The 144,179-nt window shown below is 33.6% G+C and overlaps 5 protein-coding genes and 1 long non-coding RNA gene across 8 annotated transcripts; 5 read left to right on the forward strand and 1 right to left on the reverse strand.

Moving 5' to 3' along the window:
* Positions 1-1,094: 1,094 nt before the first annotated feature.
* LOC126881755 (inactive protein tyrosine kinase pTKL-like) lies at positions 1,095-5,344 on the forward strand. Its single transcript, XM_050646228.1, has 3 exons — positions 1,095-1,548; positions 2,023-2,774; positions 5,066-5,344. Exons 2-3 carry the CDS (start codon positions 2,073-2,075, stop codon positions 5,342-5,344), a joined length of 981 nt encoding a protein of 326 aa, XP_050502185.1. The 5' UTR covers positions 1,095-1,548; positions 2,023-2,072.
* A 9,125-nt stretch (positions 5,345-14,469) lies between these two features.
* On the forward strand, positions 14,470-33,327 carry LOC126881816 (filaggrin-2-like). 2 transcript variants are annotated; one of them, XM_050646401.1, is made up of 2 exons: positions 14,470-14,627; positions 31,176-33,327. In XM_050646401.1, exons 1-2 carry the CDS (start codon positions 14,613-14,615, stop codon positions 33,198-33,200), a joined length of 2,040 nt encoding a protein of 679 aa, XP_050502358.1. In that variant the 5' UTR covers positions 14,470-14,612; the 3' UTR covers positions 33,201-33,327. The 2 variants fall into 2 exon arrangements, with proteins under 2 accessions (XP_050502358.1, XP_050502357.1); XM_050646400.1 differs by lacking the exon at positions 14,470-14,627 and adding an exon at positions 29,436-29,546.
* A 32,736-nt stretch (positions 33,328-66,063) lies between these two features.
* Positions 66,064-68,956, forward strand: LOC126881817 (uncharacterized). Of its 2 annotated transcripts, none has more exons than XM_050646403.1 (2): positions 66,064-66,308; positions 68,649-68,956. In XM_050646403.1, the coding sequence occupies exons 1-2, from the start codon at positions 66,297-66,299 to the stop codon at positions 68,841-68,843; spliced, it is 207 nt and encodes a 68-aa protein (XP_050502360.1). In that variant the 5' UTR covers positions 66,064-66,296; the 3' UTR covers positions 68,844-68,956. The 2 variants fall into 2 exon arrangements, with proteins under 2 accessions (XP_050502360.1, XP_050502359.1); XM_050646402.1 differs by having other exon boundaries at positions 66,174-66,308; positions 68,637-68,956.
* Positions 68,957-71,012: 2,056 nt separating this feature from the next.
* On the reverse strand, positions 71,013-102,223 carry LOC126881818 (uncharacterized). The gene is made up of 2 exons (XM_050646405.1): positions 102,107-102,223; positions 71,013-71,426 (listed from the first exon to the last, which is right to left on the reverse strand). Exons 1-2 carry the CDS (start codon positions 102,116-102,118, stop codon positions 71,091-71,093), a joined length of 348 nt encoding a protein of 115 aa, XP_050502362.1. The 5' UTR covers positions 102,119-102,223; the 3' UTR covers positions 71,013-71,090.
* On the forward strand, positions 77,129-85,717 carry LOC126881819 (uncharacterized). Its single transcript, XR_007697013.1, has 3 exons — positions 77,129-77,458; positions 78,069-83,626; positions 84,237-85,717. It is a non-coding gene; the product is annotated as an uncharacterized LOC126881819 (long non-coding RNA).
* Positions 102,224-130,909: 28,686 nt separating the features above from the next.
* On the forward strand, positions 130,910-131,735 carry LOC126881820 (60S ribosomal protein L6-like). Its single transcript, XM_050646406.1, has one exon. It carries the CDS (start codon positions 130,933-130,935, stop codon positions 131,725-131,727), a length of 795 nt encoding a protein of 264 aa, XP_050502363.1. The 5' UTR covers positions 130,910-130,932; the 3' UTR covers positions 131,728-131,735.
* The last annotated feature ends 12,444 nt before the right edge of the window (positions 131,736-144,179 follow it).

A 144,179-nucleotide genomic window follows, 5' to 3' on the forward strand; every position in this document is an offset into this window, starting at 1 on the left:
ATGGCATAAAACATCCACCCTCAGATCTTTTCAGGCAAAGCATGGCTGTTGATTGCAACTACATGGCCAAGTATGTCAACCTCAATTTTGAAAAGACATAACATCCTCAAAAACTTTAGCGGTTAGGTATACACTCTTTCAACACAATTTCTTAACAATTTTATCTATCTATCTAAAAGACCATATTATTCAGTAGAAGAGTTTCTTAATGACTAACTAAGAAATCACAGTAATGTACAAGTAACTAAAGTGTATTTATCTATATTTGGGTGTCACATACAGCAGCTTAAACTTATTAGTTCCTTTGTTTGTGTTTTATTATATTATGTTGTAGGTTCAATTTTGCAATTTATAGTAATTTTGCAATATATTGGTTTTTGTTTTTTACTTCACTTTTTTTTAACTTGTTTATATATATTTTTTTATTGACGATTTATCTAATTTTATAAAATTGTATTTGTTATTGTTATTGTTATGTATATCTTTTTCGTGAATCTATGTTAAGCTTTGTCCATAAAATTGTATAATTTTCAGTGACAATAAAGCATATTTCTATTCTTTTTTTTGAAAACGATTTCCGGAATGGAAATCGAAACGTCAAATTTTGTTTAGGTAAAACTGTAATTGTAATTAAAATTAACTGTGGCTACGACATTATGTAATAGAAATGATTTTATAAAAATGATTCTTTTGCTTCTTCTTCTTCTTATAGCGACTAGGACTACTCCTGTTTGTCTGCCTCTTATTTTGTTTCATTTTGTAATGCTATGATGCCACAGCTGGCAAGCGGCCGGCCGACCGTAGGAGTATCCGTGTTGACACATCCCCTCTTCATACCCCACTAGACGAAACTGAAGGAGAAGTGGCATGGAGAGCATATTTAAGACGAGGAGGAGAATCATAGGATCAGTCATTCTTAACGTATTGAATTAGGAATAGCTCAATGGCAGAGATGCACCGGGTTGAGGCGCCGCAGCATTGACGTGGCGTTCCACCGGAACCGTTACCGCAGTGAGCGGTAGTAACCAGGGCCGGATTAAGGCACGGGCCAACTGGGCCGCGGCCCAGGGCGGCAAAATTTTGGGGCGGCGGATTTGAGAAAAAAAAAGTGTAATTATTTTTGATTGATTATAAAGCTTTATTATCGATTATCAAGACCAGTGAACCTGAGCATTAAATATTAAAAAACTATTTTATTGTTTATTATTTATTTATAACGCGACACTCTGCGCGGTGTAATGTGTCGCAGTACACTACGCTACGCCACTCTATCCAAGTGAGTCGAAGGGGCGAGGCGGCAGTCTGTATCGTACGCTACGCACGGGAAATTTAGTTGTGGGATCGTAGTAGTTGCTAGCATTGGCTGATGGCAGGCGTCTTGTCGCCTTGCCGCTTCCCTCCCCCCACCAACTCCATCACCGCCACGCGCCATTGTCATTCGGTTGTCTGGTCTCAACTCCACGTACTGCAGTCTGTCTAACTGTTTAGGTTTAACGTTTTTGTAATTTGTTTTGAGCGGAGTAACATTTTGAAATTGTAACTTGTGAGGTAAGAAATATTTATTTGTTTATAGTAATGGTAATGTAAGTTAATATAGACCGCGCTCTAGCGGTCGCAATTTTTGACCGATTTTCTTCAAATTCGGCACACGCACACACTTTCCTTTTTGCAATATCTCGGCTAAGTTATTTAGCCAAAAGAATCCCATAACATTTACCCCCTTTTTGGGGGGGTTTTACCCCAAAATTTTGGTTTTTGGGGCCCGTATGGGAAAAATTCTTCTTTATGTTTTAAATTCGTGTAGAGCATATTTTTCTGAAAATGTTAAGGCAAATTTCGATTTTCTAGCTAATTCCGTTCTCTATAAGGAAAAATGTAATTCGGCATGTTGCCATACGTATAGGTTTCACAATGAGTTGAATAAGTAATGGAAGGAAATTCGCTTCCCTCATTTTTTCGCTTCATTTTTCCTGTCGTATCGTACTACAGTTTTGAATTATACAGATATTCTTTTTTTTACAGTCAGACCTTTACTTCCGATGTCATTGATGCTATAACAAGCAGCTGTACAAATGGATGGACGCAAACGGCTCAGTGGGTGGCAATACAAAAAAGTAGCCGAAGAGAAGAAAAAAAAATTGACAGAAGTTGTAAATAAAACTGCGAAGCTTGATACATTTTTTACAAGAAGTAACCTACCAGTGCCACCAGAACCAGTGCTTTTAGAAAGTGTCAAAGAATTTTGTGAAGTAGAACTAGAAGTATGTTCCATATTAACGCCTTCAGCTTCAACAGCTTCAGCATCAGTGCCTTCAGCTTTAACATCAACCCCTCCAGCTTCAGCATCAGCCCCTTCAGCTTCAACATCAACCCCTTTAGCTTCAGCATCAGCCCCTCCGGTTTCAACATCAACCCCTTCAGCTTCAGCATCAACCCCTTCAGCTTCACCCTCAACCCCTTCAGCATCAGCACCTTCAGCTTCGTCATGTGTTGATACTGACAAGATCAAACCAGCTATATCCGAATTAACTTTTGTTGTTGACGAGATTGAAGATCAATTAACAGTCTCTGAACCTGACTCTTCTGTCCATTTGAAACCAAATTATGATCCTGCTTTATGGATAGTGAATGAAGAGACGCGGGAATATTTTGTTAAAAATGGATGGAATCAAAATAAAGATTGCGATTTTAAAAAATCTGAAAGGCAATATCCAGACAGGAAAAGAGTGTTGGCTAAATGGCTATTCGACAGAAAACTTGCAAATGGCGAAATTGTAAATAGAGATTTCTTGATTTACTCACCAAGTTTAGGCTCTTTGTTCTGTGGTCCATGCAAATTGTTTAGTTCGACCTCTACTCAGTTTACTGAAAATGGGTTCAGTGATTGGAAACATGCATCAGCGAGAATAAAAGAGCATGAAAACTCGCACGTTCACTACAATGTGTAATAGTATACAAACAAAGAGCAGAAGCAGCCGGGAGGATCGATAAGCTTCTACAAAACCAAGTGGAAGAAGAAATAAGGTATTGGAAGGCAGTTCTCCAGAGAGTGGTGGCCGTAATAAAAAAACTTGCCTCGCGTGGTCTTGCCTTTAGGGGGACTGACGAAAAATTTGGTTCTTTTTCAAATGGCAACTATATGATGTGCTTGGAGCTGATTGCCGAATTTGATCCATTTTTGAAAGCACACATTGAAAAATATGGGAAAGCGGGTAAAGGCAAACAGTCATACCTATCATCAACCATTTGTGAAGAACTCATCGAAATAATGGCAAAAACCGTTATTGATACAATTTTGAATGATGCTAAGAAAAGCAAGTACTATTCTATAATAGTAGATTCCACCCCTGATGTAACACACATTGATCAATTGTCTTTCATATTAAGGTATGTGAATGAATTGGGAATCCCTGAAGAACATTTTGTTGAATTTATGAAAAATCAAGGTCATACAGGTGAAGAACTAGTGAACTCAGTGCTTTCTTTCCTACAGTCGAAAGGATTGGACATACAAAACTGTAGGGGACAGTCCTATGACAACGCGTCAAATATGTCAGGAATGTACTCGGGGTTGCAGGCAAGACTTAAAGAAAAGAATCCCTTGATATTTTATGTGCCTTGTTCAGCGCATTCACTAAATTTAGTGGGATCAAGCGCAGCAGAATGCTGTTCTCTTGCAAAACATTTCTTTGATCTCTTGCAAGGATTGTACAATTTTTTCTCGTCTTCTACGCACAGGTGGAATCTTCTTCTGTCAAATTTCACGGCCACAGGAAAGGACAAGAACACGTCGTTGAAGTCTCTCAGTGTTACAAGATGGTCTGCAAGGGAAGAAGCTTGCAAAAGCCTTAATAAAGACTACAAACCCATGGTCAAGACGCTGATAGACATGACTTCAAGCAATCATGAAAACAAACAGACACAATCCAAAGCCAAAGGGTTGTTGCGAAAACTAATGTCTCTAGAAACATGTTTCATGGCAGCCCTTTGGGGAGATGTACTTCAAAAATTTAATTCAGTCAGTGAAAAGATCCAGGCTGAAAATATGACCGTGGACAGCGTTGTAATCCTGTACAACTCACTCACAGAGTATGTGATGAACATGAAAGACATGTTTACCCACTATAAGAAAGAGGGCGAAAAAAAACTGCAAATTGCGCAAGGTGAAATGAGACAGAACGATGAGCCAGAACTTCCACAAGAGACGCAGCCGCAGGTGCAGCAAGATTTTGATCGCCCAAAAAGAAAGGCGAAAAGAAAGAGGTTCTTTGATGAATCTTCAGAAGAAGATGAAGAAAGAACTTATGATGAGGATGATGACATTAGGGGAAATTGTCTTCAACAAAGTTATGACATCATCGTGGAAACACTTCAGTTTCAGTTAGACAAAAGGATCTCTGTGTACACAGACTTCGTTGCAAAGTTTTCATTTCTAACAAAATTAAAGACTCTAACTACCGAAGAAATTACTGCTAACGCGACGTCTTTGCAGAAAATCTATATTGAAGACATTGAAGAGTCAGAGTTTATATGCGAGTGCATCCATCTGAAAGGACTTCTGATCCGAGGAAACTACAAAGAAGCCGAAAAAGACTTTTCACTATCAAACTTGTACAGATTTTTGATAGAAAAAAATCTACAGGACTTGTTTCCCAACGTGGCTATTGGTTTGAAAATGTTTTTGACAACTCCTGCTACAAACTGTTCTGCTGAGAGATCGTTTTCGACCTTGAAAAGAGTAAAAAACTATCTGCGTTCAACAGTGACTCAAGAACGACTCGTCAGCCTGGCTGTTTTAGCCATAGAACATGAACTGACAACAAAACTCGATTTCAGTGCAGTTGTTGATGATTTTTCCAATGCACGTGCAAGAAAGAAGAAGTTTTAAGTTATATTTACTTTAACAAAGCTAATTTAGTGAGTAAGTTATTTGTTTGGATATGTGATTTGTATGCTCTGAACAGTTATATTTCGATGTTGTATATATTTGTTATTATCCTATATTCAATACAGAAATTATCATTTATTTTGCAGTCTTACTCTGTACACCTTTTACTAATTTTAGCCCCTTCCTAACTGTCCTGTTTTTGCCCATAAATCGACAGCAATGACCGATTATGGCTCAAAGCCTGCGGGCACATTCACAGGTGAGCCGTCGCCGAGTAACGAAGCCGAATTTTCACTTCACTCCAAATCAATCATTCTCAGCCAAAATAGTCATAAAACTATAAAAGAATTGTTGAGTTTGGGAATTACGAGCTGCATGATGTTTCACAAAATAATATCAACAACGATTTTATTTACTATTATTGTAATCTTAAGTAATGGAATATCACGGTTGTAGAAAATGGTTTCGTAATTAACGGAGTTTTGTCAAATAGTTTATTTTAATTAATAAAACGCAATTTTAGGACATAGTTTCTTGTTTTCATCATGAGAGGTACTAAAACCATTACAATATCAAGAGACAGTTGAGCGCTGGAAAATGTCCCAAAATGCGTTATTTTGCCTCTAAATTTCAATTTTTTTCGGGGGGGGGCCCCGGACCCCCCCCCCGGTGTTGCACCCCCGCTAGGGCGGCAGGCAGACCTCTGGCCCATGGGCGGCAAAAGTGTTAATCCGGCCCTGGTAGTAACGATGGACGGGTGACTGTATGTCGCTGTTCAATGTTATCGCATTGAATTGAAATGCGATGTCTCCGGGTCTGAATGTGTAGATAGGTTGATTCCATGTAGCGAGATTGTTATTGTATATATATATTGTGCCGTGTCTTGCATCGTTTTAATATTACTATTATGTTTCGATGACAGTAATAAGTATAATGTTATTTTTCCTTTGCAGAAGATATAATTATATTTTATTTTGATTTGTTTTGAACTGTACATAAATACCTTAAATATATTTACTTTGTAAACAAAAAATGAATAACCATTTTCAATTTCGTGGCAACACGAAAATACAGCCGCATCATATACTATTTCAATCAGAGAGTGCAGCAAGCACCTCTACCGGTTTCGAAACTTATTAGTTTCTCATCAGGAGGCACATATGCTGCTCTCTCTGATCCAACCAGGACAAACTCCGGCGTGCAGTTACGAATTGCAACGAACGAAATGGCATGGATGCCTTAGCGGTAACTGCTAGCAAGAGACAAGTTTTCAATCTAATAGCACATAAAACAACACTAAAAACGGTAGAGGTGCTTGCTGCACTCTCTGATTGAAATAGTATATGATGCGGCTGTATTTTCGTGTTGCAACCAGAGGCGGATTTGAAGATTTGCCGCCCCTGGGCTATCTACAAATTGCCGCCCCCCCTTTTTCCTTCTTGACTGATTAGCTGCAAACAAATCGATGATGTCATCATAATTTATTTTTTTTGTCATATCGGATTCGATTGACAAAACTGCCGACCAATTCAAACGATCATGTGACATTGTTGACCTCAAGTAGTTCTTTATCCTACGGAGTACGGAAAAAGATCTTTCAGCCGAGCAGTTAGATGCTGGCATTGTAGAAAATATCCTTAGGGCAATGTCAACGTATGGATACAAATCTTGCAGATCGTTATCATAAAGGAGCTCGCAAAAAGTGGGGAGTGTCTTTGGGCGATCTTCTTTGTCGATGGTTTTAATGAATCCAAAGAAATGTAGACATTCATTGCCGAATTCTTCCGCATCTGGCAAATCATTAGGATATTCTTTGCTCAACCTCGCTGCATTATCTTTTATGTCATTACTGTTCATAGTTGCTCCACTGATTAAAAAATCAAATCTTGCGCTAAGCAAACTGTACACTTCCTTTCTTCTGGTCAATTCGGATATGAGCCTGTCAACGATGACGAGATAAGTGTTGGTTTTAAATGCAATTCCACCACTGAGCTCAGTTTCATTATCTCTGGTTTCGCCCGCTAAAAGCTTTCGTTTCTTTTTTCTTCTGGTCTGGTCTTCGTACTCAGCAATACCAGCCTTCTCAAGGGCTCCATTTTCATAGATTTCAAACTCATCTCGAATACTGTTAACATATTCTATTAATGACTCATAGAGTTTTGCGACAGTTGATAGGTCGACGTATGTTGACTGTAGCTTTTTACTTGTCAGGTTGAACCTAGATAACAAGTCTCCCCACAAAATAGAGAGAATCGCTGTTTCTAGCCGTTGTATTTGCTGAAGGTATCCAGAAGCTTCACATCTTGTTTTAGGTTTCTCATTCTCATCATTTGATATGACGGTGAGTGCCTCAATTACTTCATTCCAGTCTCTGTTAAGGCTTTGACAAGCATCATCACGTGCGGACCAACGAGTGTCTGATAATTTCTTTAAACTAACATTCTCTTTTTTCACCAATAATTCTTTCAATATTTCCCATCGCTTGGTAGAGCTTGTGAAAAAAACGTAAAGGTTTTGAAGAAGTAAGAAGAAATTAGTACTTTCTGTACAACAGCTGGCAGCGTTGTCTCCAACTAAATTAAGAGAGTGTGCAGAGCATGGAGTATACATGGCAGAAGGGCTAACCTCACGAATCCTGGCTTGTAAGCCAGTATACATACCGGACATATTCGATGCATTATCGAATGACTGACCCCTACAGTTTTCAATATCAATTTCATTTTCGGCCAGAACTTTAATAACTGCATCAAACAGAGCTTCTGATCTGTGGCCAACTGATGGAAGAAAACAAAGAAATCTTTCAACGGACTTTCCGTTAGGTAACACATACCGAAGGACTATTGCGAGTTGGTCTGTATGCGTAATATCTGGGCTAGAATCTACAATAATAGAAAAATATTTCGCTACTTTAACTTCTTCTACTATTTCTTTCACGACTTTATGGGCCATTAGTTTTACAAACTCTTCATAAGTAGTCGAGGATAAATATGAAGTATGACCCTGTCCGGGATTTCCATATTTAGCGATGTGCTCAGCTATGAATGGGTCAAATTCGGCAATCAATTCTAGACACAAGATGAAATTGTCACTGTTTGACAATGACCCGAATTTCTCATCGTGCCCTCTTAAAGGAAGACCTGCAGCTGCTAGGGATTTAACTACTGCAACCACTCTCTTCAGTACATTGCGCCAGTAGTTTTGCTCGTCTTCAATTTGACTGGTGAGCAGTGATTGTATTCCCTTTGATGACATCCTGGTTTTCATTGCCAATACACATGTCTTGTGGTCAGAGGAATTTTCATGCGATTTCAAAATGTCATTGCCATGCTTCCAGTCATCACAACCTTCTTTCGCAAGTTTTGTTGTGCCACCAAATAATTGGCAGGGAACACAATACAATTTGCCACTGCTCTCGGAATACATCAAGTAGGATCTTTTCATCTCTTTGCCGTTTATCAGCTTTGTTTTCAGAAGGGACTTAGATAAATATCGATTTTGCCCTCCAATTAATCTTTTTGACCGTGATAAATCCATTTCATCTATGTTTTGGTTGATTCCTCTCGTAACCACATATTCACGAGTACGGTCATTTATCTCCCACAAAGCTGGGTCATCCACAATTTTAACATCCAAAGGATACAGTATCACCTTATCTTCATTTGAAGACCGTGATGAGGATAAACGCTCTGGTTCCTTAATCGATGCTTCAGCGTCATTAAGAGCATCATCACCTTCTTTTACGTGAGTCTGACCATAATTAGGCCTACCACTACCGCACGGAGTGACATTGTCGTCGGTAGGAGTACATTTTAAGTTTTCATCTTGAGAGTTGCTTTTCTTAAAAAAATTTGATATCTTTGCGGTTTTTTCTACTACTTCTCTTTGTTTTTCCAGTTTTTTCTGAGCTTCTTTTCGGTAGCCAGAACCACTCAATCGTTTCCGCCCATTACTCATCGTTAATATTTTCTGAAAATAAAATATTTCTGTAGTATAAAGTATTTCTGTAGTAGAAAAAGTATAAATAGTTTAGGATGTTATGTCTACAAAAATAATTGATTAATTACATAACACAAAACTAAGAACTTCAATTTTAACTGTTAAAAACAAATGTAAAGAAAAAATGGAAACTATTCTGAAGGACTACTTTAAGCACTATGTAGTAACGTATGTTTTACAAGGTCTATTAATTATCCAAGAGCGGGACTCTACTGTAGGCCTACTGCCTGGGTTTTATAAAGGTTTTATACGAGCGCGGTCGTTACTGGATCACGTACAGTTCGCCCAAAGTATCTGTGCACTTGACTGTAACAGCTGTAATAACATTAGTTAAATGGAGAGTGGGCTCTTTTCTAAAAACATTAGTTATTGGTTCCTTCTGCTGTCATCACAACACGACCTTAAAGTTTTAGGCAGCCGATGAAAAACATGTCTACTGAGGACGATAGAGAGAAAAAACTGTTTATTTCCATTATTATTTGGCTTACACAGTTCTGTGTTGTTGTATGGAAATATTTTGAATGGCTAGTCATGTGCACAGATACTTTGGGCGAACTGTAATATATGAGCAAAAAAATCTTTTCATATAAATAAATTACTGTATAAATAAAAGACTTTACAAAAAAATATTTATACAAGTGGCCTGAAAATATGTGGTTAGGGTTAGAAGTTAAGCAGTTAGGACGACTTGATAAATTTCCCTTATAAGCTAATCAGAATAACGGGATAGCGCTTTTTGGTGTTTAAATCAAAAATGAAATAAAATGATTGTATACTAAACTCTTTGACTTACCTGTCTTATCTTCAATTAAAAGTATTTCAGAAAACAATACACTCATAAACTGTCACACATAACCTATAAAGTCAGAGTAAACCACCAACACAAACTGAACAACTGAACTGACTGATATCGGAAGCGCGGAGCGGCGGCGCGTGGCGTACGTGGTTGCCAACCACTGTAGGGGGGGGCAGTGATAGTAAGGGAGGGGAGCGGCGACCTAGCCTGACGGCGCCGACGGGCGGCGGCGGGCTCGGCTACTTCAAACGATACCTCCAAACCTCAAAGCCTCAGAGCCCGTCGGCTGACTAGTTGCGCGCGGCGCGCGAATACTGTTGCGTCAAGGAACATACTATATTTCATTAACGTTACGTTAGAACTACAAAATAAATAGAATATATTAAGTGAATGATTTTTTTTTAATTCTAATTTACAAATTGTTATTTTACAAATTATTACAAGTATTTTTTCACATATTTTTAACTTTTTGAATAATTTTTTTTATTTTTATTTAATTTTGCCGCCCCCTGAAATCTGCCGCCCTGGGCTATAGCCCATTCAGCCCTTATGTAAATCCAGCCCTGGTTGCAACGAAATTGAAAATGGTTATTCATTTTTTGTTTACATGTTTACTCTGATTGGAGTACGAAGGGAACCATTCTCGTTGGAACTTTACCGCACTGAGCAGATGGGACGTGAATTATAAATTGTAAAATTCCCTCATCTTCCTTAGTCTCAGCATCCATATAGCTTGCAAATTTTAGAAGCCTCGGAGGTGTAACCAGAGAAGGTTCCTATTGTTTTCAATCTGGTAGGATGTAGAGCAACATTTTTAGTGTTGTTTTATGTGCTATTAGATTGAAAACTTAGTCTCTGTCTCTATATTTACTTTGTTTTTAACCTGTGTTTTACTGAGTCTGTCGTCCTGAAAGAGCTACCCGTTAGGTACAAGTTGTTGTTGACTGTACATTGTCTTTCCACCTTTTCGGCGGCCTTTTAACGGGCCTTCTGGTATACGGCTTGTTGTTTTTACAGATCTTCACTAATCTATCTAGTCCCATTCGGTTTACATGTTCGTTCCAGTTTTTTTTCTTGTTTTTATCCACCTATCTACCTGTTAATATTTTGAATTTTGCATTGATAACTAAATAAATAAATACTTTATTTTCTTTTAGACAGACAGAGTCTGTATAGAATTAGTCAAAAGTAATACATTAAGTAAATATAACAAACAAATAAACAATTTCACTACACAAACAAACAATGAAAATACATTTAAAATTGAAGAAATTCTTCAACCGAATAAAAAGTGTGTGTCATCAGAAATTCCTTTAAATTTAGTTTAAAGCTTGTCGGGCTCCTACACAATTTTATATGCGCTGGTAATCTATTATAGAGTCTTTGTCCCATTTTACCCGGGGACCTGCAATATATATTTCCCCTACACATTGGGGCACGCAAGGTATCTTTATATCTAGTATTCATGTTATGTATTTGCCCATTGGTTTTAAAATTTTCGAGGTTATTAAATATATATATATATATATATATATATATATATATATATATATATATATATATATATACAAGTCTCCAGAATATAAATACAGGCCAATGGCAATATTTTGAAATTTTGAAAGTACTGCCTACAACTTGTTTTATGAGGGATACCAGCAATAGTCCGTATTATTCTTTTTTGTGCAAAAAAGACTTCATTGATATGGCAACTTGATCCCCAAAAACAAATCCCGTATCTCAAACGAGATTCGGCTTGGGCACAATAAAGCATTATTAATTGTTTCTCCGTTAATACTTGTTTTAAATTTCGAAACAAAAACGTTACTGAGTTTAACTTTGCGGCCAGCGTATCACAATGTTTCCTCCAATTAAGACATTCATCTAAATGAAGTCCTAAGAACTTTAATGATGAAACAAGTTCAATATCATTATTATTTATATTTAAGTTAATTGGATTCATACATCGTTGCCTATTATGAAACTGCATGAAAAGAGTTTTTTGGGTGTTCAACAATAAATAATTAGGGATTCCAATGAACTGTCAGTGGTGGCCGGTGGATGGCTAAACTGACATGGCCATAGACATAGATAAGGGGGGTGGTCATCGCGTATCTAATGTTTACATTAAATATTGACAAATTTGTAAAGAATACCCTGTTTGGTTTTGTTTTTTGTTAATTGTGTAGCGAAATCTGTGAAATTGTGATAGCAAATTAAATATGAAGTGGTTTAATAATTGGATACGCCTATGGATGACAGTTTTGCCATCCAGCAGCCATATTATATCACGTGATTTGGAATGCCTAATTATTACAGAACCAGTTGTAAAGATCTGACAGATTGTTCGGTATACTTCTGTTGCTTTGCCTGTCTCTTAATGATATGTCCGCTATCGATCTTAATACTTTCATTTCTATATTGTTGATTTGTTGTTTCGTCTTTCTTGTATCGGTCCTTGTCTCCACTGCATATGCTAGGATTGGTCGTACTGTTGTCTTGTATACTTTCATTTTGCAATCCGTGGTCAGATATTTTTTTCTCCATAATATGGTTTCCCGGAGGCAACCACTTACTCTTGCTGCTTGTCTTGTGGTCACTGTTCTTATGTTCCTGTCACTAGTGATCTTTACTTTGAATTTCATTACTTGTTCTATAATTTTGCCTTCTATTTCTAGTTTGCATCTACACGGCTCTTTACTGATCATTTAGTTTTTTCTACTGATATTCTCATATTAAGTATATTTGCTGTGATATTGAAGGTGTGGAGCTGCCTTTGTAGGTCATCCTCCTTATCATCAACTACTTACTTACTTTCCGTGTCCGGAACACCAACAACTTTAAATTCTGTATTTCCAATGGTTGGCCACATAGATGGCCCTGTCATTTGCTATAATTAAGTCTTGTTCTGTGCAGGTCTCTCTCATCTCTGTGCATGATAGTAGATGCTGGCTGGTCTGAACCGCGCCACAGTCGCAGGTATCGTCCTCCTGGTATCCCCATTTTTTCAGGTTACTAGCACAACGTGAAACGCCGGTTCTTAGTCTGTTTAGTGCTTTCCAAGTCGGATACGGTAAATTGTGTCCAGCAGCCATTTCCTCCGAGGGAGGAAAATGTGTCGCGGTAGCTGACGCTTGCCATAGGTGTATTCGGCGCGTCTCTGGCGCTTCGGGGATGGATCTTGATGTTTTCAGGAAGCTTTTCCGAGATCTTAGTCTGCTTGGCTGAGTTTGGTGGTCATATAAGGGGTGTCTTCGGTCCGTCTCCTGCTTTTTCCGTTCTACCTCTGACGTGACCTTCCTCCTGATAGGTGGTGGAGCAATTCCAGCAATGGGGTATACCTCTTCGATAGGTGTCGGTTTCAGGCAACCCGATATTATACGGACCGTTTCATTTAGAGCCACGTCGACGTTCTTTACGTGAGCAGAGTTTGCCCATACTGGTGCTCCAAACTCCGCGGCCGAAAAACATAATGCCAAGGCAGAAGTGCGGAGAGTGTGTGGTTGTGCTCCCCATTTTGTATTAGTTAGCTTGCGGATGATATTATTTCTGGCACTTACTTTCTTCTTGACATCTTGACAGTGGTATCGGTAAGACAGAGTTCTATCCAGACGGACGCCAAGGTATTTTGGCGTCTTGTTGTGTTCCAGCATCTGACCACGCCATTCCACCTCCAGCGACCTTCGGGCATGCTTGTTTCTCAGGTGGAAAGCACATACCTGGGTTTTTGTGGGATTGGGTTTCAGATGGTTTTTATCATAGTATAGAGCTAAGTCTCCCAGGGCATCTGTCAGTTTCACTTCGACTTCATTGAAGGTTCTTCCCTGAGCTGCCACCGCTGTATCATCAGCGTAAATAAATTGCCTTGTTTGTTGGTGTATGGGTTGGTCGTTGGTGTATATGTTGTATAGAATCGGCGCGAGGACACTTCCCTGTGGTAGCCCATTTTTTTGGTCCCTCCACCGACTGTTCTTGGACTGGAGCGTTACGTAGAAGCGTCTATTCTGGAGGAGACATTTCACTAACCTTGTTAGTCGGAAATCCTTTGTAGTTTCATAGAGTTTTGCGAGTAGCCGTTGATGGTTAACTGTATCATAGGCGGCAGTTAGGTCTATGAACGCTACTCCTGTTATTTCCTTCCGTTCAAAACCATCTTCAATATGTTGGGTGAGATTAAGAATTTGACTGCAGCAGCACTTTCCGGGCCTGAATCCTGCTTGTTCTGGAATAATTTTAGTCTCCACATATTCTGCGATCCGGTTCAGTATCATTCTTTCAAAGGCCTTGAAAAGGTGGCACAAGAGAGATACAGGTCTAAAACTCTTTGTATCCGCCGGATCCTTCCCTGGTTTTAAGAGGGCTACCACTCTAGCTTTTCTCCAGATTTTGGGGATTTGTAATGTACGGATGCAGCAATTCATCATTAGTACTGCATCATCGGCATAGCATATTATCGTGATATACTACATAGCATTCTCCCATATTATTATTTTGCTATAATATCAAATTATCTATTCTAGTTGGAAAATAAACCACAATTTAACTTAAAAAATAATCCGAGTTGGAAGTCGAAACGTTAATAAAATTATTTTTTCAAGTTAAATTGTGGCGTATTTTCCATTTAGAATAGTTAATTACAAAAATGCCATAAAGAAATAGCCTCTGAACAATAAAAATATCAAATTATATAACAAATAGTTTGTGGCACAAGAACATTGTAAATATTTGTTAAGAATATCATTGAAATATGTACATTTCTAGAAATAACATATTTATAAACAATTTTTGTACATTTTTCTTTTAGAGAAGGTTAAGATAATGTTATTAAGGAAAACTCTTAAGGTTATCTATTTGAAGAACTGCAAAATAAATAATATTGGAACGATAAAATAGATCTGCACTTCATTTTAGCCATTAAAGCCAAATTGTACAAACATGTTCGTGTTTAAAGTAAGTATTTTTTATTTTTTTATGTAATTTTTAAATTTTAGTACGGGTTTTCCCAAAAAATATGCAACTCACATTTAACTATCTGCTTTTTTAAGCGATCGTGAAATTAAAAATGAGAAATGAGATATAGATATTTTCTATCTTCTTATATAATTTCATGTATCTACTTAGATTAAGTGAGACTTTTGATTATGTTTTTCTTTCCGTAAAATCTTCTTTTCTCTTTTGGTGCTCATATTCAGTCTCCACTAATAAAGTAGACGTGTGCCTTCGTTGCCTAACTATCAAGTTGAACAATGTTTTTTCTATTTTCATTATACTTTCTCCGGTTATGTTTCTATAATGTCTTTTTCAAAATGTACGTATTATATCTTCTCTAAGCCTAAGTGTTGATCCGATACACACTCTGATTCTCTGTTTACCTTTGCATCTTGCACTCGTTACCTCGTTAGGTAGGTAACATGAGTGTTAATAGGAGTGGGCGCTCAGGGCCGTCTTAACCATACACGGCGCCGGGGTACAAGACTCATCTTTGCGCCCCCTTTTGTCAGAAGATTATATAGGTTATAGGTACGCTAAAAGTAACACTAATTATGTTTGCTTTCTTTATTTATACAGGGTGGGCCAAAGAAAACAGTCCACCTCGATATTTGGCAGTAGTTATTAGATTTTAAGGAAATGCCGAAACAGATCAATTTTTATTTTTAAATTACAATTTTTTGATATAAATTTCATACTAGTTACCCATCCATCTGGGCATGATGACATAATCGACGATTTTTTTAAATGGGAATAGGGGTCGTGTGTTTTAGCTCATTTAAAAGGATGTTCAATTCTCTATTCAGCAATATAAACTTTGATATCTTTATTTATACGGGCTTGGAAAAAAAAAATAATTTTTGAATTAAATTAACTGGCAGAAAAAGAAAAATCTATGTAATTTATTTAACTTAAAATATATTCTATTGCTGTCAGAAAATAGAAAAGCATGTTTATTTGGCAAATAAACATTGCTTTTCGCTTAAATTAAATGTTCAAACTGCCAAGAGGTAGCTGGAAAGCTGTTTGTGATTTCAGTTAAGCGAAAAGAAATGTTTATTTGTGAAATAAACATTTTTTTCTATTTTCTGACAGAAGTACAATGTATTTTGAGTTAAATAACTTACATACATTCTTCTTTTTGCGTCAATTAAAATAATTAAAAAATTATTTTTTTGGCCACCCTGTATAAATATTGATATTAATGTTTATATTTATTACTGAATAGGAAATTCAACACCCTTTCAAATGACCCATTTAAAAAATGATCGATGACGTCGTCACGCTCAGATGGATGACGTCATCAGTATGATGAAATATATGCCAAAAAATTGCAACATAAAAATAAAAATTGAAATATTTCTGCATTTCCTTAAAATCTAATAACTACTGCCAAATGTCGAGGTGGACTGTTTTCTTTGGCCCACCTTGTATATTGAAAATTATGGTTTCAGTACCTATTCAAAAAAGATCAATCTTATAAACTATACCATATTTTTTAAAGTAGATATATCAAAGTCAACTTTTTTGCTTCAACAAGTTTTTATTGCTTCGGTGATATCTATTTTTACTTGCTTTTCTATAGGTACCTACTTATTAAAGCCAATTATTTTTGATAATTTAAGTTTAGAAAAATACCTTTTTCCTTCAGCTATTTATCTGGAAGTGTTAAATATATCCTTAGACATGTAGAAGTATTTAGGAAAACGGAGAGTAAATTATATTAGAAAATATATAAGTAACTTAAAATATCGAGTGGAGTTGTGTCTATATTTTTAAAAAATATTGGTAACAATTCTAACTCATGGAATAGATCTTCACCATCTATATCAGACACGGGCGTAGCCAGGGGGGTTTTGGGGGTTCAAACCCCCCCGAAGAGTTAAGATATTAACATCTTTCAAATTTTTATTATGAATATAAAGGTTATTTTATGTAGTTTTAGTCGTTTTATTCTTTTGAACCCCCTCCGAAACTAAAACCTGGCTACGCCTGTGATATCAGATCTATTTCCAAGCGCTAGTTTTTTTTTGTAAATTTAAACATTGTGTTTAAATCGGAGTTTTCTTCGGAGTTTTTCCAAAAAAATATACTTTCCATGGAAGAAAAATTATAAATTTCAAATCTTACAAGATAGTAAGTCATTGTCACTCGACATTCAATATTAGTCAAAATAGTATACGCGTCACCTTTTTGAAATTATTGTCGGAATAATATAAATGGGTTTCATATTTCATTTCCATATCTTAGGTGTAGCATTAATAGCCTTTCTAAATAAAAAATACCGAGAGTGCACTTGTATATTTTTGTTATTTGTAGTTTTTTTAAGGACAAAAAGCGTAAGTTTGAGCCTAGCAAGTTTTCAGCTTGCGCCCCTTGGACTTGGCGCCCGGGTGCCTCGCACCCCTTGCACCCCCGGGTTAAGACGGCCCTGTGGGCGCTTAACCAAGCTTCCACTAGACTTAAGAGGTCTATTGTGGTCCTAACAACACCTAAGAAGTCTAGATAACACTTCCACGAAGTCGTAGGGCTCGAGTTGATCATGCTCAAATGTATTGAGTCTTCTCCTATCCAACCCTGGGCAGGCAGTTGTACATAAGGTGTTTCGCGGTCTTCTTATCAGCTTGACAGAATGTTCAATCCGTACTTCTGTGAGTACAATTTTATTGTATGTGTCCGGTTGTATAAAGCTGTTAAATAAATAAAACGTTGCGCGATTTTTGCCATTTTTTTTATGAGTCTTATGGTATCAATGAAATTTATCACTTTCACTGAGCGGTCGCAATGGAGTTTCCATTATTAGAGCCTAATCTGCAAAATCTTAACATGAAATTTCGATTTCAAGTTTTGGCAATAAATATGAGGCATTCGAAATATGCCTAAAAAACGCTAAATGCCGTGAAACACGGGAAATGCTTACACGAAGAAAGCGTTAGGTGTACCTAAATTGTAGCTGAAGTGTTGTATATCCAAAAAAAGTTCTTTGGCAATCGAAAAGAAGCAGTTTTAAATGAGGCCTATATAATCAAAACCTGCTAGATCCATTTTTTAAAATTTTTCAGGGGAGTAAAAAAACATTAAAAATGTAAATTTCCCAGAAAGTGTCCGGCATTTCTTAATCAAAGTGGCATCAATAAATGTCATAAAATGGCACACTAATTTGCTATAGAGTCATTTTTCTGTATGCCCCTTACATCTTCAGAAATTTGTACTTTTAGTTTGGATTTAACAGATTTTGATTCAAAGCCCACATAATATTGCTCATTTTCAAATGATTTTAGGCGCAATTAATGCACTAAAAGTAGGTATTGAACCAATTTGATAGGAAAACATACAAGATATATACAAGAAAGAGAAGTATTTTATTGTTCATAAAACTATGGATATAGCAGGGTTTGATTTTACGTTAATATTTCAGAGGCATTTTGAAGAGGATTTAGAAGGTTTTAAGTCTCAACCTTAATGACTGTAGATTAATAGATACTTGAACTTTGAAACTGTGTAAAAAAGGGAAAATGAAAAATATAGGATTTAGCAGGTTTTAATTCTGATAGGCTTAAATGTTTTAGATCGTTTGTAACGTGAAAGTTTAAGTTCAGCGTTTTTCGGCTTATTTTAAATTCGTCATATTTGTTGCATAAACTCAAAATCGAAATTTAACGTTATAGGTCTGGATCCCGCGTATGAAAAAAAGTTGATTATTAGCAAGCTGAAAATTTGTTAATAGCTTAAGGGTGTCTAGTCGGATAAACTTTGGGAACACTGGAACAGGGGCAGTTTTAATTGTGGAACAGGTTAAAAATTTGGAACGGTCACACCACGAAAACGGCACATTTATTTTGTCCGACAGAACAGACTAAGGGCCGGTTGTTCGAACGCTAATCAACATTGATCGCTATCAAATATTTAATTACTGTCACAACTGTCAATGTCAACTTTGGTTGGGTTGCTGAAAACATAGTTAATTATAATTATGAGATTAGTTAGTCAATTAACATAACAATTATTAACATAATTGATTAACTAATTTCATAATGGTCATCAATAATTATGTTTTGCGGCAACCCAACCAAAGTTGACATTGACAGTTGTGACAGTAATTAAGTATTTGATAGTGATCAATGTTGATTGGCGTTCGAACAACCGGCCCTTAGGGCCGGTTGTTCGAACGCTAATCAACAATGATCACTATCAAATATTTAATTACTGTCACAACTGTCAATGTCAACTTCGATTGGGTTGCTGAAAACGTAATTGATTATAATTATGAGATTAGTTAATCAATTAACATAACAATTATTAACATAATTGATTAACTAATTTCATTAACTGTAATCAATAATTATAGGTTTGTTCCAACACGACCGAGAACCGTCACGAAACGGTAACGCTTCTGCGCAGTAAACAAAATCCGTTCCAACAAAAATATGATCGTCATCGGATCGCCCTTCCCACTGTTCCAACAAGAATTGTGATCTTTCGGTGACGGTTTCGTGATGATCATTTCAGTAATCGGGCAAATGCATAATGTGCTGGTTGGACTGACTTGCGCACTAGGATTTAATTCTTTAAAGTTTTTGAGCCTTTGATCGACTAAAAGCACACAAGCTGTCACCAACAAAAATGACAAATATATGATTACCGTCATGGGACGATAACTGGGCGATACAATTACGAACATGCGCACAACAAACGGTACAAGTAGTTTCGTGACGGTTTCTGGGCCTGGATTCCGTGCACTGTAGATATCTACAGTCGCCTTCTATCGATGTCACGTGTCATGAAAATATTTTAATTTTTAGCTTTAATTGAATTATTTTCTAGTTTTGCTAGGTTATAATCTAATTGATGCTGAAGTGACACTTAGTAAAACAAAAAAAATTTGAATTAAAACTAAAAATTCAAATATTTTCATGACAATTGCCATCGACAGAAAGCGACTGTAGATATCTACAGTGCACGGAATCTAGGCCCTGGACCGTCCAAAAGTTCATGTTGGAACAAACCTTATGTTTTCAGCAACCCAATCAAAGTTGACATTGACAGTTGTGACAGTACTTAAATATTTGATAGTGATCATTGTTGATTAGCGTTCGAACAACCGGCCCTTAAACTCTTCGAATAGAGATTAAACTCTCATGCAAAAATCAGACTGCTATTTATCACCAAATGGGCGTTTTAATGAGTGGAACATGTAGAATATGTCAAATGACAGGAATTATGACAGGTGATAAATAGCAGTCTGATTTTTGCATGAGAGTTAAATCTCTGTTCGGAGAGTTTAAGTCTGTTCTGTCGGACAAAATAAATGTGCCGTTTTCGTGGTGTGACCGTTCCAAATTTTTAACCTGTTCCACAATTAAAACTGCCCCTGTTCCAGTGTTCCTATATATCAAAGTTTATCCGACTAGACACCCTTAAGCTATTAACAAATTTTCAGCTTGCTATTAATCAACTTTTTTTTCATACGCGGGATCCAGACCTATTATTCGCGGTGTGCAAGTACTCGGAAGGGATACGCGAAACGATCGTGCGCGAATAGCGGAGAAATATTACCACTTTCTTAAATAATTCATATTGTCAATTGAAATTGTCAAATTGACGTACATTTCATACCTATTGTCATTTAAGAAGAAAAATTATATATTGCTTCACAATATTGATATGATATGCAATTATTATATAAACGTAAATTTAATTAACTGTATTTTGCTTGAGTACTGCATTTTAATAACTAATTTTATTTACTACATACAATTGTTTACGTTTTAATAACATAACCTAAATCTTCTTCTTCTTCTTCTTCCTTTATTGGGTTATATCCCTCGGGATAATTCGCCCAGCTTACACCAGGGAAATACTCTTGTCTTGCTCTGGGCAGTCGAATATTTCCAAATATATATGTTAAAGCCTCAATTTTTTTTTTTTTTTTAATATATATTAGCAGGAACATCTTCGTATAGGGCCAGACAGTCCCTACAGGAAAGGCAATATTATACCATAAGGGTTAAGATTTTTATCATTTGGAGGTCCAATATCTTTTTATATCTTTATCTTCTTAATTTTTTTAATTCAAATTTGGGAATTGATTAATTTATAAATTAAGTTTGGCTAAGTTAAGGAATTTAAGGATCAGGTTAATCCTACGTGGATTAAGGTTGGACATAAGTAGGCAAATTTCAATGGGAGTAGGGATATTTGTCTTGGCTAATTCTTTATATAGGTCAAAATTGGGTGACATATTTATAGGGCACTCAAAAATCAGATGATTTAAGGACCCAACTCGGCCACAGTCACAATATGGGTCATCTTTTACTCCTATCCTGAATAGGTGAACTGGAGTAGCACAATGACCTGTCCTCATTCTAATAATGGTGGTTATATGTCTTCTGTCTTGGTATGCAAAATTGTGGTACCAGGGGAGTTTATCTATCTGACCTACAATTTTAGAGTGAAATGAATTATTTCGATTTTTCCCCTGCCATTCTTGCTTCCACCGATTCCAGATGGAATGCTTGATGTCTGGTAGAAAGTTGGAATAGTGAAGAGTGATACCAGCAGCTACATTTAAGGTTCTACCTATATTAGCTAGTTTATCAGCCACCATGTTCCCTTTAATATTCGAGTGTCCTGGAATCCATGCCAGACTAATATTAACGTTATTTTCTTTCGCTTCAATGATGCCTCTCTTGGTCATGAACGATGAATGTTCTGTTTCCATAGAATAGGTTGATCTGCCTATTTTCTGTAAGGCACTTTTAGAGTCCGAGCAGATGATTGCTTGTTTAATCCCATTTTTCAAAATAATTTGGAGGGCATGATTAATTGCGACAATCTCAGCCGTACATATTTGGGTATACTTAGGTAGTTTACTGGTATAAGAATAGTTGATCTCTCGGCTAAAGACACCAAAGCCTGCTGATCCTTCATCATCAACCGAGCCGTCCGTGAAGAATTTGGTGTGACTAGGTTTATTTAGAATTATTTTTTGGAGTTGAACTGAGGCAAGTTCATCTGAACGATTAGATTGGATATTTATGATTGGAATTGTTGATAATTGATGGTCTAGTTCAAAGTTATGGCATGGGTATAAGTCACTTAAATATAAGTTGGGATAAGTACTTTTAAATTTGTTTTTTAAAAGCACTAGAAATGGAATACTTCTGTTTTTCCAATGATTTTGGTTCCTTTGAATTGCCAAGTCTAACAGGTCGAGAGCGGAAATAATTGGGTTGCCAATTAACATTAAATTTTTTAATATAAATTTAGAGCTAAGCCATTCCCATCTAGATTTAAGCGAGATCTGACCACTTTCACTTAAGAGAGCATGAATTGGGGTAGATTTCATGCATCCAGTTATAATTCGGATACTTTTGTATTTTAGTTTCTCCAATCTTTTAATTAAGGAAGTTGGACAATCGAAAATTACCTGGCAGCCATAGTCCAGATGGCTCTGAATCAGACCATTGTGTACAATTTGTAAGGTTTTTGGATCACTTCCCCAATAAGTCCCACAAAGAGCCCTCATCACATTCAGGCCACAATTTACTTTTAGTTCTATTGAGTTTACATATGAATTCCACTTTAACTTTTTTTGAATATTTACCCCCAGGTATTTGACTGAATCCACCCAACCAATATTCTGGTTACAAAATATTACGTTAGGGGGAGAGATTTTCGTGTTTCCTTTTGTAAATAATATTGCAGAAGATTTGTTCTTAGACAGATCTAAATTGTGGTCTAGCAACCATGATTCCATCTGAATCAATAATTTATTTACATTAATTACCAATTCATTAATATCACTCCCTCTAATCAGAAGAACCAAATCGTCTGCATACTGAATTAGTTTGCATGAAGAGGGGATTAAATTATACAGGGAAAGACAATATAGGTTGAAGAGGATAGGGCTTAATGGGGAACCTTGGGGTAGTCCCAGACTTGATTTTCTTGGGCCATGGGTTTGTCCCAGTTTGTCTTTGACAAATAGCTCTCTATCATTTAGAAGGCAGAAAATCAAATTAGCCAGTTGGGTTGGAATGTTATATTTTAATAATTTGGAATACAAGAGTGATATATTGACATTATCATAAGCAGAAGAGATATCTAGAAATATGCCAACAGTGTATTGATTTTGAGCGAAGCCTATTTGAATTGTTGAGGTGAGGTATGTAAGGCATTCCGTACAACCTCTACCCCTTCTAAATCCTAGTTGTAGTGGATTAAAAATCTTATTATGTTCCACAATCCACTCTATTCTATTCTTTATAAGAGTTTCGAGCATTTTGCCTACACATGAAGAAAGAGCTATTGGTCTAAAGTTTAACGGATTATTACAATCTTTATCTTTTTTGATTATAGGTAAAATTACTGATTGTTTCCACTGAACAGGAACTATACCCGTTCTAAGACTTTCATTGAAAAGTTGAATTAATAACAAAGATCCAACAACGGGAAGATTTTTTAACATTGAGTAGGAAATCTGATCCAAACCAGGAGCCGAGTCAGATTTAATTGAGAGGGAGTTCTGATACTCGTCGAGAGCAAATGGCGGTTCTAGGGCTTGAGGAGATCTAACCAATACTTTATTGACAGCGGAAAGGGGGGTTAAGCAACATAGAATTTCGTGGGATATAGGAGTAGAGGGCAATTGTGTATATATTGAAGGTTTCGAAGCCGATACCTTATTAATTTTCTCCCACACAACTTTTAGAGGAGTGTTTCTATTTAATTTACTGCAAAATAGTCTGAAACTATTTTTACGTTTTGATTTTAGGAATTTTCTTGATTTGGCTATATTCCTTTTAGCCTCGATATAGTTTTCCATTGAGGGGATATTTTTAAATTTTTTTAAGGCAGACACTCTCGCAGAGACGACTTCAGCACATGAGTCATCCCACCATGGAATGTGGTATTTGGAATTATTAGGAGGGTGAAGCCAAGGTATTGTTTCATCAGCTACCGATGATATGGAGTTAGTAAAAAATTCGTAATCTTCCCTGGGAGAAGCTAAAAAAATGCTGTTTAAATTGTTATGATAAGTAGACCAATCAGCTTTCTTTAGATTTCTTCTTTTACATGAATGCGGGGGAGGTTGAGGACATACACCTATCTGACATATTATGGGGAAGTGGTCACTAGTTCCAGTATTCCAGTTCCAGTTCCTGCCACATCGACTGATGCCATTGTTAGATCTACTACCGACTTACTGCCTCCTGGGGCCACCAGTCTAGTTGGGGACCCATCATTGAGAAATACTAGCTCAAGTTCCTCCAAAGAATCAAAAATAATCCTACCATTGTGACTGTCTCTAGAACTACCCCATGCCTTATGATAACAATTTAGATCACCCATGATTAAAAATGGCTTATTAAGTAATTTAACAAGGGAAAACCAGTTGGATTTGGAGATAAAGTTGTCTTGTGGACAGTATATATTAAGAATATTCAAATTAAAGTTAGGGAGAAATGTGAGTTGGAATTGGACATCATGATTGAAGCCTGGATTGGCAATTTGAATTTCCCTATAATCAATATTATTTTTGATAAGAGTAATTAATCCGCCATAGCCATCCTCTCGATCTTTTCTGATTATTTGATACCCTCTACATCTTATAACATGTTGGTTTGAGAGCCAAGATTCGCTAATAAGGATTATATCTGGGTTAAGGTTTTTTATAAGGATTTTTAGATTGTCAGAATTAGTGTTATACGAACGTATATTCCACTGAATAATAGTTATCGGAGTGTTAGGATTCATTATAAAGAGTATGTTTGCTAGACCAAGGAGTCAAAAGATCTCGAATCATCAGGCTCGAGATCCTCTATTCCCCTCCGACCATGGTTTACATTTGTATTGAAAGGTGATATATTTTGATTATGCTAGTCTTTAGATCTGCCATATTGTAAGGAATGGAGTATGATTTTGAGTTTATTAAGTCCCCAATGAAGGTCATGACGAGCTCCCTGTGAGATTGGTTCAGCATAAACATGGCATGATTGAAATCCAAATGAAGTTGGGATAAAGATTGTGAGTTAGTGATTTGAGAATCAGAGTGAGCAGGATTGAATTTTGAAGTCGAAGGCTCATTTATTCTTCTACCTGATGGATTAATAAGTAGTCTTTGGTGGGAGATTTTATCATAACCTGTATTTTCTTGTATTGAAGGTCTTCTTCTTTTTGGTGGAGATTGAGTGACTTGACTAAAAGGTTTTGAATATTGAGCTGAGGCTGCAGACCTCCTCTCCTGTGGTAAGATGCCATTAGAATTATTCTGATCGCTATGTAAGGGGGGGGGGGGAAATCGTTTATGTTTAAAGATGAAATATTATGGATCCTAGGAACCTGCTGACTTGCCTCATAGAAAGATAGATTAGAAAAGGACATTAGATCCTTAATATCTTTTTGTCTGACTCTCTCTCTACAATTACGACTATTTGATTCATGGTCAGAAGATTTGCAGAAAATGCAATATTTTGTACACGTATTAGATGAAGAATCCTCATGAGAAGTTCCGCATCTAGCACATTTCTTTTTTCCTCTACATTGGTTCGTAGAATGGCCATAAAGTAAGCAATTTCCACATTGAAGAACAGGGCTGATGAATGGTGTGACCCTCATTGGTAGTTGATATATGGAAATTTCTTTAGGAATAGTTTTTCCTGAAAAAGTTATGCTAATAGTTCCCGTGGAGACAAATTCAACCTTTGAATCCACTTGTACTCTCCGGTTCATTCGCTTTACACTTAATATCTTACATAAAGCCAAGTTGGTTTCTGATGCCTCCTTTATTTCTTCCTCTGTGAATCTTTTATTAACTCCCCTTACTATACCCCTACAAGAAATCTGATGAAATGGAATGAACACGTCATACCCTAGGGCTTCCCAATCTTTCCTCACAACGAAATCGTTGGCTGCTTTTCTAGTGGCAAATAATACCCCTATCCTGTTTTTACCTTTTCTACTGATTTTCGTGATGTCTTTAATTTTTAAAACAGAAATAGATTTAGCTATACTTAACACGTGGTAATCTCCAATATTTTTATCCTGACCCTGGACAAATACTTCATAAGGACCTATGTCGGTCTCCGAAAATAGTATTTGTTTTTTTCCTTTAAGACTTTTCTGAATAATTGGAGGTTGAGATTGACATTCATGTTGGTTGATTTTATTAGGAGGGTCAGGTGGTGGAGGAGGATCGGGAGGAACTTCTTCCTCCATCTTATGCGGCAGATTGACGAATTTAAAATCTATGCCAGTCGACGCAAATTAGAAATTAACAGGGAAATATAGATAGTTTTGGCCCTTACCCTTTGGATGAGTCGTCCGTTCACCTCGAACGATAATCACAGATTTGTCTATTTTAAGTTTTCTTCCAAAAAATCAAATGTCAAACACAACAAAATTCACAACAGATATTCACTGCGAAAAGAAGCCGAGGCTGTTCATCCCAGCGGACCTCGACTTCTTATCAACGATAAATAAAAAATTAACAAGAATTAACAACTGTTTTCACACTAAATTAGGTTTGATGAGGTTTTTTTAGCAAAAATTAAAAACAAACCTAAATCTTATTTTTTCTTCTTATGATTTTTTTTGGACTATGACCTTGATAATTATCCAGTACCTAACCAGGACCATATGATTGGCCAATATAATTAAAAGTGTAAGCGTAGAAACCAGGTATCGCTTTTCCGAGCTTGCACGGTCCCAATAGGTAGGTTTTGAATACTTGAATCATGGAAATTGGCCGGTCAATAGAAGTAATACATTTTTTGATATCATGGGAATCATAGACAATGGCAAAAATCGCACGATTGTTTATTTAACAGATTTATAGAAACTGACTTCATTTGCGGCACAATGCAAAAATTGCATACGCCAGGTTCACTCTTCACCTCCAAAATATATTTCGATTTTTTTCGATAGAACACTGATTAAAAGATATCGATTTTTTACCATCGAGTTGATACATATTTTATTCAAAAAATTGTTAGCGCCTAACTGCCGTAACTGACCTTCAAAATTGCCGGTCGCTTCAAGTGTTATTTCTAAGATAACGGTTCATTGTACACAAAAAGTGTCAACATTTTTATTCGAACTTATCTCAGCTACATTTTACGATTGAAAGATTTTTTTATGGCGTACAGATTCTTGGTACTATTTTTTCCGTTTTTCCTCCTTACGTGGAGGGACTTTAGGAAGAAGTCAGGATATAGGCACTTTAGGAAGAAGTCAGTGGCAATCTTTTTTGCATCTTATTTGAGGTTTTATAATTGAAGGGTTTGGAACAAAAAGGGTATAAGTACGTTTTTGAAGTTATACTTCTTTAGGCACGAGGGTGAATTTTTACATTCCCTGGCACATGCGCATACCTACAGTATGTTGTTAGTTGCTAAATTATCCAATTTATATATGTATCAGCGCAACTAAGGTTTGAAAATAATATATTAGTGTTTTTAGTAAATATATTTACTATACTTTTTGTGTCTTTGGATTTGTCTTTCTGGGGAGTAAGATAATAAGTATTTTAAACATTTTTATATTTAATACTTCACTTGATAAATTTGTCACCGTCGTTTGTAATTACGTCCCAGAAGCTGTAAAAACATAACCCTGATGGGTTATTGGTAGAGCATTCGATTACATAACGCGAAGGTACCGGGTTCAAATTCTGTCACGGACGATTGTTATCCTTTTTTTTTGCGCGATATGAGGGTAAATTTTTATATGTTAAAACCTACGATCCCGGCGCATGCGCATTATAACTTTGTTCTGATTGGATGTTCAAATGACATGTCAAAAATTATCCAATATGGCAGCTGTAGCGCAGCTGTGGTTTGGACGGTTGACGGTTTGGTTATGTATGGTTGTTGCGTTTTAAAATTTGTGGGAAGAGAAACAACAAAGGTTAGTTAATAGTTATACTGCCTTTTTAAATAGTTTTCATATCATATTTTTGAAGTTATACTTCAAAATGTGTAATTTATGTATGTATCAGTCCAGAAAAGGTGTGGAAAGAATATATTAGTGTTTTTGAATATATTTTTCTACAAACGTGTTAAAAATGCAATTTTTAGGACTCCATAGGAACGTTAAAAATGCTACTTTAAGGCACTAGTGCTTTAAAATTTTTAAGGCACTGCAGTTAAAAGTGAATTGTCAAATTGTGAAACGTCAAAATATTTATATTTCATTTATTAACATTAATATTAATAATACAACTTGCGCAATTTGAAAAAGGTGGTTTAAAAGGTTCTTTATTATAATTTTGTGTCTTTGGATTTGTCTTCCTTGGTAGGGATGGGAAAAACCTACCGGTTTAAACCTAAAACCGGGTTTTTTACTTCGCAATAACCGGTTAAACCGGTTGTTTTTTTGTCCCGGTTATAACCGTTTTTTCTTTTTAAAGTAAAAACCGGTTATTAGGTTTTTACGGTGATTAGGATTAGGTTAGGTATTATTTCGAATCCCAATCATAATTATTATTTTCAAGTAATTACTCCAAACAAAACCATAATTCAAATTTTATTTTATTTTATAAAATACAGAAGCAAACTGAAAGTGCAATCTCACATCAGCCAGAAACAATTATTAAGTTTTATTATATTTCCTTGAAAAGGTATTTGTAATCATAATATTTACATAAGAAGTGATCTCTTTGAATTAGACGCAAACATCATTTATTTTTCACACTTAACTCTTGACATTGAAAGTGGGTGAATGACTTTTTCTGATTACGAAAAATAATGCTCTGACTATGAATATCGAATTACTGATTATGAATACGAATCTCCAAGAATTTCGCTACGTTTTCAAAACGATACACTCATACAGGAATTATTAAATGAGTTAAAATGTACCTATTCTACAAATATACAAACGTGTTAAAAGTAATACATGTTCTTTCGATAGTACTAATTTTGATCATATTGATATCGAGTCGAATGGAGTATCGCAAACTAAAGTGTATTGTAAATGTAACTTTGTAACCTATTGGATTAAAAAAACTAAAAACCGGTTTTTCCAAAAACCGGTTTTTTTGGCCGGTTATAACCGCCAGGTTAAACCGTAAGCAAAAAAAACCGGTATAACCGAAAACCGGTGTTTTGTCAAAAACCGTCATCCCTATTCCTTGGGCGTAAAATAATAAAACATCTATTTTTATATTTCACTTGTCACCGTGATGTATAATTATGTATATCTGAAAGGTAACTAGCATGCGGCTTGATGGCCTTGTTGGTAGAGCATTGGACCAGAGATCAAAAAATCGCGAGATTGCGGGTTCAAATCCCGGACGATTCATATTTTTTTCTTTTTTTTTTTTAATATTTGGCATTGTTAAGCGTTGGCTCATTTTTGGTAATTATTGTTAATTTTTTGTATTGTAACTGTTAAGTAGGTATATTTATTTCGTTGAAATTATATTATAATAGAAGTATAACTTCTTACGTGCCTACAAAGTACACACACATTCTTTTTTTTTAATTTTTGGTGTTGTTTTAATAAAAAATTTTTGAAAGTGGTAATATCAAAATTAGTTTATTAATTAAATAAAATACAAATAAACTTTTAAGTATATTTATCTCGTTGAAATCATATAATCGAAGTATAACTTCTTACGTGCGTATAAAGTACACACATATTTTTTTTTAAATATGAGATAAGTACATATTATAAAATTTAATATTCTATATTTTTAGAATAATAAGGGTATAAGCTTCAAACGTAACATATAGTGCCATCTACGAGCTAGCAGAAAAATCTACTAAAGAAATCTTCAAAATGTGTTGGAATAAAAAAGGTATAAGTATTACTTGTACCGTTTCTATTCGAAGTGACGAAGCGATTCCGAGCATAGTGAAATTGATTATTTATTGCGTAAGTACAGTGAGCTCTGTTAAAACGTGTTTCAACAATTTTAATGAAGTGTGATCTACAAAAATATTGTTAGAATTGCACCAGCGAAAAGCACAAAAGGCATTGGCGTGCAAGAATGCAGATATTGAGCGTTATAAAGTGTCAGAAGATACAGTAGTTGTATGCATCGATTTGCAACAAACCCAACTCCCTTGTTGACCACATTTAAGGTTTTCTATCTAAGACAGCTATGGACATTATAGCTTTTGTGTTTATGATTTACTCAGTGGAATCCCTCATATGTTTGTATGGAATGAAAGTATTTCAGAAAGAGGTTCTCAAGAAATTGGATCTTGTTTATTCAAGGTAGTAACGCAATATTGTGCTATTTTTACTCATTTATATTTTATTATTTTTATTTCAGTTTATTACAATTCTGCCATCAAACATTAAAGAGTTATTGCTTATAGTAATTCTTGTGGTGGACAAAACAAGAATAAAAATATCTGTAAATTATTCATGTTTTTGGTAAAAGCAACTCAAATAGAAGAAATTAGTCATAAATTTCTTCAACCTGGGCACACCTATATGGAATGCGATAGGGCTTTTGGACTAATTGAAAAATCGAAAAGAAAACATCCTCAAGTATTTTTACCTGAACATTAGATACATGTGATAAAAAAAACGTTTTATTGTACATTCCATGAGACAAAAACATTTTTTTGTTTTATTCAAAACTTAATAAAATTGTCAGTGACCCCAAACCAGACTGTGACAACCACAGTATTAAATTTCGGGATATACAGTATTTTAAATATAATAGCGCCGAAGAGCCCTTTTCGTTCTTTTTTAAATCCACCTTGGATGAGGAATTTTCTTTCTCTCAGTGCATTTGTAAGATAATGTCCTCTGGTCGCCCATTTTTTGACAGCAAACTTATTATATTATTTTGCAGTACAAATAACTGTACGAAAATTAACATAAAAAAATGGAAAAATTTACAGACTCTTCTTGAATTTATTCCTATTTTTATCACTATTTTTATACATCGCTGCAGTATGAATCGAATAAAGCGAAAAATAAAAGAAGAGCTGTACAAATTACAGAAGCACCAGAGTTTTCTGAATTTCCTGATGATGATGATAATACAATATTATCCTCTGATGATGAATAAAATGTTATTCATACCAGTCTGGAAATAAACAGTTTAATTTCAAATCTTTACTTCTATTTAGAATAAAAACAGTATAAGTACATTTTTTTTATAAAAATTTGTTTTTGTACTACTTTTTATTTTTTACAATTGGAACTAAAAAATAAGCTCCTTACAAAATTTATGTAAGCATCATAATTTACCTAAATTATTTTAGTAATTTATAGTGATGAAATAACTTTAAGTCCAATTATCCCAAAACATAGTTTAACGGACTTACACCGTTTCTATTCCAAACCCTTCAATTGATATTCTCAGCAAAATTCAGCTTGTTCGCAAGATTCTTAGAGGTGAAATCTCTGACAGCTGGGGTATAACTGGTTAAATTAATCATTTTTGACCTGTAAATTACGCTTTTAAGTGTTTATTTAACTTATTCCTCGTTTAAAGACCTTTATAACTTGTTTATAACCAATAAATTTTTCTTTTTTTTTCAGATTTTTCTATTGGTCTTCAGTTCGTCTGGAATTCTGGCTCATCCATATGGCGCATCTACAGGTCAAACAAAAGGTGGACTTAACTTGGGTATGGGACTAGAACTTGAAGGAAATGGTCATGACGCAAACTCGCAAAATAAAGGTCTACCAGGAGTAGGTGCGCACGTGAAAGCCAATGTTGATATTGCAGGAGTGCATTTGGGCTATGACGAAGGAGTGGATCTGGGAGGTAGCAAAGGAATTGCTTTAACCAAACAAGTTGATGTCGCTGGCCACAAAGTGGGCGTAGAGCAAAATGAAATAAATCTAGGACAGAAGAAAGGTCAAGGTTTGAAAGGACCAGGTGAAGGACATATTGGTACGTTGCAAGGAGATTTATCCGGAAAAACAGAGGTACACGGAGCTACCAACTCAAATCAAGATGTTTTAACAAAAACTGTAAACGGTATATTTGGAATAAACAAACAAGACAGTCAGAGAACTGATGCAAATATCCAAACAGGATATACACACAATACAAATCAAGATGGAGCTTTAACAAAAACTGTAAATGGTATATTTGGAGTAACCAAACAAGGAAGTCAGAGAGGTGAGTCAAATATCCAAACAGGATATACACACAACACAAATCAAGATGGACTTTTAACAAAAACTGTAAATGGTATATTTGGACTAAACAAACAAGACAGTCAGACAGGTGGTGCAAGTATCAACAAAAATACTGAAGGAAAAGCAACAAGTATAGACACAAACCAAGCAAATACGCATTCTTATGGATTAGGTAGCTATGGAGGTAGTTCTGGAACAACAAGAGGTAATTCGAATGGAAACACTTTGGATATAAGTCAACAACATACTTCTTTTGGAAAACAAACACAAGGAGGCGGTAGTTATAGTGGTAGCTCCAGTCACAGCTGGTCAACTTCGGAAAGTCGTCATTCTCATACATCAGGTGGTTCTAAGGGCAGCTCATTAAATTTTGGTGGGCGTCCATTCTTCGATGACCATTCAGCGGAAAGTTCTGAAATGGTTACTTCTGGAGGTAGTCACAGTATCACACATAATCATGGACATGATCATTCTCATGCATCAGGAAGCTCTAGGGGCAATGTAGTACATTTTGGTGGTCGTCCATTTTTCGATGACCATTCAGCAGAAAGTTCTGAAAGGATTACTTCTGGAAGTAGTCATAGTACAAAAGTTATCACTCATGATCATGGGCATGATCATCATTCTCATGGATCAGGAAGTTCTAGGGGCAATGTAGTACATTTTGGTGGTCGTCCATTCTTCGATGACCATTCAGCAGACAGTTCTGAAGTGATTACTTCCGGAGGTAGTCACAGTACAAGAGGTAACACACGTATTCATGATCAACACCGTTCATCAGGGAATTCTAGAGGCGGTTCAGTACATTTTGGTAATCGAACGTTTTACGATGATCATTCAGCTGAATCTTCTGAAGAGATTGGTTATGGAAGTAGTCACAGTTCAAATAATCAGAGACATGGCACGTCTTCTTATGGTTTTAACTCGGGTGTAAGTGGCAAGCATGAAGCTGGAGGAAGTTATGGAACAGGCCACTCATCAGGTGGATATGGTCATGGAGGTTACGGATCGGGTCATCCTTCGTCAGGTGAATATGTTCACAGAATAACTGATGGTATCAACGTTAACGGACATCATAGTGGTCATGGATCAGGTCATTCGTCTGTCGTAGAATCTGGTCATACCGGAGGAATAGGATTGGGTCTCGCTGGCAGCCACAGAAGTACTGGAAGTCATGAATCAGGGGGTGGATATAGTCACGGGATAGGTCTTGGAATTGGTATTGGCAGTAATCACAGAGGCAGTAGCGGTGAAACTGGATTACATGGACATGGTGTTGATGGACATCTTGTAGTTGGCGGATATGGAACGGGTTCCTCAGATCGAGAAACAGGGGCTGGGCTTGGTCTTGGAATTGGTGTTAAAGGTGGGCACAATACCAATAGTGGATATGGTCACAGCTCATATTCTGGTTGAAATAAAATTTTGATGGTAGATAAGACTTAAAAACCATTTTTTTTCGCTAATATTAATTGGGTTCGTTTTACAACTTAATTGTTTTGTTTTGATATTAAAAATTTGAATAAACTTTATTTTCACTGCCTTTTCATTTCTATTTTGACTTTTTAATTTCTGGTTTATTATTTGATTTGAATTTAACATTTTCGTCAATTCAATATGGGTGCAGATACCAAAATAATGTAAATATAAACAAACTAGAATTCAGTGAACTCATGATTCTCATATTTAAATATGAGAAGACAATAAGAATAATAAAACAGAACAAAAACATTCAAAGTCTTAAGAGAGCAGGTAAATGTCAAAAGAGAATAATTCCAACCCAAAGACATAAAGAGAGTAGGTAGTAAGATAAGATAGAAAACGAGCAATATCTACAAATTGTAGAAGGATTTAACAAAGAGCTATGCACATACTCCCTTACCCAATATAAACAGACCAAAGTAACAAGTAACGTGTTTTAATACCTCAATTTGTAATGAGTACAAATAAGCAAGAAGGAAAAGAGGCTTAGGCTGAAAGAAGGAATACTGTACTAATTCCAGCTCTCCACGAAGGAGCACTACGAGAAGCAGAGAACGTCTCTCGTTCCATAGCAGATTGGGTACTTTTCAGTGACATCCAACAGATCAGAGTATTAGACCAGATGGACGACAAAGCAAGAACAAAATTCGCCAAACTAATGGATCCATTCTAAACACATCTTGCGTAAGATTGTACACATAGAATACCCAAAAAACAACTACTTTTCAAATTTACTTAAAGACACAAAAAAGGCATAGGCTACCAAAAAAGGCAGATACCGACCAAATAACTACTAACGAAACATTAAAAACCGGGCCAGAGGGACCTGTTTTCCCATCTGAGTGTTAAGACTCTGGAATTTTCTACTCAGATAGCTCAGCTAGCTCAGGTAGACTTATGGAAGCTCGATGCTATAGGATATATAGGAGATATACACTAGGAAACATACATCACATAAAGACGACAAGAAAACTCGTGTTGTATTAAGTATTAAGAAATTGGAAGCATTTGAGATGTGGCTATATCAAAAAATACTTCAAATACCGTGGATTGACCGGGACAAAAATGAGGAGATCCTCAGAAGAATGAAGAAGAACCGAGAGATACTAACCACTATCAAATCTTGAAAGTTAGTATACTTCGGACACATTATGCGAAGTGAATCCAGATATAACCTTCTACAAGCCATCCTGCAAGGAAAAATATTTAGAAAGTATGGTCTAGTAAGAAGAAGAACAATATCAAGTTAAAGAACCTCTGAACTTGGTTCTACACAACAGTTGCGCAAATTTTCATCGATGCTGAAGATAATATAAAGATTGCCATGATGATCGCTAACATTCGTCACGGATAGGCGTAATGAGAAGAAGAAAAGCATTGGTACAACATACTTTATGTTTAAGTAAAACTTTTTGGCTTTCCTTTTCTCAGGTAGCTTTACCTCCGTGGCCATGTTATTCGTAGCTCTTAAAGACAGGTTCTTCTGACATTTTTGCTACAAATGGTGGCGTTGCTCCTTTTTCTAACTATAATAATTATCAATTTTATGTATCCAATTATAAAATTTGATGCTTAAAATTTGCATTATATTAATTAATTATTGGAAATGACAGTTGCGTTTGTACATTGATTGCTGAAATTCAATTACCGTATTAAAAAACAATTTGATTACGCCACTTTTGTCAACGGTGCCAATCATTATTAAAATTAAAACGCAGACAATAATTGCTACAAGTGATCCTAATTTTAATAAAGCTGATTTGGAAAATAAATTTTATTGAGCAATTTCATTGTGTTCATAAATTTTACAGAGTTCCGGAATTTGGTACAATATTCATTAAATCTTTCATATAGTTAACATATTATATTGTTATGCTCTGTATTTTCTCTCTATTATAAGATTAATCAGCATATTCTTATTTTTATTAATTATATATTTATTTTAATTACTACTTGTGGAAAACAAAACCAAAATTAAATAAAACTTTCCAATAAAATTTATTCTCAGGGCTAATTTAGTTTAATGTATTACCTTTGGTTTGTGGTTTCTAGTATCTCTAGTTGCTTACTTCATCCAGGACAAAACAGAGAAAATAAATATATTCAATATCATATAAATTCTATAAATATTTTTTATTTATCCAATAGGTATACCATAAATATAAGATTTAAATGTAATGTTGCAACTGTTTCTTATCTAATAAATTAATCTTTAATTCTGCTATCTCCTTTTTTTAACAAAATTTTTATTTAAATAATTCGTTAGACTGTTCTTACTATTACAAAAAAAACAAAAGGTTAAAAAAAAACCCCGTTAAGATAGGCAAAATGCCCTCACTCTCAGAATTCAATTTTTTTAATTTTTTTTCGTTCTGTGCAATTAAAAAATGAGATAACGCGGATTTTTAGCTCGCCACCCCCCTTACCCCTCCCCCCACAGCCAAAAACGTAGATTTTTAGATTTAATTTTTTTTAGTTAGGTTGCAATTAATTTAAAAATTTCAAAAAATTTACACGTGTAGCTGAGGCTTTTACAAAATACGTCCATTTTTTATGGACTCTTAGGTCGAGCGTACATAACCTCAAATTTTTTTTTAACTTTTTAAACCTATAACTTTTTTTTGGAAGGGGCTGCAGGTCCAATTTTTCTTGCATTTTGTTTATTTTATCAAAAGCTATCTCTTTGATTTTTTTCAGATTTTTCCGTCAGGTGCGCCATCTTGAGAAATCCGGAAAACTGTTTTTTTAGGGGGTTTTTGGGGATTTTCTCCATTTTATAGCCTACAACATAGATTAACTCAAGGTTTTGTTAATATATTATGTATAATTTGAAATAACTGAGTTTATGAGGATATTCATAAAATGGGCGAAACACTTTTAAACCCCCCAAAAACCATATTTTTTTAAAGTTTTGTAAGGATTTTTGCGGGTCTAATTATATTTTTTGAGGTCGATACAGCCTAAATATTTTTATTTTTTTTTACATTCTATATGATTTTAAAAAATTAGGACTCACCGCAATTTTAGCCCACTTCCCCTATTCCCCCTCCCCAACAGCCAAAAATGTAAATTTTTCAATTTTATTTTTTTTTTAAGTTGGTTTGCAATTAAATTATAAATGTTGTTTTGAAGCTATTTCTTTGTGGCATTTTTGTAATTAACTATTCTAAATGGGAAATAAGCCACAATTTAACTAAAAAATGATTTTATTTTCCATCTGTAATGCGATAGAGAGAATTCGATAATCTGTGACGCACTGAAAAAATGGTTTGGGACAATCTATATAAATAAGTCAGATTAAATTAAATTATTAGAAGATTTTTTACCAAGCAACATTTTTGTTTAATTTATTAATATTTTGTATTTTGACAACGACGTCCGTGGTGGACGTCGAAACGTTAATAAAATCATTTTTTAGTTAAATTGTGGCTTATTTCGCATTTAGAATAGTTAGTAATTATTAAATTATAAATTACAAAAAATTCACACGCACAGCTGAGGCTTTTATAGAACATCTATTTTTATGGACCCGAAGGTCGAGTGTACATATGATAACCTCTTTTTTTTTTGTTTTTTAATAGGTACGTATAACTTTTTTTGGCGATGGCTGCTAATTTTTTTTGTTTCTTGTGTATTTTACAAACCATCTACGTTTGGCTCATAATGCAAATAGTCCACGCTGTATGCTTGTCCCGTTAGGTAAATTAATCCGATTAATTTTTTTGCACAAACTTACTCAAAAACAGGTCCTTATAACAAATCCACAAGGTGCCAGGCAGTACCGCGGTCGGAAAATTGTTTAAATATTTTTTTAAACGAATTCAAAAAATCAATTTTTTCACTTCGGACAAATTTGTTTTAGATTCTCTGGATCAAGCTGAGCAAAAAAGGTATCTTGTGATTTTTCTATAAACTTGACTGTTGTCGAGTTACATGCAATTTCAAATTTGAAAAAACGCGAAAATGGCCATTTTCAAGGCTTAATAACTCGATTAAAAATTATTATTATGAAAGTCATAAAGTGACCAACTCAAAGTTTAAAGCCCCTCCTATAATAGCATAAAGAAATTTTTGTCATTATTTTATTACTATTATTTTTAATAATTAAGAATGAGCGCTAAGCATGTATTGAAGCGGCCGTCCGCGAGAGAGAGAGAGAGATGTACAATATTCATTGGACGTTTTAAAAAAATATCGATTGGAGGTCAAAAATACGTTTTAAAAAAATAAAAAAGGAACTTTGAGGTTATATGTATTGTACACTCGACCTACACGGGTCTATAAAAAATAGATATGTTTTGTAGAAGCCTCATAAAAATTTTAAATTAATTGCAACTTTAAACAAAAAAAAAAAAAAAAAAAAATAGAAAAATTGACGTTATTGTGGCGGCAGGGGGAGGGGGTGGTGGCTTAAAAATGCGATTAGTCTTATTTTTTAATCACAAATAAGTTAAAAAAATGAAAAAAAAATATTCAGGCTGAATCGATCTCAAAAAATATCATTAAGGCCGCAAAAACCCTTACATAACTTACCTAACAAAACCCTACAAAAAAATATAATTTTTGGGGGGTTTAAAGGTGTTTTGCCCAAATTTTTGATAATCCTAAAATACTCACTTATTTCAAATTATACATAATATATTAACAAAACCTTGACTTGTTCTATGTTGCAGTCTATAAAATGGAGAAAATCTCTAAAAACCCCCTAAAAAACCGTTTTCCGGATTTTTCAAGATGGCGCACCTGACGGAAAAATCTGAAAAAAATCAGAGAGATAGCTTTTGATAAAACACACAAAATCCAAAAAAAATTGGACCTGCAGCCCCCTCCAAAAAAAAGTTATAGGTTTTAAAAAAGTTAAAAAAAATTTGAGGCTATGTACACTCGACCTAAGGGTCCATAAAAATTGGACGTGTTTTGTAAAAGCCTCAGCTATACGTGTGAATTTTTTGAAATTTTTAAATCAATTGCAACCCAACTAAAAAAAATAAATCTAAAAATCTACGTTTTTGGCTGTGGGGGGAGGGGTAAGGGGGGGGTGACAAGCTAAAAATCCGCGGTATCTCATTTTTTAATTGCACAAAACGTAAAAAAATTAGAAAAATTGAATTCTGAGAGTGAGGGCATTTTGCCTATCTTAACGGGGGGTACCCTTTACTTTTCACCTTTTTGACTAGATTACTTATTTCTTCTTTGAATTTATGAATGACTAAATTATGCTATAGAACTGTTCAATAAAAAATAAACAAATATGGTATGTGATATAAAACAACTCTCTCCGTTTCACAAATAATCTGACTAACTTTTTTTTTCTTCTTTACTTCTTCTCATGGATTGTGTAGTCCTTGAACGATCCTTCTCGTCCAAACTGCTTCACAAACAAACAACAGCACTCGCTCGAAATCTCTCCTTAGTTTTCTCTCTGCTCGATATCTTATGTAAATTGATACCAATCGGCTACTCCTTCCAGACAGAAACAGGAATCTCTTCGGACACAAGGAGATTTAATTTCTCAACTCGATCAACGATTTCGTTTCAACACGATTCTGCTTACACGGTCGCCAACTTCACTACTTTACAGAGACTTATTACTTTTCAAACACTGGACTGCTCTCCTCAGATCTTCATTACACAGTGAAACTTTTTTTCTCCCCCAAGTCAGACTCAAACACTCTATTCTCCTTCCATCCGTCTCTGTCGCCAATCACAAAACATCCGCTCTACACATTACATCCCGCCTTTCATTTCTTAAGAACAAATTAATTTTGTAGTGTTTCTACATGCTATAAAAACCCGATATATTCTAAAACCCAACAATAACAATAATGGTGTTTACCATCTGTCCTTCCAAGAAGCATTTATAAATGTTCTATCGTTCATTTTAAAGCGAGTACATCTACTTTCCAATCCGACCGTATCAATTGTATAAGTCCCTTCATAGAAACACTAATACTGAACGATTTTCACTTTCAACGAAAAACTGCTTATGACTAACTAATACTATTTACAATTTTTTGGCCATATGCAGGGCGATGAAAATCTATGATCTCGTGGTCTTTGGCATAAATTAATTTTCTAAATTTTCCCCATAAAAATTTATGTAACAATATACAGGGTGGTTCATCTTATTCGCCTCGGTCTCTGTACAAAAAACCACTTGATATTTAAATTTCTTCACAGAAATATACAGGGCCTTTAATACTACAATCTAAAAATAATGTGAATTATACAGGGTGGTCTAAAAAAGAGTGGTATATCAAAGTTATATTTTTTCTTATGGAATGCCCTATATCTGATGACATTACTGAATTGACCTTAAAAAATAAGCTATACTTTCATAAGGATCCTCTATACCTAAATACACGGTGTTTTGACTTATTTCGTTTTTTATGAAAATGTAAGGTTTTAGAAAAAATAAATACCTATCTACGAATCTAAGAATCAGTAACAAATTCTTTCTTACTGCAACAAAATTTCTTAAAGGGTGGTCAAAATATGAGATTGTTCTATTAACAAATTCAAGCTGAAATAACATACTTTTTTTTTAAATAGAACACCCTATATCTTACTAGTCTATCGCGTAGAAAATTTACTTATCCTTCAATTCTTATTAGGGTTTCCTATACCTATCTCCCTTCATTTTTGAAATATTTAAAGATTTCCTAATTTGTAAGCTTTAAAAATTAGAATTAAGTACCTATGTCGTCGTTATGACAGTGTACAACACATCAGACATCACCAATACCGGCAATATACTTAAATTCTTAGTCAAGATACTTTCGTTAATAAAATTCACATTTTTATCATATAATCACACAGAGTGTTCTTATTTTAAATGACATACTCGATATTCTATTCTTTATAATGGAAGATATTTAAAATCTCTTCAATTCCATGTAAACATTATTAATACACATGTTATTCTGTAAATATAAATTCCCATGTTATTCTGTAAATACCAATTTTTACATATTTTTGTACAATAGGCTCGTTTTCGTCATAGTAGCCATTGCATTTCAAACAAAAAGTGGTGTTCTTAAATTTACTTAATAACCGTCGGTTTAAGATACGGAAAATACTTATACGGAATGAAATATAATTTAAATATGTTTCAGAATACGGCATCTAATATAGGGTATGCATAGTGTGACCAATTAACCCGAAAAATCCGGGACATGTCCCGAATTACGAAGTCGTGTCCCGGCGTCCCGGACAAGGCTTCCGGGCCATCCGAATTTTCGATGTTTTGGTTTCTATTTCGAATACGTTATTTTTCTAAGAATTCACATAAAATTGAGTTGGTGGGACGAAAAAAGTCGACAATTTCTAGAGTGTAATATTCTAATATCCCATCCAAAATGCATACATTTTATATAGTGGTATTATATTGCATCTCAAGACAAATATGATTTTAAGAAACACGCTAAAATAGTAAGAAGAAATCGACATAAAAATGTTCTGAAGCGGTTTTCTTTTGGCATGTTTGACAATTATATTTTTGATGGGATTAAGCCACCATTGGTTTTAATGATAATTAAATTTTTATATTAAGCTAAGGTAATATTTACATGGAAATCCATTATTAGTTGATTTTCTAAATTTTCCTTTTTTTGGGAACAATTTCCGGATTGGAAGTCGAAACGTCAAAAACTAACAAAAATGTAATTATCATTACAACCAATTGTGGCTAAATCCCATCAAAAATATCATTGTCAAGATAAAAATGTTAAATAATAAATAAAATGATAATATTAAAGTTCTATGTTAAACAAATGGCCCGATTTTCATTGAAAAGTCCCGGATTTCAGGTAGTTTTTTCAGCCTTGTCCCGAATTTGACTGAATTGGAGTTGGGCACACTAGGTATGCAGTTTAATATAAACATATTATTCAATGTCACATGTAGGCCAAAATCAACTAAAATAATACAACACTCTGTGTGATTACATGATAACAATGAAAATTTTATTAATGACAGTATCTTGTCTAAGTATATTGCCGGTATTGGTGATGTGTTGTACATAACCACGACATAGGTAAGTACTTAATTCTAATTTTTAAAGCTTACAAATCAGGAAATCTTTAAATATTTGAAAAATAAAGAGAGATAGGTATAGAAAACCCTAATAAGAATTGAAAGCTAAGTAAATTTTCTACGCGATAGACTAGTAAGATACAGGGTGCTCTATTTAAAATAAGTAAGTTATTACAGCTTGAATTTGTTAATAGAACAATCTCATATTTTGACCACACTCTATGAAACTTTGTTGCAATAAGCATTTGTTTAAGTATACTAAATAGTCTTTCATTAAGATCCAAGAAAGACTTTTTTACTGATTCTTAGATTCGTAGATATTTATTTTTTTCTAAAACCTTACATTTTTATAAAAATCGAAATAAATCGAAACAACCTGTATTTAGGTATAGGGAACGCTTATGAAAGTATAGTTTATTTTTTAAGGTCAATTCAATAATGTCATCAGATGTAGGTCATTTCATAAGAAAAAATATAACTTTGATATACCACTCTTTTTTGAGCACCCTGTATAATTCACATTATTTTTAGATTGTAGTATCAATAGCCCGGTATATTTCTGTGAAGAATTTTTTTTTAAATATTAAGTGGTTTTCCGTACAGACACCGAGGCGGATAAGATGAATCAACCTGTATATTATTTAATATTAATTATTTGTATGACCAGAGGTACCTATAAAATTCATACATAATGAATATTAATGAAATTTACTATTTTAGCTGTTATCTAAAGGTTCTTATTCTCACGGTTCGATTTTAATTGATCAACTCTAGTGGATCAACTAAAATCGGTCAAGTTTTTGTTCACACATTTCAAACAAAATTGAAGCACTTAGTTTTAATAAAATGGCGCCAAATATGGCGCGTAAAAGTATCAATATTATTAGTAGTTTATTGATTCAGCAACTCACGAAAATTATGTTAAGACGGAATAACGAACATTAACAAACGTCGTTTCTGGATACAAATTGGAATAAAAGAAGAAATGAATGTGGTGTTTCAGAAACTCTGCTAAAGTAACTTGCTTTGGAGGATACAAAAGGATATAAACATCTGAACATAATACTCTCTGACCACTTTAAACTCATTTTGTTAATGAACGATAACAATTTACGCAGACAAGAGTGATTTAAGTCGACCAACAAAATATTCATACGCTTCAAACACTATCCAACTCCAGTGGCGTAGCTGACAGGCCCGCAGGGCCCGTAAGGCGAGGGTGGGCCCAGCGTTAGGAGGGGCCCCTTAAAGCCGTCAAGCTTAATATTCCTTCTTCTTCTTTAGCTGCCGTGTCTGTATTCAGACGTTGGCCGTCATCATGTTTACAATTTCCTGAATCCTTCTACTTTATTTAAATTGGGGACCAAAACATATTTCCCTAATAAGCACTAAAATAGGGAATTTGGAAGGAAGTAATGAAACGGGTAATTGACGTAACTCTTACTCTTTCCGGGTGCAATTTAGAGTTTCGTGGACAGGTTGGTAGTTTAGATGAAAGTGAATCCCAGAAAGTTAATAATTTCTGTCGGTGGTTCTTTTACTAGCTAAATATGATCCTGTTTTAGCTAAATTAATCGATAAAAACAATAACTTAAACATATTACTTGAGCCTCAAATACAAAACGACGTTATAAATTTGCTGGCTTGTTGAAAAAGTGAAAACAAATCGATTGATTTATTAAAAAAAATGATTTTATTCAATAATTCTTGCTTCCAGTCAAGATAAATCAAAACACGATCAGCTTAGTTTTATTTTTTCGGTATGTAAAAATGACTTGCTATGAAAATAATTTACCTTCCAAATCAGAAGTTAAGTGCAGAAAGTAATGCAAATGAAATTTTAAAATTTATACAATCAAAGCACCTTTCCGTATACAACTGCAGAGGAAAGGGGGCAAGCGTTATGAGTGGTGTATACCTATTCAGGTGTACAAAGGCGCATAACTGACATTGAAAAACAGTTTCCTATGTTCATTGTGCATCCTGTAAACTGAACCTAGTGTTGAATGATGCCGTGGCTGGTGTACATGAGTAGGTTTTTTGTGATATAATTAAGAGATTGTATGTTTGTTTAGTGCAAGTATTAAACGCTGGGATTTAATATTATGTATGACTTTGGATTCATCGCGTTTGCCAACACGAAAAGGTTATGTGAAAACCGGTTGTTATCTAGATGATGCTGTTATGGCTTTACGTCGAGCTTTCCGACAAGTAATGAAAAGTCGTTAACGAAAATTTCATTGCTATTAAAAAACTATGAAAAATTAAAAGCTAATGCATTATTAGAGCATACGAATAGTTTTGAATTTGCCGTTCACATTACTGTTCAATCTAAAATACTTAACTTTATTCATCTAACATTAAAACTTTTGCAATCTGAAACAGCAGAGTTAACGGTCCTTCAACTTTTGAAAAAACTCGTGGATAATCTTCGAGAACTGAGAAATTCGTTTTCCGAAATTTTAGCAGAAGCAGCAGGAGTAGCAGATAGGCTATTGATTATATTTAAAGTAAGATAGCTAAAAGGAACTACAACGTTAACGGGGTTTTATTATTTCATATGGTCAATGGACATCTATATATGAAAAAACCTTGGAGTGCTACCATTTAAAGGGGTGCGTTTTTGAGAAATGCGTGAATTAGTCCCTGGGCACAGGTTATATTAGGGTGAGTTATATGCACTTTTGGTACAAGCATATCTACATAAAAATTGTTCCTGGTTAAATTTCCTGTCTAAATATCACTTTTAAAAGTCAATGATACTTTTTTTTTACAAAAATATATTCAAAAGAAAAAGCACAAAGAAACCCAAAAGAAAGAAATTTTGTTTCTTGTCCCATAACTTTTGTCCACGACGATATAGGTATAGACATTGCTTTACACAAAAAAATCTACATATTTATTCTTTAAAATGTTGTTTAGTAGAGGTGATTAGGACTTACAGTTTTCGAAATATGATTTTTCAAAATTTGCCACTCACAGCAATTTTGGGCAATTTTCCTTGTTATTTCGCAAATATTGTTCTCTAACTTTTCTCTACGTAACTTTAGGTATATGCAATGGTACACATAATAGGAATAGAAATCAATTACCTTTATAATGGTCTACTGTATAACGTTGTACGACTTTTTTTAAAGAGATTATGGCTTTTAAAAGTTTTATAACGATTTTTTATAATTTTATATAAAAATAAATAATTATTATTATATAATATATTATATATTATATAATATTATATTATATAGTATATATAATATAATATTATATTATATATTATATTATATAATAAAAAAAGCTTATTTTGTTTACTTTAAAATGGTGTATTACAAAAAATTATAGGATTATTTTTGAGTAAGATATTATTTTTCAAAATGTAATAAGTACTTGCAACGATTTTTGATTTTAGGATTATTTTTTACTTTCTGTTCTTTAAAATGGTGTCTCATCTATATTTAAATAATGGAAACCGAGTGATTCTTTGATATTTTTTTACCTATATTATTTAAAATTATTTCTTTTACAAAAATTACATAAACATTTGTCTTAGAAAACATCACTTTAGTTAAAATTATTTAAACGTTGACATTTAAAAAAATTTCAAAATCAAAATCCATCTCTTCCTTAGCATTAGCTTCAATATCTTCCTCTGACACCTCAGTTATCTTAGAGTTCCCACAATTAGTACCCATGCACATGCACCCTTTGCAGAATATTGAACAACTAATTCCTATCTTCCCACAACCGCAGTTTTTTGTACATCCTTTGGTACATTTACATGCTATTTTTTCAAGCAAAACTTGTGGTGCAGGAGCTTTGACAATAAAAATTGGAATTAATCCATATTTTGAAGTTTGCCCGGCCGAGTCAAGTGAATCCAAAGTATTACCTATAAAAAATAAGATTCAATCATAACACACAATCTCATAAAAAGTTAAAATGAGAAATTTAAAAAATAATCCTAAAATTAAAAATCGTTGCAAGTACTTATTACATTTTGAAAAAGCATATCTTATTCAAAAATAATCCTAGATTTTTTTAAAATACACCATTTTAAAGTAAACAGAATAGATTTTCCTTTTTATTATATAATATATACCTAAATGTAGAAAAAAAGTTATAATGGGAAATTTAAAAAATAATCGTAAAAAATATAAAAACTCATTAAAAGTATAAAATCTTGAAAAATATAACCTCTTTAAAAGAAGTCGCACAGCATTATACAGTATTCCTCTTACATGTAACATTGCGTATGCCTAAAGTTACGTAGAAAAAAAAAAGTTACAGAACAATATTTGGGAAATAACAAGGAAAATTGCCCAAAATTGCTGTTAGTGGCGAATTTTGAAAAATCATATTTCGAAAACTGTAAATCCTAATGACCTCTACCAAAAATCCTTTTAAAGAGAAAGTATGTAAGTTTTTTTTCTGTGAAGCAATGCCTATACCTATATCCCCGTGGACAAAAGTTATAGGACAAAAAACAAAATTTCTTTCTTTTGGGTTTCTTTGTGCTTTTTCTTTTGAATATATTTTTGTAAAAAAAAGTATCTTGACTTTAAAAAGTTATATTTAGATAGGAAATTTAACCAGAAACAACTTTTATGTAGACGTATTTGTACCAAAAGTGAATAGAGCTCACCCTAATGTAACCTGTGCCCAGGAACTAATTCACCCATTTCTCAAAAACGCATCCCTTTAAATGGTAGCACTCCGCGGTTTTTTCATATATAGAGATTCATTGACGATATGAAATAATAAAACCCCGTTAACGTTGTAGTTCCTTTCTATAGTACATAATCAATAGCCTAAGAATAGTGGGGATTTTACCGGAATTTAAACATAAATGGATAAAACTTAAAAAAAATAATTACAATGAGCTCAGCTGCGACGAAAAAATAACTTATAGCAAAAAAAGTTTTGAAGTTAATGTTTTCAATGTAAATCTAGATATAATATTGCAACAACTTACTAATAGGTTTGTCGGATTAAGAGACATGAATGTATAATAGGTTTTCATGTCTATTCCCAAAAAATCTATTAACACTAACTGACGAAGAGGCAGGACAAATATGTATTGTCATTTACACATATTTTAGTAATTAGGTATATTGTTATTAGTTGTCGTTATGCTTATAAAACGGGGGCCCACAAAAATTGTCGCGGGGGGAGGCAATCTTCAGCTACGCCACTGTCCAACTCGTCTGAAAAATGTCAAGTTGAACGATAAAGTTCGACTTGATCAATATTTTATTGAATCGACAAAAGTTGACCGATTAAAATTGAAACATATTATGTTCTCACAGCTATTATCATTCGATTTTAGTTGATCCACCAAAGGTGATCAACTAAAATCGAACCGTGAGAATGCGGCTTAAGTATTATAGTATACTTGATCTAAAAGATGGCATAACCCAGACATCCAAAGTGAAAGTTATCCTTCAACACCAAATTGTTCTATATGGTCCACACAATGTCCAGAAAAAAGTCACACCATTTTGAGCGCCGGGTTTGGGGGGAGAGGGGGGAGAAATCGGTAAATTCGTAGTTTTTTAAGTTTTTCGCCAATATTTCTAAAACTATGCGGTTTAGCATGAACAACCCTCTATACAAAATTGTTCTACATTAAATTTGAAATAAAAAAGGCCCTATGCATAATCTTTCTAAAATGAATGGTTCCAAAGTTACGGAGGTAATATAGTAAACTGGTCCAAAAAAAGGCCTAACCCAAACATCCAAAGTAAAAGTTTTCCTCCAACACCAAAATGTTCTATATGGTCCACATATTGTTCAGTAAAAAGTTACACCATTTTGAGCGTCCGGTTTGGGAGGGAGATGGGAGAGAAGCTGGTAAATTAGTAGATTTTTTACGTTTTTCGTCAATATTACTAAAACTATGCTTTAGCGTAAACAATGTTATATACAAAAATGTTCTACATGAAATTTAAAACAAAAAATGTTGGATACATAATTGTTATAAAATCAATGGTTCCAGAGTTACGGAGGGTGAAAAGTCGAGGTTTTCGATACCTTTTATATTTTTTGGGCAATATTTGTGATATAACTATACCAAAAACCCAGACATCCAAAGTGAAAGTTATCCTTCAACACCAAATTGTTCTATATGGTCCACATAATGTTCAGAAAAAAGTCACACCATTTTGAGCGTCGGGTTTGGGGGGGGGGGAAAGGGGGGGGGAGAAATCGGTAAATATAATAAGTATCGAAAACCTCCACTTTTTACCCTCCGTAACTCTGGAACCGTTGATTTTATAACAATTATGTTTAGAACTTTTTTGTTTTAAATTTTATGTAGAACATTTTTCTATAGAACATTCTTTACGCTAAAGCATAGTTTTAGAAATATTGACGAAAAACTTAAAAAAACTACTAATTTACCGACTTCTCCCCATCTCCCCTCCAAACCGGACGCTCAAAATGGTGTAACTTTTTACTGAACAATATGTGGACCATATAGAACAATTTGGTGTTGAAGGAAAACTTTTACTTTGGATGTCTGGGTTAGGCCTTTTTTTGGACCAGTTATACTATACTACCTCCGTAACTTTGGAACCGTTCATTTTATAAGGGTTATGCATAGGGCCTTTTTTATTTAAAATTTAATGTACAACAATTTTGTGTAGAGGGTTGTTCATGCTAAACCGCTTAGTTTTAGAAATATTGACGAAAAACCTAAAAAAACTACGAATTTGCAGATTTCTACCCCCTCTCCCCCCCAAACCCGACGCTCAAAATGGCGTGACTTTTTTCTGAACAATATGTGGACCATATAGAACAATTTGGTGATGAAGGATAACTTTCACTTTGGATGTCTGGGTTTGGGTCTAACTATACCATACTATAAGTTTATTGAAGTAGAAATTGAAACTTATTTTTTATAAAATTTATTTTTTAATTTAGAAAATCTAGAAAAGTATTTTCAAGAAAGTCGCCTGTTCTCATCTACAATGCGTAGTTTTTTCAAAATATTAGAACGAATGAAAAAGTCTTAAATATTAATAAAAACCATGACGCAGTCAAAATTTCGATACTCATGAGATGGTTCGCCATTTCTATTGACTTTCCCCAGATATTCCATCCATCCAATGACACTACAGCCCAAATCGAGCCTTGGCCTCCTTCATTAAGCTTCTCCAATCATTTAGATTTACCGCTGTTCTTTTCCATGAACGCGTTCCCAGAAAGTTCCTGGCATCCTCATCGACTTCGTCTTCCCATCTCTTTTTAGGTCTTCCAACAGGTCTTCTTCCCTGCATTCTTGCATTCAGCAATTTTATGGGGATTCTATTCTCATGCATGCAGACCACGTGCCCTGCCCACCGTAATCTCTGCAGTTTAGTGTGTTGTGCTAGAGTTGGTTCGCTATATTGCTCGTATATTTCTCTATTATACCTAATTCGCCAGTTGTTATTTTCACTTATTGGGCCTAGTATCCTACGTAATACTTTTCTTTCAAACACATCTAATGCATTGGCAGATTTCTGTGTCACCACCCATGTTTCGCAGCCATAACTTACTATGGGCCTGATTATTGTTTTATATACCCGGAGTTTGGTTTTCCGGTGTACGTCTCGCGATTTGAATATGTCACCCATCGCGAAATAGGCTTTATTTGCCAGCACAAGCCTTCTATTTATTTCCGGTTCTTCTTCATTGCTTGCAACCAGATCCATTCCTAGGTACGTGAATCTATTCACATGTTCTATATCGTCAATAAAGTGTTGTTGCGCCGGTCTATTTGATCTGGTTTGTATGAGTAATTTTGTTTTATTTGTATTTATTGCTAGCCCTACTGTTTCTGAACTCTGTTTCAACTCAACGTAGGTTTCTTCCGCTGCATTCATTGTCCTGCTCATTATGTTTATATCATCCGCGTATGCTGCTAATTGGGTAGATTTGTTTGTAAGTACGTTATTTCCGCTTACCGTCAACCGTCTAATTACATATTCAAGAACAAGATTAAAAAGCGTTGGAGCAAGTCCGTCGCCTTGTTTCAGTCCTTGCGTTATCGTAAACGCATCAGTGATCTGTCCTTGAATATATACTTGTGCTTCTGTTTCTGTCATTGTCATTTGCACTAGTCGTATTAATTTTGATGGTATCCCAAATTCTTCCAATATATTAGGTAGAATTGTTCTATCTATTGAATCATAGGCTTGTTTAAAATCTACAAAGAGATTGTAAACGTCTATGTCATATTCCCATGCTTTGGCTAGTATTTGTTTAACTGTAAATAGTTGGTCAATGGTAGATCTATTTTGCCTAAACCCTGCTTGATATTCCCCGATGATTTTTTCCGTGAGAGGTTGAAGTCTTCGATTAAGGATGTTTGTGAATATTTTGTATCCCGAACAAAGTAAAGAGATGCCTCTATAATTCTGACATAACAGTTTGTCTCCTTTTTATGATATTTCAGATATTCCAGTTGAAAAATAGCGCGCAGTAATTTTCCGATTCTTTAACGCTTCATTTCCTATGCTACAAATTAATAACAAACTAAATATGCGATAAATATTGACATAAAAATTTTATAATTACACTTTATCTGTATATTTTTCTAAATTTTGCAATAAATTTCTTGAACTCACATGGCATATGCATGTTTTAATTGATAAGTTCAATCTCCGATTACATAATGTAATTCAAATCTGGGATATTTAAATAGACAATTACTCCGCGTAAATCAATAGTTCAGTTTAGATATTGTGCAAAAATGAGCAAAATTGTAGTAAGTAAAATATTATAATGCAATAGTTACATCAGATGTATCCTGATTCATTGTGCGATACAAATCATCGTTATCTTCTTCTAACCACGATTAATTCATCATTATTTCACCATCATTTCATCATTATTTCATCATTAATTTCTTCATTCATCATATCGCTTGATTACTAATTCATCATCAACATTTTTTTGCTTTTGTTGTTGTTGTTGGTTTGTTTGTTTTAATAGTTCGCGGCTTTTAATAATTTTATTACTTCTTCCTCTTCTAAAGGTGCCTATTTACTCTTGACCCATATTATTCTATTCACAATAGCTCGAAATAGATCAGTTGACGTTAGACCAGTCCAGTTCCTAAGATTGGCCAGCCAGTAGGGATTAGGGATGGCGGTTTTTGACAAAACATCGGTTTTCGGTTATACCGTTTTTTTTGCTTACGGTTTAACCTGCCGGTTATAACCGGCTAAAAAAACGGTTTTTCCAAAACCGGTTTTCGGTTTTTTTAATCCAATAAGTTACAATGTTACATTTACAATGCACTTTAGTTTGTGATACTCCAGTCGACTCGATACTCGATATCAATATGATCAAAATTAGTACTATCGAAAGAACATCAATATCAATATAAATAAAACACAATTTTTAATAAAACCATTTTATTCTATTAATTATTATATTTATTTATTATTTTATGATTATTATTAAATATAATATAGCGTATGATTAATATATAGGTAATAATATAAAATTTAACCAAACCATCTCAACTTATAAAAAATTTCCCAGACTATTTCAAATGGGATTTTAAAAAAAATAATATCAGCATAAATATTTTACTTAAAAATAAATTGGATAATGCAATTTATCTTTTATTTTTACTACCATCAAAAAAAATTTATCATGTATTTCTTTTAACAAGTTTGTATATTTGTATAATAGGTACATTTTAACTCATTTAATACTTCCTGTATGGGTGTATCGTTTTGAAAACCTAGGAAAATCCTTGGAGATTCGTATTTGTAATCGGTAATTCGATATTCATAGTCAGAACATTATTTTTTGTAATCAGAAAAAGCCATTCACCCACTTTCAATGTCAAGAGTCAAGTGTGAAAAATAGATGACGTTTGCGTCTACTTTAACCAGATCACTTCTTATGTAAATATTATGAATACAAATACCTTTTCAACGAAACATTATAATAAAACTTAATTGTTTCTGGCTGATGTGAGTTTGCACTTTCAGTTTGCTTCTGTATTTATAAAATAAAATCCGAATTATGGTTTTGTTTGGAATAATTACTTAAGAATAATAATTATGATTGGGATCCAAAATAAAACCTAACCTAATCCTAATCACCGTAAAAACCTAATAACCGGTTTTTACTACAAAAAGAATTATTGGACAAATTTTTGGACGGTTATATTCTGGACAAAAAAAAACAACCGGTAAAACAGGTTATTGCGAAGTAAGAAAACCGGTTTTATGTTAAAACCGGTAGGTTTTTCCCATCCCTAGTAGGGATGGCGGTTGTTGACAAAACACCGGTTTTCGGTTATACCGGTTTTTTACCTACGGTTTAACCTTACGGTTATACCCGGTCAAAAAAACCGGTTATTCCAAAAACCGATGTTCGGTTTTTTAGTCAACAGCCAATACTCAGTAGGTTAGAATTACATTGCTGTCTAGTTTGCGATACTCCATTCGAATCGATATCAGTCATCAGTGTTGTCAAATCGGTTTCTGCCAGCTTAAACTTTTTCCTTCGCGTGCGAGGGGAGAAAAATTTTCCCATATTTATTTTTTCTGAATGCATTATTTTTTGCACTTATCTGGCTTTTCACCGGTTATAACTTTAAAAAGAAAAAACCGGTTATAACCGGGACAAAAAACAACCGGAAAAACCGATTATTGTGGAGTAAAAAAACCGATTTTAGTTTATAACCGGTAGGTTTTTCCCGTCCCTACCAGCCAGGACATACGTCTACGTCCAGGGCCTCTTTTTCTCTCAATTTTGCCCTGTAGAATAAACTGTAGAAGTCGGTATTTATCATTACGCATAATGTGGCTGAAAGAAGCCAATTTTCTGTTCTCTACGGTGTTAATAATATAACTTCCTTCTCTTTTCTTAGCCAATCGAGAAGAGTTATGTGATGTATATATGTGACCCTTAACATACTTGTAGCACCACATTTAAAATGCTTCTCATTATTTTATGGCATCTTCTGTAAGATTCCAAATTTCTACTCGGAATACGGTGACACTGAAAACGTAACATCTAAGAATTCTATTGCGTATGTTGATACTTAATTAAAGACAAGTTGCAGACAAGCTTCCTAAAACTGTTAAAAAGCTTCTGGCTTTTTCCATACGAGTTTTTGTTTCGTAGCTATGATCCCAGGTATCTTAATATTGCAGCCCAAGCATACTTTCTTAACTCTTTCTAACGGTTTATCGCCTAAGTGCACGTTCAGAGTGGAGCGAAGAAAGAGTGCGAGCAAAGAGCAAAGAGTAAGGAGCAAAAAGCACGAGCAAAGAGCAAAGAAGTGCTAAACCAGAGTGGGAGCTGGTAGTTACGCGAGACGAGAGTTTTGTTGTTTCCCACTCGGCAGTCATAGATGTGAAAAAAAAGATTCCTTTTTTTGTTTTGAAAACTCATTCAAAACGTGGTCCTTTCTGACTCGCGGAAAATGTTAAAGAATTTATCGTATTAATCAATCCCGCGGTAATCAAGGTGAATTTCGCCATTTATCCAAAGAGCTACAGGAGGATCCCGTCAAATTAAAAGCATATTTCAGAGTGAATATGGAGACCTGTGACTACCTACTCGAAAAAATCCAAAACAAATAATTAATAATTGGCCAATACATGGAACAATTTTAACAAGAACCCATCTTACCTGCCGAATGTCTTACTGTAACTTTAAGTTTGGTATGCCACATATTATGTATTTAATGAATAATTCATAATATTTTCTTAAAGTTACCGGTTCACGAAAAAATGAATTTATTCTATTTGGCTTTGTCACACTGTATAATAAAAATGATAACTTATGATAAATTAAATATCTTAATAATTATGACAATGAATTATTCATTGTCATAATTATTAAGATATTTAATTTATCATAAGTTATCATTTTTATTATACAGTGTGACAAAGCCAAATAGAATAAATTCATTTTTTCGTGAACCGGTAACTTTAAGAAAATATCCCGAAAGAGATCGATTTTTATTTTTAAATTATGATTTTTTTGCATATATTTATATCATATTAGTGACGTCATCAATCTAGGCGTAATGACGTAATCGATGATTTTTTAAATGAGAATAGGGGTCGTGTGCTAGCTCATTTGAAAGGTTATCCTATTCTCTATTTAGTAATACAGTAGACTCCCTCTATAACGAGAACTGAAATGGCAGACTAATTACCTCGTTATACGCAGATCTCGTTATATCAGACAACAATAATATTGTGAATACATATGAATACAGTAGACTCTCTCTATAACGAACACGGTTATTACGAGGTTTCGCTTATAACGAGGTACACTAGATGTCCCATGCAATTCCTATTGAACTGAACACCTCTATAACGAGGCATATTTGGATATACCGAGGAAAAATGAAATCGTAAAATATGTGTCTTTATTATTCTTTATCTATTTTTAGCGTTCGAATATTTAATTAATACGAAAAGCAATGTTTATTTGAGATATAAACATTTTTTTTCTGATTTCTGAGAGCAGTAAAATGTATTTTGAACTAAATAAATTACACATTCTTCTTTTCTTCTAATTTAATTCAATAAGAATTTTGTTGGACACCCTGTATAATTATGTTAATGCTTATGTTACTACATAGAGAATTGAATATATCCTTTCAAATAAGCTAGCACACGGCTCTTACTCCCATTAAAAAATCGATTACGTCATCACGTCGAGATGGATGACATCACTAGTATGTAAATGCCAAAAAATCATAATTTAAAAATAAAAATCGACCTGTTTCGGGATTTTTTCTTAAAACCGTCGGTTTACGAAATAATGGATTTATTCCATTTGGTTTTGCCACACTGTAGAACTAATAATAATTATTAATTTACATAATATTTATTTAATTATAAAATTGCATAAAGTTATAAATTTAAAAACTCATGGTCGTCATCTGAATAGGGAATCGGTCTGATCCCATAACAGCTTTCTTTGAAAAACTTGAAAAACAGCTATCAGGATATCAAGATTAATTTTTCGGAAAAATACCATAGAGTGCGAGCGGAAAATCAAACTTGTTTGGTTTCGCCGCTTTGCTCTTTGCTAGCACTCTGTGTACCTCCGTTTCTCAGTAGTAGTTTGATTTCACCGCTTTGCTCCTTGCTCGCACTCTTTCTTCGCTCCACTCTGAACGTGCACTAACGAGATGGACCGACGTCCTCAAAAGAATTGTGACCAGTTGGATAGCAGAGGCGCAGAACAGAAGAAGATGGAAATATCTGAAGAAGGCCTATGTTCGACAATGGACAAATCAGGGCTGAATGATGATGATGATGATAGCCTATTGTAATTTGGGCATTTATGTTGGTGTTCTTCTTCTTCTTATGGTGCCTATCCGTTACGGATGTTGGACACTAACATGGCTATTCTGACTTTGTTGACTGCTGCCCTGAAAAGTCCGGTAGTGGTTAAGTTAAACCATTTTCGCAGGTTATGCAGCCAGGATATTCTTCTTCGTCCTGGACCTCTTTTCCCATGCACTTTACCTTGAAGTATGGTCTTGGTGTTCTTACTAATGATAATTGCTTTGTCTTCTTACAATTTAATTTTATGCCGAAATATTGTTAGGTATATGTTTAAACATTATCCATCATCTTTGGTGCCCTTGTGCATCATGTGCCCTTGTGTCTGCATATCTAATATTATTTATAAATTGGCCGTTTATTGTAATACCAACTTCTGATTCTTCCAAGGCTTCTCTAAAGATGTTTTCAGAGTACATTATATATTAAAAATAATGCTGCTGATAGTATGCAACCCTGTCTAATGCAGTGTTGTTTTTTGTTGGAGATTTACGTTTGAGATCAATCTTATATTTTTACCATCGAGCCCTGATGTCTTTAGGGTATCGATTAGTTTCGCATGTGATAATTTGTAAAATGGTTTTTCGAAATCAATGCAACGTGCACACATACCTACATAGCATTTGACATCTCTGGTTCCCTGTATTAAAACTTGCAAATTGAAAAGTGCTTCCTATGTTCCGAGTCCTGCTCTGAATCCAAATTGAACTTCACTTACGTGTTTTTCTAATTTGGTGTATATGCACGAGTGAATGATACTAAGGAGTACATACATTAAGTACATGGGCCATCAAGCTAATTATTTTATCACATTTCTTCATATTTTATAGCCGTTGCTTTTTTGAGAAGTGGAATGAATATTGATAGTAGCCATTCTTTTATTAAGTGACTAGTCTCATATTTGTTGTTGAATAGCTTCATAAGAGCTGTGATTTGGTGTGCCTTTAACAGCTTTAAAATTTCACCGTGCACTTTATCAGGTCCTGGTGATTTCCCATCTTTAATCCACTTAATGGCCATAGTTACTTCTTCGTTTATTATTTCTGGACCATAGGGAATGTCTAATTCAGTCGGTCTTCTTGCTGTATTCATTCCATGTCCTTAGAGTATCTTCAATTGTAGTCAAAATGTTTCCTTCGATGTCTACAACTGTACCTGTATTCCGTTGTTTTCTGGTGTTATGTACCTGTTTAATTTATTTTTTCTACAACCGTGTTGAAAATGCAATTGTTAGCACTCCATACGAGTGTTAAAAATGCTACTTTAAGGCACTAGTGCTTTAAAATTTTTATGGCACTGCAGTTCGTATTGACCGTATAGGCAAATTTAATGTAATATCAAAAAAATATAAAAATGGAATGTCAGTGAAGTTCAAGTAAAATTTTTGTAGATATTGTCCTGTAATTACGTTTGTAGAAAAAATATTGTATGATATGCGTGTTAAAAAGTACATTTTTAAGGCACTCATGTGAATTGCAGAACTCGCTTCGCTCATTCTGCAAACTTTTACATGCGTGCCTTAAACGTGTACTTTTAACACTTATATCATAAATAACTATATTAATTTGAAAATCATGATATTTGTGTTGTAGTGTTTAAATTTCTGTAAATTTCTTCATCAGCCATACTTCTTTTACTCTTTTTATTTTCTTAAGTAAATTGTATTTATTGTTATTTCTTCTTCTTCTTCTTCTTCTTCTTCTTCTTCTTCTTCCTCTTTATAAGCAATTCTGCTTGTTTATTGGCGGATTGATACCTCTATGGAAGGTTGTCACTCCATCTTTTGCGCGGTCGGCCGATACTTCTTTCTGGTTATGTAGTTGTTCCATTCTTTTTTTCTATTTAGTATCCATTCGTTTATACACTGTACGTTACATTATCTTCTAATATCTTCGCTCCTCTTTCGATCTCTCAGTGTATTTCCTGTAATTATTCTCAGTACTCTCATCTCTGCCGTTTCCAGTAGTTTTTGTGTTGTGGCTGTATCGGGTCTTGTTTCTGATGCATATGTCATTATTGGTCTTACACTGGCTTTATAAATTCTTGACTTCATCTTAGTGTTAATATGTCAGTTTCGCCATATAGTGTTATTAAGGCATCCTGCCAATCTATTTGCTTTTTGTACTTGATTTCTCACTTCTTTGTCTAGGTCTCCGTAACTTGACAATGTAATCCCAAGGTATTTTACTTCCATTACTTTTTCAATACTGATACCACAAATTTCTATTTTGCATCTGATTGGTTCTTTACTGATTACTATTGTTTTGGTTTTCTGAGATGAAATTGTCATATTGAATTCTTTTGCTCTTATGTTAAATCTGTGGACTAATCTTTGCAGACTATCTTCATCTTGGGCTATCAATATTGCGTCGTCTGCTTAGCAGAGTATTTTTACTTCTTTGTTTCCCATTCTATAACCTCTGCCTTTGTTGACGATTTTGATGATTTCATCCATGATAAAATTGAAAAGCATAGGACTCAATGAGTCTTCCTGTCTTATTCCGCTGCCTATATCTATAGGTTCTGTAATTTGTCCATCTATTCTGACTACCATTTTGTTGTTTTGGTAGATGTTCTCAATAGTTTTTATGATATCTAGAGGAACTTATCTATTATACAGAAGATGGATTACATCTTTGAGTGTTACTCTGTCAAATGCTTTCTTTAAGTCAATCAGACATAGAAATGCTGGTCTATTATACTCTAGTGACTTCTCAATAATTTGCTTTATGACGAATATTGCATCTGTACACGATCTTCCAGTACGAAAACCCTGTTGTTCATCTGCTAAATTTATCCTCTGATTCATTACGTCTTGTAAGATTTTAGTTGTAAGTTTTAGGGTAGTATTTAACAAGTTGATACCTCTGTAGTTTTCTGGCTGCTTTTTATCTCCTTTTTTGAATAGTAGAATTAGTTCGCTCGTTCTCCACTCTTCCGGTATTTTATTGTGTTTTATGATTTTGTTAATTAATGTTGTTAATTGTTCTGTCATTGCTGCTGCTTATTGTTATTTGTACCTTTTAATTACCTTTGCCCTTCCATCATCTGCAATATTTTATCTGTCATCCATTCTTTCTTCTTTTCTTTTTTTATTTTTGATATTGATGCGAAAATGTGTTAATAGATGTCTTCCTTTTGTCTTCAACTATCTTCGCAAAATTTTTAATAGTCTCTGGTTTTACTTTTTTCTGGATGTTATTTTCTTTGCTTTTCGTTTTATATCTATTTTGGGCTTCATTTTCTCATGAGTTTTTTTGAGTCATACGTATGTTGATATGTTTACGAAAAACTACTAGGCTATGATCTGAGAAGACATCTGCGCTTGGGTATGTTTTTGTTGAGGTGATAGAATTAAAAATATAGTCTAAAATCTAAATGTATCGTGATTTAAATGAAAAAATTTCACACCATTCAATCCGGAATCGATAGTAGCTGTATTTAAAAGCAGAGAATTGTCGTCTTTGCCGTCCTTACTTAGTCGTTATTTGAAAAAAAAAAATGAAATACTTTTAAGAGCCTAGATTACGGAAGATCCCAGTCCAAAATCAGAAATTCGATCAAGAGCAGCCTTTTTAAAGATGAGGAAATTTCTGAAAATCTAAAGACTTACTCCGCAAATCAGATTTGGGTTTGTAAAATGTTATATATCAACTCTATTCTTCTTTTTGATGCCGAAGCTTTGACTGTTAATATTGACTTAATGAGAAAGTTAGAAGCTATTGAGGTGTGGCTTTTGTTATTATTGTTGCACAGAATGGGGAGAGACAGAGAACTTTTGACCACCATTAAAAGGAGAAGAACATCATATTTGGGGCACATACTTAGAAATGATAAGTACGAGGTTGTTCTTACAGCTGATTATGAGGAATTAAAAGGTCCTGGAGGCGAAAGATTTCCTGGCTGAAAATCATTCGCGACTGGACCAAGTTAAACATACAGACGCTTCTATGAAGAGCAGAAAACAGAGACAAGTTTGCAATGGTTATAGCCAACCTTTATTAGTAGAGTCAGCACTAGAAGAAGCAGAATTCGTCATTTCATAACGGATTTGTCATGCTGAAAACTATATTTTACGACCAAATGTGATATATTATATTTTTTTAACTTTCAGATTCTCCTTTTGGCTACACTTCTTGTAGTGCAGTCACTTGCATCACCTTACATATACGGAGAGGATGGTGGTAGACATAGAGATGGCGACTACGGAAGAAATGAAAACGTTCACATTGGGGGTGAGAGGGGAAGACAGGGTTCGGCATACGATTCTTCAAATCTAGGAAATCGAGGCTTTCCTGGAAATCAACATAATGTATATCCTAATAACTTCCAAAGGGGACAACCAACAGGAAATTATCAACACGTTGGGGGATATCAGACTCATGGATATTAATATCTTTAAGGCGTATATTGGATAAATACAGCGAATATATTTTTCTTGTAATAATACAAGTAACTGTTTGGCAATAAAATATTTATAGACAATAGCAAACTTATTTTTATATCTGCAACTTATTGTTTTTAATAAATCCTCTGGAATAACTGAATCGTCTGTATAATGTGGCGTGAGTACTTGTGTGGAATTGGTAATGATTTCTAATATAATAAAACTTCTTTAAAATAAATAAACAAGCATTTTTGTAATAAAACTATTTAAAATATAATATTAATATAGAGGGTGTTTAATTAATAATTGGAAATATTTTAACTGTAGATTCCTGGGCTCAAAATATTGAGGTTTAACCTAAATCATCTAATCCGAAAATGCTTAATAAGGGAGCTCTATGAAGATGGCGTCTTTTAATTAGTTTTTTTAGAACGTTTTTATTTAGAAAAACGAAAACTAGTAAGTCCATTTATATTTCAGAGATAAATCGATTCCATAAATTGCGAATTTCTAGTACCGGTCATAGGCGTCCCTTTTGGGTAGGGCAACGGTTATTTATGGTATAACTTTTTGTCCTTAATTTTTAAGCATTTTTGACACTGGATTATTAAATTGAAAAGTACTCTAGTACTAAAAGGTACTCTTGCTTTAAGTCGGTAGGATACACAGTTTGTAAAACGGTGTATCCCTTTTACAAACTGTGTATCCTATCGTTTGATCGGAAAATTATCGTTTTCTGAATTTGAACACAATTTGAAAAAAATTAAAAAAAAAACAAAAAAAAAACTAATTTCAAGACGTCATCTTCGAAGAACTATAGCTCCCTTAAGAAGCATTTTCGACTAGGTGATTTGTTGTTAAACTCTAATGCAGTGGTGCTCAGACTTATACTGTGTGGGATCTACCACATAAACTGCAAGCGTCCAGCGATCGACTGCTAGTAAAAAACAGTTTTGAAAATAAAAAACTTTGTTGTATATTTCTATTTGATAAAAAGTTGTAACTTCAGTGAGTTGTAATTAAAGTCATGTTTTTCATCCTAATTTTATTTGGATGTTGATGCATGGCACTGCATAATATTCACGAGATTTTCATATGATGGTACGGAATTACCGAGGGCCAGATGCAAACATGATGAGATATGTTCGTCAGTTAGCCGATTATGATACTTTGATTTCACTACCTTTATTTGGGAAAATGCAGACTCACACAAGTACGTTGATCCAAAGAATGCTATGAGCTTCAGAGCTATTTGCCTCAAAGTACGTTGATCCAAAAGTTGCTATGAGCTTCAGAGCTATTTGCCTCAAAGATGGATATTTGTATGAAAGACCAAAATTTCTTATCAGCCGCTCTGGACTTAAGGTGTATATAAGTATCCGAAATTATTTTCAGTGCCACATTTTGGACGGAAATGATCGGCATATTGAAAGTAATTAATATTTCAGTGGCAATTTTTTCCATGTTTTCACAAGAAAATGGATTAGACATAAATCATGAATGTTACAATATGTGTCAGTTTCTTAAAATCAGCCAAGCGTCTTTCAAACTCGCCATGAACTACTTGCATCTCCGTCTCATAATAGAGAGATTTTAGACCCTCTACTTTTTGACGTACGTTAAACGTAAAACGTTATACTTGGCATGCGCACTGAGTGATAAATAAGAGATAACGTGTTTGCTTAAAATAGTTTTTGAAACCCTTTAGAAAATACGCACACAGCAGACAGCATACAGGTTAACGTTAATAGGGCTTTTCATTTATAGTCATTTGTTTCGAGTTTCTGTCATGTATCACATAATATTAATATATCTACGTCATACGTTATTGATGTCTACCAATGATACAAACCAAAGACATATGACGTAGCTATATTAATATTATGTCCCACATGACAGACGCTCGAAACAAATGACAATCGATGAAAAGCCCTATTGACATTTGGCAAACGTAACCTACAAAACGGCAGTTGTGTGCTTACTTTATTGAATTATTTGCCATAATGAAAGAAAATGTATTAAGACGTTCACCAAAGACAATTTACAACTTTAGGGACACAAAACATCCATCCATAGAAAAAAGTGTTGTGTGATTGGGTAGAATGCGCTCTTACCCTTCAAAAAATAAAATATGTCACGTATTTCAGCACCTGGTTAATTGGAAGGATACTACAAATCTGGCCTCCACATAAGTGGTCTGTAGCTTCGACATGATAGGTGTGAAATTTTAAACGTTCTTGTTGTTGATTGGATAGGAAGGGTGCCATAATCTAGCCTCCATGCTAGGTACATAGCCTCCATAAGGTACTTCCAATATTTAATATTTTATTCAAGTGGACAATAAAGGTAAAACACAAACAACTTTTGTTTCTTACTTATTTATTTATACAATAATGTGACATTTTACATAGAAATATGAGTATTTAATTTGGATTAAATAAATGTTTACTTGTTGAATTTTTCCAACGTCTGCACACAACAGCTGAACGGAGCCATTTGACCTAACAACAAAACGCGAAATAAAGTGTGTATTTTAAAGCTGTTGGATAAACAGTACCTACAATCAGAAAAACCTTTACCTTACAATCAGAAAAACTTACCTTTAAAAAGGTACTCGATTACAAAATAACAAAAATATCAAAAAACACGACTGAATATCAGCTTTTTATGGTGACACAAACACATCACATAACCGACCATATAAAATAACTGAACAACAATGAACGAACGAACACGAACACTGAACACAGATTCACAGATAGCGCAGGATTTGTCAAAAGTCATGTTCCACCAATCACAATGCCGACATCAGCGCCTCTGACAAAATGGAATGAAAATAAATACGAGTACATGTTTTTTATTAGAGTGCGCGGGGCATGCATCCATCCTAAGTTTAACAAGACAATTCAATCAAGTGTCAGATTTCTCAAGAAATGGTGTTATTTAGAATTATTCTACCTGGGTTGCCAAGTAGATTATATTCAATTATATATGTTTATTACCTGATAGTTTTTAAGAAAAACACATTTTGATTACAATTTTATACATCGTTACTATATTTTTTATTCTCGTTGTCTTTGGTTCAGCTCATATGACCTTTTTTTTCGTTTTTTATGATTTAGATATATGACTTTTGGCAATCTTACAAATACGTAATCCCTTAATAACGTGAACCTTATTTCTACCTAAATAAGGGGATACCTTATCCGCTAATAAAGTAATACGTTATTTTCCAGTTAATGCGCATGAGCAGAATAGCGTATAACGTTACTGAAATAAGGGGCTTAAAAACTCTCTAATAAATATAATTCAAATGGGCGGTTAACCTTTTTTCAACGATAGAAAGTTGTTTAAACCCTTTCTGTTCATTTGATTAATCAATAATAACAATTTGTTAACAAAGGAATGTACTGCGCTCATCATATCGATAAAATTGTTATTTTTACCCTGTAGTTCCAAATTAAGAAAGTTCAAATGATTTGCTAAATTTGATACGAAAGCCAGATCACTGAGCTTTTCGTTTTGAAGTAAATTTTCCCCTCGTTCTTCTAGAAAAGAAATTATTTCGGGACTAATTATTTCAACCACCTCACATATGTATGCAGAAGTAAATTAGTGTCCACATCTTTTTCATTTGTATTTTTTCCGTGACTCGCGATCGACTTCAAAAACTTTGGCGATCGACCGGTCGATCGCGATCGACACTTTGAGCACCGCTGCTCTAATGTTTTGAGCCCAGGAATCCACAGTTAAATTATTTCCGATTATTAATGAAACATCCTGTACATTTACATATATTTAATAGACAAATTTCTTATTTACAATATGCGGCGAGAGGTTAAAATACTCTAAATTATTACAACTTATTATGTAAGGCAAAATTCGAGGAAAGCGAAATGTGGGATGACGAAGCAGTCCCGGTGCTAGTATAGTGTATAAGGTGCCCGCGTGCAAAACTAGCATAGCGCCGTTCGTTTTTTTTTTTAAATTAGTATGTCATATAATACCAGTCCAAAAATTTCATTTTGGCGCCCCCTAAGCAGGGGAGGCCCGCCTGCAGGGCATCCCTTACAGGCCCGTTTTCGCCGGCCCTGAGACCTGGCTTAAGGGAATGGTTTGAATGCTTTAGAGCTGCAGTAAACAGGACCCGGATAGCCATGATGATTTCCAACCTTCAATAAAACATGGAACTTGAAGATGAAGGTGTTCTTTCTACTGAGGCATAGATTTTTATGTGTCTTTTCCATTCGTAAAATTATTGTTATTATTCTAGAATTCACCGATTTTTACTGGATGACATTTTGATCTATTTCTTCTGGTATTATTATTACTATTTCCTATTTTTTTTTTCGGTCAGCATTCACTACCGGAAAATATAGTATGTTGTAATGTGTTAAATTGATTACCCTTTGCCTTTTTATTTGTTTTGATCACATTCAATATTTGGATTTGATGAGATGGCAGTTAAGTTTACTTAAATTATGCTGGACATATCAGTAAAGTTGTTTGAAAATTGCTGAATACAGCAAGAGATATGTGACGTCATACGTAATAAATAAGACTCTTTTTATAATTAGTAGTTAGGTGGTCCTGATAAGAATCAGGGTAAGGAAGCTTCTGTAGTTTCTTCTCCCTCCTCTTAATTTACCACAAAGTCCTCTTATAAAACCATTTTCTTTTTGGTCTATACTATAATACCGTAACCAGCAATTGATCTTGCCTTCTTGGAGCTTCTAGGAGCTTCTTGTTTGTAGTCGCTTCCGTTCTGCTTCGAACGCATAAGTCATTACTAGTTTTCCATAGGCCTTATACAGGGTGTCCCGAAAAGATTGGTTATAAATTATACCACAGATTCTGGGGTCAAAAATAGATTGATTGAACCTCACTTACCTATATACAATAGTGCACACAAAAAAAATACAACCCTTTGAAATACAAAATGAAAATCGATTTTTTTTTCATATATCGAAAACTCTTAGAGATTTTTTATTGAAAATGGGCATGTGGCATTATTATGGCAGTAGCATCTTAAAAAAAAATTAAAGTGAAATTTGTGCACCCCGTAAAAATTTTATGGGGGTTTTGTTCCCTTCAACCCCCCAAAACTTCTGTGTACGTTCCAATTAAATTATTATTGTGGCACCATTAGTTAAACACAGTGTTTTTAAAACTTTTTGTCTTTTAGTACTTTTTCGATAAGCCAGTGTTTATCGAGATATTTTGAATATTTGTCGAATCCACCACATATTTTGTATATGGTAAGTACGATTAAACATAGACCTGTTAATAATCTTAAATTTTATTTATAATTTACATTTTTAGGTATATTTTGAAAAAGAAGCCGCATCTTGATAAAAGGTGACTTAACAAAAAAAGGCTAAGAGACAAAAAAGTTTTAAAAACACTGTGTTTAACTAATGGTACCACAATAATAGTTTAATTGGAACGTACACAAACGTTTGGGGAGTTTAAAGGAACAAAATCCCCATAAAATTTGTATGTAAATATATTAAATAGGAAGCCGCATCTCGATAAAAACTGGCTTATCGAAAAAATACTAGGAGGCAAGAAAGGTTTAAAAACGTTGTGTTTAACTAATGGTACCACAATAATGAATTAATTGGAACGTACACAAAAGTTTGGGGGGGTTTAAGGGAACAAAACCCCCATAAAATCTTAATGTGGTGGACAAATTTTACTATAAGTAATTATGTTTTAAAATGTTCCTGCCATAAGAATGACACACGTCCATTTTCAATAAAAAATATCTAATAGTTTTCGATATATTGAAAAAAATCGATTATCATTTTGTAACTTCAAAGGGCTATAACTTTTTTTATAAGCACATTTGTACAAAAGTAAGTTAGGTTCAATCGTACTACTTTTGACCCTAGAATGTGTGGTATAATTTATGACCAATCTTTTCGGGACACCCTGTATATTCTCACTTTACTTTCTATACTCATGGTGTTGTTCTTTCTGATAATTTCACTCAGGTATGCAGGTATCATTGCTGGTCTATTAGTTCTTTGACTTTCTCTTGAGGCCTCTGCGTAACGTTAAGTACTAGATGTTTTAAGTTCATAACTTGCTCAATACTTTCGTTGTTTCTCTGAAATCCTTCGTTCTCTGTGGGGGACTGAATCTTCTCAACAGATGTAACCATGCTTATTTTTTCTGCAATGTTTGGAATGTTTATAGTTTCTGTTGTAGGTTACCATCATCGTCTGATATAAGTACACGTCATCAACATAGCAGCGTATTTTACTGGCCTCGTTTTCCATTCCATAACCTGTTTCTGTTGTTTCCTTTATGATCCAATCCACTACCAAATTAAACAGAATTGAACTGAGTCTGTTTCCCTATCTTATTCCTGTCTGTCCCTGTCCCTGTAAGTATTTTATTAGTTAGCGGGTTTTTCGTTCTGTTAAATATACCTACATTGTTGGTGATGAAGATCATCTGAAATATACCGAAAACACTACTAGTACTGAACGACAAATAATAACTGAACTGATTAAAATAACGCCACGTATGTACGAATAAATAGTTCAATTGCGATTAATCAATTTTAATTTAGAAAATATATAATTTCTTTCCGCTATTGGGACTTTGAGAGTTTCATCTTACTTCAGTGGTTTTCAATATTTTATCAAATCGGCCGAAATGGTTAAACGTGACAATATGCTAGGTATTTGGGTACGTCAATTTTATTCATTTTTTGGTTGCGTTTGTTTCCCTTTGGATTTTTATTGGCTTTGGAAAAGTTGAAAAAGTGAAAAAAATGGAAAAAAACCAAAGAACCATAAAACAATGGACAACGATATTCAGAGATAAATAAGATCCTATATACGAAAGAGCTAAGAAAACAAAAACACGGTTTATATTCATAAAAATATTAAACGAGCAGCCGGTCTTTAGAAATCAACACATCTAGCAAACTGCGAGATCAACAGGGGATCATCATCATAGATAAAAATCAGGAAATTTGCATTTGTTAACTGAACTAGAAAAATATGTAAACCAAATATAAGATGAAGAACCATGCAAATTTTGAATACAGCATAAAGAAGCAAACCACACCGGACAACCCTGTATGTATGTTTACGAAATGTATGATAATTAACTTGAATAATAAAAACGATCATGTAAAATACTTTATTATTTCATGCAATATATATTCTACGAATTCAAAAATGTAAAACCCCTCATAAATGCTTATCTCCAATGCTTTAAATACGGCATGCATTTTATCACTATTGTCAGTGTTTCAAGAATCACAATACAAGCAACATGAAGTTTGTGGTAAGTCAAATATTTTTATTTATTACACTACGAGTAAATATCTTTCATACAAGTTCCATATCGGCTTATCATCATCATCATGGCTTATTCACTCCTGGCGGAGTGTTTGCCGCCCTTCTGGGCTCTCTGATTCATTTTTTGCGGAGAATCAGTCCGCGGTTGTCTTTTATTATTATAGCAGCGTGTGTGACTTGGCCCTGTCTACAATTTTCCTCCATTCTTTCCGGTCCTTACAGCGCTCCTTCCAATTGTAGATTCTCAGCTTCTTTATGTATCCTAAGACTTGATCTCTCCATCTTGTTTTGGATCTTCCCTTTGGTCTCTTTGTTATTGGTCTCCAGCCAGTTATTCGAGTTAGCGTAGAGTCTGGGTTAGCTCTTTCTGTGTGTCCCAGCTACCTGAGCCTTTGCGTCTTCACCAACTTGATTATGTCTTAACCCTGGATGACTTTTTTAATTTCTTCATTGGTTAATCTTCTAAATTCGCCTACACTTATCCTCACCGGTCCCACTATTCGTCGAATTATCTTTCTCTCTAAGATTTCTAACCTCATTTCATCTTTTTGTGTTAGGCACATTGTCTCTGCACCATAGGTGATCACTGGTCTGATTGCAGTCTTGTCAATTTTTAATTTGGTTGTCTTACTAATGTGCTTTTCTTTTAAGAATTTTTGGTAATTCCAGTAGGTTTTATTACCCAGTAGGATGCGTTCATTTATTTCACCCGTTCTATCATTTCTGCCATTCACCATCACTCCCAAGTATTTCAAACGGTTTACTCTTTCAAATGTATATGCACTAAGCTTAATTTCTTTCTCGATGTTTGTATTCTCTCTTGAGCACTTGAGGTATTTCGTTTTGCTTTGGTTTATTACTAGCCCTCTCTTCTTTGCTTCTTTATCTAGTGTTAATATTATATTCTGCATGGTTTTTAAATCTCTAGTAACCAGTGCAATATCATCTGCATACGCTATCATATCGGCTTATCATTGACCCTAAATACATAAAAGTCTTACAACTCTTAATGGTCTCTTTTAAACTTAAGTTCAAATCTGCAACTCCAAATCCAATACATAAGTATTGAGTCTTACACATATTTATCATGAGTCCTCATAGCTCATACTTTACCTTTAATCCTTTAATATTTTTATCATGTATTCCATGTCCTTCTTGTCTTATGCAAAAATGACTTGGTCATCGGCGAAAAATAGTGAATGTAATATAGTATCTTGTGATGGTATGCCCATTGTTCCATGTTTGAGGCATTTGTTCCGATGATTGTTTTTGTTATTTTATTGCCTAACTTTATTTGCACCTGTGTTTCTTTATACAGTATTTGTGTTATATTCACCCATTTCTCTCTAACGTACATTCTTCTCATTGCCTCACACAGTTGGTTCTTGGCACGCTATCGTTTGCTCTCTCGAAGTCGATAAAAATAATATGTGATTCAATATTTTTCTCTTTGTTCTTTTGTATTACTTGTCTCATGATGAATAAATTATTTAGACATGATCTGGATTTTTTAAATCCGGCTTGTTCTTTGCCCTAATGGTCCATGACCTATTTTTTTCTTTTATAAATATGGAAAAGATAACCAGCGTCGATCGGATGGCCAAGTTGGCTGAGGCGCAGTAGATCGACAAGTTTAGTGGATTTGGATCGTGGTTCGAGCCCCAGCCCGGTCATTTGAAATTAATAAAAAGGCCAACGTCGTAGTATAAAATTCAATAGAATCTACGACTTGGTCTGAAATAAACTGGCGTCTGATCGGCCTATGGAGGAGCGGTACGGCAAGGGATAAGGACTTGCGGCTTGGTGATACTCCTCCATAATAACCATAATAACGGTGTATATATAAAAGATAACCAGCATTAGAATGGAGAGAAAAAAACCCGAGGAATAATAAGATATAGAGCCATAAATGAGGAGGAATGGACCGACCTTAAAAAGTGGGTCAAAATGTGGGACGCAGCACAGGTTGTACGTAGGCTGCCCGTAGATATTATATACACATACATCCGAGAGTTTTTTAACATACAAAACACATTTATTGATTATCAATTTTTTCCATTTGGCTGTTCCACCTTTTACCCATGAACGAACATATAAAACACACTGTATTTTTCTGTGACCGTGTCACAAAAAAAATTGGCCAATGCAAGTACATATGTAATACTTATATGAGCTGTTCTTAAAGTACTGGTACTAGTTAATTATTTTCTGGAACATAGAAAAGATGTGTTTAATATGATCGCTCAGGGGTAATCTTTCATTTTTTCTACTATATAAATTTTCAAATTACACTTTGTATCTATCATATCATTAGTTTCTGTTTCAGTTCGTTCTCTTGATAGCAGTTCTGTTAATACAAGGCCAATTCACAGAGGCCTCAAGAGATGCAGGTCCACATGGAGCTAATCGAGGCAACTCAGGCGGAAAAAGCTCAGGAGGAAAAAGCTCAGGAGGAAGCAATGGAAATGGTGGACATAGTGGCGGTCGCGGAAATGGAAATGGGGACAGAGGAATAGCTTAATTGAAAATATTGAATCAACCATGATGACACACATGTATATAGTTGTATATTGTTATAATATGGATAATTTTGATTGTATTATTAATATATATTAAATGGAAGTAAGCAAGTCATTTTCTGTACTTTTTTTGATTATTTTTATACAGTCTTGAGTTTTAAAATGATTTCTCAACAATAAAGTTAGTAATTTGTATACAGTACTTTAGACAAGCCGAAGAGCTCAGGTTCGTTCGGAAAATATTTCCATTAGATTTTTTTTGAATAATCACTTTTATGAGATACTACAGAACCAGGTTCAAGAGATCGCCCATGTGAAAAGATGTCCCAATTTATTGGGACATTACAAATAGTAAAAATAAATTTTTTCGTCCCCGGCTATTCTTAAATTTTTTTTTAGATCATTTGTAATGAAACAATATAAAAAGATAAATAAAAAGATCTTGTATAGTTTTTCTCTAACATTAATCGCTTTTGATGATACATATACAATTTAAAACTGAAAAAATAAACGAAAAATGACGATTTTCAAGGCTCCAAATACCAGTAATAGTATATTATTCAACGAGCATGTAATGATGGCTATTACTCACGATGATGAAGTTTGCGACACGAGCCGTAGGCGAGTGTCGTAATTCATCAGAGTGAGTAATAGCCATTACATGCAAGTAGAATACTATACTTTTTCTACGACCTTTTTTATTTGGATTAGTAGAAAAATATAATTATCAACTACTAACATTATTTAAAACGAAAGATTTTATTTTTCACAAGAAAACATATTTTATATAACTATGGCAACACTGTTAGAATTACCCTCGTTGAGCTTATGAAACAATCAAACAGTTGTCATTATGTCATGGAATGGAGGTGGCTTTTAAAAATAAGACATATTTTAAGGCAATTACATGAAAAATAACGTGTGCTCTCAATTAAAATCTATTGTAAAATCAACAGTAAGTAAAACAGAATTCATTGATATAAATTTCATATCTGTAAGTCCTTTTTACGGAATTAATACCGATTGTTCATTGTTTACCTTTTAATAACGTCAATCTTAAAATGTCAAATGATGAAATTTAAACGCAAAAAATATACTAACCCATTGTTACAGTTAAAAATCCTTTAAACATGTTTCGAATTTAATTGTTCATATAAATTACAATGATTTTATTAAATAAACAAGTTTAAGTAATTTTATTTGCTAGTAGGCATATTAAAAGTGCCATGCACCACTTGAATCTAACTTCAACCCGTGAGTAAGGACCCGCGAGTAACTTCAGCCTGTGAGTATTGAACTATTAGTCACGGGTAAAGTAATGGGTGTTATTATCTATTCAAAAATGGTGAATAATGAGTATATTATTAAAAGGTCGTAGAAAAAAATATTATTTTTGAAATCGATAAGTGCCTGAATTCAAGATTAAACCTTTTTCTATCACCCTGCTATAAAAATGTCATATTTTATTTAAAAACAACGTTTTTCAATTGATAATGAGCCGCTTATATGAGGACGGGCGATTGGACTGCATTAACAACTAAAAAACAATAATTTAAAATGAAATAAGCCCAAAATACTATCGGTGTCTGATAGAACAAGAATTGATATCGAATTTAGGCACTTCGGATTTTTAAAAATAATATTTTTTACTTACTCTTTTGAGCTTTGAAAATTGTTATTTTTCGTTTTTTTTTTTAGTTTTAAATTGTTTATACCTGGGAACCGATAAACTTTAGAGAAAAAATATAAGAGACCTGTTTTGTTCCGAATTATCCAAAAATTCTGAAATAATATCTGCCCGGGCCAGAAAAATTGATTTTTGTAATTTCTTAAAAGAAAAATGTGTAGATAAATTAGGACCACTTTGGCGACCTCTTGAACCTTATTTAGGGATATCTCATGAAGTGATAATGCAAAAAACTCTCATGGAAATATTTTTGCATATCACTTTCATAAGATACCCCAGAATAAGGTTTAAGAGGTCGCCCATGCGAAAAGTGGTCCCAATTTATTTACACAATTTTTTTAAACAAATTATAAAAATCAATTTTTTATAATTGAAATAATTCCAATTATCAAAGTCAAAATATCGATTTTGAATAAGGTTTTCAAGTCTTCAATTTTCAAGAAGTCGATTTTCAAGGAAAATCAGTCGTCAATCAGTAATCAACTTAATATATAAGTATCTTTATTTATTTATTGTCTACATTGTTGAAGGTAATAATCATAATGATTGAATACTTTAATATCTAATAATAAAATATACGCCTTCTATAAAAGGGAAAAACTGGAAATCCACCAAATCCAATAAATCCTCTTCCAAATCCCAGTCCACCAAAACCTCCACCAAAACCTCTACCGAATCCCCTTCCAAATCCTCCACGGAATCCTGGTGCAAATCCTCCACCGATTCCTCTTCCAAATCCTCCACCGAATCCTCTTCCTACTCCACCACCGAATCCTCTTCCTACTCCACCACCAAATCCGTGTCCAACTCCTCCACCGAAGCCGCCTCTTCCTCCACCTCCTCCACGACACTCGCTTATTTTAGTATATAGCGAGAGTACGAGAAGCACAAGGATAACCTGTAATATAAATAAGACATTAATACAATAATAAGTTAATATTAGGCAACAATAAGACCTGAATATTTTCCTATTTCAAGGGTCTTTGGAAGATGCAGAGATGGGAATCAAAGTGAATGGAGTATTGATCAACAATATACGATATGCTGATGCTGGTGTCTTAATTTGTGAGAATATAGTTGATCTTCAACAACTCTTGTCACTATAATCGGAGAATACAGTAAGCGAATGAGATTAGAGATTAATACCAAAAAGCCCAAATCCATGATCATTTTCAGAAACTTGGATGAACTTGAAAACTCCACCATAACACTGAATATCAAGTCCATTAAAAGAGTGGGAAAATTTAAATACCTAGGGATGTGTCTTTTTGAAGACTGGGCATCGGACAGCGAAGTAAAATGTCGCATAGAGCAAACTCGATAAGCTTTCGTAAAATTCAGGAAGGCACTGACCTGTTCTGAGTTCGATATTAAACTGAGACTAAGGTTTACTAAGTGTTACGTATGGTCGGGGCTCGGTATGGTATATCGAGGGATATAAACAGATTAGAAGCTTTCGAAATGTCCATGGTATCCTAAACATACCACGGACCGCGAAAGTCACAAATGTAGATGTCCTCAAAAGAATCAACCAAGAACTCTTTTAGAAACCATCAACAAAAGGAAATCGGCGTAACTGGGTCACATCCTGCGAAACTAAAAAATATGCCAGTTTCTCCAACTTATAATCGAGGATAAAATTGAAGGCAAGAAAGGAATGGGATGCAAGAAAATGTCCTAGCTCCGAAACATAAGGCAATGGACAGGGATTAACGAGATGTAATTCCTGATGCATATTGCGAGAAACAGAAAGTTAATGGAAAATGTGATCACTAACATCCATTAGTGAATTTCTATCTGAAGAAAAAGAATATTGTTTAATAAATAATGTATATTTTTTTTATTTGAAAACTTGCAAATTTACAATCTACTCTGTACAAAGGAGTATTAAGTAAAACTGATAATTATGTAATGTTTTGTAGGTGTTGCCGGCCAGTTCCGGTTCACCTTATTCACCACTGTATTCACTAACACAAATGTCACTCACACAAGTCTTCTGGCCACTGCCTCTTGAGTCTCCGAACTGGTAATGGACGATTGGAAAGCGTGGAAATCAGCTCGTTGTTGTGATTGATACTTCTTTTTCTATGTTTGGTCGCATGCAGTCCTATTACGTCCTTTATGAATGGTATTTTTAAGACCTCATGTAATGTTTGGTTTGAAATATAGCAGGGTGCATTTGCAATGATTCTTAAAGTTTTTGACTGGTATGTCTGCAGAATTTTGGTGTTTGATGGTTTCGTACATCCCCATAGTTCAATCCCGTAGGTCCATATAGGTTTTAGTATTATTTTTTATATTGCCAGTTTGTTTTCTATGGATAATTGTGATTTTCTACCAAGAAGCCAATTCATTTGTCTGGTTTTTATTTGGAGTTGTTGTTTTTTAGCTTTAATGTGCGCTTTTAGCTTCCATGTTAGTTTCTGATCAAGGTGAATACCTAAATATTTGACTTCGGCCTTCACTGGGATAACTTGGTGATTTATTGTAACATGTGGACAATTTACATGTATGTTCGTAAATGTTATGTGAGCCGATTTTTCGTGGTTGACTTTGATTTTCCATTTTTGGAGCCAGTTTTGTAATCGATCGAAATGTGTTTGTAGCTTGTTAGAGGCCACTACTGGATCATGGTCAAGCGCAATTATTGCTGTATCATCGGCAAACGTGGCGATAGTTGTTTCGTTGGTAGTCGGTATATCAGCAGTGTATAATAAGTACAAAAATGGTCCCAAAACACTGCCTTGGGGTACTCCTGCCCTTATGATTTGGTAGCTTCTGTTATCTTTTTCCATTTTGACATCGAAATGTCTGTCGGAAAGGTATGATTTTAGAAGTAAGTAAATCTGACTCGGCATGTTTGCTTTTAATTTGTATAACAGCCCTTGGTGCCAAACCTTATCAAAGGCTTGCTGAATATCTAGAAATGCTGCAGTGCAAATGTTCTTGTTTTCTAAACCGTCTCTGATTAAATTTACTATCCTATGGCATTGCTGAGTTGTGGTGTGTTTTTCCCTAAAGCCAAATTGATGATTTGGTATTAAATTATTTATGGAGGTTATACTATTTATTCTACTTTGCAGTAGTCGCTCAAATATTTTAGAGAGTATGGGCAGCAGATTTATAGGTCTGTACGAGGCAGCTTCTGTTGGTGGCTTTCCAGGTTTGGCGATCATGATAATTTCAGCAAATTTCCATTGCGTTGGATAGTAGGAGAGATGCAGAATTCGGTTGTATAAAGTAGTGAGAAACACGATAGCTCTTCTTGGTAAATGTTTGATAATTTCTCCCACTATTAGATCATAACCTGGAGCTTTATGAGAGTTGATTTTCTTTATCTCTTCCATAACTTCTGATGGAGTAATTGATCTAGCAGGTGGTGATAGTTGACAGGGAGCATCTAAATAGCTATTTATTTCTTCATCTTCGAATAAATCTACTGGTGCAAACACTTTTTCAAGGTATTCTACAAAAACTCTTGCTTTTTCCTCATTTGATCTAGCCCATGCATTATCGTTCTGTCTTAATGGAGAAGCTGTTACGACGGGTCTTTTTATTTTTTGGATCGCTCTCCACAATGAGTGATCACTGGAAATAATGTATATAAAAAAATGATGTCCTTCTTCAAGAAATACATGATATTTATAGTTTATCTTTGCTAATATGAAGTTTATCAAGGACTGTATGTTTTCGTGTCCACTTTTTGGTATAAGTACCCAGTAATTTTTGTTACTGGAAATTCTCTGGCTATGATCATTACCAAATGCGATGCGGGAGAGGACATAGTCCATTACATTGTATATTTGTTTTTGACGTTTCGACTTCAACCACGGAAATCGTTTTCAAAAAAATTTGAAAAATCATTACATAGTTAAGGAGATTATTACCGAGCTCTTGATCTGTGATTATCCTCATTTCTTCTCATTAACTCCTCATCTATTGACACACTGCTCATCCATAGGTCGTTTAGATACACCAGCGTATTGCAGATTAAATAGCAGATTCATTTAGGACTTTAAACTACTATGTAACCTTTTTGTTTTTCTGTCCCAGTAAGATCTCGTGCAATCGTCCGCTAGAGCATTTCGACAGTGAAGCTTATGCAAGACGACCGCCTGCCCTACTTGACTATCAGATCAACTATTGGGTATACTTATTTACAAAGCTCAATTGACTTACTATTCTACTCCATTTATCACTGTTTATTGCTCATTCTTCGCAATAATAAAGTCCCTCTTTTCTGATATCTTTCTAGAGGTACGCTATCAAACCACCTTTGTGTGGGTTAGTGTTGCCCAAAATCGGTCTTGGTCTTGCAGTCTTGGTCTTGTTCTTGCGTTTTCGCAAGACCAAGACCAAGACCGCCTAATTTTAGCAAGACCAAGACCAAGACTTAGCTTGCAAGACTTAAGCAAGAACAAGACTAAGCCTGCGAGACTCTTGCGTCTTGCGGTTAGAACTGAAAGTCGTTTTAGGGAGTATATAGGAAAATAAAATATTTGGCACATCTTTAACAGCAGACGATTTCTTTGCTCTGAACTTTATTGTCCAGGTTTTTGGTACGAGTGTACCAATCAAACTGTGTTTTTAAATACATATTTTCTTAACATTCTGTTTTTTAATTCATTCGTTTATGTTGGATAATAAAAAACTTGGTACTTTTTTAACTAGCCATGTTTTTCATCAATGCAGGGTGTTTTAAATAAGTATGGTAACCTTACAGGGTAATTCAGCACGAAAAATAATGACAGTTTGATTTGATTTATAAACATAGGTATGTCCTATTAGAGGTAAAATTGGTTTGAGAGGTTGATGAGTTTTTCCATGAACACAATTATTGGATATTGACAAGTTAATGAATTTATCTCCATAAAGTATCATGACGTTGGGATTCAAAATGAAATAGGTAATGAATACAATGTTAATAAATAATTATTAAGTACATAAATAAGTTTATACAAAACAGTTGCCTCTATAGAAAATCACATGTGATAGAAACAGAAGTAATGTTACTGTTAAAATATCAACATCCATTTTATACATACAAAGGTACCGATAGAAAATTTTGCTGACTTACAACTACTAACGATCTATCAAAAATAACAGTCTCTTCTTTAAAAAATGAACAATAAGTTTCGTTGTTTGAAAATAAATGCCATTATTTTCGGCGACAGCCACAAAAGTCGCCTGCTTAACCATAAAATAGATAATGTTACCCATTATGTAAGCGTAGGCTATCTGTTACAAAGAAATTTAAACCCATATTTTTCTAATCAATCGCCGAACAGATAATGCACACGAATAATATACAGTTTCAACAATACAATATAACACACAAGTCGCCTGCTTGATCGCAAAATAGATTATGTAAAATATTTGCTACAAAGAATTAATTTAAGCTCATTTCTTTAATCAATCGCCGAATAGATAATGAACACAAAAATAATAAACAGTTATGTTTAATAATGTATTGTTTGAAAGATCACTAAATAATATGTATTACCGATTCGGCACTCCAGATTGTAAGGAAAAATTCACTAAGGGCAATAATAAGTTTTAACGAGTTTTACCTTGAAACCGAAATTCACAATCATGCACTTAGTGAAGTATACCATAAATTATCTCAGCAATTAGAATAGAGCCCCAGTTGATTTCCTCAGAGCTGGACAGTACCGTATTGAGTTCAAATTGATGAAAATGTCAAAATCTCAAAAAAAAGCACTTAGTGAGTTTCACCTCTAATAGGAGGGTATGTCCACAAATGCTTCGTTTCCGAAATAGGGGTATTAAAATTTTTCTTACAAACTGAGGACTTATTTATTGCTCTAAAACCTGTTGAGATATGCAAATGTTTGGTGAGTTTTATGAGGTAGTTATTGCGCATTTTTGACATACAATTAAGAATTTAATATTCACCATTGGCATGCATACGTAAAAGTCATGCATACGTCATTTTAACATGACTCGTTTGTTTAGAATTACCCCTTAAAGTTTGCCATACTTATTTAAAAACACCCTGTATTAATGAAAAACATGACTAGTTGATAAAATACCTAACTTTTTTGTTATACAACATAAGCGAATGAATCAAAAACAGAATGTTAAGAAAACATTAGACTATAGTTGGGTTTTAATTTTAGTATTTTATATGCTAGAATATTCCACAAAATGATACGAACTTTGAGAAAAAAACACAGTTTGATTGGTATACCCGGTATCCGGTATACAATGACACTTTACCTGTCTAGCAACAATATTTTTCCAGCGATATCATTAAAGAATACGGTCATTTAGCCTTATATATAATGCCAACTGCGAGACTTGCAAGACTCTTGCTGCAAGACCAAGACCATGACCGGGAGCGCAATACCAAGACCAAGACCAAGACCAAGACCAGGTGTACTGGCGCAAGACCAAGACCAAGACTATCTAAGTCTCGTCTTGGTCTTGCATTTGGGCAACACTAGTGTGGGTCGTCATTTCCTTCTTTTCGTGATTGGGTTGTAACGGTCCACCCGTTATATTATCATTTTTAGCGCTGTAATTATTTTTAAAAAAATAATTATTTTCTCTTGACCTCCCATTTAAATTCTTTAATTTATCGTAAAGGACTTCTCATGTGACGTCACACTGTACGGAACATAGTTGTTGAACCGTTCCTTGTCGTTTAATTCGTGTTCCGTGAGAGTTTGACGTTTTCCTCGCTGACTGTGGGAGGAATGAGAGGCACTTGGCCGGTGGCTGCGAGGTTGACAGGTTGGTGTTGGTGGTTAGTACCGTAAATGGCGGTTAATTTCTTCGAAATTAATTTTTATTTCAACTAAGTTTGGAAGTATAGTAAAAAGTTACCACCACTTGTTTCCTGGAGTACGGGTTTCCTGGAGTAAGGATGGGAGTACCATCAGTGGAAGAGGAATAAAAAATTAACCGGTAAATCGTTTTTTCTACTAATGTTTTTTAGTTAACCTTGAATATATGAAATAGTTGGTTCATTGTTAAATGTTCTTAGCCAGTCCCTTAGGTGAAGGATGTAGATTATTTCGATCTTTATATTATCTTTATATCGATCTTTATATTAATGGGGTTTTTGGTTTTACATAACCAAACATTTTTGAAGTCCTCAAATTAATATTGGAAATAATTACCATTTCTCTGTACGTTTTAAACCGATTGAACATCCAATATATCTATAAATTTTCATGTCCAATATATCTATAAATTGTCATGTAACTATCTTTGTCTGGTTCAATACCATTTCATTAAGGTATATAAAATGTATGTAGATGGCTATTACTATCTTAATCTCATGTTATTTCAGATAAGTCATATTTTATATTCCTATTTCAAATGCAATGCCATTATTTGTTCATGTTTTCAAACTCAAAATAGTTCAAGGTTACCTGAGATTAGTTTTTGTTCCATTTTTAATGGTTATTTTTTTTATGTTATTGCTTCTAAAAAGTTTTCCTCGATTATTTCTTCTTCTCTTTACTTTTGTTACCGGTTTATATGAGAAATCAAACGAAGTATATGTTTTTAGCCATTTGGAAGAAAACTAACCCTCATGTGATGTCGTACCCACCTTGACTACCTAGGGAAGCCACCTTGACCTTATTGCAGCTACCGCCAAGTCAAACTGGGAGTATGTTTTGGGAACAAGCTTTTTGGGGGACATTCCAGCTCCTTTTCGTCCTGCCACCTGGGCCTACGGGGGGGCATGGAGGTGCATCATAGTGATGCTCATTTTCTAGGATGCAACCGCAACCTCGTTTGGGAACATTTAGTGAGGAGTTTTAGTAACTATTGGTTTTTTTTATATTTCAGACTATCTGTTAAATACACTATGTTTTTTTTCCAGATTTAGGTTACCTCTGTTTTTTTTTGACATATGTATTTATATATTAGATTATTTGGTTCCCAAACTTTGTATCTACGGTAACTTCTTGTGCACAGGAATAAGCCTAGAGAAAATTAGGTTTTTAATACTTTATTATTGCTTTGATATTGGTTTATGTAATTCGGGTAAATTTATTTTGTAACATTACTTGCTTGTTTCCCAAATATTGTATTTATTCGCTTTATTTCGTTTGTTCGGTTACTTCGTCGTTACTTTATTTCATTGCATTTGCTCGGTTAATTTAGGTCATTTTGTCGGTATTTTTCTTAACTTCACTTCTATAACGTTTATTCATTTGTATATTTAATTTTGCTTTATTCAGTATTGTATTTTCTCTTAGTGAGGCTTGGGCCTATTTATTTGTATTATTTTCATCTTCGTCGGTTTCCTTTAGTTGTACGTAGCAGGCGTACTATAACCATTTGGTAGAAGACTTATGTAATTTTGTACCCTATATGTTAGTAAGAGGTACTTATATTTAAGTTTGTAACAGATAACATTATTGTTGTTATCTTTAAAATATATATATCTTCTTGTATAACTTATGTCATTTTAGAGTCACAGCATAATATGAACTTGCTTAACTCAGAGATTGTTAAAAATCTGAGTTATTTTTAATAAATATGTTTATTTATTTTGTATATCATTTATTTTTTTATTACTCCTTTATGTTCATTATTACAGGTTTGATATATTTAATATCTGACAGCAGTATAAGATACCTGGGAGAATGATCGAAGATCATTTTCATGGCGCCCATGATTTGTTAGATTTATTTATCTTGTTCGTCTTTAGAAATTATTCATCTTCATTCCTCTTCAGTACATTATTCTTATTTTATTATTTCATATTTTAGTCATTATTACTATCTACATAGAGCTACTGTTCTTCGACAGGCATGCAAACGAGCCGTATCCATCCTTGAGTGTCAAGTTGCTCTCTTGCATCTATAGCTAGCCAACTCTATTCAGTTAGCCTCTGTCTCTTCCCACGTCTACTTATTATCCCTTCTAATTCCCCTTTCTTCAGTACTACTGCAAAGTAGTATTTTTTATTTTTCCTACTTTGGCTCAACCGCTGAAGCCCCTTCATTTTTATTTTCATAAGAGGCCCCAACTAGTTACCTTAGTCTTTTCTTTTCTTCTTTTTTTTCCTTACTTCTGTTGGAGTATATCTTTCTTTTTACTTTCACTCCAACAGAAGTTTTCTTATTTTTGTTACACTGGCGCCCAACGTGGGGCCAACCGTTTATGGTTCTAAGACAGTAGTTCTTTTAGTTCAATTTTCTTTTATTGGAATTTTCTGTTTTATTAACTTTTTGAGATCTTTGTATACATGTTACTTCTGATTTATTTTTGGTCTTTAAAACTTTACGAATACTAAACAGGTAGACTTATGCTGCTTTTGGTTTTGATTAGTTTATTTCGATACCTCATTTTTAGTTTTAGTGGTACAGCTCATATGTTAGTTTGGATTTTGTATTTTTATTGGAAACTTATTTATGTATTTAGATTGAGTATACATAACTGACATTATGTTCTATTAGTTAAATTTTTATTCCTTCTACCAATGGTAGTACGTTTGCGCGTACAATTAATCGTTGAATATATGCATACATTTTTTTCTAGTATGGTTATATTTTATACATAACTAGAAATCATTTTCAGTATTTAGGTATTTTATTTACTTTATTGATTTGATTATTTATATATTTTGCTGGCATTTTGATTTGTTGGTGTGTCGCTAATATTTTCTCCATATGTATATTGTCTTACAAACTTTAGATTATATTTTATATTTGTTATTTTTGATATTTGGATTGTTTGGTAAGACAGGCACACACCACAAAGCAATATCAGTCCAGAACATTAGCTTCTATACATGATACGTTGAATTCGCATGGTTCGGATGATTACAGATGGTCATCCAAATTATTTTTCTTTAATTGGTAGTGTTAAACATTACAATGATAAATTGTATAGTTAAGTAGTTCCACTATCCATCTCATATTCCAGTTTTGTTAAATTTTGGTAATAATATTATATCAGTGTGGGTACCATAATATAATGCTTATATGAATCAGATACTTTAGGTTGAGATTCAAATATAAATTCTTTATTAGTTAGGAAACATTGATACTACTTTTCTATTAAGTTATAGAACAATCTTCAGAAGAAGATTACCTTAACAGTGTTGTTCAAGCTAATCTCTTCTTCTGTTTGTCTTTAGCTTAGCTCAATCTTTAGTATGGTTATAACTTTTAGTCCAATATTGTTTTTTTATCATATGATAATGCAGGTACCCACATAAATTGCTTGATTTCATCTTTGGCTTAGTTTTGATGACATTTATTTATTACTTATTAATTTAATTATTATGTAGTACTTTATGTATGAGTTTATTTTTTTTTATTATTAGGTATGGTGCATTTTAATTATTATTATGAGTCAATATTATTAATTGCTGATCCTGTCAGTAGGATTACACAATTGATACTAACTTCACTTGTATTTTTGTTCAGTTTTTGCACACCTAACCCCTAAGTTAGTAGGGTTGTTAACTTATTATATATTTATATATTTGGATAGGTAAGCTCATACAAGTACTCTTGTTTAATATGGATATTATTATGGAACTATATGTTATACACTGCATATCTCAGGTTATGTGTTATATTATTTTGAATATTTGATTACTTACTAATTTTTATTATTTTTGATATCTTGTTATTGAATTTGCCATATTGGAAAGATGTGGTTTTTAATTTGTTATTGGGTTACTCTATTAACATTTGTCTAAAATATGTTAAACACTTCATAATAATTTATATCCTTCTATCCTACACACTATGATTCTGGAATGAGTTTGGAATGTTGATGTGAGTATGTATGGTTTCTTAAGTCTTTTATTGATTTCTTCTTGTGGACTAGTCTGTCGTTACTCTGTTAACGCTAGTGAGTGAGTACGTGGGTTCGAAATTCAGCAACTGATCACTGCTATCCGGTTTCGTAATCTATGTCCTCATGGTAGAGTAGGCAGATGTCTTTTCATCATTACATTTCCTAACCATTTTTCTGTAATTAGTTTACTTATACCAGTTTTTTTTACAATTTAATAGGGAAGTATTTAGTTCATATTAGGCCTTTTACTTCATAGTATGTTTGTACTTTGAGTTGATGAGTAAACATGGATAAATATCTTGCGCACTTGTTTATAAATCAATGCTTAGGCCATCCCTATACATAGTAGGTTCGTTAAGTCAGTATTTGGAGTGTTTAGACAGATGAGTTGTTCATTTGAGTATATTCCCACTTCTTTCCTTAGGCATTAGTCTTGCTATTCAGATTCTGGAATATTTCCTGAATAATTCCATGTATGTGAGAACGCATGAATCTGCAGTTTTATTTAAAACTTGTTGCTCGTTCTCGTCAATTTTTTTTCTTATCACTTATCCTATTTTTTTTCCTATCACCTATCATAGTGTCATAGAACTTATGAGTTCATCATGTATTCTTTTTCTTTCTTACTTATTCTTACGTTCTTAGTACTTTATCTGTGTCTGGTTATTCTCATACATCTGTTGTAGCAACATGCTATAGTTCGCGAATACCAGCATGAATTAAGTTATGTATTTTCTAGAATACTTTAGTCAATACACTTTAGGTATTTATCTTACCTTTGATTTAGTTTGGTTACATCTCTGTTACTTAGTCTGTTAGCAATATTTATTCTGACTTATTTTGGATTACTTAGTTCGGATAGGTTCATATTACCGGATGAGGGTGTATGTAGACCTAATTTATTTATTTTGTTCAGTATTAGTTACCATTGGATCCAATAATTTAGTTTATTTAGTATTAGTAAGAATTGGTCCATAAATTTGCCTGATCGTTCTTCTTTGGATATACTCCTATATAAATCTGGTGTCCATTGATAGTCCGATTCTGGATAAGTGTCCGATTCTTCATTTATTTTGTGTATTTAGTTGGATAGGTTCGTATTACCGGATGTGGGTGTACGTAGACCTGATCTGTTATGTGGTTTAGTATTGGTGTGAATTGGTCCATAAATTTGCCTGGTCGTTCTTCTTTGGATATGCCTTTTATGAATCTGGTGTCCACTGATAGTTCGACTTTGGATTAAGTGTCCGATTCCACATTTATTTTGGTTATTGAGTTTTGGATTCCTTTGGTATGTTTATTATTGGTATTATTTGACATTAGTGAGAATTGTTCCATAAATCTTCCTGATTGTTCTTCTCTGGATATACTATTATGAATCTGGTGTCCATTGTTAGTTCAGTTTTGGATAAAGTGTTCAATTCTTTACCTATTTTAGTTACTGATTTTTTTTATTCACTTTGGTACATTTACTTTTGATATGGTTCGAATTGGCTCACACCTTTTCCTGGTTGTTCCGTTCTTGGATATACCCTTTATAAATCTGATGTCCATGGATAGTTCAATTTTGGTTTTAGTGCCCAATTCGACACTCAGTTATTATTATGAACTTAAGTACAATATTTAGTTTTGTTTTGACTTTTGAGCAATATATGTTAATATTTGGTAGCAGAGAGTAACATAGTAACATTTTAGTATGAGTTTGAGTCATGTATTGATTTATTTTTCCTTGACCATTAGTTTATATTTAGAAGTAATCTTGCGAATCAACGTGGATTGTTAGATTATTGTAAATTTAGTTGTTAATATTTTGAAGTTTAAAAAAAAAAATTTTTTTTTGTTAAAAATTTTTTTTTCCCGAGTAGGAGGGGATTGTAACGGTCCACCCGTTATATTATCATTTTTAGCGCTGTAATTATTTTTAAAAAAATAATTATTTTCTCTTGACCTCCCATTTAAATTCTTTAATTTATCGTAAAGGACTTCTCATGTGACGTCACACTGTACGGAACATAGTTGTTGAACCGTTCCTTGTCGTTTAATTCGTGTTCCGTGAGAGTTTGACGTTTTCCTCGCTGACTGTGGGAGGAATGAGAGGCACTTGGCCGGTGGCTGCGAGGTTGACAGGTTGGTGTTGGTGGTTAGTACCGTAAATGGCGGTTAATTTCTTCGAAATTAATTTTTATTTCAACTAAGTTTGGAAGTATAGTAAAAAGTTACCACCACTTGTTTCCTGGAGTACGGGTTTCCTGGAGTAAGGATGGGAGTACCATCAGTGGAAGAGGAATAAAAAATTAACCGGTAAATCGTTTTTTCTACTAATGTTTTTTAGTTAACCTTGAATATATGAAATAGTTGGTTCATTGTTAAATGTTCTTAGCCAGTCCCTTAGGTGAAGGATGTAGATTATTTCGATCTTTATATTATCTTTATATCGATCTTTATATTAATGGGGTTTTTGGTTTTACATAACCAAACATTTTTGAAGTCCTCAAATTAATATTGGAAATAATTACCATTTCTCTGTACGTTTTAAACCGATTGAACATCCAATATATCTATAAATTTTCATGTCCAATATATCTATAAATTGTCATGTAACTATCTTTGTCTGGTTCAATACCATTTCATTAAGGTATATAAAATGTATGTAGATGGCTATTACTATCTTAATCTCATGTTATTTCAGATAAGTCATATTTTATATTCCTATTTCAAATGCAATGCCATTATTTGTTCATGTTTTCAAACTCAAAATAGTTCAAGGTTACCTGAGATTAGTTTTTGTTCCATTTTTAATGGTTATTTTTTTTATGTTATTGCTTCTAAAAAGTTTTCCTCGATTATTTCTTCTTCTCTTTACTTTTGTTACCGGTTTATATGAGAAATCAAACGAAGTATATGTTTTTAGCCATTTGGAAGAAAACTAACCCTCATGTGATGTCGTACCCACCTTGACTACCTAGGGAAGCCACCTTGACCTTATTGCAGCTACCGCCAAGTCAAACTGGGAGTATGTTTTGGGAACAAGCTTTTTGGGGGACATTCCAGCTCCTTTTCGTCCTGCCACCTGGGCCTACGGGGGGGCATGGAGGTGCATCATAGTGATGCTCATTTTCTAGGATGCAACCGCAACCTCGTTTGGGAACATTTAGTGAGGAGTTTTAGTAACTATTGGTTTTTTTTATATTTCAGACTATCTGTTAAATACACTATGTTTTTTTTCCAGATTTAGGTTACCTCTGTTTTTTTTTGACATATGTATTTGTATATTAGATTATTTGGTTCCCAAACTTTGTATCTACGGTAACTTCTTGTGCACAGGAATAAGCCTAGAGAAAATTAGGTTTTTAATACTTTATTATTGCTTTGATATTGGTTTATGTAATTCGGGTAAATTTATTTTGTAACATTACTTGCTTGTTTCCCAAATATTGTATTTATTCGCTTTATTTCGTTTGTTCGGTTACTTCGTCGTTACTTTATTTCATTGCATTTGCTCGGTTAATTTAGGTCATTTTGTCGGTATTTTTCTTAACTTCACTTCTATAACGTTTATTCATTTGTATATTTAATTTTGCTTTATTCAGTATTGTATTTTCTCTTAGTGAGGCTTGGGCCTATTTATTTGTATTATTTTCATCTTCGTCGGTTTCCTTTAGTTGTACGTAGCAGGCGTACTATAACCATTTGGTAGAAGACTTATGTAATTTTGTACCCTATATGTTAGTAAGAGGTACTTATATTTAAGTTTGTAACAGATAACATTATTGTTGTTATCTTTAAAATATATATATCTTCTTGTATAACTTATGTCATTTTAGAGTCACAGCATAATATGAACTTGCTTAACTCAGAGATTGTTAAAAATCTGAGTTATTTTTAATAAATATGTTTATTTATTTTGTATATCATTTATTTTTTTATTACTCCTTTATGTTCATTATTACAGGTTTGATATATTTAATATCTGACAGCAGTATAAGATACCTGGGAGAATGATCGAAGATCATTTTCATGGCGCCCATGATTTGTTAGATTTATTTATCTTGTTCGTCTTTAGAAATTATTCATCTTCATTCCTCTTCAGTACATTATTCTTATTTTATTATTTCATATTTTAGTCATTATTACTATCTACATAGAGCTACTGTTCTTCGACAGGCATGCAAACGAGCCGTATCCATCCTTGAGTGTCAAGTTGCTCTCTTGCATCTATAGCTAGCCAACTCTATTCAGTTAGCCTCTGTCTCTTCCCACGTCTACTTATTATCCCTTCTAATTCCCCTTTCTTCAGTACTACTGCAAAGTAGTATTTTTTATTTTTCCTACTTTGGCTCAACCGCTGAAGCCCCTTCATTTTTATTTTCATAAGAGGCCCCAACTAGTTACCTTAGTCTTTTCTTTTCTTCTTTTTTTTCCTTACTTCTGTTGGAGTATATCTTTCTTTTTACTTTCACTCCAACAGAAGTTTTCTTATTTTTGTTACAGGGTCCCGTTTTAGGATCATCTTTGGCATCCTCTTCTTTTCCATTCTCATCATATTCTCCATCCATCTCACTCTCTGTGCCTTTATTAGCGACTGATGCTTGGTTCGTTATACAGTTCCTCTAGCTCCCTGTTTGTTTGTCGCACCGTATTTTTGCCTCCATATAGAGCACTGAGCACTTTCATTTCCCATCTTTCCAATTTCTCCGCATTTGCTTTTTTCATTGTCCATACTTCGCTGCCATACGTCCCTGTGGGCCATATTACCGTTTTATATATCCTTCATTTTGTTTTTCTCGATACATATTTGGATTTCATCAGTGGTATAGGGCTCCCATCTTTTTATTTCCCTTTGCCAATCTGGCATTAAGTTCCCATTCTTCTTGACCTTTCTCTTCTATAAGAACCCCAGATACGTAAAATGGACCAATATCTCGAAAATATATTCCCTTGATTCATTAGATATAAGTAAACTGCCCCTCCTCTTTTTGCTTTTTGCTCTGTATCTCCGAGTATCATGTACTTTGACTTCTCCTGGTTTATTTATATAGATCAAAATATTTTGCCTTCTTTTCTAATCTTTTTATTTTTATTTCTAATTTTTTTTCTTATTTTCCTTAACAAAGTCAGATCCTCAGTGAAGGTCAGACAATTATGTTCACTGTTGAAGATGGATCCGGTTGTTTTAACTCGGCTATTTCTGATTATTGTTTCCAAATATTAAGTTAAAAAGCATCGTTTATAACGGATTTTCTTGTCAAAGACCTCTGTCCTTTTCAAATTCATCAGAGTCTTTCTTATTAACCTAACCAGTTTTGCGGCTATGCCCAACTAGGTCACTTAGGGCAGTCAATGAGAGTAGTTGGCTCCGAATTCCATCCTACTACATCGATTTACTTGATATTTTCACAGTAAGTAGAGAATAGTTCAAGAAACAAAGTCTACCCTATGCCAATGTATGCTTTTATCTTGGGGGTGGTTCCCACCACTTCTCGGGGGTGGATATTTTTTGGTTAAAATAGCCACAGAAGTGGCTATAGAACCTAATTCTAAGCAAAAACTGTTCTAGAATTTTTTTGAAAACGCAATACTTTTTGAGTTATTCGTGGTTGAAAATTGGCCATTTTCATTGAAAAATTACACCTTTGTGGACGGTTTTTTGCGAATACCTTAAAAACTATGCATCTAACGAAGAAAACTGTATAAAATATTCTTGTAGCTTATAAAAAAACAAAGAGATCTGTTCTTTCATAAATCTTCTACTTATAACACAAAAAGAGATATGGTAGGTGAGAAGAGTTTGTTTTTTTTGGTGCATGCTCAAATCGGTGTATTCAACTTGAAATAACAGAGAAACGGGATATTTTAGATGTATAATGATACCAATACCTTTTGTAGTGCTTCAAAAGACCTTTAAAATGAGCAATATTAAATGCTGATTTCATTCAAACTTAGCGAGATTGGCTACAAAAAATTGATCACTAATGTATTTTAAGAAAAGATGAGAAGTATATTTAACCCCTCATCCATCAGAATTTAAATGTATCATTTTTCCTTCTGCAATACTTTTTTACTATAGTGTTATTTCTATGTTTAAACAGTTGGACGGGTTTAAAATGAATGGTTTTTGAAAAAAATAAGATCAAATTATAGAGCACATTTTTAAATTTTCTTAAAAATCTTCCTTTTTCTCCATATAAGTCGAAAATGATAAGAGATACGAAAAAAAGATACAGCACAAAAATGTAGGGTTTTTTTTAGGTAAAAATTTTGTTATTTTTCATTACTGTATCTCTTATTATTTTCAAGTTACATGGAGAAAACGAAGATTTTTAAGAAAATTGTAAAAATGCCCTCTATAATTTGATCTTATTTTTTTTTGAAAAACCATTCATTTTAAACCCGTCCAACTTTTTGAACATAGAAATAACACTGTAGTAAAAGGTATTGTAGAAGGAAAACGATGCGTTTAAATTCTGGTGGATGGGGGTTAAATATAATTCTCATTTTTTCTTAAAATACATTAGTCATCAATTTTTTGAAGCATATCTCGCTTAATTTGAATGTAATCGACCTTTAATGTTGCACATCTTAAAGGTCTTTTCAAGCGCTATTAAAGGTATTGGTAGCATTATACACCTAAAATCGACCGTCTCTCTGTTATTTCAAGTCGAATACACCAATTTGAGCATGCACAAAAAAAAACAAACTATTTTCACCTTACCATATCTCTCTTTGTATTATAACTGGAAGATGTATGAAGGAACAAGTCTTTTTTTTTGTAAGCTACACAAATGTTTTATATAGATTTTTTAGTTAGATGCATAGTTTTTAACGTATTAGCAAAAACCCGTTCGAAAAGGTGTTATACAGTATTGCCCAAAATAAACAGTACTGAAACTGAAACACAGTTGTCTCTTTGTGCGCGCTGTCATATTCAAATTAACTAGTATAGACCTGTCAAATAATCCTTAAACAATTAATTATTAAGGCCTAATTGTTAAAAATGGTGTTAACTACAGAGGAGAAAGTGTTTCTTGTGGAGCATTATTTTCGCTCATACGGAATCGGCCGACGTAATAGTCCAAGTTTGCAATACGTGTATGATCAATTCACACAAACGGTTTAACAAACGTTCTCCAAGTAATGCTGTACTTATCAACAACCTTCAAAATTACAGCATTACTTAGAGAACGTTTATTAAACCGTTGTGTGAATTGATCACACACGTATTGCAGACTTGCACTATTACGTCGACCGATTCCGTATGAGCGAAAATATTGCTCCACAAGAAACACATTCTCCTCTGTACTTAACACCATTTTTAACAATTTGGCCTTAATAATTAATTGTTTAAGGATTACTTGACATGTCTATACTAGTTAATTTGAATATGACAGCGCGCAAAAAGAGACATCTGTGTTTCAGTTTCAGTACTGTTTATTTTGGGCAATACTGTATTTCAATAAAAATTACCAATTTTCAACCACGAATAACTCAGAAAGTATTGAGTTTTCAAAAAAAATATAGAATTTTGCTTAGAATTAGGTTCTGTAGCCAATTCCGTGGTTATTTTTAAAAAAATTTCCACTCCCGAGAAGGGGTGGGAACCACCCCCAGACAAAACCGCACATCGGCATAGGGTAGAATTTGAATTAGGAGAAAAGTAGAGGCTATTTCCAAAATTTCATTAAAATCCATGCAGTAGGATAGAATTCGGAGGTAATACCCTATTCTTGCTCCCACTGACTGGCGTAACTGCTCAATTTATTTAGTTAAGAGTTAAGAGGTATAGCCGGTTCGCTAAACTCAGACACAATTGACTATTGATTTTAGTAAGTAATTTTGCCAATTTGGTAAAATTGACAAATGACATTGACAATGATGACCATAAACATTGAGGGTATTACTTGTAATAAACAGGAAATTTTGTCTGAACTGTGTCAAATCCACAGATGTGATATATTATGCATACAAGAGACTCACCGTGACATATCAGCAAATAGACCTAGCGTTGAGGGAATGCAGCTTATCATTGAACATCCAAGTGCAAAGCACGGAAGCGCCATCTTCGTGAAAAGAGATATTCATGTAACATCAGCTCAAAAAACATGCTACAATGACATTGAAATTCTGACCGTCGAAATAGGAGCCTGCACAGTTACATCTGTGTATAAACCACCCTGGAGAGACTTTGTTTTCTCCCCTCCAAAAAATTTCGCTTCTCAAAAAACCAGATTACTTCTCGGGGATTTTAATAGTCATAATGTTCATTGGGGCTACGCTTCAACTGATAAAAATGGAGATCTTGTGGAATCCTGGGCTGAACAAAACAACCTGGCACTGCTGCATGACCCAAAACTGCCATATTCATTCCAAAGCAAAATATGGAAGAAAGGTTACAACCCTGATCTCACCTTCATCAGCATGTCTTTAGAGGACCGTTGCGTCAGAAAGATATATAAGCCTATACCAAAGACACAACATAGGCCCGTGGGAATATCCGTATACAGCGCTATAAAAGCTCCCAAAATCCCTTTCAAACGAAGGTTTAATTTCAAAAAAGCGAACTGGGAAAAATATACTGATGAATTGGAAACACAAGTGAAAAATATAGTCCCGATCCCCAAAAACTATGATGCGTTCATCAAACTTGTAAAACGAACCTCATGTAAACACATACCCAGAGGATGTCAACAACATTACATATCTGGTCTGAACGATGAAGCAAAAGACATTATGACAAAGTACACGGAAGAATATAGTAAAGACCCATTTAGCGAAGTTAAGGCAGAGATAGGAGAGAGACTGCAGCAAATACTAAGCGCCTCCAGACAAGAACGGTGGAGCGAGACTTTAAGTAAAATGGATATGACGCACAGTAGTAAGCAGGCTTGGAATATGATCAAAAAACTTAATGGTGATCCCACAGAGGTGAAAGAGCCATGTGCAATAACGCCAAATCAGATAGCCCACCAACTGCTTCTGAATGGCAAAACAAACAATCGTTGCAAAACGCCAAAGATTATAAGAACTCAAGACCAGGAAACAACTCTCTTGCGAAACCCATTTACCATCGAAGAGCTTAAAAATGGTATTGACTGTATGAAAAATGGAAAATCCCCTGGAGTAGACGAAATCCTAACAGAGCAGATAAAACACTTCGGGCAAAAAGCGAGGCAATGGGTGCTCGATCTATTTAACATCTGTAGCTCTACCTACCAGATTCCACAAATGTGGCGTAAATCAAAAGTAGTAGCCCTTCTGAAACCTGGTAAAGACCCTGAACTACCGAGTAGCTACCGTCCGATATCTCTTCTGTGTCATTTATATAAATTGTATGAACGCCTCATTTTGAACCGCATCCAGGAGACATTAGATGCAAAACTAATCCCACAACAAGCAGGCTTCAGACCAGGTAAATCATGCACAGGACAAGTGCTGAACCTAACAGAGCACATAGAGGAGGGATTTGAGCAGAGGGAGATAGTGGGAGTAGCCTTGATAGACCTCACAGCGGCCTACGATACGATAAACCACAGGACCTTGCTAACTAAGATCTATAACACTGTGCTTGACTATGACCTGGTAAATATCATTAGATCACTGTTGTGTAATAGAAGCTTCTACGTTGTGCAAAATGGAAAGAAGAGCAGATGGAGAACCCAAAAAAATGGCCTACCTCAAGGAAGCGTTCTGGCGCTGTCCCTATTTAACATCTACACCAATGACCAACCAATGCACCCTCAGACTGAGAGTTTTGTGTACGCTGACGACCTTGGTATCGCCGTAAAGGGGAAAACACTCACACAAGTAGAGTCGACAATGGAAGAGGCTTTAAACATGATGTCAACTTACTACAAATAAAACTCATTAAAGCCAAACCCTACTAAAACCCAAGTATGTGCATTCCACCTCAACAACCATCTGGCGCATGTAAAACTGAATGTTTCCTGGGAGGGACAACGCTTGGAACATACTGATAGGCCCAAATATCTTGGAGTGATACTAGACCGCTCATTAACGTATAAATTCCACTGTCAGAGCACAAGACAAAAGGTTTCTACGAGAAACAACCTTCTCCGGAAACTCGTAGGGAGCAAGTGGGGTGCAAACCCCCAGGTCTTAAAGACAACAGCTGAGGCCTTATGTTTCTCAACAGGGGAATATGCTTGTCCCGTCTGGGGTAGATCTAGACACGCCCAACAAGTCACCATGGCGTTAAATGAAACATGTAGAATAATTACCGGTTGTATGAAGCCCACCCCTCTACCATTACTGTACCGGGCAGCTGGATTCGCATCACCAGACGACCGTAGATGCGCCTCACAATATGTGGAGAAGTTCAGGCAAACTTTCGATGAAAGGCACCAATTATACGGGTTTGATGAACCGCCAGGAATCAGCCGACTTAAATCAAGGAAAAGGTTTATGAGAAATGTCAGCGTCGAACCACCCGAACTGTTCCCCCTACATCCAGAACGACCTAATGGTATGAACTTGGACTGGAGAACCTGGCGGACACTCAACCGAATACGCACAGGTGTTGCCCCTGTAAAACAGAACCTTATTAAATGGGGCATCAAGACAGATAACGACGCACTTTGTGAGTGTGGGGAAATACAGAGCGTGGAGCATCTGAGAATATGCAGACTTTGCCCATCACAGTGTACCCTCGATGATTTATGGCTCGCAAATACAAAGGGTGTAGACGTAGCCCGATATTGGGCAGAAAAACTGTAGTCGGATCCAGACACGAAAAAGTAAAGTAAAGTAAGGTAAAATTGGCAAAAAAAATCATTACTAAATAGTTAATAATTACTAAATAGTTAATAATTACTAAATAGTTAATAATTTTGCCAATTTTAGCAAAATTGGCCAAACTGAGTTTAGCGAACCGACTATATAATTGAAAAAGACAAAAAAAAAAACGAATAAATGATGGTAATTTATCACTGTTTATGTATTATTGTATTGTATTGTTACAAAATACTATAATTTTTATAATATAATAAAATATTATATAGAAACAATGCAGAAATGTGAAATTACAAAATGTATCATTATTTAAATTTAGGGTAACGTCCGAAATATCCACCTCCTTAGTAATACGGATAGAAAGGTGGTAGTGGTGGTGGAGGAGGGGGTGGTAGAAAAGGACGGTAGGGATAAAAGCCTGGCCTCCCGAAGCCAAAAAATCTACGACGAAATCCTCCATAAGGGTAACCATAACCTCCATATCCGTAACCTCCACCAAACCCAAATCCCACAGCTCCACCACTATATAAGCCTGTACCAACACCTATGCCAAAACCACTGCAGCTTTGTATTAACGTCAAAATGGCAAGGAGAATAGCAACTATTACCTAAAATTAATAAAATACTCTTCATTTTGTTCTAAGCCAAGCAAAGTTTTAAGTAATTTAAGCCAAATTTTAAATGCTATCGTATTGTATATAGTCTAGGCGCCAGAGGGGTCACCGTGTCCTTTTCAATTCTGATGGACAAACTCAACGGTTTTTTATGGATTTTTGGCTGCTGATTACGAATTTCGAGGATGGATTTCGATCCGAGTGGTCAAAAAATTGTTATAAACAATTTAATTGTTTATAAGGCTCTGGCTCATAAACTAAAAGAGATAAAAAAGAATGTTTCAAATAAAATTTGTTCGTTAATAAAAAACGAAGAAAAAACGTTTACTAAACTTAAATCCAACAATCAGAACTCAAAATATTGTAAAATTACTGCACAATGCAAATTGCAAATTGAAAAATAAGTATTTTTCGAAGCTTTATCGATGTAACTCGGCTTATAGGAAAGAAAATGAGCCTTAGGAGGTCTCATTTTAAAGCCCCATTAATAGGCTTCCAAAAAGAGTTTGTCAAATTACTTTACCTTTATCTGTTTTAAAGTTATACCCGTTTGAAGTTATAATTTTCTTAAAAAAATTGTACACTAATTTGTTTATAAGGGTTTCAAGCAAATTTAAGCTATAAACATTTATACTCTAATTAACAATAATGATATAAGAACTCAAAATGAATAATTTAAGCTTAAGAAAATGTTCGTAAGTTTATTTTTGGTCAAGATATCGATATTTTAATTGCGCGCTATGAGGCGCAACATCGGCTCAGAGTCAAGTATTTTTCGACTCCTTATCGATCGTAACTCGTCTTCTACGCATGCAAATGAGCCAATATGTGATATCCATATAAAAATGGATCGAGTTATTTTGCAGCATCATCATTGCATATAAAACGAGCATTTATGTTGTGGCGGCATACACACAATTGACGTGCCTTGATGATGCTGCAAAAGAACTAGATCCACTTTATATGAATACTATCCAGTATCCACTGGATATTTATATGATATAGAATATATCTATATCATATAGATAATAATTAGAATCTGAATCCCCAGAAAGATTTAGTTTTACTACCTACAAGAACAGACTTAGTACCACCATATAACTGTAAAAATTGCTCTAAGAACTTATGCAGATGTAAAAAAGCTGAGATTCCCTGTATATCTCGATTCAGATGCATGAAACAAAAAGTTTGTAAAAATTGTATTAATAAATAATATCAACTTACCTTTTAGTTCTATTTCTGAAATATTAGTTTTTAATGTTTTTTTTTTAATTATATGATAAAATTTTATTAGGATCTTCAAAAATGAAAAATGAAGATAACGTATATATACATAGAAATTATAATTTGCATCGAGAAGTTAGAGCGTGAACCTTTACGCGGTGAACCGATCTTGCACCTCAGAGCGCACTATTAAAATATCAATATTTTGGCGAAAAATAAACTTAAAAACATTTTCGTAAGCTCAAAATTTTCCTTTCGAGTTCGTCTATAATTATTGTTAATTAAAATATAATGTTTATAGCTCAAATTTGCTTGAAACCCTTATAAACAAATTAATGTACAATTTTTTAAAGAAAATTATTACTTCAAATGGGTATAACTTTAAAACAAATGAAGATCAAGTAATTTAACACACTTTGTTTAGAAGCCTATTAATAAAGCTTTAAAATGAGACTTTCTAAGGCTCATTTGCATGCGTAGAAGCCGAGTTACGATCGATAAAGCTTTGAAAAATAGTTATTTGAAAAATAGTTATTTTGCAATTTGCAATTTGCATTGTGCACTAATTTTACAATATCTTGAGTTCTAATTGTTGGATTGAAGTTTAGTAAACGGTTTTTCCTTCGTTTTTTATTAACGGACAAATTTTATTGGAAACATTCTTTTTTAGCTCTTTTAGTTTATGAGCCAGCGGCTTATAAACAATTTATAAACAATTAAATTGTTTATAATAATTTTTTGACCACTCCGATCGAAATCCACCCTCGAAATTCGTAATCAGCAGCCAAAAATTCATAAGAAACCGTTGAGTTTGTCCATCAGAATTGAAAAGGACCCGGTGACCTCTATTTGGCGCCTAGACTAATATTTATTCGATGAAATTTAAGCTTTCTGGGCTCTAAGCCCAGTTTTACACACTGAGAATTTGAACGTGCGATCGCTGGAACGCACGATGACATTCCAAATAAGCTATCCCATTAGTGCTGTTTCACATTATAAGAATTTAAACGTGCGAGGGTTAGAACGCACGACGATATTTCAATGGTGGCGCATGTAATCATATGGAGAATTTCTCACTAGACGGTGGTTGGAACGTTAGGTAAAGTCTCCGTGTTTATGCCGTCCCTCGCTTACAACAACAGACGGCAGCCGTGCCGTCTTTACGCACCCAGTAGCATAGGGGACTTAATGCATCCTTTCATATGATACTGTCGTTCAGTCGCACGAAGGTAGTTTCTTTGCTTGTTTGGTACATTATTTTCATTTACACTTTGTGGCTGTTTAAAGTAGGCGCATATTTTCAACGAAAACTTTTCGTTTATAAATTTGCAAAAGTCTGTGTGTTATTGCGTTGCCGCTCCTGCAATACTTAGAGCAGGTGTATCGATGGATTCTTATGTTGTTTTACCTTCTGAATCCAAATATAAACACGGCATTTCGATATCTCTAACCGTCTTCGAGATAATCGACCTCAAATTCTAAAATGTGACGTCACAATCCGGCTATTTCCTACCGACGCACTAAACGTCAGCTCAAATGGTTGATTAGGAAGTAGGCTACTTTTTTAATCTCAATTTGTTCAGCAAAGCATAGTTTATTTACATTTGAGTTTGACACTTCGTGAATGTCAAACTAAATTTTAAATTAAGTATTAATAAAACATCAATGACATTTGATAGTGAATTTAATTATTATATAAAATAAATAAGATGTTCAAAATACAATTTTAGTATATTTTAAAAGCAATAATTTATTAAGTAGGTATACGAGTATACGGCCTACCCTTTATAATAAATGGACTGTTCCATTTGTTATGAAATTAAAATACAGGGTGTTTAGAAACTCTACCGACAAACGGAGGGTCCTTAGATAATTTTAAGACAATTTAACCCAATTCATCTAGTCCGAGAATGCTTCCTAAAGAAGATAGAGCTATTTGAAGATGGCGTCTGGTAATTAGTTAAAACGCTTCTATTTAGAAGCACGAAAATTGGTACACATATTTATCTTCCAGCGATAAATCGATTTCATTAATCGCAAATGTCTAGTACCGGTCATAGGCGTCCGTTTGGGCAGGGCATCAGTTATATTATGGCATAACTTTTTTGTTTTCAATTTTTAAGCACTTTTGAGTCTGGATTATTAAAATATAAGGTATTATAGTACTACAAGGCACTCTTACTTTAAGTCGATAGGATACACCGTTTTCTAGAAAAATCGATTTGAAAATTTTTCGTTGTTTGAATATCAAAAAAAATTCAATAAAAAAAAATATTTAGAAAAACCAAAATTGGTACATTTATTTATATTCCAGAGATGAATCGATTTTATTAATTGTGAATTTCTAGTACCGGTCATATGCGTCCGTTTTGGGTAGATCAACGGTTATTATTTTATCGCATACCTTTTTTGTCTTTTAAGGATTTTTGACACTAGATTATTAAATTATGAGGTATTCCAGTATTAAAAGTTACTCTTGCTTGAAGTTGGTAAAATACACCGTTTTTTTAATTTTCAAAAATGTTTTCAAATTCAGGAAACGAAAAATTTTCAAATCGATTTTTTTAGAAAACGGTGTGTCCTACCGACTTAAAGCAAGAGTATTTTTTATTACTAGAATACCTCACAATTTAATAATCCAGTATCAAAAGTGCTTAAAAGTTAAAGACAAAAAAGTTATGCGATAAAATAACCGTTGCCCCACCCAAAACCACCACCCAAAGTCACCATAGATGGAATCGATTTATCTCTGGAAGATAAATATATGTACCAATTTTCATTTTTTCTAACTAAAAGCGTTCTGGAGGTATTTAAGAAAAACTAATTACAAGACGCCATCTTCAAAGAGCTCTAACTCCCTTAGGAAGCATTTTCGGACTAGGTGAATGTGGTTAAATTCTCTTAAAATGATCTGAGGATTCTCCTGTCTTTGTTTGTCGGTAGAGTTTCTGGACACCCTGTATAGTCGGTTCGCTAAACTCGACACAACTGGCTAGTGATTTTAGTAGGTAATTTTTTTGTTTTTTGCGAATTTTGCCAAAATTGGCAAAATTACTAATTATTTAGTAATTATTAACTAGGTAATTAGTAATTATATTTTTGGCAAATTGGCAAAATTATTGACTAAAATCACTTGCCGGTTGTGTCTGAGTTTAGCGAACCGACAGTATATGAAATAATATTGTTTGGTATAAAAAATTATGGTCTGATATGTGCAATTCTAATGGAAAAAAATATTTGAAGATTTTTCTCAAATTATGGATACCAACATTTTCATTTATAACTCTTTTATTTTTAATTTGACGAAGGAAAGTTATTCTTCATAAAAAGCTATTCATGTTCTAAGATTTATGATGCAACCAACATATTATATAAAGTTTTATTAATTTTATACGAGGTATATAAAAATATAAATTTAGATCAAGGGTAAACTACCTTTATAGTTCATAACATTTAAATTAGAATGATATAATTGCACATTAAAACATAATTATTAATTCTAAACTACTTTTCATAATAGCAATTCTCCATATTACGAATTAAAATAAGTAAATAAACAAAGTTTTCGTTAGGATAATGCTCGCATTTTCAGGTTGTTTATTCTAAATTTGAAAACGGTTTGAAGAATTCACACCATTTCTTATACTAGATCCAGTAATAATTATATAATAATATGAAATAGTAATATAAAAATAATTTTTTTATATTACCTTATTATCAACTAATTATTTCTATACTTTTTAATCGTATATGTTTCGTGTTTGTCCTGCAGCAATAATCGAAATACCTTATAAATAAGACATGTCAAAAGATTTATTTCCTTTCACTTTTAACGGTTTTCTTAAAGTAACAGTCTGGTGGCTTAATCTTCTTGGCTAGAAAACATCAATAAATTACGTCTTAAAAATTTTTAATTTCATAAAAAGTTTTCCTGTGCATTTCTCAGTTCTTGAATCCTTTGGCTTTATTCGATAGCCTCCTTCCAGTTTTAGTGTTTACAATTTTCTGATCTACCAAGGCATTTGTCTGTTATTTGTCTTGTTTTGATTGGGCAGTTCTACTGGCATGGTGGGAGAATTGCTTCTTTGATTCGATAATACGCCTCTTCAATATCTAAACATGTTTTGATATTTTTTATTGATTTTCTATCTTGGCTTCCAAATTGGGTTTTTTAGCCTTTCCAATTTATACATTTAGATCCTTGAGGGAGCTTTTCATGTATACATATTGGGTAAAGTCAATGTGTTGGAAGCGAAAAACATTGGAAAACATCGTGAAGCATATCATTTCAAATTGAGCAACGCGAATCGACTTAATTTTTTATAAAAAACACACGGTTTGAATTCAAGGTGACAATAATTACTTTAATAACGCTGAAACACCTAAAGGTATTTATAAAAAAAAATATCGAAAATTGTCTTTTGAAAAAGCTGCTTTGAACTTTATAGTAATAGTGTGTTTTGTTGTTTAATTAATAAATTCTTATTTTAGTAAAAGTTTTTGTTACAAGTTAACTATTTTCAACGAAAAGTTTCGTTTATAAATTCGCAAAAGTGTGTGTGTTATTGCGTTGCCGCTCCTGCAATATTCCGATCAGATTTATCGATGGATTCTTATGTAGTTTTTTCTTTTGAATCCAAATCTGAAAACGACATTTCGATATTTCTAACCGTCTTCGAGATAATCGACCTCAAAATTTAAAATGTGACGTCACAATCGTTCTATTTTTCTGCCGACACAATACACATCCAGCTGAAATCGTTGCTATTAAGTAGGCTAGTTTTTTAATTTCGATTTGTTAAGCAAAGCATAGGTTATTTACATTTGAGTTTGACACTTCGTGAATGTCAAACTAAATTTTAAATTAAGTATTAATAAAACATCAATGCCATTTGATAGTGAATTTAATTATTATATAAAATAAATAAGATGTTCAAAAATACAATTTAAGTATATTTTAAAAGCAATAATTTATTAACAGCTTTAAAAAGGTTTATTCCAGTATACGGCCTCCCCTTTATGATAAATGGACTGTTCCATTTGCTATGAAATTAACTTATAGTCAGTTCGCTAAACTCGACACAACTGGCTAGTGATTTTAGTAGGTAATTTTTTTGTTTTTGCGAATTTTGACAAAATTGACAAAATTACTAATTATTTAGTAATTATTAACTAATTAGTAAATATTTTTTTGCCAAATTGGCAAAATTATTCACTAAAATCACTAAACAGTTGTGTCTGAGTTTAGCGAACCGACAGTATATGAAATACTATTGTTTGGTATAAAAAAATTATGGTCTGATATGTGCAATTACATTCTTCTAATGGAAAAAAATATTTGAAGATTTTTCTCAAATTATGGATACCAACAACATTTTCATTTATACCTCTTTTATTTTTAATTTGACGAAGAAAAGTTATTCTTCATAAAAAGCTCTTCATGTTCTAAGATTTATGATGCAACCATCATATGTAAAATTTTATTAATTTTATACGAGGTATATAAAAAATATGAATTTCGATCAAGAGTAAACTACCTTTATATTTCATACCATTTAAATTAGAATGATATAATTTAACATTAAAACATAATTATTAATTCTAAACTACTTTTCATAATAGTAATTTTCCATATTATGAATTAAAATACGTAAATAAACAAAGTTTTCGTTATGATAATGCATTTTCAGCTTGTTTTTTTATTATGTCTCAGATTGATAGTGAAATATTAATAACATTAATTAAAGCGATACCTGTTCATTGGGACAAAACAATAGAAATATATAAAGATAGAAACTTAACGAGAAATGCTTAGAATGGTGTATGCCGTGCACTTAACAGTGCACGAATTAATTTAAATTAATTAATTTGACGAATTAAGTGATAAAGAAAAAAAAAACACATTTTATAAGTAGGTACCGCAAAATTAATTATATGTTACTGATAAAAACAGTAATGTAAACTGATAAGTATATTATAGTAAACTTTATTTTACATAGTTGCAATTAACGTTGAGTATAGAGGGTGTTCCATCAATATGTGTATTAGGTGTATTATGTGCTAATTAATATAGAAATATATAAATCGTATCATTTTGTGTTAATAGGATGGACCCAATGAATTCGGTTCCTCTTATTTCTCTTTCTTCGACGATAAAGTAAACACAACGCTATAATTTGATTTCGCTCCATATAAAATATGCCTTTTATTCTACGAAATTAATTTAGTTTTGTAGGGTAAAAAACTCGGTGAAAACTGGAGTAGGGCGGCGGTCACCTCTTGTGTGAAATTATCTAAAAACAACATTTAAAACGAGGGGAGAAACATTTAAAAATGAAAGGATGACGAGGGTCTTTTAAATTCTGTACATGAAAAACATAGATTGTAATGTTGTTCTGAAGCTGTTTCCTTGTGAAACTTATATAATAAACTATTCTTATTGGGAAATAAGCTACAACTTAACTAAAAAAAAATAATTTTATTAACGTTTCGACGCGACGGACGCCCAAATCGGATGTCGAAACGTTAATAAAATCATTTTTTTAGTTCAATTGGGGCTTATTTCCCATTTAGAAGAGTTTATTACATAGATTGTATGAGCTAATTAGATGAGCTAATCCAAGATCCCACAAAAACAAATTAAGGCTTTTAATTAAAAACATAAGAAATAATAACTGACAAAATAGAAATTGCAAATGAATTAAATACGCATTACAGTACATTAGGACAAAAGTATGGAAAAAATACCCATTTGTAATAATACATCGTAATGATACATATTAGACATCGTATCATGTACCTACCTCAGCCACAAAGTGTAAATAAAAATAATATACCAAACAACACAGCAAAATATCTTCGTGCGACTCAATTCTTATTGTGTGAAAAGGATAGGTGCGTCAAAACTATCGCACGAGAAAACCCTCGCACGTTCAAAATTATTATAATGTGAAACAACACTTATTACACGGCGACTTCACCGAACGTTCCAACCACCGTGTAATGAGAAAGGTACCATAAGATTGCTCGAGCCACTATCGGAATGTCGTCATGCGTTCCAACCATCGCACGTTCTAATTCTTAGCTTGTGAAACGAGTGTAACTGTATGCACTGATTTTATACCATAGGGATATTGTTAGTATTAAAATAAAATATCGACAAAGTTTCAGATAAAATGAAACAACGTTTTTATTAAAAATAAAAATATCATTAAATTTTTAGAAGACTATTTGGTATGCATCTCCACTACCTCTGCCAAGGAAAAAAGAGGTAGTAAATGGGGTAGTACGATGTGAAAAAGCGGAGAAATAGACAAAGAGCATTAGATTAGTTATGAAAAAAGGCCTAGAATACAAAATATTGTAGACCCAAAAATGAAAGTACCTAGGTACTGGAAAACATGCGAAAAAGTGTTAAAAGTAACCTATCTATAAAAGAAACCTATGACCTAACTGGGACGGTTCTTCTTCTTCAAATGCAAATCCACTAATGGATGTTAGCGATCATATTTTCCATTAACTCTCTGTTTCTTGCAATGTGTATCAGAGATTGTATGTCGTTAATCCCTGTACATTGCCTTATGTTTCGGAGCCAGGACATTTTCTTGCGTCCTATTCCTCTTTTGCCTTCAATTTTGCCCTGGATTATAAGTTGAAGGAACTGGTATTTTTCGATTCGCATGATTTGACCTAAATACGCCGTTTTTCTTTTCTTGATGTTTTTGAAAAGCTGGCGTTCTTGGTTGATTCTTTGGGACGGTTAAATCATAATAAATAAAATGGTTTAAATAAGAATGTGCTAAAATAAAAAGAAGAAAAAAACCAAGCATACTTAAGACGACAATAAAGAACAGTGATACCACAATGACAAGAAGAATATAAAATGATGAGGACAGAGAAGTTATAAAGTTATCAATAAAGAACAAGAATAAGACAAAAGAGAAGTTACTTAGAAGAATAAAAAGAAAACAGTCAAAAAAACACAAAAATCTTGAAAAACAACAGACAAGAGAAAATTCTACTGATAACTAAACAAAATACAAATGAGAAGAAGAAACAATCGCAGTATCGGAGATTAAGTAAGCAATCAACAAACTAAAACATGAAAATGCACTAGGGGGGAAAATATTAGGTACATTCAAAATCACCACCTGAAGGCACAATATAAAACACTTAAAAATTAAACTTTTCTACTTACTTTCGCAATCATGATTTTAAATCACTGAGAAAAATGAAGTTAACAAGTCACGCTCTTTAGTTAAATAATATATCTAATAATGTAGGCGAACTATATTTATCATTAGCCATTTATTAGCACCAAAATGTCAACTAAAATTTTCTGTAAATAGTGATGAGTATCTGTTTATGTACATATTGTTGGAAGGTGCTAATAATTGTGTATTTCTGGAAATACCCTTACACAGACTAATTTTTTAATTTATTAATTTAATTTAATAGTACCTATGTATCTAAACATCCCGAAATTTCATTTGATTGCAATGTAATTTTTTTATAAAATTTGCCATTTCGACTTTTTAAGTTAGTTGTATTTATGACTACAATTTTCTGCCCAGAGCAAGACAAGAGTATTTCCCTGGTGTAAGCTGGGCGAATTATCCCGAGGGATATAACCCAATAAAGGAAGAAGAAGAAGAAGAAGACTACAATTTTTTGATATGCCTCATAAAACAATGTAAATAACTAGAGAGCGGAATATATGCAAAGTGCATATAGATGCATATATTGCATATTTTCAGACAACAAACACAACATTGCATATTTAAGCTAAACACGATTTATTTTGCATATTTTAAAAATAAATTATATAAAAGTTTAAAATTTTCCTCTCTTAGTTGGAATTTTATAACTTCGATATTCTCGTTATTTATCTATCTATCGCTCATCTGGATTTTCCCATTACTACCTGAATTTAACAATTATGGGTGTTCCCAGAAAAATATTATTTTATTAGCGTAGCAAGTCGTAGGTACCTACCTGTTTTTAAGGGTCTAATAATTATTTTGTCAGTTTCCGGCCAACATTTGTTTAAAGTAAACGTTGTATCGTATTTAGTTTTTTTAAGTGATTGGTATATATTAAATTTAAATATGTCTACCATTCAAAAAAGTGCTTGGATAAAGTGTTTTCCCGAGTTAAAGCTAAGTGGAGACAAAGTATTTTGCAAGGCCTGTTCCAAAATCGTAAGTTACATTCATTTTCACATTTCATTTTTTAAATGAGGAACTGACAAACAAAAGCATTATGTCCCACAAAAAAAATTTTTCTAGAAAAAGTGTTTTTATTCGACAAATTCGCTTTTATTTCTATAAAGACGGACATAGAGAGAAGCATCAAAATACAAAAATCCATCAAATTGTAGACAATTCCGCTTTTGTTCTTCAGCTTAAGTAACGTACTTTGTTCTTTAAGTAACGTACAAATTGCTAAAGAACTTATGTTCATAAAAGTTAGTTTTAGTTTTTTACCAGATCTAATAAAGTCATTAGAACAAAGGAATTTACAATTAAGTGATTCGGTTAATCTTGCTAACACTTTTTCTGCTCATGGTCAAAAAATTCCCGGAAATACAGGGATTACAATTAGAAATAAATAAAAAAATGTTTTAGAAAAAAATGAGGGCTTCGATTGTTTGAGGAAAGTTGTACTTATTTTTGAAGGCAACTTTTCTGAACATCTTACGACTTAATATATTGTTTTATTTTTGAGTATTTTTAATATGCATTTGCATATTTAGACAAATTTAGAAAAAATACCTGCATATTTGTAGTAAAAGTAATGCAAATATATGCGCATATTTTGGTAATGGTGTGTTGCATATATTCCGCTCTCTATAAATAACTAATGGAAAATACGGCAACTGAAAAAATAATAGACTAAAATAAACATAAAATATTTGTCACTAGTAATACCACTAGAGGTCAAATTATTTCCGGAAATTTTCTAAAAATATTCATGATCAAAAAAAATTTCCGGATATTAATTTGACTTCGCGTGGTATTCGGTAAGAAAATTCCACCCCAAATTTGCATTTGAAAATCCAAAGCTGCATGAACAGATTAATAGCGCGCCATAGCTTTGTCAGCAATTATTTAGGCTTTCAAATTCGTAATTTCTACTCATTGTAGTTGCATGGGATTACCATTTCAAGATAGAAAATAGTATATTCTTCAATTTTACATAAGTTTTGAGTAACTACAAGTGATAGAAAATGAATCAAAACTAAATTATGTAAACAAATAAAAACCAGTCTGTCAAAAATGTTCTGTTATTGTAAACGTCAAAAAATTTCCACTATAATTCGCTGTTGGGTACCCTACGAGCAAAAAATTTCCGATAAAATACCTCCGTTGCCATGGTGATCTGTCAAAATAACGTATTTTGATTGGTTCAAAATTACAGGTGTGGAATTTTCAACAAAATACAAGTTGATACAATGAAAATTTATTGAACATTTGCAACAATATGTTTTTGTTATTTTTTAACCGTTAATTACTAGCTTTTATATTTAATATAACAAGATATTAATTATTTTTATTAAACAGAAAACTAAATAAATAAGTAAAAAAATGAAAAAAGGAAAACAAAATACTTATTCACAAAACATTTTATTGCTCTTTGGATGACTGGTTTTGGGCTCAACAATTTTCAGCCCATCGTCATGTCGAAGATTACGGTTACTGAAACAATAATGAAACAAAGAAAAAGAATGGATCTACTTAGTTAAAATTTAATTCGAGAATGAATATGATAACTATAATTTCAACAAAAAATATCGAAAGCATTGTTCCCCATAGTAGTGCTATTTACTAAAAAATGGTCTCAGCACTCGTTATTCAAAGCCGATTATTCCCCGAGCAGATATTTACGAAGAAACATGTACGAATTACTCTTTAAGTATTGTTCCCTTGCTGAAGTTGATAAAAAATAAATGGCTCACCTGGATTTCCCTATACAGCTAATAACTATGAACAAAATTTTTTTACACTCCTGTGGTTTAATTTTCGAATTTATATTGAATTTTACCTGAAAAGTAAAGTTAAATAGATTCTAATAAAGATACCTTAAGGCCTTTATTTTGAATATTGAGAATTTGAAATTGGTCATAAAAAAATAACGATAATCTAAAAGGAAAAATGCGTAAGTACGTAGAATTTGTTTTTCTATTATCGAAAGCTCTTTTGTGTTCTGCTATAAGTTTGTCAAAGGTCCTACCAGTTTGACCGATGGAAGTTTTTGGAAAATCACTACATATAAGTTTGTATATTCACTGTGTAAGTGCTTTTTCTTTTGGCTCTTGTTGTTCGTAATATATTTGCTTAAGTCGATGTTTATTCTGAAAGCTTGTGTTATTCCTTTCTTTTTTTATGTGTTTGCCTATTTAAGTTGATATCTTGCCTGTATCTAATCTAGCATGGTACTGCGTTTTTTTTTCTAGTGGTGGAAGGCTAAATTCAGACATTTCTTATAGAGTTTTGAGGGATCGAAAAAGAAGTAACAAAATCAGAAATAATATAAAAAGAACAGCTTCTAAGGTGGAAGAAACAGGCTACTAAATACTAAATAGGAAGAGGAAATGGAACATTTACATATAGGGGAGTGCAATTAGAACGAAAATATGCATTGTTTCGGAATAATTCAAACAAGCTTATATTTTTCTAAAACTTTTTTTTGTTAGTTTATATACATGTTAAAGTAAAAAGTTCTACTCGCAGCTTTGGCCGCTAATTGTTTATTAATTGTTTAAACAATAATAATTTTTTTGTATAAATAATTTAAAAATATCGTTTAATTCATCATTTTACTTTGATCAAATATGTTTCTATTTTGTTTTTGGTTATGCTGAATCCGAATATGGCATTACAATTTGAAAATTCTTATACAGAAGCTCTTATACAGTATGTTTCCGTAGCTAGCAACCACACGGAAAACTTTTTTATTATCAATTTTACGAAAAAAAGTTATTCTTTATAAAATACTCTGGATAGTCAAAAACCAGATATCAAATTTTAACAATTTTATACGAGTTATGTCAAAAATATGAATTTCTTTAAAGAGTAAAGTACCATTTTATTCCAGAATATCAAAAAATGCTATTATGAAAAGTTGTTTGAAATTAAAAACTATGTTTTTATATACAATAACATTATTCTAATCGAAAAAAATTTCAATTGTTCCTCAAATTACGGATACCCATCATGATTTTATACAATTATTGTAACTTTTTTATTATCAATTTTACGAAAAAAAGTTATTCTTCATAAAATACTCTACCTGGTCTAAAATCTATGATACAGCCATCAGATATCAAACTTTTTCAGTTTTATACGAGGTATGTAAAAAATAAAATTTTTTTCAAGAGTCAAGTGTCTTTATTATTCACAATATTTTAATTAGAAGGATGTAGTTGAACACTGAAACATATTTTTTAATTACAAACAATTTTTCTTTATAACAATTTTCGGTATTGTGAAATATAAAGGTACTTTACTCTTGAGTGAAATTCATATTTTTTGACATACCTCGTATAAAATTAATAAAATTTTATATTTGAAGGTTGTATCTTAGATTATATACGATGCAGAGTATTTTATTAAGAATACCTTTTTTCGTAAGACTGATAATAAAAAAGTTATCAATAGGTTCCCAGTTACGCAGACATACTGTATAAGAGCTTAAAAATTTTTTTTTTGTTGAACATTTATTATTGTTGAAGCTTATTAAATGTATTTTAGATAAGTTTTACAGAAAAAAGTTTTGATCACTTTGTATAAACATTTTTTAGCTGGTAATTTTCGGTTTTTGTATTACATTTTTGTTATCTTTCTTAATTTTCTCAAAAAGAAATAGTTTCTTTCATTTCTAAAGTAAAATAATTTAGTGCATTTTAAGGAATACATCCTGAACTTAAAAAAAACACCTATAAAACTGTAATAGATTTGTTGAAAATTGCGTAATACCGTCTTAAATTATTCTGTAAAATTATGAAGTTTTCAAAAATTACATTTTTTGAGACGTGCGTCGTATCAAATGAATTAAATTTTTAAGACAAATGAAATACAGAATGTGGAAAAATCCCCTTACGAATAACTCACACATCCACTATTTCGGGCTGGAAAAATTTTTTGAATAGAATCAAAGATCCAAACACCAGTTCTTAGAAATATGTTTCGCCCTCTTCGACCTCTCTGGGCTCATCAGTAAAGATGAGAGGTTGAATATCTTCAGACACATTCCATAAAAAAAAAGCAATATTCGAGACATAGACATAGCAGGAGCGTAAATCTACGTCTAATCTGACAATGACAGTCTCAAGTTTTAATTCCCTAATTACTTAAAGTAAAATATATGTTTAAAAAACAAAAGATGTAAATCCTTGAACACACTCAGTGATCAAAAGATCCAAAGTTGGTTTACGGACCAATCGTAACAAAATCAAACAAATGAAATAGAGGATGTGGAAAAATCCCCTTACGAATAACTCACACATCCACTATTTCGGGCTGGGAAAATTTTTTTGAATAGAATCAAAGATCTAAACACCAGTTATTAGAAATGTGTTTCGCCCTCTTCAACCTCTCTGGGCTCATCAGTAAAGATGAGAGGTTGAATATCTTCAGACACATTCCATCAAAAAACAACATTCGAGACGTAGACATAGCAGGAGCGTAGGAGGGATTTTTCCACATTATCTATTTCATTTCTTTGATTTTGTTACGATTGGTCCGTAAACCAACTTTGGATCTTTTGATCACTGAGTGTGTTCAAAGATTTACATCTTTTGTTTTTTAAACATATATTTTACTTTAAGTAATTAGGGAATTAAAACTTGAGACTGTCATTGTCAGATTAGACGTAGATTTACGCTCCTGCTATGTCTATGTCTCGAATGTTATTTTTTGATGGAATGTGTCTGAAGATATTCAACCTCTCATCTTTACTGATGAGCCCAGAGGGGTTGAAGAGGGCGAAACACATTTCTAAGAACTGGTGTTTGGATCTTTGATTCTATTCAAAAAATTTTTCCCAGCCCGAAATAGTGGATGAGTGAGTTATTCGTAAGGGGATTTTCCACATTCTCTATTTCATTTGTTTGATTTTGTTACGATTGGTCGGTAAACCAACTTTGGATCTTTTGATCACTGAGTGTGTTAAAAGATTTACATATTTTGTTTTTTAAATTTTTTAGATTTTTTTTAATGGAACATCGTTTAGTAAGATGATTGAAAGGTAAGTTGTGCAAAATTGGGAGTTTTATAAGAAAAATTGTATTAGTTACACATTTTTAAATCATTTTTAAACAAAATTCATGTAAGTCTCATTTTCAACCCACACCGTATTTATGCTCATACATTTTGTTTCTTTTTATTATAACTCTAAGATAGCTTAACTATTCTTCTTTCATGTTCAATTTGTAAAATTTCATTTGATCGATTAGTTCAAGAATTACATTAAAAAAACTCAGCCGTGCACTTCGCCGTTTACAGTGCGCCAATGTTTGTGGGAAGGGTGACTTTAGCGTTATAAATAAAAAATTATAGAAGCTACAGATTTAATTTCCATTCGAGAATGGGACATTAGGGACTATTATATTGGGACATATCAACATCATAAATAAAATTAGGGATATTAGATGAATGAGGCAAGAACTGCATTTCATGGCATGCCTTGCCATTGCCCCTACCATTGAGCCCGACCACCAGTCGGGGGTGTCACGTACATGCTGTCGTGGGGCTCTACCCCCGGTAGTACCTGTGTTGCTACACAAACACCCACCCGGTATCCAAGCCGCGGGCGAGCAGGTGAATGCAGATAGGATTAAGTTCCCGATCTCGCACGTTTAACAGGTTGCCACGTACAGTTAGTGCAGGAGGTATAGAGTTTGCAGCTCCTGCAAACTTATTAAGTTATTTGTAATGAAGGTAGAGTTGTCCCACGGGAGTTCGTCTCGAATACTAGGAACGTCAGGCCATTTACCCAGAGGTGAGCGTGAGTTCCTGCGATCAAGAAACCTCAAACGACGCCTCATCCTCTTGCATCCTCTCAATTAGTCGGTCCTTATGACATGCTGGAAAAAGCCCTGACAGATATCTAGCGCCATTATTAGATGGCGAGATGGATGAGGCAATGGGAATAACCTATGCAATTTTCCATTGTGGGAATTAACGTGCAGTACCAACTGATAAAAAAATAATAGAAATACCAAAGTTTACCATCTCTTTAAAAACGTTGCAGTAACCATTATAACCTAAAACAATACCCAATAAATAATAAAACTTGAAATAATGATGCTCCTGACGACATTCTAAGTTACAACAGAGACAAGGTAATGCTTCCCATTAAACGTATTTTTTTGTTGAAAATTGTAACGATAGAGCTACTGGTTGCGCATCCAATGTACCACCTCTCCGTACGTACGCACTCCCACCATATTTTTCATTACCATTCAAGAGTGTTAAGAGTGAGATCACCGAGAATGATATACATAAAAGGAGCTTCCGTAACAGAAGACAGAGACAGAAGTACAGAAGGTGAGTTTTACTGGAGAATTGATTTGCCAAGAACTCCACTGCTCGAAAGATATTCAGCCCTGTGATGGGTGACCAAAGTTATCGTTAACGTAAAGTTATCCTGTAGTTATGTTATAACCATCGAAATGGTGTGATGTATCATACTTAACTTAACTATTTGCGTTATTTCTTGACAGTTCTTGAGTTATCTGGTCACTTTATAACGCGACGTTAAACCTCAAGTTATGAGATAACTCTGTAGTTATGCAAGGTTAGGTTCATCTTTTGACTTGTTTTTAGACCGAAATCAAGTGAATTTAGAAGCTAGTAATTTAATAATTAAGAATAGAAGGGTAATACAATTTTAAAAATTATACAAAAATCAAATCGAGCGATATAAGTTGAAATTTTATTTTAAGTACGTACTGAGCTTTCTATCCAGAGTTGCCAGATGATATTTTATAAATCCCCCACTTAGAAACTGAAATTCCCTGAAATTGAAGCTCAAATACCCCAAAGTCCCCAAATTTAAATTGTGGCCGCATTTTAATAAATTATTAGTCAAATGAAGAGAACAGTAAAGCAAAATTCATACTACAATATCAACGAGGGCCATGGAAATAATTCATAGTTCCTATCGTCTTCGATTATATGGCAATATAATATACAGTTCTATGTACATTCGCAAATTTAAGTTACCATGACCCCTTAAAATCATCCATAATTTTCCGCCCCCAAAAAATCCCACTACAATTTCTGCTTAGAAAAATTTCAATATACGCTTTCAAATTAACCCAAAATTTTGTGAAAATACACCAATCTGGCAACCCTGTTTCTATCTACCGTTTAAAAGCAACTTAGAAACACCAACGAACCCAAACAGCTGTTTCCTGTTCGGTCATCGGCGGTCGCCGACGACGGGTATGTTCGGAACAATCTCTCGCTCTCACTCCAACTTGTACTATTTGTAGATAAGGTTCTCTTTGTTACTTCAAAATTTGTTCCTCAAAACTTCTTTCTAATATAACGTTGATGATATAACTATCTCATAACTGCGAGCGATACATCACACCAAATTTTACCTATATAGTTATGGGCACGTTATTCCTGAGAGTTATCTTAACTTTAACCCAAACGTTAAACTTAACTTCGGTCATCTATCACACGACTGATTGTCTGGAAGCTAACTAGTCTCTTAACGTATTGAGTTAAGACCAAACCGTCCTGTCGCAGCAATTAGATATTAATTAATCGCTAAGCCATTCCTTACTACCGGACCGACCGAGTATATATATCTTACCTTTTTATCCTAAACTCGCACCAACCGTCTTTTCTATTTGATATGTGTATATTTACCAAATAACACATCGTATTGTCACTTCAATTAACTGTATATATTTGTTCACAGGTTATCAACAGTGTGAAAGGTTCATTATACAAGGAGAGGTGGAAGGCCGAAGATCACGAGGAAGATCCCAACAAGATGGATAGATCAAATTACAGGAATATGCAAAAGACCTGTGCGTAAGCTAAAGGAAATAATCAAAGAGAGAGATCTTTGGAGACGGACAATACATGACTACACTCTCTGCGGAGGTGAGGATTGAAGAGAGAGAATCAACAGTTAGTCTTGGCTTTATCAACCTTCGCCGGGAATGAAACTTGAGTGTGGTGTCCAACATAGTTATCTGTTACAAAATATAAATAAAAAAGTGTTTTTATTATGCAACAACTTGTATAAAATATTAAGTTTTGAATTAAACTTAACTGGAAGAGATAAAAGGCATTAAATTAAATTTCGATTCAGAGATCATTACCATCTTTCTATTGGCCATTTCGAACTCTTTTGTTCTCGTCAGGAAAGCATATGCAATGATGCTCTGAACCGAAAAATAAATATCTTTGCCATTCATGTCAATTACAAAATATAATTAACATTTAGACGCTATAGCGACCTCTTTTAACAAACTGTCGAAACCCAAAAGACTCCATCTTCAAACAAATAAATGTTTAAAAATAATAAAATCTTTGGATTTTTTGGTTCGGAATCAGATTCTCTCTTATACCTATTCCCCATCCTTCTAAAAATTGCAAGGAAAGGGTGATGAATGTAGAGACATGGGGAGTCTACATAGTTGCACTCCACAACATATCCACCGAGGTAAAGATCAACAAATCTGCTTCCTAGTACTCGATACGTGAGTAAAACAGTGGATAGATAAAAGGCATTATATTTAATTTCGATTCAGAGATCATTACCATTTTTCTATGGACCATTTCGAACTCTTTTGTTCTCGTCAGGAAAGCATATGCAATGATGCTCTGAATGGAAAAATAAATATCTTTGCCATTCATGTCAATTACAAAATATAATTAACATTTAGACGCTATAGCGACCTTCTTTAACAAACTGTCGAAACCCAAAAGACTCCATCTTTAAACAAATAAATGTTTAAAAATAATAAAATCTTCGGATTTCTTGGTTCGGAAGCAGATTCTCTCTTATACCTATTCCCCATCCTTCTAAAAATTGCAAGGAAATGGGTGATGAATGTAGAGACATGGGGAGTCTACATAGTTGCACTCCACAACATATCAATTCACCGAGGTAAAGATCAACAAATCTGCTTCCTAGTACTCGATACGTGAGTAAAACCGTGGGTAGATAAACGTTCTAAACGAACTTTCTTTCCCGACGAGAACAAAAGAGTTCGTAATGGTCCATAGAAAGATGATAATGATCTCTGAATCGAAACTAAATATAATGCCTTTTATCTACCCACGGTTTTACTCACGTATCGAGTACTAGGAAGCAGATTTGTTGATCTTTACCTCGGTGAATTGATATGTTGTGGAGTGCAACTATGTAGACTCCCCATGTCTCTACATTCATCACCCTTTTCCTTGCAATTTTTAGAAGGATGGGGAATAGGTATAAGAGAGAATCTGCTTCCGAACCAAGAAATCCAAAAATTTTATTATTTTTAAACATTTATTTGTTTAAAAATGGAGTCTTTTGGGTTTCGACAGTTTGTTAAAAGAGGTCGCTATAGCGTCTAAATGTTAATTATATTTTGTAATTGACATGAATGGCAAAGATATTTATTTTTCCATTCAGAGAATCATTGCATATGCTTTCCTGACGAGAACAAAAGAGTTCGAAATGGTCCATATAAAGATGGTAATGATCTCTGAATAGAAATTAAATATAATGCCTTTTATCTACCCACGGTTTTACTCACGTATCGAGTACTAGGAAGCAGATTTGTTGATCTTTACCTCGGTGAATTGATATGTTGTGGAGTGCAACTATGTAGACTCCCCATGTCTCTACATTCATTACCCTTTTCCTTGCAATTTTTAGAAGGATGGGGAATAGGTATAAGAGAGAATCTGCTTCCGAACCAAGAAATCCAAAGATTTTATTATTTTTAAACATTTATTTGTTTAAAGATGGAGTCTTTTGGGTTTCGACAGTTTGTTAAAACCCATTAACCGCCAAGCAAAGAAATACTGCAATAATATGTAATATATTTGATTAACTAGAGTAAAATAAACTTAAACATTCGTAAAAAAATTGTTTCACACTTTGATAATGGCAGGTGTCACAACAACAAAATGGTTCGTTTTCGAACCTTTGGCGGAAATGAGATATAAAAATTGAAATACACAATTTTATTTTTTGTGAAAAGTCTCAAAACATTTAGAGTGTAAATGGACCTGGAAGTTTTGATAAACAAAAATAGTATGGTTAGAACATTGCCTACACCTTCTTTCTCAAAAACGAAGTCGAACGGCCCTCTATCTTTTTTAGAAATTATTTTAGATATTTCCAGTTTACACTTTCCAATCCTGTATCTTGCACTGTGCCAGTTGCATAAATTCGACAAATCGACATATTGTCTACAACACTACACAACCTCCCTTATGTAGCTCCCTCCCCCTTCCCCCACCCTAGATTATAACAAAACTGAATACCAGAATACCCGTCTTTCTAAAGGTACGTATCCACTACGTTCGTAATATTCGACCACCGAGGGTGCCTCACGATCGTTGGCGCACTGTTACACGGTCCGGGAGTGCCTACCATTCACTATGTTCACAAACCGCTTGCGCTCCGCGCTCCATGCAACTGCTACCATCTACATGCATGCGCTCCTCTACATATAAACCGCCACCTATTGGACCGTTGACGCGGAGCGCACACTGTTGCATGGTCCGAGAGCGCCAACCATCCACTATGCTCACGGACTTCTTGCGCTTCGCGCTCTCTGTAACTGCTCCAATCGATACGGTATGCGCTCCCTTACATAAAAACCGCCACACATTGGAACGTCGAGGCAGAGTGCGCACCATTGCACAGTCCGGGAGCGCCAAACGTGTCCACTATGTGGAGCAGTTGCAGGAGCTCGGAGCGCAAGAATAGTGGATACGTGTTTTTACACATAATAAAGAAATATCCCAACAAATTACTGCCTGTGCATCACCTTGAACTTATTCCTGATCAGACAGGATTATATGTCGACTTCCGCCAATGGTTCGTTATCGAACCATTATTTTCAAACACGAGATTTGATGACTCAGAAATTTTTTTTTTGGTTTTTTTATAGCAATTGGTGTACAAATAGGTTAAAAAAATAATGTTTTATTTTATTTGACCACAAAAGTGTTATGCCAATAAAATTACTACAGTAAAAATAAAGTTGTGTCGAAGGATTGAAAATGTCGGACATTTAGAAAATATTTTTGTGATGAAAGCATGAGTTTGGAAATTAAACAAAATTAAATTTAGTTACACTTATATCTTCTGGTTGCTTAAAAAATACAAAGATTTAAAAAAAATTAACGAATTGTCAAAAAAAAATTCTACAAAATAATGGTGCGTTTTCGCACCTTTGGCGCTAAATGGGTTAAAAGAGGTCGCTATATCGTCTAAATGTTAATTATACAGGGTGTCCCGAAAAGATTGGTCATAAACTATACGACACATTCTGGGGTCAAAAATAGTTCGATTGAACCTAACTTACCTTAGTACAAATGTGCTCATAAAAAAAGTTACAGCCCTTAGAAGTTACAAAATGAAAATCGATTTTTTTCAATATATCAAAAACTATTAGAGATTTTTTATTGAAAATGGATATGTATCATTCTTATGGCAGGAACATCTTAAAACAAAATTAAAGTGAAATTTGTCCACCCCATAAAAATTTTATGGGGGTTTTGTTCCTTTAAACCCCCCCAAACTTTTGTGTATGTTCCAATTAATTCATTATTGTGGTACCATTAGTTAATCACAATATTTTTAAAACTTATTTCCCTCTTAGTATTTTTTCGATAAGCCAGTTTTTATCGAGATGCGGCTTATTTTTTAATATATTTACATAAAAATGTTATGGGGGTTTTGTTCCTTTAAACCCTCCAAATGTTTGTGTACGTTCCAATTAAACTATTATTTTGGTATCATTAGTTAAGCACAGTGTTTTTAAAACTTTTTTGCCTCCTAGTCTTTTTTTGATAAGTCACCTTTTATCGAGATGTGGCTTCTTTTTCAAAATATACCTAAAAATGTAAATTATAAATAAATTTTCAGTATTAACAGGTCTCTATAATCGTACTTAACCATATACAAATATGTGGTGGATTCGACAAATATTCAAAATATCTCGATAAACAGTGGCTTATCGAAAAAGTACTAAAAGACAAAAAAGTTTTAAAAACATTGTGTTTCACTAATGGTGCCACAATAATAATTTAATTAGAACGTACACAAAAGTTTGGGGGGGGGGGGTTTAAGGGAACAAAACCACCATAAAATTTTTGTGGGATGCACAAATTCCACTTTAATTTTTATTTTAGATGTTGTTGCCATAAAAATGCCACATGTCCATTTTCAATAAAGAATTTCTAAGAGTTTTCGATATATGACAAAAAATCGATTTTCATTTTGTAACTTCAAAGGGCTGTAACTTTTTTTGTGTGCAGTATTATATATAGGTAAGTGAGGTTCAATCAACCTATTTTTGACCCCAGAATCTGCGATATAATTTATGACCAATCTTTTCGGGACACCCTGTATTTTGTAATTGACATGAATGGCAAAGATAATTGCATCATTGCATATGCTTTCCTGACGAGAACAAAAGAGTTCGAAATGGTCCATAGAAAGATGGTAATGATCTCTGAATCGAAATTAAATATAATGCCTTTTATCTACCCACGGTTTTACTCACGTATCGAGTACTAGGAAGCAGATTTGTTGATCTTTACCTCGGTGAATTGATATGTTGTGGAGTGCAACTATGTAGACTCCCCATGTCTCTACATTCATCACCCTTTCCTTGCAATTTTTAGAAGGATGGGGAATAGGTATAAGAGAGAATCTGCTTCCGAACCAAGAAATCCAAAGATTTTATTATTTTTAAACATTTATTTGTTTAAAGATGGAGTCTTTTGGGTTTCGACAGTTTGTTAACTGGAAGAATTTTAGACATAGAAGGATTAGACATTCTCGTTTAAAGTACAAAAAAATGTTCTATAATTAATATTCGTATTTGCTTGTACTTTAGTATTAATTATAGCCGGTAATTACTTGACTATGGCAAGGAAAGGAGAAAGATAAGCTTGATACTCTAATTTTTTTACGTACAGCAAAAAAGTTCGATACTGAAAATTGAGGAGTTCACTCTTAAGGGAAGGTAAGGATAATGAAGTGGCGGTTTGTCACTGGCAGCTGAAAAGGGGCCGTGAAGGCGAACGGCAGGCAGCGTGGCAGCGGGTAGGAATTTACATGAGGCACCTCCTCTAATAACATCAATTAACTCTGTTGACATAGCAGTAGACGTTGCTCCTCGAGGTTCTTAATCTAAGACGATCATGGGGTCGCGCGATGTAACATAAATGTCAGTAATTATGTATCATACCGTAATGGCATAAAAATCTAATAAAACGGAAAACATATTTTCCCTAAAGTAACGTAATGAATAAAGACAAGATTGAACACAATCTTTTTTGTGAATTAATTGCAAAGGTACTTAAAAAGTGTGTAAAGAGATCGATGATAAGTCACTACAGATAGGGGGAATAGAGCACACCGCAATGGCTTGCCTTGATCGGGGTAGGATTTTGTGGGGAAGTCCTTATAGTCCCAGGGCTCCCACATGGCAAGCAATTTGCTGATAGAGAGCCCCTATAGACTATCTGGGGGGATGCATTGGGGCACAATGGAGATTCCTTACATGTGTTAATCCTCTTCGCCCCAATGAATTGTATCACCAAAATGTAATTTTCCAGGGTTGTGAAAGTCTCTTAGGCTGGATTAAACACTATTGTTTGATTGCTTGCATTCATTTCTTAGTTGTGCGCTTTAGGCTTATGATATTGTTACAACTTCTTGAATATCTCTTGAATCCCACCGCTGTTACAAGCAGAGGTAGAAATTATAAATAGTTTATCTCAAATTCACGAAAATTTTCAGTTAGAGGTAAGTCAAATTACTAGTAGAATAGATAAATTAGAGGAACAACAAAACGATATAAAAACTCATTTAAAAAAAGAATGTGTGTGTACTTTGTACGCACGTAAGAAGTTATACTTCTATTATATGATTTCAACGAAATCAATATACTTTAAACAGTTTCTCTACTGCTTTCCAAAAATTTTTATTAAAACAATACCAAAAATTAAAAAAATAAAAGAATAAAACACACACAAACACATTGAAAAATGCCACAAATGATTTCTGAACAATAATTGTTGCCAAAAATTTTAATTAAATACGTATTTTCCAAAAAAAATTATATGATAATATACTTACAATCATAAAATCTATAAAAAAAAATAAAAAAATGATATAACTTGCATTGGGCTTGAGCCTACTTCCCGTGTATCCCGCCGTACGAGAGTTGAAGCGATTTCAAACTGCACCACTTTCGCGTATACGTCATGTGGGAATATACACAAACTGAACAACTTTTTGAAATTTTGTTTATATGAATTTTTATTAGTTTGATTTTTGTCGAATTAAAATACAACAATATATAGAGCAAGAAAACGATACATTAGATGAAAATTTGTAGAAAGTTTATTGGTAATCAGATTATGTAAATTAAAGCATTGCCTACTAGGGGTATAGCATAGCAAGTACTAGGTAAGTACAATATTGTTTTTACATTTTCCAAATATGTATGAAGATAATTTTTTATTGGAATACAACTGAAACATTTAGAATTACGTACCTGTGGCGTTTCAAAACTATTTAAAAAGTCACTATAATTATAAATTTGATTTTATTTCTGTCCTCACAACAATAAAAACTAATATATTATACAACATTTTTGTTTACCGATAACCTCCATATTGAACAATTATTGACAGATCATTTCAACACCCAATCAGAGCCCGTATAAAGACTAATACCAAACTGTCGGTGTGCGCATGCGCGCAGATCAATATAAATTCACCCTCAATCTCAATCGCGCCTAAAGAAGTATAACTTCAAAAACAAAATTGACGAACAAAAAAACTATTTAGAAAATAAACTAATACTACAACAAAACGATTTATCAAACAAAATAGACAAACAACAAAACTATTTAGACCATAAACTAGTACAACAGCAAAACGATTTCGAAACTAAAATAAAACAGCAACAAAGCGATTTGAAATTTAATTTGGAAAGACAAATAGTTGATTTAGAAAGAAAAATTAAAAACCAATCTTCTTTATCCAATATTGTTTCACCAACAAATATCGAATCATAACATATAGCTTCGTCAAATTCCTTAGTTGAACCAGGTGTAATTAGGACAACCAAAATTTTGAAACCACCTACGTTCGGTGGCCAAACAGCATGGAAAACGTATCGTTTCCAATTTGAAGCTGCAGCCAGAGCAAATGGGTCACTTAGAGGACAAGCAGCAACCATTCTACAATTTCTTCCTCAGGATGCAGTTAGTTATATGTCGCTCGTACATGCTTTAGAGACAAGATATGGCCAGCAACATTTAAAACAGGTTTTCCAAAGTCAACTGAAAGTTCGATATCAAAAACATAACGAAAGCCTGCAAGAATTTGAGGCCAATATTAAAAGACTATTGCATTTGGCGTACCCTCAGGAACCTAGAGATTTTCTGGAACAACTCGGTATACAGGCATATATAGATGGACTATATGATATCGAAATGCAACAGGCTTTTCGATTACAACACCAAAACACGCTAAATGGAGATATAATCTCAGCTCAGGAGTTTGAAGCTGCGAATAGCATTTCCAGATCTCGCCCAAAATTAAAAGAAATAAGATTTCGAGAACATGACGAAGTCACTACTGCAGATAATGACCCACCTATTTTATCTCATATGTTAAGCTTACAGCAAAATATTCAACAACAATCTCAAAATCAAAACAGAAGATGCTTTAATTGCGGAAGAATGGGACATTTGCAAAATAATTGCAGAAATAAATTCCAGGCGACGAAAGAAGAATCAAATAATGAGATTAGGAGGTCGCCTAGTTCGAAATCCAGAAGCCTGTCACAAAGTTCCACTAAAAATGATGATAGATGGTTAGATGGTCACTAAGAAACAGATTTCCTATAGCTGACGATAGAAAGGAAGAAAGTACACTGGAATCTGAAGTTACTCATTTGAAGGAGCAATTAGCGATTAGTAAAATTGAAATAGAAAGGTTAAGAGAACAGATATCAATATTGCAAGAAGAGTGTAAGGTAATTCGAACCAATGCAATAACTACACAGTCCAATCTGGAAAACAAATGCCAGAAACTAATGAAAGAGAAAAATGTGTTAAATAAACAATTACAAGAATTCCAAAATGCATTAAATGAATTACAAGTTCAAAACCAATGTCAGCTAGCACAAAAAGAGAATGTAACCGAAGAAGTAAGTCTGCAGATGACGACAGTTGAATAGCAAGAAGATAATGACCAGACTTCTATGGAAAACCTTAAGAAGAGTCAAAAGGAAGATAATGACTTAAGAGTTATACGAGATTGGCTTAAAAATAGAGTAAGACCTCTTTGACAGGAAATATCCAAATACAGTGGAACTATAAAGGCGTACTGGGATCAATGGGAATATCTATATCTTCCGAATGGTCTGTTATATCGGAAGTGGGAAAGTCCCGATTGAGTACGTACAGTTCAACAAGTGGTACTGCCAAAATCACACATTAAAAGTGTGTTGCAAGAACTTCATAGCAGCCTGCCTGGAGGACATTTTGGAGTAAAAAGGACACTGACCAGAGTTCTAGACATATTTTATTGAATAATTTGTCGCCGAGATGTAGAAGATTGGTGCAAGAAATGCGATTTATGTAACGGTAGAAAAGGCCCTAGAACAAGAAGTCGTGGTAAAATGGCACAGTATGTTTTTGGAAAGCCTTTTGAATGACTTGCAGTTGATATTCTCGGTCCACTACCAACGACAGAAAGAGGTAACAAGTACTTAATGGTTGCATTGGATTATTTTTCAAAATGGCCTGAAATTGCACCCTTTCCTAATCAAGAAGCAACTACAGTAGCCGAAGCATTTATAACACGCATCGTATCAAGACATGGAGTTCCTTTAGAATTGCATTCTGATCAAGGACAAAATTTTGTATCAGAATTATGGCCAGAATTAATGAAAATCTTGGGTATTAAGAATACTCGCACTACGCCTCTCCATCCACAATCAGACGGAATGATCGGAAGACACAATAGAACTCTATTTGTCAATATCTTTCTATGTTTGTTGCTGATAATCAAAAAGATTGGGATACTTTAATTCCTCTATTCCTGTTAGCCTGCAGAAGTTCTGAACATGAAGCAACTGGTTATTCTCCATCTATGATGATCACCGGTAGAGAAATGAAGCTTCCTCAAGATGTTATTTTCGGAAGATTGCGTCCCTGTGAAGAAGAACGTTCATCCCTGACGTACATCGAAAATTTAAGAAAAAAATTAGAAAAGGTCTACGAATTTGCCCGTAAAAGTTTGAAGCTTTAAAGTGATAAAGCCAAGTCCAGGCTAGATATGCATGCTACGGGGACAAAATTTGAAAGAGGTGACCCAGTATGGTTATACAATCCCACACGTAAGAAAGGACTTTGTCCGAAGCTTCAACGAAGCTGGGAAGGCCCGTACACCGTACTGCAGAAGATAAACGGTATTATCTACCGCATCCAGTTTTCAGCTAGAAGTAAACCCAAGGTAATTCATATCGAGAGATTAGCCCCATATCATGGAACTGATTCACCCTGTTGGCTTCACCAGACCCTGACAGACCAGTTATTCGAGGCGAATAACTATAAAGGAGGAAGCAGTGTTATGACATTTCCGTAGATTGATTCTACATAGAAAAAGTCCCTCGACGTGAAAAAAGTAGTCATGTACGAGAATGTCCTGGATGTCATAGAATAACCCAGAAATGTCTGGTGACGTCTAGAACGTCAGGAATCTATATAAACATATGTATTTGACATTTTACAGTTCAGTTCAGTTTCAGTTGTATTCCAGTATTTGTACAGTAAATTCAGTTGTATTGAGTTAACGATTTAAAAGTATTGTACTTTCTGTTGAGTTGAATAAAAGTATTTCAAAGAAGTTGAGTTCATATGAAATAATCAAGGAAATGAAATGAATGCCAAGATTGGAAAGGACACTGAATAAATGAAAACAATTGGTAAGGCATAGCCTCCATGATACAACCAGCAGTGGATGCAAAGGACTGATTGATGATGATGATGATGATGATGATGAAGGCCAAAATATCATTAATGATGCAGCAATAAAAGCAAGCTGGAAAACCATTTGGAGGGTCTGCTAACACTGCAAATAAAAATAAATACAGCTTATGTTGTACTGAATTTGGAAATAATAGAAGTTCATAACCGTAGTAATGTATTAATATATTTACCTACAAGAGTAGCCCTATGCATTGACAATATACCTGCTGGAGCTTAAAAAAATGTGACAAAATAGGACTAGCTGTTAACGTAGATATAGCTAAAGCCCTAATACAAGTAAGGAAAAAACGGAACTTGCAAAATTTGCTAAAACACGATGCAAATATTGAAGTTTTAAAACAGTCACACACCTGGGCGTACAGATAACTGAGAACGGTATCGAGCAGGAGGAAATACGGAAAAGGATAATGCTTGCTAACGAAGCATACTTGTCTTTGCCACAGGTGTGTTGATCCAAAGATATCCATATGAAAGTAAAGTTCAAAATATATAAAACCACCATACGGCTAATAGCAATATATGGCACAGAAATATAAATCATCACAGAAAAAACAATAAATCTTATTAGTTCTTTGGAAAGAAAGATATGAGGATATTGAGGCCCATCTGCTAGAGTGGTATGTGGATAATAAGGTTCAACCACGAGTTATATCAATATTAACTGGAACCCTCATGTAAAATACAAAGATTGCTCTGGGCACGTCCCCTTATAAGAATGGATAGTAACAGAAACAGAACACTTAGTAGAACGTTTAGGACTTAGGTGACAAGTGAGAACTGATGTTAGAGAACTATTATTATTATATACTTAAAGAGAACAGCAAAGAAAAGGGATGCTTGGAGGCAGATGCTGCAGGAGGCCAGGGTCCGACTTGGGCTGTAGCGCCATTGGAGAGAAAGAGCGCCTTTTTATTAGTTTTCCCCCTTCCACTTTCTACTATTTTTGTTTTGTGAACAACTATAATATTGATATCTATTAAATTCAGCCTACTATGCAAGGTTATTCACGGATTCCAAACGTAACAATAAAATAATACTTTAATTCCTTTCACCAATGTATTATACGATTTGTTTTCGCATCCTGAATACATATCATTTAATTTAAATGTTATCCCTTCGACGGAATCCAGTTGTGACTCGGCTTGTGACATTGATTGCGGGACCTGTCAACTAAGTCTGTCGCATTTAGGGTCTTACCCCGTGTTAACTAGCTCACGCTCGTCATAACCCGCTCTAATCGAATACTGAGATTATGTCCATCACAGTACGATGCCTCTTATTATAAAGTTATTGTAAACGATATTGCTTTAGGTGTGTAGCTGCGAAATTTATTCTAAATTGAAATTCTCCCTAATTTTAATTGGTTGAGGTTTGGGCTAAAGCATTTTCGTCTTCATTTCGGTCTTGGGTCTGCTAATGGGAAATGACCCTTTGCCAAGGGTTCAAAATTTAAATTTTCTTTAAGTTGCATTAGAAAAACTTGGAGCAAATTGATTAACTTTGTCAAGGGTGTCGAAAGAAAATAAGCATTTATGTTATTATAGGATTAAAAGCGTGGAATTGTATCTAATTTATTCGGTTTCAGAATAGTGTATTCCAAATTATTTTTAAATGATAATTGGGAGACATACTCAAATACACAAAATAGGAGATGATTTTATTACACGTGTGCATAAATCCAAAAGATGATGTACAAGTAAGGCATGTACACATATTGTAATTATTATTGTGTATATCGGCGCGCATCGCCGACACGTCGAGAAAATCCAACAGTATGAGCGTTCAACCTACATCTCACCATGGCACAAATAAGAGAGAAGGAAGTGATCGGAGACAGTCTTGCGGTGTTAAGCTCTAGTCTTCCTGTCTAACTGGTGTACTGAACTGGTAAGCCAATCTGGGCTGGCACATATTGAGTTGGAGCCTACCGGGGCGAAGAAACTCTGCACTGAAGAGATGCTTCGCTCGTAATTAAACAGAATCCATGTAACCGAGTAGTGAACGGTTGCTTCCATCTCAGGCCTGGATTTGTAAAGGTATTAGTCGTTGATTCTTTGATTCCGTGCTTGCGATGTTGCGTGTGGTGTTATACCGGACTGAGGTATAACATTTCCAAGTTTACGTCCGTGAACGTATAAAGTGGTGCGAGTCTGTGCGTAATTGGTTCTTGCATTACATTAATATTTTCTTTGTATTTTATTTTGATAGTGATAAATACAATTTTATTTTTCTTTTGCTGACGTCTGCCAACGGCATTTCTTCGGGACGAAGCAAAGACGGAGTATTATTTTATTTTTATCATTTTAATTTTTATCATTAAGGGAAGACAAGAAGATATAGAATACGAAATAACATCATCAGGGAACAATGTGGCGTGCAAGATGTAGTCAGATGGGGCAGGCAAAGACGAAGAGAACGGTTCAGTCATGTAAAAAGAATGGAGGAGGACAGACTACCAAGAATTGCTCTAGAAGGAAAACCAGCTGGCAAGCGTCCACCGGGCAGACCACCAAAAAGATGGAGAGATAGCTGGCAGTCTACCTCTCAAGAAATACTTCAACGTCGGAATTAACAGATCGACAGATCTACAACAAGTATAAGAATAAGATTTTAATTTTAGTTTGTATATAAATATACAGAATATACTTATTTATTTTGCACCTGTGTTTTACTGAATCGTTTGTCCAAAAAGGACTATGTACCCGTTACGATATGAAATTACATATTAATATAATTTTGGTTGTGTGGACAGTATGTTTTTAGGTTGCTGGTGCAAGTAAAATTTAGAGAAAATTATGATAATATAAAAAACGCCGTAAAAATGAGTGGCGCATACAATATTCGAGCTACAAAAGAGCTGATATGAATATTACGTGGCGCGAAAATGTAGTTTCATTTTGATGGAAAATAAAATTCTAGTTTTATTTTGAAAGATTTTTTCCAAAATATTTGCTAAATTTGAACTAAAACGCGCCACAAAAGAGTAACTTTAATACAGTTTGCATTTTGAGGCTCTTTTGTGGCGTGTTTTACTTCCAATTTAGCACATATTATGGAAAAAATCTTTCAAAATAAAGCTAGAATTTTATTTTCCATCAAAATGAAAATACATTTTCGCTCCACGTAATATTCATATCATCTCTTTTGTAACTGGAATATTGTATGCGCCACTCATTTTTACGGCGTTTAGCGGTTTTTTATTCTTGTATCAGGAGTTTTTCAAAGATTTTTTTATAAATTAAATGTATGAAGTTCAATGTAATGTTTCTCGATTACACGTTAAGCGTTATAAATGGTCGCCTTTGTCGCATTCTCTACCAAATGCTCTAGTAGTTACGACAACAGACGTGTGATAAGACAATCCGAGTTCATATCCCAGCCATCCTAATAATTATGGTCGTGAAATGAACTCGGATTGCCAGGTAAAATTTAGCGTAACCACTATAACTACAAAAACCATTTCGGCAAGAATGGTTAAACGGATTATACTTTTGGAGCTCGATAAGTTCTGAACAGCTTAACCGATTTTGAACATTAAACATGAGTTTAAAACGTATTGGCAAGTAGTATCTTATGCATCCAAGGTCAGGTATGATAACTGAAGGTATTACAGGAACTATTGAGCTTGAAAAACCGTTTTTCCCATAAGAAATAGATTTGGTCATATTTATGAAGCCTATAACAAAAAAATTCGAATTTTCCCAGATATGTGGTATACACCGTTATACGCGTCTAGAGATCTCCTACAAACGCTCAGTTATTGGCTCAATTCGTAGGTTGAAATTTTGAGTAATTGTCAAAAACCAAAATTTTCAAAGTTTAATTTTTCAGTTTTTCGGCTATACTGAGCCGTGTGTAGGTATGATCTTGACCGCTTAGGCACACCATTTGAAAGCTTAACTTAATGCTATTTGCGGTTTTCTTGGCTCTCCTTGAACCTAAGATATACACGCCCAAAAAATATGCCATTTTGTGTCTACTTAGCCCTATAGCTGGCTTATGGGTAGTCAAAAGTCACAAACTACACCGGTTCTGAATCGGACCTAACCCCCTCTTGAAACACAGAAAAAAATTCAAATCGGTGTAACTTTTCCACATGCATACATACATAGTATGTACATACCTACATACATACATATCCACAAATATTTTCTCCTTTTTAAATAAAAATTGAGTCATATTTCTGAGCTCGGTAACTTTTGAATGGTATAACCGATTTTTAAAATTAGACATGAGTGGGAAAGGTAATGTAGTGCTATCAGAAGCCGCAAAGGTCGGACTTAAATTTTTTAAATCATTGGGAGTTTTGGGGACGAAAACGAAAAACAGACCCAAAATGGAAAGGGCCGTAAAATCCACACACTTGGACCAAAATGGAGAGTTGACATACGGATCGGCGAGTCTTTTCCTAAACTTTAAGATGGGATTTGGCCCAATTTTCAATTCAGTCAGATTTAGAAAATCGAAAATTTCGTGTATATTATATTATAGTGTCGCATGTAGGGGTATTGTGCGCCACTGGCGAGAATATCAATGGTTTTTTTATAATATATTTCAAGGAAAACGTACCTGGTCGAGACTTAAGACTTAACTATCGAAAAATCCCTAACGTTTTCCTCTTTAAATTAAATTTAGTTAACAGTCGGATCCATTTTTATGAAAATGACATGTAAGCATTTTCGTATAAAAAGTATATTTTGATAGCTTTCGACGGCATCTGTCACTAACAGGTATAATCTTGTTTTTAATAGGCCCCACACGTGAGTTTATGTAACATAACAATCGTCGGTGAAAAGAGGGCGAAATTTCTTTCGAAATGTCGTTCAGAGGGCTTTGGCGTCTCCCAATAACACATAACGACCCTTCATATTATTTACTCTGATATTGTATAATATACAATGAAAATACTGAAAGCGCTTTTGGCGTATTCACAACAAAATTTTAAATTCACCTAAAAAGTCTATCTACTATTTACAAAAAATATTTTAACACGTTCGTGACACAAAATTCCGAGATTTTACCTCTTTACTCTGGGCTAATTAGCAAAATTCATGGAAAAGTTATTTACCAGCAATTTTATTGCTGGAATCGAATTATAAGATCCTATATATTAATAATATAGGTATGCAAAGTCCGCAGATAGTGTGCTACTTTTTTATAGCTCTATAACTCCGAAGATTATAACTTTACAACCAAAACACCTTAATAAAAATTCACCGCAATTAAATTCTGCATAGAGATAAGTTTTTCACGACTTGCTCCGACGAAAATTTTCCTCGGAAAATGCGGGTTTTCCTAACAAAATCTCTAATTGTCAAATAAAGTTTTAGGTAAGTAATTATTAATCAATAATTAAATAACTTAGTAACATCAAAGCTTTCTTGGTATAGATTGTAATTCCAGAAGCCGGTGAAAATTAAACGAATATTTTAGCAACAATTCAATTGTTAATTAACAAATTACGATCGCAATAATAACCAAAATAATCATGATATATTGATCAAACTTATAAAGATTATAAAGATGAGATGCTTATTTAATATTTTATTGACAAAATATAAATTTTTCTTTTTTTTGCATAATCTTTCAATTTTGAAAAAAAAATAGTTATAATACGCTGGTCTAATTAGTAAAGTACAAAGAAAGGTTATTTACCAGCAATTTTATTGCTGGAATCGAATTATAAGATCCTACATATTATTAATATAGGTATGCAAAGTCCGCATATAGTGTGGCTACTTTTTATAAACAAAATGGCGCCGACAAATCGTATTTCTTTCAATTATTGCCCTATAACTCCGAAGATTTTAACTTTACACCAAAAACACTCAAATAAAAATTCACCCCAATTTAATTCTGCATAGGGTCATGTTTTTCCCGATTTGCTCCGACGAAAATTTTCCTCGGAAAACGTGGGTTTTCCCAAAAAAATCTCGAATTTTCAAATAAATTTTTTGGGCCAGTAATTATTTATCAATAATTATATAGCTTGGTGAAATAAAATCTTTCTTGTTATAAATTATAAATTCAGAAGCCGGTGAAAATAAAACGAATATTTTAGCAACAATTTAATTGTTAATTAACAATTTACAGTCGCAATAACAACCAAAATAATCATGAGACATTGATCAAACTTAGAAAGATTATAAAGGTGTGATGCCTATTTAATATTTTGTCGACAAAATATAAATTTTTCATTTTTTGCATAATCTTTAAATGTTTAAAAAATTGTTATAAACAAATTAAGATTTCTCAGAAATTGTTTATTATATTCTAATTAAAAAAAATACATAAAATGCGTATTTCATAGGTCTTGAAAATGAATGCTTTAAAAAAATTTTCCAACCATTTGCAAAAAAGGTATGAAACAGCAAAATAAATATACCAAATCTCCGTTGTTTATAATTTGTTTTAATTGTTTCAAAGCTTAAAAGTTAGTCTATGGTACAACCTAATTACTCACAAAGAATGTCGAAAATTAGTGCAATGGTTATATTTTAATCAAAGATTAAAAATACTTTTTTTTTGTAATTTTTAGCGCAAACGTAGGCTTGATACAGAGTCGGAGCTAAAATGTTCACTCGAAGCGACTGACACGCAGCATGCATTATTTATTAAAAGTGTACATCACGCGGCCGGTCGTCGCTCCGAGTGAAAATTTTAGCTACAGTACTGTGTTACTCTACTTTCGCGCGTGTAAATTACAAAAAAATATATTTATAATCTTTAATTAAAATATAACTATTAAACTGATAATCGATATTTTTTTGTAAATAATTAGCTTGTACTTTAAACTCACTTCTACGCTTTGAAAGAATTAAAAAATATTATAAACACAGTAGTAATCGCATGTTTATTTTGCTGTTTCATAACTTTTTTACAAATGGTTGCAAAAAAGTTTTAAAGCATTTATTTTAAAGATATTTAAAATGCGCATTTTAGCTATTTTTTAAAATTATAATATAATAAAAACTTTCTGAGAAACGTTAATTTGTTTATAACTATTTTTTTTAAACATTTAAAGATTATGCAAAAAAATAAAATATTCATATTTTGTCGACAAAATATTAAATAGGCATCTCATCTTTATAATATTTCAAAGCTTGATCAGTGTATCATAATTATTTTGGTTATTATTGCGACCGTAAACTATTAATTAACAATTGAATTGTTGCTAAAATATTCGTTTAATTTTCATCAGCTTCTCTAACTATAATCTAAACCAAAAAGGCTTTTAAGTCACCAAATTATTTAATTATTGGTAGATAATTACTTATCTAAAACTTTATTTGAAAATTAAAGATTTTGTTGGGAAAACCCGCATTTTCCGAGGAAAATTTTCGTCGGAGCAGATCGAGAGAAACGCGTCTCTATGCAGAATTTAATCACGGTGAATTTTTATTCTAGGGTTTTTGTTGTAAAGTTAAAATCTTCGGAGTTATAGAGCAATAATTGAAAAAACCACGATTTTCATGCGCCATTTTGTTTAAAAAAAAAGTAGCACACTATCTGAGGACTTTCCATACCTATATTATTAATATGTAGGATCTTATAATTCGATTCCAGCAATAAAATTGCTGGTAAATAACTTTTCCCAAAAATGGCCTATTCTCCGATAATCAGCCCAGACTACTTAGCCATAATTTTTTTAATATATTTTAACTAAAAATCTCTATCCTGTAGGCGCAAAAATAGCAGATTTTAGTGCGATACATGAAAGTTGCATCCAGACGCGTAGCGAAAATATGAGATACGTAATCACGAGAGCGCTAAAATCTGCATATTTTTACTATAAATCTCCAGAAAAATCAGAAGTTTCAACAAATCTGCTGTAAAAAATAAAGACAAATTGAATATCAAGAAATAATCAGAAAACTAGGGGACGCTGCTTAGGTAGGTAACTAATAAAATAACAAAACAAAAATAATGTGTGTGTACTTTGTACGCCCGTAAAAAGTTATACTTCTATTATTATAATTTCAACGAAATTAATATACTTAACAGTTTATTTGTATTTTGTTTAAATATTAAACTAACTTTCTTACCTACCACTTTTAAAAATTTTTTATTAAAACGATACCAAAAATTAAAAAAAAAATATGAATCATCCGGGATTTGAACCCGGGACCTCTCGATCTCCGATCACACGCTCTACCGCTGAGCTATAATCCCTTTGCATTGACAGGTTACAAGATTTCTCATACATACTGACAAATTTAATAGACCAAGTGAAGTATACAAAAAAACTTTAAATATACTTACTATTATTATAAAATATCTTATTCCCAAGGAAGACAAATCCAAAGACAAAAAAATTATAATAAATAATACATTTACTAAAAACACCAATATATCCTTTTAATGACTTATTTGCGCTGACAGCGCTGATACATACAAATATATTGAAAGATTAGCAACGAACTACATACTGTCTGTGTGCGCATGCGCCGGCATTATAAAATTTCACTCTCGATCGTAAAGAAGTATAACTTCAAAAAAATAATTGTATTAAAGTGTGGTCAAAGTTTAGCAAAATAATTTTATCTACTCTATCTCATATTATGTGTAAGTTTTTAGTTTCTGAAAACTGTCATTATAGATAGCAGTACGGGAAGAGTTTAAAGTTTGCGTGAAGTAACAATGTATTTTAAATGGAATTGACTTTTTCGCACTGTTTTTGGCACACTTTCATATAATCAAATATCCTTAATTTTCCTATAATCAAATATCCTAAAAGTTTTGACAGTTTTGTGGTTTGAAAGAAGTTTGAATTTTTAAATGTCAAAGTTCTAAAAATTGTAGAATAGAAATGTATTCCAGTGACGAGAATTGCAGTTTTTTTTTGTTTGTTTATCGTAGATAAAATAATGTATGAACTGCGTGAAGTACTTATTGCGCACTTACGCGATGTAGAGCACTCGTTCCGCTCGTGCTCTAAATATCGCGTACGTGCTCAAAAAGCATACTTAACGAACTGTTTCATAAATAACTATTTGACGCCCAAGGGATAAAAATATGTGATGTATGCAATTGATTGATTTTTGATATTTAAATGGTTTCTTCTAACTTCTTTAAATTCTTTTAATAAAGTAGCTCTCTCTTTACCTCTCTCTTTACTTCTCTCTCTCTCTTCCTCTCTCTCTCTCTCTCTCTCTCTCTCTCTCTCTCTCTCTCTCTCTCTCTCTCTCTCTCTCTCTATCTCTCACCCAATCATTGTGAATTCATTTTGTTCTGTGATAATGCCTCACGTGAAAACGGGAAGATAATTAAGGAAGCACAAAACAAAAGATATTACAATAGATAAAAAACATTGTGATAAATTAATTAATCATTAATTATATTTTAATACAACAACCAGCGTGCTTAATTAAAGCTGGAAGTATATTAAAGCTCAAACGACAAATTGACTATAAGTAAGTTTTCGTGAAATTATTGCTCCGGGTTTTTTAGGTTACCTAATTAGGGTTATTTCAGACTGACTAAATTTAACCAATTAATAAATTTAAATTAGTGTAATTATGGAATATAGCAACTTTTCTAATATAACTTAAATAAAATGATTATTAGACTTTTTACCTAAGAGGATTCTCATTCTAAGTTTCGCGGGGCTACTATTAAGGCCGCACCTACATTGGATTCGTATTTGTCCGATCCGATCCGATCCGATCCGATCCGATCCGATCCGATCCGACGTCGGTTTGCAAACAAAATCATGGTATTAAATGGACCTTTTATATTTGACATCCTTAAAGATGGTTGAGAAAAAGGCTGTACAGAAGCCCGCTGGGGATGCACCAAAAAAGGTGCACAAACCAGGAAAACCTAGAAATTATGATTTGGGAAACGGAGTACTTAGATTTTCTAGATCTAAAATGTTCCACAAAAAAGCATTGTACAAATTTGTTGGCACGAAGGTAGAAGCTACCAAGCAACCTCAAAAGCCCCAGGTTATTGAAAAACCAATTGGTGGAGAGAAAAATGGAGGAAAGAGATTTGTTTTGGTCAAGAAACGTAGGGCATACTATCCAACCCAAGACAAAATTAAGGCCAGGCCAGCTAGGAGAACATTTAGCCAACACACGAGGTCTATTAGAAATACAATCACTCCAGGAACAGTTCTCATCCTTTTAGCTGGTTCTCACAAAGGAAAGAGGGTTGTATTCCTTAAACAACTGTACTCTGGTCTACTTTTGGCAACTGGACCTTTTGGAATCAATGCTTGCCCATTGAGGCGCATTAGCCAACGATATGTAATTGCTACATCTACCAAAATTGACGTTAGTGGAGTACAGCTGCCAGAAAACCTTAATGATGAATATTTTGCAAGAAAGAGGCAGAAGAGATCCAAGAAAGAAGAAGGTGATATTTTCCAATCCAAAAAAGAAGGTTACAAAGTAAGCGAAGATAGGAAAGCTGACCAAAAGAAAGTAGATACACAAGTTCTGGCTGCAATCAAGAAGCACTCCGACCGCAAAGTACTTTTAGCTTATTTGTCAGCCATGTGGGGACTCAGATCATCACAGTACCCACACAGATTGAAGTTTTAGATAAGAGATATGGGATGAGACAGGGATGCATTCTCTCCCCACTACTGTTCAATCTATATCCAGAAAGTATCTTCCAGGAAGCTCTTGAGGAATGCGAAAGCGGCATCAAAGTGAATGGTACCTGGGTCAATAATATACGATATGCGGATGATTCGGTCTTAATAGCAGACAATATAGAAGACCTCCAAAACCTTCTCAATAAAATTGGAGAGCATAGCGAGAATATGGGACTTAGCATTAACATAAAAAAGACGAAGCTCCTTATAATTAGCCGTCAATTATGTCAACATCAAAATGCAAGACTAGCGTATAACAACTAAGATGTAGAGCGCGTAAGAAAGTTTAAGTACCTGGGAACCTGGTTATGTGAAGACTGGATGTCGGATATGGAAATTAAATGTCGGATAGAAAGAGCCAGAAGTGCATTCATAAAATTCAGAAACGTCTTTACGAACGCTGACTTTGACCTAAACCTAAGATTAAGATTCACAAAATGCTATATATGGTCGGTGCTCCTATATGGCATGGAAGGATGGACTTTAAAAATAAACACAATGAGTAAGCTAAAGGCATTTGAGATGTGGATCTATCGACAAATCCTTAAAGTTCCCTGGACCGTAAGAATAACAAATGAAGAAATCCTGAGAAGAATTGGTACAGAACGACAACTGATGTGCACAATTAAACAGAGAAAAACGGCATACCTAAGACACATAATTAGAAATGAAAGATATCAGTTTCTGCAAACCTTAATTGAAGGAAAGATCGAAGGAAGAAGGGGAGTGGGCAGGAAGAAAATATCATGGCTCCGTAATGTCAAACAATGGACAGGACTAAAAAACATAGGAGACCTAATGCATACTGAAAGGGATAGAGAAAAATGGTCAAACGTGATCGTGAACATCCATTAGTGGATTGCATAAGAAGAAGAAGATTAAATGGCTGCACCTACATTGGATCCGTAAATTACCCGATACCGGGCGATTGATAGGAGAAGCTACAACAGAGAAGCAGTTCGACGTCGGTCGATATCGGATCGGATCAGATAGGAGAAAAACGGATCCAATGTAGGCACCCCCATTTAATACTATGGGTTTATTTTTTAACCCGACGTCGGATCGGAGAAATACGGATCCAATATAGGTGCGGTCTAGCTGACAACATGCGATAGGTTAGGAGGCCATATCTTGTCATACAACTCAGATGAAATTATTTTCTATATATAGCGCGAAAGGCAAATAGTGTTGAAAGGAAAAAAATCTGTGTAATCTACCTCTCTCTATTTAAAGAGCCTCCATATATACACCAATTACGTAATTACTCTCAAGGAAATTATACCCCGAAACATCACAGAGCCTCCTTTAAACAATCTCGTCTCTCTTATGTTGCGCTGTGCATACCGCTTACCTGGTCGACAAATACCTCTTATAGGTGTCGATAAGAACTATTTACGTTATGTGCCTTTCTGTTTTTATACTGCTATTTTTTGTTGTTAATTTAGTCTTTTTTTAGTTAAAACACATGTTAAAGAGTAAAGCCACCTATTTTCTTTCTTTTGAAAGATATCGGGGACATTAAAAACACAAAATGTTCACAAAACATAGGACTACAATACGATTCCGATGTATACTCAGATTTGTACCTCGTCTTCCATACAGGGTGTCTCAAACTTCACATAAGAAAAACATTTTTTTTCTTCCACCCGGTATAAGTACAAAAAAAAAGTTTGATCAAACCTTTGCACAATTGTGTAAATACTAAAGAAATGTCTAAAATAATAAAAAAACTAGCGGAATCCGTTGATCTGTTCACGAAAAAATCAACTATGAAAATGAGCATAATTTTCTATATCCCTAACTTATACTTCGCAATATAAATGTTTGACAAAGCTGCTAAAAATAAAATCATTATTCCTATCTATAGCCCAGTAAATGAACGGGAAATCCGGCGATACCGTGTAATTTTCAGGGGCAACTCCAAATTGCATGAAAATTTGGATTTAGGTTCTACTTACCCTCCACTTCAAAGTTGAAAATGTGCCGTTGGTTGCTTTTACTTGGGGGTGACAGTCACCCCTTCTCGGAGGTGAAAAAACATACGTTCAAGACAAGACCAGAAATGGATAAATTGACTAATTTTAAGCAACTTTTGTTCTATAGAGTTTTTTACGTAAGTCAATAATTTTCGAGTTATTTGCTGACTGAAAATGTTGATTTTTCGACAAAAAACTACGTTTTCAGACGGTTTTTCGCAAATAACTCAAAAAGTAAATATTTTATCGAAAAAAATATTCTTAGCAGAAGTGTAGCTCATAAAAAACCCAAAAAAATGGTGTATCAGTAAAGTCTATCAATTAAATAAAAACAAAGTTGTAGCTCATGAAAAATACGTTCTTATTAGTCTAACTCCAAATCGAATATTTCAAGGTGAAATCACCGAAAAATTAAGCACTTTTCGGGAAAAACCCATTTAAACTTTTTTAAATTGTTTATAAAAAGCTTTGTTTTAATTGTTAATAAAAGTATTAGCATTAAAAATAAGCAAGTTACGCTCAAAATAAAGTTGGCCCTCTTTTTTTTTTGTAAAAAATCATGAAAATCTCGACGTGTTTAGCTCCCCAAATGAAATTAATCGCTACCGCTTTACAAACAATTTACTTACCTATCTATTTTTTATATGATCTGTCAGTCTCACTGGTTTAAAGTGTTTGTTTTTGATAGGGTTATAATTGAGAAAGCTTGAATTGGTCACTAATCACGAGTGTATGCAAATTTTGAACAGCCATATCTTAACCAATTTTTGTCTTACGGAGAAACAAAATGAAACTAGCATATTTATAACAGCAAAACCTACATTTTTTGTTCTTTCAGATTTTTCTTATCACTAATACTTTTTAAGGTATTTTGAAAAAATTTAATTTTTCAAAAATTTTAAAAAAATTTCTTTTAATATAAAACCAAATGTTTTAAAAAATAAGCACTTCAAACCAATCAAACTCACAGATCGTATAAACAATACACATACAGTTAATATAGATGGTAAAGCCAAACGATTAATTTCATTTAGGGTGCTAAATAGAGGGAGGTTCTCACGATTTTTTTTACCAAAAAAAAGAAGCCAACTTTTTTTTTCAGTGTAACTCGTTTATTTTTGATGCTGTAAACTTTTGTAAAAAACAAATAATAACCTGTTTTTCGATAATTTAAAAATGTTGATAAGGTTTTTCCGAAAAACGCTTCTTTCTTCGGTGATTGTTCGTTGAATAATTTGATTTTGAATTAGACGAATAAGAACGTATTTTTCATGAGCTACAACTTTGCTTCTACTCAATTTGTAGACTTTACTGGTACACCATTTTTTTCGTTTTCTTATAGGCTACACTTTTGCTAAAAATATTTTTTTCGATAAAATATTTACTTTTTGAGTTATTTGGGAAAAACGGTCTCAAATCGTAGTTTATTTTGTCGAATAATCAACAGTTTAAATCGCGAATAACTCGAAAAGTATTGACTTACGTAAAAATTTTTATAGAAAAAAAGGTGCTTAAAATAAGTCAATTTATCCATTTCCGGCCTTATTTTAAACACCTGTTTTTCACCCCACGAGAAGGGGCAAATGTCACCCTCCAAGTAAAAGCAACCAACGGCACAAATTCAACTTTGAAGTGGAGGGTAAGTAGAACCTAATTCCAAATTTTCATACAATTCGGAGTTGCCCCTGGAAATAACACTCCAAAACGGTCATTTATTGGGCTACTAACAACTAACCTGACAACACATGTAGAGTGATCACCTACTCAGAATTTAATCGCCTACTAACCTTTTAAGAAAAAGAAGAAATTTTAAAAGGGTTCTGAAACTATTTCCTCTTGTGACATATCTAAGTTTTTGTAGCATTTTTATTAAATAAAACTCACGGTTTGGATTTATATACGACTATTTATTTACAAAACAGTTGAAATTTATCTTAATAACAACAGTCATATTAACAATCAGCGTGCTTACATATAAAAATAATTTTTCCACCTACCTCTACCGAAAGTATACTTTTCCGGACCTGAATGTAGGGAGCAAAGTTGTACTTTTCCTCCCTAGGGAGGAAAAGTAAAAGTGACGTCATGGTATTTCATTCAAGAAATATAACTTATTGACGCCCTGTAGAATACCTATTTTCTATTACGTAAGTATCTATACATTTTAACGTTTATTTAAAAACACTCTGTATTTTGCAGAATGGTAAAAAAACAGTAAATTGTTATTCTGATTTAACAATGTTTACATTAATAATTTGACTTATATTTGACAGTTGACAGTTATATTGTACCTACTTGTTAGTTTTAGTTCTACTAAATTTTGTTGGTTAGTTACATAAATAAATTAAGTAAAAATGAAAAAATGACTTGTTACTTGAGGAAGGTGGAAAAACCATATGTATAACATGGGAGTAAAGTGCCTTTTCCTCCCTTGAATGATTACTGCCCGACGCGTGGAGGAAAAGTAGCACTTTCCTCCCTTATTATACAAATAGCTATATTTTCAAGAATATTCGCCCATCTCTATATATCGCAGGCCTTGCTTCCAGCCGCTTCTAGTAACAGCGCCAATAAAATTCTAGATTTGCGTGAATCAGACATAGTCCAGAGAAATAAGATTTTTCTCGTGACACATCCCCCTCCAGGCCGAAACCAAATTTTTTGAGTAGCATGAACTATGGACATCTATTAATAACCTATAATATGTTTCCTGCAGCCGATTTTAATGATCTACATAGTTATAAACAAATGAAGATCAAAAAACGGTAAATTTTCGTTTTTTTCGTCTATTGCTAAAAAGCGAAGCACTCTAAACAAATTTGAGAACAAGAAACTCATAAATCATATAAAAAACTTCAATATGGCGTTCGCTGTATATGTCTATCCTTATTTGTTGCTTAGAAAATTGCAAAAAAATAATAAATTTTGAGATTTTATAAATGTTCATAACTTATGTAAAAATTAAGTTAGAACCTTCTTATTACACGGAATTCTGCTACACACAACGCAAAAGTCTAGGGATATTTTTATAAATAGACGTGTTTTGTTTATCTGTATTCAACTTAAAAAAAGTAATACAAAATTTGTAGTTTAAATTGTTGTCTAATATGTCAATAACCAGAAATTGCAAAAAGCAGAAAATTGGAGCAAAAAAAAATAATTTGCAAATCACCCATGTTTCACATACCACCATAAAATGTCAAAAACACGAAATATAAACTTAAAATAAAGTATGGCCACCACGTTGGTTTATCACAGCTCTACATCTACTGTTCATGCTCCGAATCACATTGTTAATGTCTGCTTGAGGTAGTTGTGTCCATTGTTCTCTCAGAAGCTATTTTAATTGAAACTCATTGTAGATATTGCCCATATGTAGAGTAATTCTTCCTTGGAGCATGTCCCATACATGCTCAATGGGATTCAAGTCCGGTGATTGTGCTGGCCACGGCAATACATCAATACCCTCGTTATCCAACCAGTTTGTTACAATATGCGCAACATGTGGTCGAGCGTTATCATGCATAAAGTAAAAATTTTCTCCAACAGCAGCAGCAAACGGGCGCACAACAGGTTCAAGAATAGTGTCCAAATATTGCTGTCTTCTCAGAAAGCCACGTGGGAAAATGAGGTCAGTTCTTCCGTCAATCATGATTCCGCCCCATACCATTAATGTACCACCGTTGTATGCATACACTTCTTGAAGATATCGTAATCGTTCTCCATTTCCGAGTCATCTCCAAACTCTTGTCCGACGAGAATCTGGATGAAATCCATATCTAGACTCGTCATTAAACAAAACTGTGGCCCAGTCATTGTCAGTCCAATTCTGAAACTCTTGACACCAGGTTAATCTTGCAGCGCGATTGCCTCTAGATAGAGGTGGACATCTCAGTGGTCGTCGACTACGAAGATTGGCTTTATAGAGACGATTCCTCACAGTACTGCGGTTAATTGTTACATTATGTGCAAGCTGTAATTCATTAACCAGCTCTGGTGCTGAGATTGTTGGCTGCCTTCTGGCATTTAAAATTAAATATCGGTCTTGAGCGACGGTTGTAGAGCGACCACGTCCTGGATGTTGCTCGGCTGGACTCCCAGTGTCTCTAAACCGACGCCACAAACGACTTCCGACGCTTTGGGAGACACCCAGCTGGTCAGCAACTTGAGTTTGTCGCATACCAGCTTGAAGGAGGCCCACGGCTCTATTCATCTCGTCCAACGTTAAATGTTGTCATTGCATGGTAAAAAGACAATATCTTTAACTCACCTATTAAGCAAGAATGGTATAAAGTGACTAAAATTAAAAATAAACAAAACAAAAATGTCGATTTTTTTGTCCCTTATAAAAAACATTTTAAAACACCTATTGCTATCAGTTTTAAAATTCTTTTTTGATAAGAAGTGAGTGTCTGTATCAACAATTATAGTACAAGCAAATTTATATGGTCATGAAATTTCTGTCATTGGTATTGTCCAATTTTTAAAATATCCTTAGACTTTTGCGGTGTGTGTATATTACACTGATACTTCTTGTGCTTAAATTATATTTTAAATTTCAAAGGAATTTTTCAAATAGTTTAAAAGTTATTTAATTTATTTATCCCAAATTCATTTTTTTTGCAACACTATAAGTCGGAAAATTATGAGGTTACAGTAATACTTCGGAGAGTTTATGAAAGAAGAACATTTTTATGCTATTAACATATTTAACTGAAAATGACAAAAAGTAATCTTAAACAGTGTAAGATTGTTTTGCAAAAACATGTCGATTTTTTGCTTACTTATAAACAATTAGAATAACGTTTTAACCGTTACCTGTAGAAAAATTATTTTTTTATATTTAGAAAGACTGAATTTTTATACACATTTAGAAAGAAAAACAATTGTACAGGACCATTAGGGACGGAGTTAGCCCCCCCTTTTTTAATTCACCTGTTCTTGCAAAATAATTTTGCAATATTTAGAATTATTTCTTGTCATTTTTTTTAAATTAAGTTAATAGTTTAAATCTCCTTCTTTCATAAACTATCCAAAGTATTACTGTAACTTCATCATTTCCTGACTTATAGTATTGCAAAAAAAAAATAATTAGGGAAAAACAACTTAAATAACTTTTAAATTATTTGACCAATTGCTTTGAAATGTAGGGTATGATTTAAGCACCAAGGCCTCGATTTTTGACCCTTCGCTTCGTCATCGAACGTATTCGCTACGTATACCACGTATACTAGGTATACTACGTATACTACGTATACTACGTATACTACGTAAACAGATACGAAGCGAATATAGACTAAGAGCCGCTATAGGTGAAAATTCTTAATCATTTTAGGCACGATGGGACCCTATAACTTAAATAGTAGAACCTAAAAGAAAACGTTTGAACACTGTGCCGTCACTTTTCAGTGGCACATGCGTCTACAGTGGCGCATCAAACTTTCCACTTATGGACGGGATACATAAATTAAAAAATACCCTCCCTAATTACCAGAATTTAATTTTTTTCATTTTTTTAAGTTTTATGTGATTAAGACATAAGATTCATCGTAATTTTAACCCACCACCCCCTTCTCCCTGCCCCCACCATCAAAAACTTTTATTTTTCGATTTTATTTTTTTTTATCAATTTTAAAATTTCAAAAAATTTACACGCATAGTTAAGGGTTTTATAAAACACGTCTATTTTTTATAGACCTGTAGGTTGAGTGTACATAACCTCAAAAAAAATAAAAAATTTTTTTTTAAAAAAAGTATATAACGATCTGCAGATCTAATTTTTTCTTAGTCTTGTGTATTTTATCAAACACTATATTTCTAATTTTTTTCAGATTTTTCTGTAACGTTGGTCACCTTCAAAAATCCAAAAAACTGTTTTTTAAGGGAGTTTTGGGGGGTTTGAACGTGTTTTTCTGATTTTTAAATATTCTAAAGAACTCAGTTACTTCAAGTTACATATAACCTATAAAAACAAAATTGATTTGATATATTATGAAGTCTATAAAATAGGGAAAATCCCCCAAAACCCACCAAAAAACAGTTTTTCGGATTTTTGAGGTTGGGGAGACATACGGAAAAATCTGAAAAAAATTTAAGATATAGTGTTTGATAAAACACACAAGATTAAGAAAAAATTAGACCGGCAGCTATTCCTCAAAAAAGGTTATACGCTTTTTTGAAAAAAAAAAATCTCTTTTAATTTTTTGAGGTTATGTACACTCTACCTATGGGTCTATAAAAAATAGGCATGTTTTATAAAAGCCTCAACTATGCGTGTGAATTTTTTGAAATTTTAAAATTGATTGCATCCCACAAAAAAAAAATAAAAACGAAAAATGGAGTTTTTGATGGGGGGGGGGGGGCAGGGGGAAGGGGGTGGTGGGTTAAAATTCTGTTAGTAAGTTCTGTTAACTTTTAATTTATTTATCCCGTCCATAAGTGGAAAGTTTGATGCGCCACTGTCAACGCATGTGCCACTGAGAAGTGACGGCACAGTGTTCAAACGTTTTCTTTTAGGTTCTACTATTTAAGTTATAGGGTCCCATCGTGCCTAAAATGATTAAGCAATTTCACCTATAGCGGCTCTTAGTCTAATACGTTCGATAACGAAGCGAAGGGTCAAAAATCGAGGCCCAGAAGTCTCAGCATTCCGTGTAATAGTCAGAGTAATCAGAGTTGTGACTGCATAAACTTCACTGATGATGCATAAGGATGCTGAAATAGTTGCTATATGGAGATGGTAGTCCAACTCTGAATCGAATATAAACAAAACCTGCCTTGAACCCTTTTTTTATCAAAATTTATGGTTTATTTTGCAATTTTCTAAGCAAGCAATAAGGAGAGTCACATTCCGCTAACGCCATATTGAAGGTTTTTATACGATTTATCTACGAGTTTCTTACTCACAAATTTGTTTAGAATGCTTAACTTTTTGGTAATAGACGAAAAAAGCGAAAATTTACCGTTTTTTGATCTTCATTTGTTTATAACTATGTATATCATCAAAATTGGCAGCAAGAACCATATAGGTTATTATTATAGATGTCCATACTACTCAAAAAATTTGGTTTCGGCCTGGAGGGGGTTGTGTCACCAACAGGATATTTTTTTTACTTATTTCTCTTAACTAACGATCGAGTTGCAACCGTTACTTGAGGTTCATCGAAATTAACTCTTTCGTTACATTAAGTATTAGGGTTATATCGGCTTAAGCCACAATGTAATGAAAATGATTGTAACGAAAATAGTGAGAATAGAAATACAGTGGAACCCCGATAAGTCGGCCCCCGATAACCCGGAAGTCCGGCTAACCCGGACCGATTTTCATCAGATAAACATTTTGATTTTCAATATTTTGTATTTTGACAACGACCCGATTTGGGCGTCGAAACGTTAATAAAATTATTTTTCAATTTAATTGTGGCTTATTTCCCATCAAAATAGTTAATTAATTATCAGACAAACCTTTCAACAATAAAAATGTATGTAATATAATATTTGAGAGATGTGTATGTGTGTAATTTGAACTATACGATAGTCGATAGTAAAAATGACTCATAGCACACGCCGCAGAAACAACAGGCGTCTGTCTGTAGTACATTATATTCCTTTTTATTTCAAACTGTCTTAGCATTGTTTAGGAAAGATTATTTAAAAAATTCTTTTATAAACAATGGTCTTTAGTTTTCACTGTTCGTAAATAACATTACATCGTTGTGACTGTATTGTGTGTCTTGTATTGTTCGCTTCCGTTTGCTTACGTTTGTGTTTGGTGTTTTTTTTTTTCAGTAATTTTGATGTGTAGGTACTGTGCATATTAATAAATATATTTCATGTTATTTAAATTCTAACGGAATTTATCTGTAAGTATACCGTATTTTATTAATTTTTACCATATTCTCCGGCTATCTCGGATTTTCGATAACCCGGATCGGCCGCGGTCCCGATTAATCCGAGTTATCGAGGTTCCACTGTATAATCAATAGTTGTTTAGCGGCCCTCTTAGTTAACATAATGACGTTAATATTGGTGAAAATAACAATTAAAGGACTATCAGGAGTTATTTAAAACTAACAAATCTATAGTTTTTATCCTTTTAATAAAATTTACTTAAAAGAACTACTAAAATAATAAAATCTTCTAAAAAGCATTTCCTAGGTAGCTAATAAAACATTTTAGATTTTCTGATGCTACGAAGATGTGAAAATTATAAGTGGAAGAAAAATTGAAATAACAGAAACATTTGGAAATTTCGCAAGTAGGTACATTGGAGCTGCAAATGGACTAACACAAAACTAAAGTCGTAAAAACTGCAGTTCATACAAAGCAAGAAATTCCGCTTCGTTTCAGAAAAGCTCGTTTCACGTTGTAAGTGTCCAAATTTACGGACAAACATTTCTAAAAATAAAGACAATTGCTAATATATTATTATGTAGTTGTTTACGTACAAAAAGTAGGTGAGTCCTGTTGAAATCATCTATTATAAACTATTGAGGACCAAATAAAACAATTAATTGGACTTCGTAAGTCCTAGGTTTTCACTTAAAGTTATCGAACGTAACTCTTTCGATGGCGTCTTGAACAGTGGCGGAACAAACTCCGTCGCCCCCCCCGCAGAATTTGAAATGGAGCCCCCTTTAAAAATTATTAATGCTACTTGTATAACAAAAACTTAAATATGTTATAGCCCAGTAAATGAACGTGAAATTCGGCGATACCGTGTAATTTTCAGTGTAACCACTGAAGTGGTCAAGTCAATACTTTTTCGTATTATTTGCGAGTAAAAATATTTATTGTTCAGCAAAAAGAAAACACGTTTTCAGGCGGATTTTCGCAAATAACTCAAAAAGTATTTGATAGAAAAAAATATTCTTAGCAGAAGTGTACCTGACTTATAAAAAATTAAGAAAAAAAATCTATCGATCCAGTAATAGCAAAGTGGTAGTTCATGAAAAATTGTTCTTGTTCGTCAAATTTAAAATCAAATATTTCAACGTGAAATAACCACAAAATGAAGTACTTTTCTGGGAAAATCATTAAAACTTTTTTAAAATATTTAAAAACAGCTTTATTTTTATCTAATAAAAGTTTCTAACATTAAAACTAAGCGAATTACGCTCAAAATAAAGTTAACCCCTTTTTTGATAAGAAAAATTCGTGAAAATCTCCCAATATTTAGCAACCCAAATGAAACTAATTAGCACTTTACAAATTACTTAACTTTTTTATATGACCTGTAAGTTTCACAGGTGGTTCAAAGTGTTTATTTTTGAAAGGATTCTAGTTGAAAGGGCTCGAACGAGTCACTAATCATAAGTGTATGCGAATTTTGAACAAGCTTATCTTAACCAATTTTTGTATTACAGACAAACTAAATAAAACCAAAATATTTATACAAGCTAAACCTACATTTGTTTACTCTTTGAGATTTTTCGTACCACTAATACTTTTTAAGTTATTTTGAAAAAAGGACATTTTTTCAAAATAAAAAAAACTTTTTTTACTAAAAAACCAAATTTTTTCAAAAACAAGAGCTTTGAACCGGTCAAACTTACAAATCATATAAACAATAGATATATAAAGTAAATGGTAAAGCGCTGACGACAAATTTTAGGGGTGCTAAATAGGGGGGGATTTTCACGATTTTTTTACCAAAAAAAGGGGCCAACTTTTGGGCGTAACTCGCTTAGTTTTGATGCTAGAAAATTTGATGAAAAATAAAAATACAGCTTTTTTAACATTCAAAAAAGAACCGGGTTTTAATGAGTTTTCCCCGAAATGCTTTATTTTTTGGTTATTTCACGTTGAAATATTCGATTTGGAATTGGATGAATAAGAACAATTTTTCATGGGCTACAACTTTACTTTTACAGTGTCGATAGACTTTATGAATAAAATAATTTTATTAATACAGTAGTGTCTCGTTTTATGCGGAGGATACGTTCTTCAGAAAAGCGCATATAAAAAAATCGCATAAAAAAAGACTTTACATGCATTGAAAAAGTAGGGATACGTTCCATGGTTTTCTAAAATCACATAAAATGGTGGTCGTTTGTCCACCAAAAATTGTGTCTTTGATGTTTTTTTTTTCTCCATTGGGCCAAATAAAATCTTAAAGAAGCAATTAAAAAAGCAGACTAACGATATTGACATTGCAAAAACCTCTTCTTATGAAACATAAAACTTTACGACACTTAATGTTTCAATCCAGAAATCAAAATGTGCTGTTTATTATACTGCTACTTGAAATCAGCAACATTTAAACTCTTAAAAACTTAAATATTTAAATTTGATTTCAAAACAATTACAGGTTGTACCTTTCAACTTTCAATGCAAAACTCAAATTGATGTAATAGCTACATGCTACATCATGTAACAAGGGGAATACCCGAATTGCAAATCTTCAGATTACTGACATCTG

Source organism: Diabrotica virgifera, chromosome 3 (genome assembly GCF_917563875.1).
Source record: "Diabrotica virgifera virgifera chromosome 3, PGI_DIABVI_V3a".
NCBI classification, from domain to species: Eukaryota; Metazoa; Arthropoda; class Insecta; order Coleoptera; family Chrysomelidae; genus Diabrotica; species Diabrotica virgifera.

What these genes read in the sequence shown, in the direction of transcription:
- LOC126881755 (XM_050646228.1), top strand. Translation starts at nt 2,073, where the DNA reads ATGGATGGACGCAAACGGCTCAGTGGGTGGCAATACAAAAAAGTAGCC. An exon ending in AACTTGCAAATGGCGAAATT is followed by an intron (nt 2,775 to 5,065) that starts GTAAATAGAGAT and finishes TACTAATTTTAG; the next exon opens with CCCCTTCCTAACTGTCCTGT.
- LOC126881816 (XM_050646400.1), top strand. Translation starts at nt 29,451, where the DNA reads ATGTGTTGGAATAAAAAAGGTATAAGTATTACTTGTACCGTTTCTATT. An exon ending in TGAAATTGATTATTTATTGC is followed by an intron (nt 29,547 to 31,175) that starts GTAAGTACAGTG and finishes TTTTTTTTTCAG; the next exon opens with ATTTTTCTATTGGTCTTCAG.
- LOC126881820 (XM_050646406.1), top strand. Translation starts at nt 130,933, where the DNA reads ATGGTTGAGAAAAAGGCTGTACAGAAGCCCGCTGGGGATGCACCAAAA.